The sequence below is a fragment of the Leguminivora glycinivorella genome, unplaced genomic scaffold (assembly GCF_023078275.1).
Source record: "Leguminivora glycinivorella isolate SPB_JAAS2020 unplaced genomic scaffold, LegGlyc_1.1 Scaffold6, whole genome shotgun sequence".
NCBI classification, from domain to species: Eukaryota; Metazoa; Arthropoda; class Insecta; order Lepidoptera; family Tortricidae; genus Leguminivora; species Leguminivora glycinivorella.
In genome coordinates, this window is record NW_025952831.1 from 2,386,687 (window position 1) to 2,530,865 (window position 144,179).

Consider the following 144,179-nt stretch of genomic DNA (forward strand, 5'->3'; position numbering starts at 1 on the left):
ATGTCCTTTCCTTCTAAATCGACACGAAGTTCGATCCGATTTCAATACCTAGGTGATTTGCCCAAATTTGCTTTCACCTGCCCGCGTAGCCAAGGTGACAATCGCTTGCTTGAATGAGTATATCCTTTTCTGCATAAGTCAAGCTGTTATTGACCGAAGCGACAGCGGAGGTCTACGGTTTAACTTTGACAATTCTTCATAGGTATCTGGATGTTCTCATCTACAGGTTTTTAGAGGTTTACAGGTTGCTTTAAAATTTCTAAACCGATTCTCGTGATTTTGTGACATTTTCTTTTTTTTATGGGATAGGAGGCAAACGAGCAGACAGGTCGCCTGATGATAAGCGATCATTGCCGCCCATGGACACCAGAAACACCAGAGGTGTTGGAGGTGCGTTGCCGGCCTTTAAGATGGGTGTACGCTCTTTTCTTGAAGACTTGAAGGTCGTATCGGTCTGAAAATACCGCAGGCGATTGAACAGAGTTTTTTTGATCCAGATTTCGTTTTTTTTTTAATGCGGAAAGTTACTTTTTTTTATACTACGTCGATGACAAACAAGCATACGGTCCGCCTGACGGAAAGCAGTCACCGTAACCTATGGGCACCTGACTCAAGGAGTGTCACGTGCGCGTTGCTAACCCATTAAAACCTTGTACACTCCTTTTTAACCGACTTCAAAAAAGGACGAGGTTCTCAATTCGAGGTCTTCAATTAACAATAAATATACAAACTCATTATAAATTAAAATTTTGAAAAAACCCCCGACTGTGACATAGTTCACATAGTAGACCGTTGTTCATGAAACATGGCTAAGAACACTCCCGACTAACTCAGCTTTCAGACAAAAAAAACTAAATCTAAATCGGTTCATCCGTTCTGGAGCTACGATGCCACAGACAGACACACACATAGACAGACAGACAAACAGACAGACAGACACGTCAAACCTATAACACCCCGTCGTTTTTGCGTCGGGGGTTAAAAATAATTCAAAACAAGAGTAGAAAATAAAACAACCGAATTTGTATATTTATCTATAAAAGAAACTATATACAAATTCAGCAGTCTTTGACAGGGGTTCCGCGAAAATTGATTGGCAACACCTCGGTCATCGTTTATCCGTGGACCTCAAAGATCTGCATTCTCTTCGCTCGAGTCCGGACACACTCCATAAGTGCGTTTTCACATTATCCGATCCGATATCGGATGTCGGACCGATATTCCATACATTACAGTCGCCATCTTGGATTTTTTCCGTTGAAATCCTTCCGACATCCGATATCGATCGGATCGGATAATGTGAAAAAGGCCTAAGGAAGTGATGCACATCCTCAACAGTTCCACGATCTTCGCAGTTGGGCGAATCGGTTTTCATCATCAGATGTGCAAACTTATTCAATGGAATATGATAGTTACTTTGGGTTAGCGACCGGTCAAATCTTATTCGTCCCCGTACACTCCTTTTTCTTGTGTACTTAATATGTTAAGTTCCACAGCAAAAGGGAGTGTACAAGTTTCTAATGGGTTGGCAACGCGCATGTGACACTCCTTGAGTTGCAGGCGTCCGTAGGTTACGGTGACCGCTTTCCATCAGGCGGACCGTATGCTCGTTTGCCACCGACGAAGTATAAAAAAAAATAAAGAAAACTTAACCCATGCAACGGTGGAGCCGTCAAAATCATTGCCAACTTTTTGGTTTGGCTCTACAGATAATTCATTCTGCTTCTGCATCTTCAATGATCTAACATAAACATAAATACATTACATACTATTCAATTAATAATATTATTCCAAGACGTTACCTTAAGATAAGCCTCAGAGACGAATAGAAGACTAACTATAAACTTAGAGCATAGAGTGACGGAGTAGCTTTCTGTAACTTTTCTTTCAAATTTTTTTGAAAAACCCCCGACCGCGACATAGCCGACCGATTTTCATGAAACATGGCTAAGAACACTCCCGACTGACTCAGCTTTTCAAACAAAAAAACTAAATCTAAATCGGTTCATCCGTTCGGGAGCTACGATGCCACAGACAGACGCAAACACAGACAGACAGGCAGAAACGTCAAACTTATAACGCCCCGTCGTTTTTGTATCTTGCAATGTGCAAAATAGATTGTGTCGCGAAGGAGCAAAATATTTACAGTGAAGACGCACATGAATCGTGAGCGTGGCGAGGGATCAGTCAATCCTGAACTACAAGCTTCTACGAGTAGTATGCCCTAGATTAAAAGATTTTTTCTAGTCCCGAACTGTTATTCGTCATTTACAGGGTCGAGCACCTTTAAAACCCTACATAAAAGTCTATTCCCCAAAACACAGAATATAATTATAATAGTATAAGTACAGAAGGCCCACTGCTTTGATGTTCACTATATGCCGCCTTTTTAAATGCCTACAAAATTTTAACAAAGAAACGTTCAAGTCTTGGGTACTGTCTAGGTATATATACAGTATTTTATATATGTTTGTTTAAGCCCTAACATCACAAACCTTATTGAACTTGTCCGTGGGACTTCATCAAGAGTAGATCTGTGTAAGATTGTCCTATTTTATTCATGATATCTGTTTAACTAAGCATTATTAGCCGTTCCACACGCGGACATCGCATACGAATCTTAAGAGGCAGAGATGCGATTTATTTGAAATAATTCTATTTAAAATGCAAATACAAAATGCAAAATACCTATTTTGTATTTTGCATTTAAATGCCTTTTAGTAAAAAACATTTTGTATTTTATTTGAAATACTTTTTGAGATGTATTTTGCATTTTGAATATGCATTTCAAAATGCAAAATACTTTATGATTAAATTAAGTTTAGCCAACATTACCAGTCAAACAAAATGTGAACAAATGACGCTTGTATTGCCGAATTTGACCGATACAGGCGCCTGCTAGCCATGCGCGCCTGACTGACTAGTGTCAATTTGACACTGTCAATGTCAAACGAAAACGAATATTATCTATGGAAAGAGACGCCACTGTCGCCGACGATTTAACGGATTTATTGTTTGCTGGACTGCTGGTGCTGAGTATTAATGACTGATTTTGATTTAATTACCTACCTACTTTTAAGTGTTGAGTTATATTATTATTCCTATTGTAAAAATCCTAAGCTATAGAATGAAAATAAATAAAGAGCATTTAGGTGATATAGGTATGAAATATAAGAACTAGATGCGCAATCAACAAAATGGGGCTCCATGGCTATGGCTCTCTTTTCGTTAGTCTAGTTTTTTTACATTATTTAAGTGAGTAGGTATAATAGGTATAATAATACCTAAAAATAGTAGGCGATCAATAAATTCTGTTATGTTATTAAGAAATAAAATAACATAACATAATTTATTGATTGCCTACTGATAAAATATGACCAAAATGTCATTCATTACTTTCATTAGGTGCCATGTTATTAGACGTTTTTGTTCGGCACTGTGACTCTATTTCTCATGATTATTAATACCGAAAATAAATAAAAATATTTGAGATTTGGTCAAAACGTATTTTATTTTCAAAAAGTATTTTGAAAATACCTATTTTGCATTTAGCATTTGAAATACAAAACTCAAAACCATTTGGTATTTTGCATTTGAAATAGTAAATCTGAATAGTATTTTGCATTTTGTATTTAAATGCTTTTTTAAAACCATTTTGTACATCTCTGTTAAGAGGATACGGTAGCGAAAATGCTAAAATGGAAAGGAGCCCCCTTTCAACTTGGGAATTTTAGTTAAATATACAAGTGTTATTAACTAGATTTATAGAAAAAAATTGTTCATTAAGAACAACTCAGTCAAAAGATATTTCAAAAATATCTTTAAAATCGAGGTTCCGCTCTCGACTCTTTCCTCCTTCAAAAATTAATCAATCGGAACGAAATTTGAGAATCTGAATAACAATGAAATAATCTATGTCGGACCGTTTAGCTTTTTTGGTTTATTGTTACCAATCTTGAGTATCACACCTTTTTTTTGCGCCACAATGAAAAAGGCCGTTTTTGGAAATTTTTGATTGGCTCTGGAGTCTTTAAAAAGCAGAATATCAAAAAAATCGAAACGGTCCGACACAGATAAAAATAATAACAACCTGTGTTGAAAAAATCATTGCTCTATCTTCAAAAACCAGGGAGGAAAAAGTCGAGAGCGTTTGTATGGAGAATTGACCCCTACCGTATCGTCTTAAAAAAAAAACTAAAGTACGAACGTCGTGAGAACGCGCGCCACCCCTGCGAACTCGCGGCCGCCAGCATGTACTTGTAGCGCGGCGATAGGATCGCGGAGTGAGCCGCCCCTGCCCAAAGCTAGCCCTCGCCAGCTTCCCATGCACGCGTATGTATGTATAGGTATGTATGTATGTATGTATAATACATAATTGCTCCGAGACCCTATCCCTTCACATCCAGGGGATATTAAGTGATATAGGGCTACTCCAGTTGTTTGTGTTCCGAGCAAACTTAATGCTGCAGGGTAACCATCGCCATTCGTCACAATCGCTTACGCTTCGTCAGCACATCATATCTCTCTCCCTATCGCTCTTCTGGGTACGTAGCCAAATGGCACAAACGCTCACGAAACAAAACGTTCGTAGATATCTATCTCTATCGGTCTTGCGTATTGGTGCGACAGACCCACTACCTTTCGCGGCGTTTCGTTTTCGTTTCGCGTCGCAGAAATGCCATTCGGCTACGGTACCTGAGTGCGTAACCGAATGGCATAAACGCTCACGAAACGAAACGCTCGTAGATATCTATCTCTATCGCTCGTGCGTATTGGCGCGACATAGCCAGACTACCTTTCGTTTCGTTTTCGTTTCGCGTCGCAGAAATGCCATTCGGCTACGGCACCTGTAGTGGCGCGACCACAGACCAACCCGTATAGACATCCATTACAAGACGGCTCGCGGTCACCAGCCTTACTTGTATTTGCCATGATATAAGCGCGGGCGCTCGCCGTGCCCGATCAGTAACGACCAAGTAACCGACCCGAAAGCAGCTCGTGTTTTTCGCAATAAAAAAATTGAAAAAGGGTATTTTGATGCCTTAAAGATGTCCACCTGTAGTGTGAAATGGTGTGGAAAGGTAACAAGAAGATCAAATTTAAAAACAGACGGTATTACATTCCACAAATAAGTCATATTTATGGCGCGACCACGGCGCGACTGCCTGCCGTCCTTGAAACGACCAATCGCAGCGCGCTAAACACATTCCCCTCCCGCTCCTCGCGCCCCAAGCACTGGTGATTTGTAGCGCGCACAAAATTTACAGTATTGGCACTCTATAGGAGGTTCTCTGTGGGCGCGACAGAGCCAGACTGCGTTTCGTCAACGATTGTCACTTCGGCTAGGGGAGTACACTCAAATGTAAACTCGGGTGTCTGTAATGAAGAGGATTGAATTCACTGAGATTCTAAAGGGATTTGCCATGGCGTCAGTTCTTGGCAGATTATAAATGAGTTATTTTGTTTATTTATTACAGTACATCAACATCATATGTATTACATCTTATACACAATTGTTTTAATAGCTTAAAGTTCTCAGTCTGATACAAAATGACAATTAAGGTGTCTGTTTAATGTGGCATGTAAAAAAAAAATTAAAAAAATCTAATTAATAAATTAATGAATATATGTTGTACTTAATTAACTAACTTTATTTAAACTAGGTACATGGAACTGTAAGTTTTGTTTCTAATCTTAAGTTTATATTATAATGTTGACATGTAAATTGGCTTTATGAATAAATAAGTATGAAGTATGAAGTATGAAGTACATAGCACTCTCCAAGTATAAATCTGGGAACGAGATAATAAATATAAAAATAGGTTTATTAAAATCTAAAGCTAATAATTAACTAATACAACTAGTATGTACATGATTTACAATATTGCTATTATCCTAAAAGTAAATAGAAATTTAATTTAATACAGACCTAAAACTAGAATATAAGTAGTATAACTAAAGACTAAAGTAAATATTATTTAGGTTTCGGTAATAGTTTAGATTTTAGTTATTCTACAAGACATTCGGCCCTTTCTGCTCCTGTAAAAATCGACTGTGGAGAAGGGGTTCATTAAATTTGTGGTGTGGCCAGGCGTATGGCGAACCTTTTTGAAGACCGGTTTGGCTCAGTCGGTAGTGACCTTGGTTGATCTGTGTAAGATGTCCCCCAATATTTATTTATTTTATAAAAAATGGTTTTCTTTCGACAGCTTAGTTCACAACACTGAAACTTGTGTTCTGCCTATCATTTTTGGGAATAGGCGGTAAGTCCACACAAACATACATAAACTCACGCCGGTATTCCCAAAGGAAGTATGCAGAGTGTACGAAACTCAAGTCTCAGTGCAACTCTTAGCAATTAACGGCTGAAAGAAACCAAAATTGTGATATTTCTAGCCAATCGCTCACAATGGAACCTAAATCCCATAGTCGACTACTACAACACCCACAGGAGGAAAAGAGGGTGGTAAAGTTCTTAACCTTTTAACACACTGCGCCAAATGTTAGACTGTTGTACTTATCTTATCTTATCTTAAAACTGCGGGGGCCCTTACGGATACACTTCGATCCATCGGGATATTTTGTGCAATTACCCCCTACGATCCTAAGATCATTCAGCTATCCAGGAGCTTCTCGACCATCTCCACGTATCGGATGATGAGGCTCATGGGTAGCTCTCTGAAGTCCTTTGGCATCAGCTAACCTGCTCCAAAGTTCTTCATTCTTTGTCTGTCGAGGGCGTGACATTCACACATTAGATGTCTGACGGTCTCTTCCTCTTCACCACACATATGACAATCAGTGTTGCCAGCGTGTCCCATCTAGACTGTTGTACTTACTGTGTTTGTTGTACTGTATGTTACATTATCGTATGGCATAAATATTTAGCTGTAACTTATTTCACTACACCGTCATTAACACTTGGCACTAAATAAAATAAATAAATAAATATTGGGGACACCTTACACAGATCAACTTAGCCCCAAACTAAGCAAAGCTCGTAGAGGTGCTATGGGTGCTAAGCGACGATATACATCCTTAAATAGATAAATACATACTTATATACATAGAAAACATCCATGACTCAGGAACAAATATCTGTGCTCATCACACAAATAAATGCCCTTACCGGGATTCGAACCCAGGACTGCGGCTTAGCAGGCAGAGTCACTACCGACTGAGCCAGACCACTGACAATTCTGTACCTATTTCTGGGTTAATGAGTGCCATTATTACTCAGCGCCAATTTTTCTTTGTTAAACAGGCAATGAACGGCGTAATGTCACTGTGGGACATATGTCACTATGGTGAAACAGGCCGTTGTATCGAGGTTATTGAAAACAAAATGTTTACATAATAATCTTCACATTTTCCTAGGTTCAATCCATTTAAAAAGATGAGCAACCTCGACAGGTAATAAGGTTAGAAGAGCAACCTCCGGTTTACCTATCTAAAGGGCGGCACACACAGAAGATTATTCTCTAGTACACTCCGAAACAAGTGCGGAAAAACGACTTTACACATCCATACAAGCCGATTTCCACCGGCTTTCCTAAAATTGATTACAAGTAATATTTATTTGTTATACAAGGGGGCAAAGTTGTATTTTAACGCCGAGTGTGGAATTGAAAAACGAGCAAGTGAAAGGATCCTATAGTTGAACTACGAGCGAAGCGAGTGATTCGAGAATAGAATCCTGAACTTGCGAGTTTTTTAACACACGAGAAGTAAAATACATTTGCACCCGAGTGTAACACAAAACTTTTCCCCTCACTATAGCGAGGAAACTACAACGCAAAAAATGCGTATATCACTGCTTCCAGTAGTTCCACAGGTGGTAAATCATCTTCATTACTAGATTCACCTACTTTTATCAATTTTAAAGCAGTTAATTTGACTTTATTCAAGGTCAAATTACTTTACCCACTAGTGGATAAAATGCGTTTTTACCCGCTGGTATTAAAGGACAAAACACGTGTTTCCGAGCTAGTGAGGGGAAAAGTATCTAATGTAGAAGTAGGAAGAAGAAGTAGGTTTGTGTCTGAAGTAGGTTTCTTTTTGCTCAGTGTTGCCTAGCAGAAATTTTCACCAGCCGCCACTGGTATCATAAGACATTTTTCAGTACATATAACCATTTGATGTTTCGAGCTGACCAAAAATGCACTAAAATACGCACTAGTGAGGGGGAAAATCACTAGGTATATATAGGTACGTACAAAAATAGTATTTTTAGGGCTCTTAACCGATTTTTTAAATCCTGAAACAGACCAAAATATGGAATCGTCGAAACGAAATTGTACATTACGATACAAGTGCGTAAAAAAGGAAGTTCGAAACGAGTGGCGATAAATTAAAACACGATCGAAGGGAGTGTTTTAAATCGATACGTTACGAATTTCCTTTTCGCACGTGTATCGTACGACGTTTTTCAGTACAGATGAGCCTCCGAAGTTTCGACATGACAAACTGAAAAACGTCGTACGATACACGTGCGAAAAAGAAATTCGTAACTTCATCAAATGCTGCAACATGCGGTACTGTGATGTAATGAAAAGTTGTATGCATCATTTCGTACCGTCTAAACCACAGATGTCATATATACCATAGATCAAGCAAACGTATCTACTTAGCGTGTCAAATGAACTCAGTGAAATCCACTGAGTTGTCCGTCTTTACTCGCAGCTTGCAGCTTTCGGGCGTCAACTTTTGTAAGTTGAAGTCAACCAAAACATAAAAAATGCCTCGTTACGTGATATTCAATTGCAACAACACAAAAATTATGAACAATCAAGAGCCTGAGACATATTTAAAATTACAGGCAAGAATCAACTTCAGTACAAAATTTGACACGCTCGGCCCCTATACAAATATATGCATTTGTTTCTTCTATCTAAATTAAGTTCTGTGGTCTAAACCAACCCTAAAATAATAATATTCGTGTGGAACGCCCTTAACGATATGCCAATAACATTAGCCGCACTACTTCATTACTCGCTAACTTTCGCTAAGCAGTTTGTACCCTCATCACCGAGGCAATTTCTGCTTTAGTATATTTTGATAGAATCAACCTCTGATATAAGTATTTAGGAAAGAAGATCGGACGTGCCGTGCCGGGTCATTTGTACTTATAGAATATTCCTGTCGCAAGTTTTTTTTAAAGAGGGCTTTCGTGTTAAAAATAGTGAAATCGCAACCGAGCGCTCGATCATACCGTGTGTGGTATCAAATTAAAGGGCTTTGCGAGTAGTTTATAAATATATATCACATTATAGGACTTTTTCTACTTGATCTAACAAAATATGAGAAAATGTCCAAAAGTGGTAATAATTGTACCGGTGAAGGCTCGTTTTCAAAAAATTGGCAAAAATCAATAATAGCAATTTATAATCACTTAGGCATAACAACAATTTAAGTACACGTTGCAGATTAATTTAGTACAAAACTTACTTCTATGTGATGTAGATTTTCAAAGAAATTGTCACTTAATTTTAAGTAATTTCTGAAAAAAATTGAATTCGCCTTAGGCTAGTTTACTCTTTTTCAAAAACTTAAAATAAAAATCTAGTCTGAAATGATTGTGGTACAGGATATACGAATTATAAATTTACCCGTTTTAATATTCAAAATTGTCCAAATTTTACAAATAAGATCGACTGATTCAGCTCTATACGTGCGTTTTTCTAAGCGTGCATTAGAGAAAAATTCATAATTAATTTAGTGAGTTAGTTTTCAAAAATCCAGTCTTATAAAAATCGAGATAATAAGATGCTCTAACTGGAACTTGAATTAAATAAATCTATTGGATAACGGAAAGTGTAGTATTTCACCGACTAAAACTATCAATTTCACATTATTTTGACGTTTTTTTTGAAAACAGCCTTAATGAAATAAGTACGAGTAGCAAACGAGCAGACGAGCCGTCTGATGGGAAGCAGTCATCGCTGCCCATAGACATAAGCAACATCAGGGGAGCTTGGGGGACAACTTTTGAAAGTCGATCATTCTATATCGTGAATTTAGTTCAATAATATCTCCACTACTAGGGATTTAAATTCTACTAACAGAATCGAAAACGAGTAGTCACTACCACTAGATTTAAAATTAGTGGCTTCCTGTTTCAAAATAGCACTGTTCTCGTTTCCCAGAGACACGGCGAATTCGTGCGTTAGAAATTCAAAACTTGGTTCCCCCTGGGTACGTAGCCGAAGTGTGTGTGTGGATTGAGTGAGCACCTTCCGAAAATAAAAAAAAATATGCTGATCATTTAGTAAAAGTTCTAAAACAATTGTAAAACGAATCTCTGAATTTGTAAAAAGATAAATCAAAAGATACAGCCATTAATATGTGCTCACTCAGTTCTCACAAACTACCAACGAAAACAGTGAATATATTAATTTAACATATAATATTTATATACTAACATTTAGTAAAAAATAGGCCAACCTACCTCTATAAATATTAGATCACCTAGTGACGTATTTAATTTTTTACAAATAGTTTCTTATGCTCACTCAATCCTCACACTTTTGAAAAGCCGAATTTTGATGAAAAACATAAGATTTAGACTGCTATTATATATGTATAGTTTAGTAAAAGTGAAATGGGAATTTGTAAAATACAAAACGAACCACTAACGTGTCAGGTTTTTTTATAATAAATTTTTGTAAGTGCTCACTCAGTCCACACGTTTTGAGAAAGTTAAAAATGTAAATATCTTACGATTTGTAGCACCTAAGACACTCGAAAGTACTTCAACATTTAGTAAAAATTTTTACTAAATATCCACCATCTAATATTTTATATTCGTTGTCTGGTTTTAAAGATATTCAGACATAACTTTTCTCATACAAATGTATCAAGTAGGGTGACCACACTATGTCGGCTCCTGATTTTCCCCACCTTCCCATTGTCATATTGAGATTGGGGAGTTTCGTTCAATTTTGATAATAGTTTATATTAAACTAATACCATATTAATTCTCCATCTGCAAACTGTTTTTAGGTTATGTTCTTGGCCTAGTGATGATGTGTATTGTGTAATTTTTATCGACGTCAGGATAATAACCATATCGACATTCATGCATTAAAAAGGACATGAATGATAATTGGTAAGAAACAAAGAATATAATACTTCACTAGTAAGAAACCAGAAATCAGGAGCCGACATAGTGTGGTCACCCTACATGATACATTTGTATGAGAAAAGTTATGTCTGAATATCTTTAAAACCAGACAACGAATATAAAATATTAGATGGTGGATATTTAGTAAAAATTTTTACTAAATGTTGAAGTACTTTCGAGTGTCTTAGGTGCTACAAATCGTAAGATATTTACATTTTTAACTTTCTCAAAACGTGTGGACTGAGTGAGCACTTACAAAAATTTATTATAAAAAAACCTGACACGTTAGTGGTTCGTTTTGTATTTTACAAATTCCCATTTCACTTTTACTAAACTATACACATATAATAGCGGTCTAAATCTTATGTTTTTCATCAAAATTCGGCTTTTCAAAAGTGTGAGGATTGAGTGAGCATAAGAAACTATTTGTAAAAAATTAAATACGTCACTAGGTGATCTAATATTTATAGAGGTAGGTTGGCCTATTTTTTACTAAATGTTAGTATATAAATATTATATGTTAAATGAATATATTCACTGTTTTCGTTGGTAGTTTGTGAGAACTGAGTGAGCACATGTTAATGGCTGTATCTTTTGATTTATCTTTTTACAAATTCAGAGATTCGTTTTACAATTGTTTTGAAACTTTTACTAAATGATCAGCATATTTTTTTTTATTTTCGGAAGGTGCTCACTCAATCCACACACACACGTAGCCGAATGGCACAAACGCTCACGAAACGCTCACAAAGCGAAACGCTCGTAGATATCTATCTCTATCGCTCTTGCGTATTGGCGCGTCAGAGCCAGACTACCTTTCGCGGCGTCTCGTTTTCGTTTCGCGTCGCAGAAATGCCATTTGGCTACGGCACCTGGCCTTACTTTACAGCTATTTAAATACAGTGTGTAATCATTATACGGGCGATAAATTAATCCAGGCAGAGAATTCATTAGTGCTATTCAATGTTATCATTAATTAAGAACTTACACTTAATTTTGAACCAATAATTAATTTTAAAAATTGTTAACCTAATTTTCTGTTTGTAATATAATTTAACCAATGCATACTAAGTCCTAGTTGTGGGCGAACACTTGCCTGACCGTCGATTCCGGCTCCGTTCGGCTCAAATTGCTACGAAGCAATTATTAGGGTTGGTATATACGACTTGACGTCTGTTACATTTCTTAGTTACTTTGCCTATACTCCGTTTTTAGGGTTCCGTACCAAAAAGGTACAACAGGAACCCTTATGGTGCGACTCTGTCCGTCTGTCTGTCCGTCTGTCACATTCCTAAATATCTCGAGAACTACTAATGCTATCAACTTGAAATTTTGAATAGTTGTGAACATTGTAAACCTCTACAAATAGAAAGTATAATTTTTTTAAATATATTAATTTTAATTGTAGAAAATGGCCAAAATGAAAGGGGGGCAAACTGTAAATTTCAAGTTACTAGGTCAAGTGGGGTATCGTTGGAAAGAGCTCAAATTGAACGTAAATAAACTATTTTTTATCATTTTTTTGTTGTGGAAAAAAAAAAGAATTTTGAAGGAAAATGTAAAAAAAAATACCGTTCCCCCCCCCCTTATCTCCGAAGTTTACCAACGAAAAATGATGAAAATTTTAGTAAACAATGGTTTTATGCTATATATTACAGGAAAAATATAATCATGTTTGTATTTTGAATACTTTTTTTTTAATTCACAAAAAACTTTTCAGATATTTACTTTCAATTTACCCACCCTTGCGGATGTATATCGTACTTAAAATTAATACGAGATGTTACGTAAACCATCTTCTGTCCAATAAAGTAAAAACTGTTTAAATCGGTTAACATTATAAAGAATTATCCCTGAAAAACCAGGTCGCGCAAATTAGTTAGCAAATTGACCGGGAGATGGCGCTATACACTATAATACTCATTAGTGCCTATACTTTTGTCTTCTAGTCAAGTCATTAGAGTTATATGAAAATATGAGATTATTTTTACTACGAGTAGGTAGTTTGAAAGAAAGTTTGTACGGAACCCTCGGTGGGCGAGTCCGACTCGCACTTGGCCGCTTTTTTTTTTAAGATTAGAAAAATGACGGTCGATTTTACCTAAGTTTCATCGAAGCTCTAGAAAATATAAGATGACATGGAAATAATAATAATTATGTTGTTCATGTTATGGTTAAAAAGAAAAGAGTCAAATATGTTACTTTTAACTTTTTTTCCTAAAAATCGCACGACGACAATCGCACGACTTTTCTAACTAATTCTAAAAAAAACCGGCCAAGTGCGAGTTCTACTCGCGTTGTAAGGGTTCCGTACACTACAAGAAGGGCTTAAGCGCCTCCTTTTTAGTAGGAACTAAAGTCATTTTTGCGAATAATCGATATTTTGAACAAAACGAAACAGAAATGAGTTTATATGTAATATTCAAACGCGCTCAAACAATTTAAAGAGATTTGGTAACTCCTTGCAGCGGCAGTGAGTGAAATTCGTAATTTGAGTTTTTTTCTTTTAAGTCCGACTTACGCTTTACTGTAGATTTCTAATAGGTTTTCCTGTAATCTATAGATTGAAAACTATCTCGTGTATTTTTTGAAAATTTTACTCATAGTAGTTTCGGAAATAAGGGGAATAATCATTTTTTGCCTATTTTCTTAAATAACTTGAAAATTACCTTACTAAAAATTATTAAAAACATATTTTTGAAATACTTATAAAAACCTTTTTCATTTGATATGTAACGCAATATAGTTCTAGAAACTTTGATTTTTAATTTTCACTTTTACCCCCCAAAAGTGGCCCCTATAATTAAATTTTCTTAATTTATATTACATGTCCGTCTTTGGGTCACAGGTTTACATATGCGTGCCAAATTTCAAGTTAATCGGTTCAGTAGTTTCGGAGAAAATTGGCTGTGATCACGGACAGACAGACACACGAGTGATCCTATAAGGGTTCCGTATTTCCTTTTTGAGGTACGGAACCCTAAAAAACGAAGTATATGTATGTAATCCACTAATAAAGCGGGTCCATATATGATTTTTGTGCAAAATAAAGTAAACCATAAACAAACATTTGCATTGTTAACCTTATTCATGGCTGGATGACCGCAATAATTGCACGAATCAGTCGGAACAACCTTCCAATCACCCGGTATTGAAATGAAATCGTCGCTTATATTACCGAGATTCAGGTCAAACCCGGCCCGATTTTTGTATTGTTGACGATATCTCTTTTATTATGTTTTTTATACAGGGTGTAAATTTAATACGGGCGATTCTCAGCGGTTAGTATAAAACATACTAGGGGTGGGGTGAGTGGTCAAATCCGATAAATTGAAATTATTTTTCATTGAACTAAGAATTTTGCTGAAATTTCACATACGTGGAATTTCAAAAACTGCCCTGTCCTGTCCCATGTTCTATGTTCTTTAAAATTGGTAGGCACCCTACTAGATTTTCTCTATGACGTTTTCATGAAACTTACCTTTTTTGTTACGATTTCTATACATTTTCGATAGGTTTGGACAGCAATGTCACAATTTGGATTTCTTTCAACCCCTTTTTGCCAAGAGTGGCACTGAAACTTAGTAGTTCATAATATGCTCTGCCTACCCCTTTGTGCGATACAGGCGTGATTATGTGTATGTATGTATGTATGTTTCGATAGGTAAATAAGTTATTTGAGACTAAATAAGACTAAAGATCCTTAGGTTTGTTTGATAAATTGCTAAATTACATAAGCTGAGAGAGAGGACCTCCGATATTAGAGCGGGCTCGTACCTGGTGCAAAGGTTGTCCATTGCCATCCAACTTGGCAATGCGGCAAGTTATGGGCACCTTTTCACCCGGTACAGCTAGATATTTTAATTTAGTTTTGTAGCGGGGGTGCGTGCGGGGAGACAGAAGGGAAAGCCTCGGTGACGTGTATGTGACCTGGTATTCACACAGGTTTTACAATGATGACGAAGCTGACGCGTTCCCCAACCGACAAGATTAGAGTTAGGAGATCGGAGCGGAACACAGACCACCCCTATAGACATCTATTTATTACAAGACGACTCGCGGTCGCCAGCCTTCCTAGTATTTGCACTGATATAAGCGCGGGCGCTCGCCGTGCCCGATCAGTATCGACCAAGTAACAGACCCGAAAGCAGCGCGTGTTTTTCGCACTAAAAAATTGGAAAAGGGTATTTTGATGCCTTAAAGATGTCCACCTGTAGTGTGAAATGGTGTGGAAAGGTAACAAGAAGCTCAAATTTAAAAACAGACGGCATTACATTCCACAAATAAGTCATATTTATAATTTATTCAGAGCCGGCACAGGTCAACTTACATTGGCCACTTACGCGTCAGTAGAGGGACAGTCATACTTCTGTCCCTTTTCATATGGCGCGACTGCCCGCCGTCCTTGAAACGGCCAATCACAGCGCGCTTAACACATTCCCCGCCCGCTCCTCGCACCCCAAACACTGGTGACTCGTATCGCGAACAAAATATACAAGATTACTACTCTATAGGAGGTTCTCTGTGGAGCGGAAAGACGTTTAGACAGACGCTAATTAGCAGGGCCCGTAACTTTCATGCCGATTACATAAATTTGACGTCACGCTGCGTATAGTATGATTCGAGAGTTTTATTTAATAATTAATCATTAAAGGTTGAACACGCCAAAAATGGGGCACACTTAAATGTTTATTATAAAAAAAATATAATAAATAAATAAAAGATGTTTGATTTAAATATGAGCAAATTTAATGTATTTTAAATGCAAACCATAATTAGTCAAGGTTTCTCGACGAATAAGCCCTCGATCGTACCTTTCTTCGAACACGACTCATAAGAGTTTGCTCCATCACGTCAGGATACCTCTTTGTCGCCAAGTCCACAGTTTTCGCCGCTCATCCGCGGAATTAACCTCCCCGCCTCTCTTTTTAAGAAACCCTTTCATTATACTCCAATATTCCTCGATAGGCCGGAGTTCTAGGCAATTTAGTAGATAGCTATATTTCGGTACCACGGCTACACCATTTGCTTTGTACCACTCCATGACAGGTTTCGCGTAGTAACACCTGGCAAGGTATGGCCAAAAGCGTAAAGGACAAGTTTTTTTGTTCTTCGTCCTTTACGACCAGCACTAAAAATATTTTATCCGCAACTGTAATCGATATCTTTGGGTTCAATTGTCGTAAAGGACATATAATGCAGGTTTCCAAGAGAAAGATAAACCCTCTTTTTTGTTTTTTTGACCTATATTTATGACGTGTATAAGAAAAATATGCAGATTACGAGTATCTTTAACCTAGTGTAGCAACCGTAGTGATAAACTAAACGATTTAGAAGATAGATGGTTGTAAAAGACACGTCAAAATGCTATTAACGTCCTTTACACCCATGATTTGATAGGGTCGTAAATGACGGTCTTAGATGATTTTTATACAAAGTCGGGGCGTAATTGTAACCGAAATGGTACAAAATTAAAAACTGGAAAAATGTGTCAAAACGTACTTAATATGGCATAGAATAGCAACATTAGTTTAATGCAGTGTATTATTTATCTAAGCTATCTTAGCAACAAAAAAGAACAAGACTATTTTATATCCAGTTTTGTAATAAAGGAACAATATTTGCTTAAAAACTATCTTACTTTGCTTAAATACTTTGGCAACAAACTCAAAGTTATTTTTTTAGTATTCGCCGCTGTCTGAATAGTCAGTAGGTTACGCATTCAGCCTTTAATTCTAGCAGGGAAACGCTTTCGTAGTATGTAGGTAATTAAAAAAAACACTATGGTAATCAGGGTACGTACCCAAATGCACAAACGCTCACGATAATATCTATTTCGTAGCTATATATCTTTATCGCTCTTGCGTATTGCACCAGACTGCATTTTTGTCGGCGTCTGGCGTCGACGATTGCCATTCAGCTACGCCGGCAGTAAACTTTAACAGTAGACTATACTAACATTTAGTGCGACAATAACAGGTGCGTTTCGCTAGCGAATGAGCGTTAGCGTTTGGTGACTTGGCTATGTACCCAGGTACTTAAAGCATTGACTATAATATTTCTAGGATTGAACTCATAATTAAGATTATTCTTATTTAACAGGTTAAAGACTAAATAACAATCTTCTGTTTTAAAATTATCAAAAATATTAATCAACATAGTAGGTAGTCTTGACTACAGTTACTATTATTTATTAGTTGGTCACAGTTTGTATACGCGTCCTAACTTGCGTTTATAAATAGGTACTTAACTCTTAGTTATTCTTAGAACTTCTTTCTACTTTAGACTTAAAATTACTGTCGTATTAATATAGTCTACTGTTCACAGTTGCTGATTAAAGTTTACGTGATTACCATTAGTGTTTTTATATTTACTTAAACTACGAAAGCGTTTCCCTGCTAGAATTAAATACTGAATGCGTAACTTATTGAGACAGCGGCGAGTACTAAAATAATAACTTTTCAAAATATTAGATAGTTTTTAAGCAAATGTTGTTTCTTTATTGCAAAACTGGATATAAAATAGTTTTGTTCTTTGTCTTTGCTTAATATTTAGATTAATATACACTTTAACACTATTGTGGCTATTCTATGCCATATTAACTACGTTTTGATACATTTTTCAAGTTTCTCAATTGTAAACTAAGCTAAAAACAATTGCCATTTGTACCATTCCGGTTACATTTACGCCCCGAATTTGTATAAAAATCATCTAAGACCGTCATTTACGACCCTATCAACTCTAATTGTTCAAAAAAATCGTGTGTGTAAAGGACGTTCATAGCATTTTGACATGTCCTTTACAACCATCTAACTTTTAAACCGTTTAGTTTATCACTACAGGTGCTACACTAGGTTAAGGATACTAAAAATCTACATATTTTTCTATATACGTCACAAATATAGGTCAAAAAACAAAAAAGATACAAACATTTTTCTAAAAAAAAAGTTGTTTTTTGCTTCTCCTGAAAACCTGCATTTTGTCCTTTACGCCAATTGAACCCAAAGGTATCGATATTATACACGTTTAATAAACGAATTCAATCATCCGAAATATTTTTTCTAGCAATAAGTTATTTTGTCACGACCGCCACAGCCGCCGCCTTTATTTGATTTCTCCATCTTATTCACAATTCGAGAAAGAACCTAGACAAAGTGACAATCTTTGACGCTACGTGGCGATCGAAACGCAGTCTGTCTCTGTCGCGCTACAGAAGAGCGATAGGGAGAGCTAGCTACGATACGCTTAAGCGTTTGTGACATTGGGTAAGTATTCTGGACGCTTTTGTCTAAGATTTAAGGGCCGCGTTTGCACGTGAACCATTTTCATTCATTGTTTGATTCCACGTGACCGGAATAACAAACCTCCTGAGTCCCGAAAGCAGTTGTTTTGTTTTTGAATTTAGAACCCTTTGTAATACAATGAATGTTCAAATCAGATTTGGAATATGTACAAAAACTTGTTCACGAGGCCTAAAGAGGTACTTACGTCAAATCTGTGTCTTTTGTACCTATAAATTGTGTAGGTATTTATTAATCACTGGAAGTAGATACTTAAAAAAAAACAAATAACTAAAATTCATTTATTTCAGTATTATCACATTTAAACATTAAAATTATTTTATACATTTCAACATTAAAACTCAGTATGAAAAATTAGTTTTAAAAATTTTGATACAATTTTACACAGATTCATCTCTAGAATGTGTCCCTGTTTGCCAGCGGGGTAGGCAGAGATCACGTACTTTCATTTTCCATGATCCTGACAACTTTTGCTTCTCTCACTTCCGTCGGTTCCGACTACTCACACTTCTGACCTGACCTCATCGCAACGTACATTTCCCCGAATTGATCAAGATAAGGTTAATGATAAGGGGTAGGGCATAGCGAATAATATTCCGCTTTGTGTGGTAGGGCACAGTACAGCGGATATCATCTCGCTCGAATCTAGAGCAGAGCCCAACTCCGCCTTACAGAAAAAAACATTAAATATCTCAAATAGCACTAGACCCTACTCATAGTGTTGTGTTCCTGCCGGTGAGTAAGGCTGCCAGAGCTCAACGAGAGTGCGATTGTGCTGATGACGGGAGGACTTACGGAACTGACTTATTCCGTCTATTGTCCTTTGAGTCGTGGGCAACCCGAACCCTCCTCGGAACTTGTGCACTCCTTTTTACTGTGTATTTAACACAGCACAGGGGAATATACAAGTTTCTAATGGGGTGGCAACGCGCATGTGACACTCTTTGAGTTGCAGGCGTCCATAGGTTACGGTGACCGTTTTCCATCAGGCGGGCCGTACGCTTGTTTGCCACCGACGTAGTATAAAAAAAGGTCTTCCACTTCCAACGGATCCACTTTTTTTTCGCAAAATAAAAAACACAATTGATATTATATACTACCATATCGTTCCTACATTATTTTATACTTCTACTTGGTCGCACTTTTGAATTTGACAGGCGATCTTATACCAGTGCCTTCATCTTGGATCTGCTGCTCTTAGGTACACGGGTTCTCTCAAGAGTTATTGGAACTTATCCCAGAGCCTCTACCGTGAGTTTCTCACGTTTAAAATACGTTACTCGATGTCGAATTTCACAGAAAATTACATTATTTCGTATGGTAAGTCAACAGAAATTCTTAAATACATACAATCACTGCCACTCTTGACAAATGTGTCGCTTAACTTCAAAACTGGGTAAATCCATTCTGCTATAAGATTGATTATCTTTCAGATCATATTATACTTTTTTATATATTCAACCTTAAAGCAGAATGGATTTACTCAAGTTTGAAGTTAAGCGACACAAATAAGGGGTTGAAAGAACAAAATTGTGACATTGCAGTGACAGGTTGCTAGCCTCTCGTCTACGCCACAATTAACCCATATCGACTTCTACTACACCGACGGGACGAAAGGGGGTGTTGAAATTCTTCATCCGTCGCCACACGGGTAAACGGTTTTATACAACGTGTTTCCGGTATCACTCAAAACCTCAGACACCCCAACTGATTTTTATTTTTTTAAACTCATCTAGAGTATTCGTATTTAAATCTGATGTTTACTTTTGAATTGAATTTTTAATTTTCTGTACATCTCTACTCGACTTTTAACTCTGCGCTCAATAAAATAATTGCTAACTACTATCATAAACCTTAAAACTATTTATTTGTGTACGTTACTGCAACGACATAAGGTTTATCAATGGACAGCTAAGATGTCACTCTAAAACACTTTAAAGCTTTGTCACAGTAAACTTCAAATTGGACAGGTAATCGCGGTAAGCAAATTTCAACCCAACATTCAAAATGACAAGGTTGTAATTAGGTACGAGTTCAATTTGTTATGACTTATGATAAACATTAAGATTAAACTGACAAACAACGTCAAACTCGTAGCGGAAAAAGTATCGTCCAAGTAACCAGCCAGTATTATTAATACCCCTAAATAGTGAAAAAGGTAAGCAACCTCTGGCAATGCGATATACACAATGTCGCATTACGAATACAATAGAATGGGCACGTAAAAAATAGCTAATAATACAAATTAAACAAAAAATATTACCCCCATCAAGATATAGCTCAATCGATTCTACTCTCGATTCTGAACAAACTGTTTTCAGGTTTTTAGTTTTAAGTGAAACACGGTGTATAATCAAAATAACACATAAAGTTAGACCCCACATGGAATATGGCTGTCACCTTTGAGCAATAACTCCTGGATACCAGCTTGGACCCTTTGACTTGATCCAGAGACGCGCTGTTCGAATTATCGACGATCCCAAACTCACAGACGGTATTGAATTGAACCCTTAAGTCTAAGGAGATACTTCGCCTCCTTATGTGTTTTCTATCGCCTGTACAATGGGTTGTGCTCTGAAGAACTGTTTATGTTGCCAACGGCCACTTTTCATCATCGCACCGCTCGCCATCGACAGGGCGCTCATCCTCAGAGGAATTTCCTCCCGCAAACGCTCCGGCTGTGGAATGAGCTCTCTGCCGAGGTATTCCCGATGAACTGCAGTATGGGGTTCTTCAAAAAAGGAGTCTAATGGGTCGGCAACGCGCATGTGACACCCCTTGAGTTGCAGGCGTCCATAGGTTACGGTAAAAAAAATCCATTGTGTTTATACTATCGAGTACTTACCGCATTGCAAAACGTAAAAATCTCATGGTAGCTCTGATGAATCAGTTGGAAATGTTGGAATAATGTCGATCGGAACCACAATTCATGGAACTAACTTCCCCTTTGTTGGGAGCGAATTAGAGATTCAAGTGTGTTCGTATCCTTATGTCCGCTGTCTTCAGATTTGGTCCTTCGGGGTTCTTAATCAATAGATCACTGGAGACAAAGAACAATAGGATAAAGAGAATAAAACTATGTATAAGATAAGTAAAGTCTAAAAAAAGTAGGGTGATGTGGGGTAATTATAATAAAGGCAGATAGGATGCAAACGAGCAGACAGGTCACCTGATAGTAAGTGATCACTGCCGCCCATGGACACCAGAAACACCAAATTCCTTTACTTTCTATTTTATTTAAACCCTACCTTCCCACTACCTATGAACATTAAACCTTATATGTATACATCTATACTCTCTACTTTTAGATACTTAAAAAACCTAAACTTTTCTGCTTTGCCCAAAGGTTGACTGGTAGAAGCCACATTTAAGTTCGCCTGTTGTACATTCTGTTTCTTTATCCAATAAATATTAAATAAATAAACAAATCCATAATTTAATATTACAAATGGGAAAGCGTATGTGTGTCCGTTTGTTTGTCCGTCTTTCAGGGAAAAACTTTTCAAGTGGAGACTAGTTGACCCGATGGAGAGTGACATACCTATGCTACTTTTTGTCTCTTTTGAACCCCACACTTCCCTAAAATAGGGGTGAAAGTTTCTATGGAGCATTCCACAATTTCGAATTTAAGTAACGCCAGCGAAGCTGCGGGTGAAAGCTATTAGTAATTTCTATATTTTCGGGTAGTTCCAACATCGCCTAACCAACCAAATACAAATCTAAGCGGATCTGTCACCGAGCGGTCTGTCTATTTGGTCGTATAATCTTTTCATCATCAAGAGCACTTTTTTGTCGTCAACTCTGTCGTCACTCTTGTCATTGGCAAAATCCACCTCGGAAAAAATGTACTATACCACAAAATTAAAATTTTGAAAAATCCCCCGACCGCGACTTAGGCCGCTTTTCGTGAAAACATGGCTAAGAACACTCCCGACTGACTCAGCTTTCAGACAAAAAAAAACTTTAAATCTAAATCGGTTCATCCGTTTGTTTTATAATCTGTTTACTCTGTTTTCACTAGTTTTTATAAATATAAATAAAGTATGTTGTAATATTTATTCATTATCTAATGTATGTACTCTGAATTAAAAAGCTTATTTAAATGGCATTTAATTACTACGTAAATGTCTTATTTAATACACAAATCTTTACTACTCACAATTTTAAGATCCTTCGTGCTATAGAAATTGTGGGGTACATATTTCATAGCTTAAGACGGGCTTATTGTACGATCCTAGTCATTTATAATACCCTCGTGAATACGGTCTGAGGCATGTCTTTTATGTTCACAGCGTGTTTAGACTTTGATGGGATGAATATTTTGAGTAAACGTAGTAGCATAGAGAAATAAGAAAGGGATAAGGATAACTCCATACATCAGTAAATGCGGGTTATTTGTATAGGCATAGTTAAGTGACATCTAGCGACAATAACGCGTCAATCACGCGTCCTTTACACCAAGCGTGCGCTAAGCTTTAACATTATAAATCAATAGAACAAAATCACCAAATTCTGCACCAAACTATCCCTGTTTTGCCCAATGCTTAACTGGTACCTAGAGAATTCCTTAAGGCGTTAAGTCTGCCACTAGTATTTTTTTTATCTTAAATTGTTTAATAAGGTTTAAATAAATAAAAAAAAGTAATTGAAAATAAAAAACCTAAGCAGGCACTCTCTTATTGAAGACCGCATTTCTAGCAATATCAGTGGACCGGTATAAAATATTTATTAGATTAAGACGTTTCCATAGACCGCACTAGTGATGTTCATACTTGGCCGAATATTGATACCAGATACCGGTAGCGTCATATCATACTACTGCGGGCCGATTTTTGAGTCTCACGCGTTCGAATTCAGAAAATTGTCACTGAAAATAATAGGCAAGTCACCGTTTTCAACTGGTATTTTAGTGACAGTGAGACTCAAAAATCGGCCCCCTGAACCGCAATTAGTATAGGATTGAGAAAATCACTTCATACAAACTTTGACGTACGTATATGGCTAAGTAACATGTTATCGCTAATCCTGTTCTCATTACGATAAATAAATACATAACATAGGCTTCTAACACAAATCGATTGAGTTAATTCAACTGTTAACCTTGATGATAATGAGGATGATGTCCTGTCATCCCTCATCAGGAACATTTTAATCTTATACTTTTAAACGAGCAATTCTTGTATATTTATTTATTTATTTATATATAATATATTTATTTACACTGACGATCTCGGAAACCGCTCTAACGATTTCGCAGAAATTTGTTATGTGGGGGTTTTTGGGGGTGAAAAATCGGTCTAACTTATCCTTAGGTCCCGGAAAACGCGAATTTTCGAGTTTTCATGCGTTTTTCTTAGCGCGCCATCTCGTGTGCAGTAGTTGTACTGTTAAGACAGAATTCTTTCGGTCGATGTAAGTACTATTTATTGCAAACACTAGATGGCGACACAGGTCAAGGCTAAAACGAATAGAAAATACACTATTTGAGTTTTTGTGGCGAAATGCGCGCCATCTCGTGTGGAGTAGTTGTGTTGTTAAGGCTGAGAATTCTTTTGCTCGATGTAGGTACTATTCATTTTTGAACTAGATGGCGACACATGTCAAGGATACGAAACAGAACCGAGCGAAGCTCGGTTGCCCATCATCATCATTCGCCTGCCCTTATCCCATTCATTTGGGGTCGGCGCAGCATGTCTTCCGCTTCCATACCTCCCTATCATCCGTCATTTCATCATTCACTTGCTTTCGCTTCATATCATCTCTCACGCAATCCATCCACCTTTTCCTCGGTTTTCCTCTCCCGTTACTTCCTTCCACACTCATTCGCAATGCCTTTCTCGTCACATGACTTTCATCCCTTCGCATCACATGCCCATACCATGCCAGACGATTAGCTCTTACTTTTTCTACTATCGGTGCAACTTTCAGGCTTCCTCTTATATACTCATTTTTTATCTTATCCATCCTTGTCACGCCACACATCCATCTTAACATTCTCATCTCTGTTACATGCAATCTCTTTTCATCCATCACCTTTAGGGCCCAGCACTCTGATCCATACATGACGACAGGTCTGATGATGGATTTATAAATTTTACCCTTCAATCGAAGAGGCATCCGGGCGTCGCAAATAGTTCCCGTAACCTGTCGCCATTTCATCCACCCTGTGCTAATCCGGTTTTTCACGTCCCGATCGATATCGCCATGTTGCCCAGATATTATAAATTAAATAAGATAAATCATTTATTTGCAAGAATACTTATTTCTAGAATACACAGGTGTTGTTGTTGGATGGTGTAACAGTAAAAAAAAAAAAACAGTATTCTGTCGGACAAAACGACATGCAAAATATTTTACATAAAATACAATCTTATACCTATAATTAATATAGCCATAATTTAAATATTTCACAAACATAATTCATAATAAAAGATTCATAAAGTAATACTATTCTTAACATTTTAATTATATTAAGTAAGGTGTATTAAGGTAATTTTGAATGACAGAAAAGCGCGGGTAATTTCGAAAGGGGAATCTTAATATGATGGAAGTAATGGTGATTTTTATGCGACTTTCGAAATTAGACGACTTTCGGAATTACCTTAACGCACCTTATATCATATTAGCGTTAATGAAAGCGCCAACGGTTGTTACTTCGGCCAGTGCCCTGTTTATCAAAACTTACAAGTCTAGGCCGGCTGTAAGGACGTAGAAATAACCTAACCACAAAATTAAAATTTTGAAAAACCCCCGACTGCGACATAGTAGACCGATTTTCATGAAACATGGCTAAGAACACTCCCGACTAACTCAGCTTTCAGACAAAAAAAAACTAAAAAGACAGACAGACAAACAGACAGACAGACAGACACGTCAAACTTATAACACCCCGACGTTTTTGCGTCGGGGGTTAAAAATCAAAACGTTGAAAAGTTGTAGTTTCGGCTATAAATATCGTCAACCGGATGAATATTAGGTACCTATCGCCTTAATTTACACCAAATTATTACCAAAATATTTCAGCTTCTGTTTCACTCTTAATGAAAATGCTGATTTTGGGACCACCTTAAATAGGTTTATATTCAGATTCTCAATTTGTGCTATATAAAATATTAGCAATTTATATTTTAATTCAAAATGGTATAACTCAAAATTTACCGAGAATATTGTTTTGTTCCTATTAAATATGTTAATAATAAGAAGAAACCACATTTATATAGGAAACAAATTAAAATGACATAATTTCATATAATATATTTAATAAATAGCCACAAGAGCCTTTTAAAACAAAATACATTATTATTTTCAAAGCATAATATTGACCTTTTGAACTCATTTTATTCAGAATTAGATATTTATGCGTTTGCGCCACATATGAAACAATAAAGTAAAAAAAACCATTCAAAAAGTGACGATTTTGGAAGACATTTTTAAAGTAATAAAATCTGGAAATCCAAACGATTTTGAGTAACTTATGTCCAAAAGTGAATATTCTAAAAACATGACTATACCAAAATATATTTTTAATATGTATAAAAAATGTTGTGCTTACCTTCCTAAATATGAATCAAAATACCAACGATTATCACGATTTGCACGAAACATAAAATAAACCTTGCTCTGAAAATACCCTTAAACAAATACGCACAAACCTTAGCATTCAGGGGACTTACTCTATTTACATTTCATTAAAGATTGACGTCATTAAAGTAACTAAGGAAGAGCTGCTTTACAACTAATTAGTGTCTTTACTTTTCCGTTGTGTAACTTGAACTCAGAGACTTGTTATATATTTATACATAAAAAATAAATATATGTACTATCTTTTCCACGCGATTTCGTCGACTTTAAAATCAATAATTTTAATGGCGCCTGATGAAAAATTAAAGGCAATGATTCAATTTTAGCGAAGTTCAATCAATTCATTAACAGGCGCTGCCCTAATTAACGTACTTTTGGAGTGGAAGTGATTTAATATTTACATTGATAAGGAATATTTCCCGGGTATAAATTATGACATAGGGATATAGAATTACCTAACCACAAAATTAAAAATTTGAAAATCGCGACATAGTAGACCGATTTTCATGAAACATGGCTAAGAACACTCCCGACTAACTCAGCTTTCAGACAAAAAAAAACTACATCTAAATCGGTTCATCCGTTCGGGAGCTACGATGCCACAGACACACACACACAGATAGACAAACAGACAGACAGACAAGTCAAACGCATAACACCCCGTCGTTTTTGCGTCGGGGGTTAAAAATACAGACAGAATTTTTTTTTTTTTTTTTATTATTATAAATGGGCTTACTCTTGACCACAGACTAGCCAAAGGCAAAGACGTGGCCTACGATGGAGTGAGCTCGCCCAGAAGATGCCTGTTCACTCTTGATTTGAAGGTTGCCGGGTTATATGAGCTCGGAAATATAGCCGCCGGCAAGGAATTCCACTCCTTGGCAGTGCGCATAAGAAAAGAAGAAGCAAAGCGCTTCGTGCGGATTCGTGGAATATCCACCAAGTAAGGATGGAGACCGGCCGTGCGTCTAAGAGTCCGATGGTAGAATGGGGACGGTGGAATAAGTTCGTGTAGCTCTTGAGCACACTCCCCGAAGTGCAACCTGTAAAACACCGACAGACTAGCGACTTTCCGCCGATGGGCCAAAGACTGTAGCTTGGCCGTTAGCTTCTTGTCGCCAATCATCCTCCTGGCTCTGCGCTCCACTGAGTCCAAAGCAGCGAGTTGGTATTTGGCTGAGCCGTCCCACAGGTGGCTGCAATACTCCAGTATTTAGTATGAATACGATCCGAGATCAGACAATCCTGGTTGGCCTGAAGAAATGGCTATCGAAATAAACCAGCCGGCCGAGTCGAAGTGACAATCGTTGGTCGTTGACGCTACGTCGCGATCGAAACGCAGTCTTGCTCTGCGTCATTACGAAGAGCAATAGGGAGAGCTCACTACGATACGCTCGCGAAGCGTCAGCGATTGTGAGGAACTTAAAAAAGCGAAACAAAAGACAGACGCGACTTGAATTAGTTATGAGCGAGGGCACGTGTATTTACTGGGACGCTGAATAGGGATTAAAGCGGGACTTGTGTACTTTTAATTTCTTACTTCAACAACATTTTGAATACCCCAGAATTGGCCCAGATTAAATTGGAGCTTGTGTAAAACATTTTTAATTCTCGTTTATACACATATTTATGTTATTTACGAGTCGAACCCGTATGGCTTAGCGCGTAATGACTGCTAATCCTGCTAAGCCGCGGTCCGGGGTTCCAATCCCGGTGAGGGCATTTATTTGTGTGATGAGCACAGATATTTTGTTCCTGAGTCATGGACGTTTTCTATGTTTCTATGTATATACGTATATTATGTTATACATATCTTTGTATGAGTACCCACAACACAAATCTTCTTGAGCTTACCGCATGGGACTCAGTCAATCTGTGTAAGAAGACTAAAAAGTCCTATAATATTTATTTTATCTTTTTTCCTACGTTGAATGCACCGGAGATGTATTTACCACTCGGATAGTGACAAGTATTGAGGTGTACAAATAAGTTTAAGGTTTTTTTTTTTAATTTTGAATCTTTATTGAGAAAAACTGGTACAATGTATATTATTCAAAATATTGCCCGTCGCTTTCCTTTTGCCCATCTTTCAGGCAGCATACGGATACCGCGTTTAAAAAAATCCTCATCTTTTGAGGAGATCCAAGAATCGAGCCAATTTTTCACATCACCATAAGATGTAAAGTGCTGCTCAGACAGCGTATGAGCCATTGACCGGAACAAGTGGTAGTCCGAAGGAGCAATGTCTGGCGAACACGGCGGGTGCGGTAACTGCGGTAGGACATCCCAGTTCAGTGCCTCTAAAGTTTCCTTGACAACTTCCGCAACATGTGGCCGATCGTTGTCGTGCTGAAAGATCACTTTGTCATGTCTTTTGTCATATTGGGGGCGTTTAAGCTTTAATGTTCGACTCAATTGCATCAATTGTTGTTGATAACGTTCACCAGTAACAGTTTCGTTAAGCTGGAGTAGCTTATAGTACTTAGTAACTCTGAGTTGATCCCACCAGATGCACAGCATTATCTTCTTGCCATGAATACTTGGTTTGGCCGTTGAAGTTGAGGCATGGCCGGGCTTACCCCAGGATTTTCTGCCCTTTGGATTGTCGTACTTGATCCATTTTCTCCTCCAGTCTCCTGTTCGCTATTGTATGTAAAAAACTCTTCCGGTTTTGCCTTTGGAGCAGTTGTTCGCACGTGAAAAAACGGCGGCGTTCGACGTCTCTAGGCTTGAGTTCATACGGAACCCAATGTCCTTCTTTTTGCACCATACCTAATGTCTACTGTCCAGGCAATTAGACTTTGGAACTCTCTTGCTCTCTCAATTAGACAAGCACAGACCAAATTCGCATTCAAGCGCATGTTGCGCAAGTATTTCCTTGACAAAGTTTCTTCATCGTCACCTTAATGATTCACACTAGGTATAGGTATATCAATGTAAATGAAATGAAATGAAATGAAATGAAATATTTATTTTCCAAGTAGGCATATTACAATGCGCTTATGAACGTCAAATAAAACTACGCCGGCTCTAACCCTACGCCTCAGCCTCGAGAAGATTTCAGTCCCCCCTCAGTTGGAGGAGGGTATCCACTATGGGACCGGCAAGAAACTCGGCGGGCCACTTCTTTTCAAAACATTACATCTTATATTTAACATGCATTAAAAAAAAAACAAGATACAATTTAATAAACAAAAGTATTCATAAAAAAAAATATTAACACAAGAAATTATACAAAGTACAAAGCTATTATGATTATTAATAAGAGATGTTAGAGATGTATAGAGTCTCTAAGTGTCAAAGTACATCTAAAAAAATTATACATGAAGAAAAAAACCGAATAACTAAAATAACTTTAGAGTTGTAAAAGACTCTTGTTGTCTTAAGCAAAAAATATATATGTATGTTTATTTTTATTACGTATATATGTAAGTTTATCTTGAATATGTATAGTTTAATATTCATCTATCCATAGTTTAGTTAGGTTACAGTTTTTTTTCCTTCTTTTTATTAAGACACTGCACCTACTTAATCTTTCTGGTTTAGCCCATTGGTTGACTGGTAGAGAATGCCTTGAGGCATTTAGTCCGGCATTTGTACCTTATTTTGTTGTGCAATAAAGATTAAATAAATAAATAAATAATGCCTTGAGACGGTTTGAAATCGTTTGTTCAGTCACTCCCAAGGTTTTAGCAAGTTCCTCTTGAGTTTGGCATGAATCTTGGTCCAGTCATGCTTCTAACTCGGCGTCTTCAAACTTTACTGGCCTCCCTTCGCGTTCTTTGTCACTGGTGTCAAAGTCACCAATTTTAAAACGCCAGAACAATACTCACATGTTTTTATTGATTGAGCATGCTCTCCATACGTAGCAGTCGATGCCCTTCAGCTGCACTTTTCTTTAAGTTGAAGCAAAAAAGGAATCCTTCCCGCAAATGTTGTACAAAAGTTGACATAGTTGGAGGTACTGATATGCCGACGGAAAGTTTACAAAATTCTGAAATTTTCACATAGGAAAACTTCGGAAACTTTCCATACTTTGTATGGACAATTGTATGGATGGAAACTTTCCATTTCATAAATTTAAATTCCCTTTATTTTTCGTGAAAGTTTCGTGAATTTTTCAAGAAATTTAAGATTTTTTTGGAAAGTTTCCGCAACTTGCACATCACTAGTTGGGGGACAAAAATGCGTGTCGTTTACACTTCAACGAAATAAAACCTACTATGAGGGGAAAATGGTTACGTTTTAACATGAATACGCAAGTTTCAAGATAGTCCGATGCGATGTAGTACTAGTTATGCCATCTTTTGTTAACCCCTCGAAACTTATTTGTACACCTAATAGCTATTAGCATTTTTTTAGGGTAGACAGTAAACAGAAACGGTTTCTAACTACTTGCACTTTCCGTTGCAGTAATACTAAGCACTTAAACGATATGTTTACATGTATGTTACAAGTGTACGCATTAGACACAAAGCCCGTGTAAACCTAGCATTAGTTTTCGCTCGACAGTGTTTTTTTATCTTAATTCATTGTCAATAAATGTGACAGCAGCCTGTCAATGCTGTCTATTTGGGCAGAAGCGTGTCGTGTCGAGCACTGGTGCCTTTATCTTATAAAACCTAAGTTTTTTGTATATGTCAAAGAAGTTTAATTAATAATCTTAAAATTGGACGAAGTCTACCTTCGAAAAGTTAAGTAACGAGACGAGTTCGTAGGCATCTCTACTTTTTGATTATTTCGAAATACAAGCTAAATTATTAACTTTTTACTTTTACCTTCCCTTTTAGTCTGACATTCTTCAATATCCCATTAGAAATTTAGCATCATCCCTTAATGCTAGGTTTACACCGATTTAGCAGCTAATGCTAAGTACTTGTCACATGTATGTAAATATCGTATATTAAGTGCTTAGTATTACTGCAATTGAAAGTTCAAGTAGTTAGAAACTATTTTTTTTATACAGAGGTCGTGAATTCAAGTCTCACCTCAGTAATTTTCCACTTTTTTTACTTACTCAAATAGTAGCAAGTACTGATGAGCACATTTTACCTGGGGATAGACACTCGTCGCTTAAAACCGGCTTATAATTATTTGCACTTGCAGTTGTTTCTTCGTATGGCGTGAGTTTATGAATGTAATTTTATGTGACAAGACTAATCATTATATAGTTACTACGGCCTTGTAAACCTAGCATGTAATTCGGCCAAAATGAAATCTCACGGTACGATCCGCTGCTCCGCCTGTTTCCCCGAATGGTGTAGGTACCTAATTTTATGTGTGTACGGGATAAGTACTAAGCATTAGCTTCAAAGCCCATGTAAACCTAACATATAAATAGGCCAGAATGAAATCCTCTCTCCGGATGGCGTAAATAACTTTGTTTGTATGTGACAAGTACTAAGCATCAGCTACTAAGCCCGTGTAAACATAGCATATAAAGAGGCCAGGAATCAGGGAATACGATCCGTTGCTCTCGCTTACTTCACCGGATGCTCGGAAATAAATAAATCAGGTCCGTAGTGCAGTGTATTAGAGGTCGTAAAAAGGCAAAACGCGGCGTTTTGTGAACAAGTTTTTTTTTGGTAGAATTAATATTTGTATTCCTAGATGTATTTATAGTTATTTGTTATACAAGGGGGCAAAGTTGTATTTTAACGCCGAGTGTGGAATTGAAAAACGAGCAAGTGAAAGGATTCTATAGTTGAATCCTTCGAAAATAGAATCCTGAACTTGCGAGTTTTTTAACACACGAGAAGTAAAATACATTTGCACCCGAATGTAACACAAAACTTTTCCCCTCACTATAGCGAGGAAACTACAACGCAAAAAATGCGTTTATCACTGCTTCCAGTTATTCCACAGGTCGTAAATCATCTTTATTATAGATTCACCTACTTTTATCAATTTTAAAGCAGTTAATTTGACTTTATTCAAAGTCAAATTACTTTACCCACTAGTAGATAAAATTCATTTTTACCCGCTGGTATTAAAGGACAAAGCACGTTTTTCCGAGCTAGTGAGGGGAAAAAGTTTTTTTTAGGAAGGTTTGTGCTCTCGGAAGTTAATGTTGTTTAAGTTTCGATATTTCAGTCATGTTACATTATTATATGTATTATTTTAAAAGCCTTAATTTTGTAATCAATCCTGAATTTAAAATAAACACATAACCTCACGCTTTTGTTTCCAAAAGGGAAAGGCAGAGCACGTTGCAAATTGGTTCATAATGTTTCTGTAGCACTTTAATAAACGAAATTGTGATATTGTAGTGACAGCTTCTTAGACTATAGGCTACAATAAAAAAAAATATTGGGGACACCTTACACAGATCAACGTAGCCACAAACTAAGCAAAGCTGGTGCTAAACGACGATATACATACTTAAGGCTACGTCTTTGCCTTTGGCTAGTCTGTGGCCAAGAGTAAGCCCATTTATAATAAATAAATAACTTAAATAGATAAATACATACTTATATACATAGAAAACATCCATTACTCAGGAACAAATATCTGTGCTCATCACACAAATAAATGCCCTTACCAGGATTCGAACCCAGGACCGCGGCTTAGCAGTATACCTACAATTGAATCAATAATCTACTCTTACGAGGGGAAAGGGGTGGTGAAATTCTTGACCCCTCACACGTTATCTTTTATCCCTCTCAAACGAGACATGTCTATTACTAACCTAACCACAAAATTAAAATTTTGAAAAAACCCCCGACCGCGACATAGTCGACCGATTTTCATGAAACATGGCTAAGAACACTCCCGACTAACTCAGCTTTTAGACAAAAAAACTAAACCAAAATCGGTTCATCCGTTCGGGAGCTACGATGCTACAGACAGACACACACACAGACAGACAGACAAACAGACAGACAGACAGACAGACAGATAGACAGACAGACAGACAGACCGACAGGCAGACACGTCAAACTTATAACACCCCGTCGTTTTTGCGTCGGGGGTTAAAAATAGGTACATCCTAAGTGCCCAAACTCTTACATCAAAAAAATCATGGTGGCACTTCTGAAATCTCTTGTTTGTTTACCCATCGCCGCATTTTTTTTTTTTTTTGAAATGGAATTTCAATGAGTCGGGCGGTTAAACGCCCTTTACTCGTTATAGGACGGAGCGCCTATACACCCGAGTGTATAGGGCTAAGCGCCGCATTTTACGGCGTACAAAGGACTTATATACCCGGACTGATATCGGATCAAGCCTACGCGCCGGTGCGTCCGTAGTAATGTGCCAGAAAATTTTCTCCAATTTGTAACACACTTCTGATACTTTAGACCAACCTAAAAGGCACTAAAAAAGGTGCGAAAATATTATTTTATCCAACAGGCGTTTAAAGGAGGTCAAAAAAGATGAGTAGCGTGGGTAACAATTTGAGGCGAAGACGCCACGAGTATTTTTTGACTCAGTTAAACACATATTATTAAATTAAAACGGGACTTAATCGCGTAAAACTTACGTTTTATATAGTCATAGCATTTGCTAGAGTCAGGACCGAACCACTGGATTGAACTGCATAATCCCAAAGTCCTTTCAACTGAACGTCTTTACTATAGCAGGAAAGTACGTGAAGCGATTGAAATCAGGAAACATCGTAATTTCAATCAAAATGAAGGGCAAGGGATTTCATCTTCGTGGAATCCAGTGATTAGCAAGTGTAAACGTGAGAAAACTTCCCGTCCCATACCATCGGATGTCGTGAGTGTTGTATGTAGGCAGAGTGGCAACCCTAGCGTAAAAGTGACTGATGACAATCAAGTGCGGGTAGTTCGAAAAACTCGTACAGCTAGAAGATGTTGATACAACTCCCAGCCAGTCTACCCGTGACCACGGACGTAATGTCATGTCCGAAACGTCGGGTTAAATATAAAACTTAAGTTTTACGCGATTAAGTCCCGTTTTAATTTAATAATATGAGTGAAGATCAGTTAAACACCGTTGCATACAATACTTTTTCTACGTTGCTTAGTTGTTAATAGTTTTCTATAATAACTTTCGTAAAATTCTCACTGTTTTCTGTATTTTGCACTGCCAGCGCAGCTGCCCAAAGCCATCCCCCGCCGGCTTACCGCGCACGCGCGCAGTATCGTTATAACAATGGGTTGCAAAACACAGCCAAACAATGCGTTTTCAATTATTTCGTTAATGCGCGTAGGCAGAGTGGCAACCCTAGCGTAAAAGTGACTGATGACAATCAAGTGCGGGTAGTTCGAAAAACTCGTACAGCTAGAAGATGTTGATACAACTCCCAGCCAGTCTACCCGTGACCACGGACGTAATGTCATGTCCGAAACGTCGGGTTAAATATAAAACTTAAGTTTTACGCGATTAAGTCCCGTTTTAATTTAATAATATGAGTGAAGATCAGTTAAACACCGTTGCATACAATACTTTTTCTACGTTGCTTAGTTGTTAATAGTTTTCTATAATAACTTTCGTAAAATTCTCACTGTTTTCTGTATTTTGCACTGCCAGCGCAGCTGCCCAAAGCCATCCCCCGCCGGCTTACCGCGCACGCGCGCAGTATCGTTATAACAATGGGTTGCCATGGTTACACAGCTAAACAATGCGTTGTCAATTTTTTTTTATACTACGTCGGTGGCAAACAAGCATACGGCCCGGCTGATGTAAAGCGGTCACCGTAACCTATGGACGCATGCAACTTAAACAGTGTCACATGCGCGTTGCCACCCCATTAGAAACTTGTACATTCCCTTTTGCTGTGTTAAGTACACAGCAAAAAGGAGTGTACAAGTTCTAAGGAGGGTTCGGGTTGCCGACGACGCAAAGGACAATAGACGGAACAAGTTATAATATTTCCGTAAGTCCTACCGTCATCAGCACACCGCACCCTCGTTGAGCTCTAGCAGCCTTACTCACCGGCAGGAACACAACACTATGAGTAGGGTCTAGTGCTATTTGGCTGCGGTCTTCTGTAAGTAGTAGTGTAGTGTAGTGTATTTTTTTCGTTAATGCGCGTATGTAATTTTATACATCTTCTATACATCTTGTAATTTTCCAATAAATATTTATGATCTACTTAACTCAATTTCTATACATTACCTCTGAATTACGTAAACAGGGAAAGAAAAACCGCTTTCAGCCGGCCAACCCGAAGTGACAATGACCCTACGTTCAAAACGCAGTCTGTCTCTGTCGCGCCACTACAGAAGAGCGATAAGGACAGCTAGCCAAGATACGCTTACCAAGCGTCGATTGTGAGGTTGGCTAGGTAACCATTATTACAAAGGTATTTCACTAAAGCCCCCGTACGTGCCTTCCCAGGGATTAAGAACAAATAATACTATTAGTAGAAAATAAAAGAGCTTTTCTTGAGTACACGCAGTTTTTCGTTTTTGAGTACAATCTGTTATTGTTTGAACGGGCACTACTTGTTTCCTGAAGATTTTTGGACGATAAAATTGTATTAAAAGTGAACAATTACATAATTGATAATCATTATATTGATTTATGATGTCGTTTCACAACCAGTTAAAAATTACAGTTTGTAATTTTTATAACCGACAATAATTAGGAAGGTGATCACATAGCTGAGACAGAACCCGTAACACCAAATGTGAAATGAACTGTGACACAAATCCACATTAGTGGATGAATTCCCAGTCAACTTTTGACTGAAATTAAAAGAGTCAAAAGGAACTTCTGCAAAATAGGCATTGTGGTATGTAAAACAAAATGGTTATAAATTAAGTTTCTTTATTAGACATTGAGAAATATACTTGAACTTAATATTTACACTATCATTCATGTCATGCTTGAACCATTAATTTTCATATAGAGGTATATTTAACTGTTTCGTTAGTCATGCATAAGTTTACTATTTACATAACTAAATATAATATTTACATCTCTTATTATTGAAAGAGTGAGATTGAGCTATGAAAGTCGATAAGTATATTATATTTTTTTAAATATACACACATCACATATAATACTATACATACACATAGATTCCAGTAAAAAAAAAAACAATCTCAACCTATCTTATAACACTTTAAGTTCTCGCGCTTTGTACACATATTTAAAGTCGCATACAGGTCGAACGCGATTAATTAACATTATATTTTTACCTTTTTTCCCAACGTTTCGGCCAGGTTGCACTGGCCGTCGTCGCGGAAGACTGACGTCCCAGCAAAGTGTCACCGGAGATGTAAACACCACAAAACTACTCGATATTAATTTATATAAATGTTCGGGGTAGACGAAATAACTATAATCTACCCGCTTTTAGTTAATGTTCGTCAGTCTTCCGCGACCACGGCCAGTGCAACCTGGCCGAAATGTTGGGAAAAAAGGTAAAATAATGTTAATTAATCGCGTTCGACCTGTATGTGACTTTAAATATGTCAACCTATCTTATCAAAAAAATTAGTAGTAATGTAACTTTTAACGCAGTTTCAATACAAATGTAACCAAAAATGGCTCTAATAAGTGTTTATTACGTTATTTTACATCTTCAACGTCACGGAAAATGACATACAACATCTCAATACAGGAAACAATATAACCTACTCGTAGTAAGTATAAACAACAACTTAGAAGAGTTAAAACAAGAAGCGGTCTTATCGCTGAAGAGCGATCTCTTCCAGATAACATAGACCACCTCAGACTCACCTCTCCACCTCGCTGTTACTTTAGTGCCAAAAGTTACATATATTTCCTGTGAGGTCTCCGATATCCAGTATCGTATTTTAAAACATCAAACTCATGTCAGAGGCTTAGATTTGCTGTACAAATATTCTGATTCTCTTTTATCCCCTGGGGGTTACCATGAAGTGCTAAAGCCGTTCAGTTTAGGTTGAGAGAGAGGGACGGAGCTATGGAACTGCTGTAGCTTCGTCCCTTTCTCTCAACCTAAAGTGAATGGCTTTAGCACTTCATGGTAACCCCCCTGAACTGATACTTATCAAACGTGACAATCGTTTACACTTCGTAAGCGTATCGTAGCTAGCTGTCCCTATCGCTCTTCTGTAGCGCGACAGAGCCAGACTGCGTTTCGAACGCCACGTAGCGTCAACGATTGTCACTTCGACTAGTTTACAATTTTACATCTTCAAAAGCGGAACTCTCTTCAACTGCCGTTCAATCTGTCTCGTCGTCTTATTCTTAAGTTGCGGTATATGGAACAGGCAGTACACCGCCCCAAACAGGTTTATACCGACGAACATATAGAACACGGTGTAAACTCCGATGTATTCCTCGATGTGTGGGAAGGTGTACAGGTGCACCAGCTTTATGAGTTGAGAGTAAACGTAGAGGAGGGCTAGCTGGTGCGATCGAATCTGAAACAAACAGATTACTTTTAGTTACTTAATGATAACCGCTAATGAATACATAAACATTACACATACGGGAATACAAGCGTGAGTTAGGCCGACGTAAAACTGCTATCTTCAATGCCCCTCTTAGCAGTTTTATGAAGGATTTGGAAGAGTGAAGAGTATAAAGTTGTAAATATGACTCGATATGAGTTTTATTTTTGTATGAATAGGTAGACGTTTAACCACGATCACACCTGATGGTAAGTAATGATGCGGTCTACGGTGGAGCACGCTTACCTATGAGATACCTATTTACTCTTGCTTTAAACAGACCTGGATTGTACTCATGTCGAAACACAGACTCAGGCAGAGCATTCCACTCCTTGGCGGTTCGCAAAATAAATGTTGAAGCGAAACGCTTAAAGTGCGTATTTTTGGAACACTAACCGTGAAGCGCTGCCGCATTGCCGATTGTCTGGTGGTCCTAAGGTGAAATGGGGACGGAGGAACAAGGTTGTACAGGTTGTAATATGAGTATTTAATAATGTCTTAGATTTAATTATTCAATAATATTGACAATTTTTTGTAGTTTTCAATCAAAGTAAAGTCTCTTACTTTATTCCCACTTTTTTAATTTCTAGGCTGTGAAATCGATAAGAGTATCATATCAGACGATAGGGTTGAAACTATCACCTCACCTAAAGTCCTAAAGCAACACAGACAGACTATCTTGAAGTTCCTTCTGCGAACTAATAACAAAGTTGAGTAACCAAGGGAATTTATTTAGGCTATAGAATCAACTATTACCTAACTTTCCAACGCATGAAATATCTGTCCATCCCAGGGGGCCGATTTTTGAGTCTCCCTGTCACTAAAATACCGGTTGAAAACGGTGAATTGCCTATTATTTTCAGTGACAATTTTCTGAATTCGAACGCGTGAGACTCAAAAATCGCCCCCCAGGAGACGATAGGGATGACGACTACATAAAAAATGGCATTCTGTTTTTAGTCCGTCAGTTAGATCGTCCAAAAATACTGCACACGTATTTTGTCGCTTTTTCTAATTAATGAAAAAATACAAAGAGATCATCAAAGTTCCGGAGTGGGGGCTCGTGACGTCACTTCTAAGTAAAAAATTGTACCTAGGCGTGACGTCACGCGAAACTTCAACGCACTGTACCTACCGTCGTCATTTTTCGTTTACGTAAAAAAAGAAAAAATAGGTGTCTAAAATTCTTTGATAACCTAACTGACGGACTAATTAGTTTATTTTAGTCGTCTCGCCTATTTAGACATCTCATACAATGCTGGTTGAACGTTTTCTACAAGTAGTCGCGACACATCAAAGCGCGCTTAGTGTCAAAGAGATTTTGACGCCAATAAACAAGCGGATATGCTATGCAAGCCAACGATTTTGACGCCAATGAATCGTTGGCTTGCATAGCATATCCTTACGAAGCAGGCTGTAAATTTATAACCGGCAGTAGTTTTTGGATATAATATGCTTGCTGTTAAATATATATATATATTACACAGACTTTACGCATTTCATTCTGTCTCAAAAACACTAACGAGTGCACATGCCGCTGCAAAGCGGTTACGTCACGCGACTCACCCGCAAAGCGAGTTGATTTTCAACTTCTTACGCGTCGTGTTCGTAATTTAAGAGAACATAGGAATTTTTGGGTAAAATCAGAGTAGATTTGTTTTATAGTTAAGGTTATATTGCCGGTTATAAAAATTACCCCCTGTATATTATGTCTATACTATAACCAATTCCCCGCCGCATGAAATGTCTGCCAATTCCATGCGAGATCGCTCAATCGAGCGAAACGTTAGCGTAATCGGTTTTATCCCGCGTATCAACATCAATCTTATTATGTCGATACATTCTTACTATCCTGTATATGCTATTGAATACAGCGGCACCTCTTTATAATACTGAGAATTAGGTGTGAAAATAAAAATAATATCCACATACATAGAAAAGATCAATTTTCCAGGAACACACTGTGCTCATCACACAATTAAATGCTCTTACCGGACCCCGGAACCCGAGACCGCGGCTTGGTAGGCAGTGTAACTACGCACTAGGCTAAGCTGGTCGTCAAAATTTCTTGTTTATTTTCATCTTCTCACACTTGGAATTTTAAAATTTGAATGAAATTTCTGAAATTTTGGATATAATATTAGTAGGAGGTAGGGCATAGCGAATGATATTCCGCTTTGTGTGGTAGGGCACAGCACAGCGGATATCGTCTCGCTCGAATCTAGAGCAGAGCCCAACTGGGGAAGTACCTCCGCCTTACAGAAGACCGCAGCCAAATAGCACTAGACCCTACTCATAGTGTTGTGTTCCTGCCGGTGAGTAAGGCTGCCAGAGCTCAACGAGGGTGCGGTGTGCTGATGACGGGAGGACTTACGGAACTAACTTGTTCCGTCTATTGTCCTTTGAGTCGTCGGCAACCCGAACCCTCCTTGGAACTTGTACACTCCTTTTTGCTGTGTACTTAACACAGCAAAAGGGAGTGTACAAGTTTCTAATGGGGTGGCAACGCGCATGTGACACTCTTTGAGTTGCAGGCGTCCATAGGTTACGGTGACCGCTTTACATCAGGCGGACCGTATACTTGTTTGCCACCGACGTAGTATAAAAAAAAAAAAAAAAAATATATAATTAAGGCACATTTGTTTTCATCATCATCATATCAGCCCTTTATCGCCCACTGCTGAGCATAGGCCTCTTTTCTAGTACGCCACTTTACCCGGTCCTGGGCTAGTCTCATCCAGTTGTGACCCGCTATTTTCCGGATGTCATCGACCCAACGAGCCAACATTTTGTTTTATATTTTGCGTTCTTAAGTATTTAATTGTCGGTTATAAAAATTACACTCTCTCAATCGAGTGAACGTTAGCGTAATCGGTTTTGTCCCGCGTATCAACATCAATCTTATTATGTCGATACATTCTTACTGTCCTGGTGCCGTAGCCGAATGGCAATTCTGCGACGCGAAACGAAAACGAAACGCCGCGAAAGGTAGTCTGGCTCGTCGCGCCAATACGCAAGAGCGATAGAGATAGATATCTCCGAGCGTTTCGTTTCGTGAGCGTTTACCCTGTATTATGCTATTAAATACAGTGGCACCTCTTTATGATACTGAGAATTAGGCGCGTGACAATTGTAACATGGCAAACCTGCATGTTGCAGCCGCCGCGCGCACTGGCCGCTAAGAGGAAAAAGTACGGCCATATCGAGCGTCTTTTGTTTTTTTGCACAAAATTTTCTCTGCCGGGGACGGCTAATATACATTTCAAGTGCTATTTATTTAATTGTATTTAAAACTTGTGAAATACTGCTATTGTAAAAACAGTGTGTTTGTGTTGGGCTGCCTCTTATGCAGGTATTTATAATTGTATAATATGTGTAAATAGTACTAAGTTTATTCGTTTAATGTTGAAATCCAAGTCTTATTGTACGTCACTGTTTCGCGAAAGCGAATAAGGCTTGGGCTAGGTTCCGACTGCAAATCTAAGCACGCACGATTACTCGCGTACTGACAGATAGTACCCATTTTATTGTATATATTAGTTTTTACATTATATTGTTTACTGGAAGAACCTTTGTTTAATTTTTCCGCTGCTACGAGAGTAACATTGACACTTGACACTGACAATTCTATGCTTCTGGTAACATTGTTACTCAGCGATAATATTTCTTTGTTAAACAGGCAATGAACAGCGAAGTGTCATGGTCTGGCGACAATTGTCACAGTTGTGAAATAAGCCACTCTTTATGGTCATGATAATACGAGTATAAAGCTTAACCAGAAATATATGACTATTGTGAAGAGGGCGCTGTTACTTTATGTTAATCTATTTAAATCAAAATTAAAAAAGTTTATGTTGAAACAATTTGAAACTGATAGTAACTTTAGTTAAATACGTAATTAAAATAAAATAATTTAGTAATTAGTATTAAGTAACTAACTATGTTTGTAACTTCTACTAACACTTTAGCACCTAAGGTTAAGAAACAACAGTAAATGTGATGAAAGGGAGCCTATTCCTGCCAACAAACTGTTCTACAGTTTAGCGGAAAGTCTTATGTAAAAACTGTTTTACTTTTTATTCAATAATAGTTATTTGTTATACAAGGGGGCAAAATTGTATTTTAACGCCGAGTGTGGAATTGAAAAACGAGCAAGTGAAAGGATTCTATAGTTGAACCACGAGCGAAGCGAGTGGTTATTAGAATAGAATCCTGAACTTGCGAGTTGTTTAACACACGAGAAGTAAAATACATTTGCACCCTAGTGTAACACAAAACTTTTCCCCTTACTATTAGCGAGGAAACTACAACGCAAAAAATGCGTTTATCGCTGCTTCCAGTAGTTCCAACAGGTGGTAAATCATCTTTATTACTAGATTCACCTACTTTGATCAATTTTAAAGCAGTTAATTTGACTTTATTCAAGGTCAAATTACTTTGCTCACTAGTGGATAAAATGCGTTTTTACCCGCTGGTAATTAAATGACAAAACACGTGTTTCCGAGCTAGTGAGGGGAAAATATTTTTTTTTATTTAAACTTTATTGCGCAATTGAAAAAAAGTACAAATGGCGGACTTAATGTCTTAAGGCATTCTCTACCAGTCAACCAGCCAGTCAGTTATTCTGATGTACCTATGCGGTGACCGTTCGTTGAATATGAAGAAAACCAGTTCTAATGAAATTCCGCAACATGGCGGGTAGTCCATATTTCTGGTCAGGGTAGGCCGAATGGCACAAACGCTCACAAAACGAAACGCTCGTAGATAATTAGATATCTATCTCTATCGCTCTTGCGTATTGGCGCGACAGAGCCAGACTACCTTTCGCGGCGTTTCGTTTTCGTTTCGCGGCGCAGAAATGCCATTCGGCAACGGCACCAGGCTTTACTATTATTTGATAAGAGAGTTACTGTCGAAGTAAAATGTGTAATAACAGTGCATAGACTGCCATCTCTTGATAGAGGCTTAGAACTTTTGAACCTCCGTTTTGACAATTTGGCCCATATTCTTAGCTCGATATGTGTTAAAATGTCAAATATTAATATTAGCGCCATCTAGCTGAGCGTACCCCAAAGGTGTAATGCCATCTAGGCCACCGTACCTTTTTCTGTATGGTACTGAGGTACGTTTTTTTCTCAGACCGTATCTGTCTATACGGAGGTATATATGTCTTTGCTATGTAGTTTTAACAATTAGAGGCACGCACAGTTGTCTAAATTATAGTCTAGCATTACTACATATACAATTATCTCGCAGCCATATGCGAAACCGCAAGTTATTAAAACAATATTTTACCCAAATGTAATTATCCCTACACATTACACTCAACTGGTTATGGAGCTAGTGAAATACTTATACAGCTGGAATATACTTTGAACATGCTTAAAATATTTATAAATAGGTACCACAATAATAAATAGGTACAGTATAAAAATTAAAAAAGTGGCAACATTGGAGTGTCGTCCGGTTTTCTCACATACATTAATTTGAATGGAACGATACGATGTTGCAAATTTTTTTTTTTATATATAAATGGGCTTACTCTTGGCCGCAGACTAGCCAAAGGCAACGACGTGGCCTACGATGGAGTGAGCTCGCCCAGAAGATACCTGTTCACTCTTGATTTGAAGGTTGCCGGGTGAGCTCGGAAATATAGCCGCCGGCAAGGAATTCCACTCCTTGGCACACTTATTACTAGACTTTTTGTCAGACTGTAATAAAGTAGAATTAAGGAAAAATAAGCATTTAGGTTAGAACATAGACAGCTTTGTAAGACTGAGCTTATAATTCTAAATATATTCTTCCAAATAATCGAGCCAATCATATTCAAAAACTTTTGCAAGTTATAAAAATCACACCCTGTATATTTTACCCCAGCGGAATGTGTACACCGTGTGTGCAAATGAACCTCCTTCTGTCACTCACCTCACAGTTACACAGCTCAGTTATAACCACTACAGGCAGACCCCCACACCACAAAATAAGCTCCTGTGAGTACCCCCAGCGCAGCCACGGATACCCAGCGCAGCTTAACCTTCAGTGTAACTGTCACTGACCTCACAGTTAAACAGCTCCGTTATCACCACTACAGGCAGTCCCCACACCACACCATACGCTCCTATAAGTACACCCAGCGCAGGCACAGGTACGCAGCGCAGCTTGTAGACCTTCAGTATAACTCACTCACCTCACAGTTAAACAGCTCCGTAATCACCACTACAGGCAGACCCCATACCACACCATACGCTCCTATGAGTACCCCCAGCGCAGCTACAGGTACCCAGCGTAGTGTGTAGACCGTCAGGTCCGCCTGTGTGTATACCGCTAGTATACCCATGGACACAGCTATCACGAAGAATCCGCAGGTTAGGAGGTACTGAAACAAACGTTTTAAATGTAGGAAGGTACTTTTTTATGAGAAATTGAAGTTAGACTAGTTGAAAGCTATGTCGCTAAGAAGTGGCAATATAAGACGTCAATGCATGGACGATTAGATGGATTTTTAAGGGGAATGGCATACGAATAAGCCAAAATCGATGTGAATAACGCCTGAGTGGACGCTCGAAGAAAAGCATTCGGCGGGGCGTGCAGCAGGGTGGGCGAGCGTGCATCCACTCTATGCAGCGTTCACTCAACACTTGTATTAGCTTCAATTATTCAACATGCACTCCGCACGCCCCACTGCAAGCCCAAAACGAATAGAATAATAGAATAGAATAAACATTTATTCGTGAACACAGGCAAGACAAAATACACATAATAACAACAAGACAGAAAGGGATGAAGTGCCACGAATTGGCCTCATCTCAGCGTGTTGCTGGTGACTTCCAGCGCTGATCTTCCGATGAGACCATCAAGTGAGAAAGATTCACGGAGGGTAACAGACAGAAGAAATAATCGTGCACTCAGGCCTTACAGACAGTATATCAATATCTTCTTACACTTCTTTCCATAAATCTAATAACAGCTGCACATATCAAGCTGCCAGCGCAGAAGCAAGCCAGCGTCAGCACTCTGTCAGGATCCATTGGGGAGTCGAGCTGAACCAGCGTCTTCTGCTGATCCAGAAAAATGATGCTGCCACTCAGCATCATGACGCCGTGGAGGACCAGACCGATTTTGGTGGCGTCCCGCCAGATTGGGTTTTTGACTGCGAAAATAATGGGTAGAAATCAGGGTAGGTAGCCAAATGCACAAACGCTTACAAGAATCTTTATCGTAGCTAGTTTTCTCTAACGCTCTTCCGTATTGGGGCGACAGAGCCAGACTTCGTTTCGATCGGCGTCTAGCATCAACGATTGACATTTTGGGCTAGGCTGGCAGTATGGTTTTAGAGGAAAGTGTCTACAGTCAATTCCCTACAGGTACAGGTTTGACAAGAAACGATTAATAAAATGTTGGGAGAAAACTCAAAAATTGGTGGAGTGTTTCAACTTTTATAAAGCTAGGCGAAGATAGGATAGAGCTAGGCGAATCTTCGGCGAAGAAAGGCTTTTCGGCTGGTACAGCTTGATGTGATAATTCATGGGCAATGCATAGAATGCATTCATGTCATGGAGAATAAATATGTGCCGGTATGTGCTTTTGCATTAGCAACCGTCTACATATCAAACGAACCTGACCCCAACATAACCAAAATAGTAATTTTGAGAAGCGTGCTTGTAATGGAATTCATTACACATGGAATTCAGAGCTCATAAGTACTAATTTAGTTGATCTAAATGCTTAATTGCATTGATGGAAGCGGCTATTCCGAATAATCTGTCAGGCCCATTCCAACGTACACTGAAATCAGGCGGCCTAACCGAAGTGATCGTTGACGCTAAGTAGTGATCGAACTGCAGTCTGTCCCTGTCGCCCCACTACAGAAAAGCGATGATAGCTAGTTTCGATACGCTTACGAAGAGTAAGCGATTGTGAGTTATCGTGCGGCTATGGCGCCAATACAGTTAAGCATTTCTTTTTTTTTTTGCCACTTTTATGAAGTGTGATATTAAAAAAAAAATGCTATTTCTACTCAGAATTACTAGCTTTTTCAATCATAGTAGTTAAAAAAATTGTCCCATACGATTTTTTCTTATTTTGTTACCATTTTCCGTACATGTTGTATGGGGTAACAAAATAGGAAAGTAAAAAAAAATGTATGGAAATTCTGGGACACTTCTTGTTTCCCAGTGAGATTGAAAGTACTCGTGATTCTGAGTACAATTGACCTAAAATTCCCTAAAACAATAAAAAAAAATGATTGGCAAAAAAAAAGTAATGCTCAGTTACGGGAAGCACGAGCGAATATTTGAGTTGGATATGAGTTACATCCTTGCCATAATAATATTTAAGTATGTAGTTTCGAATTTGCCTGTGTATTTGTATGCCGAAAATGTCATACCTAAGATACGAATGAGTTTATTAGAAACTATCTTTAGCCCGTGAGTTTTTTTGCGTGCAATGAGTTATCTGGAATATTTGGATTAAATATAAGCGTTTTTTTTTTCAACCAGTGCACAATTGTTAAGTCATTCAAAATGATTGCTTTTCGGTGCCAGCAGCCAAAAGCAGATGAACTCCAATTTATTTTAGGTATTAAAAAAAGTACGCTCGTGTACGAAATTTTCTTCAGTCGGGTTTAACCAAATATATAACATAATATGTGTGTATAGTATATCGTGATTCTGTAGACGAAAATATTACATAATTATATATGTAATACAAATACAAATGTACAAATATAATTATGTCATATTTTGATGGCGTTTCCTAAACTTCTTACTAAGACAGCATTTTATAGAAGTCCGCATTTGTTGTTTGCCATATGTATAATACTACCTATATCTTTCACAGAGTATTCTTATAAAAAATACGAAGTGAAAAGATAATGTTTGGTAAGATTAAGGTAGGTGCACTTTATTTTGTTTTGGGTTCAGAATCACCTTAATGATCAACTTTTGAACTATTGCCGGTTATACAAATTACACCCTGTGTATCTTGAGTACCATTACAACTTACATATTGTTATTGTATGCAATTTCCCCGAAGCTTTAGCTCGATCGCTTTCGTCCTTTAAGCCATTGAATTCTTGTAGCACCGCTTCATGCTCGGGAGGTAGGCACTTTAGTTTCGATATTATTAGTTTTGCTCGCTGAAAGAAAAATATCAAATGTATATTTAAAAATATCATAGGTAAAAATTATTTCCAACTCATCATCTTCCTTGCGTTATCCCGGTATTTGCGACGGCTCATGGGAGCCTGGGGTCCGCTTTGACAACTAATCCCAAGATTTGGCGTAGGCACTAGTTTTTACGGAAGCGACTGCCATCTGACCTTCCAACCCGAAGGGTGACTAGGCCTTACTGGACTTAGTCCGGTTTCCTCACGATGTTTTCCTTCACCGAAAAGCGACTGGCAAATATCAAATCACATTTCGCACAGAAGTTCCGGAAAACTCATTGGTACGAGCCGGGGTTCGAACCCGCGACCTCCGGATCGAAAGTCGCACGCTCTTCCCGCTAGGCCACCAGCGCTTTACATAATAATCTAATAAAATAAGTAAATAAATAGATATTATAGGACATTTTGATACAGATTGACTGAGTCCCACGGTAAGCTCAAGGTTTGTGTTGTGGGTATATACCTAATCAGACAACGATATTATACATAGAGCAAACACAAATTAGATAGAAAACAAAGATCTGTGTTCATCAGACAAATAAATGTTACCAGGATTCGAACACAGGACCCCGGCTTAGGAGGCAGGGGCAGTTTATAATGTATATTCCTGCAGACAGGATGCCGAAAAACGAATTTTGAGATCAAAAATGTACCTAAAAAAGATAACGAAACAAAACAGGACCTAATTGAAATGGTAACTTGCCTGTCTGAGACTATCGACTGTAAAATTAGCAAGTCAGATATTAAAGATATATACAGGGTGCGCGGAAAAAGGACCGAAGTTAAAAATACGCCCATTGTTATTGAAACAAACTCTGTGTTGATTAAGTCTGACTTTTGCAAGATGGCAAAGTCTTATAATATTAAAAATAAAACGAAACTATGCGCGAAACATCTGGGATTCAAAACACAAGAAGACACTCCCGTATTCTTATCGGAACACCTGACACCAAAAGCCTCGCGCCTACACTTTCTGGCTCGGGACCTAGCCAGATCGAAGCACTACAAGTTCTGCTGGACCTCATACGGCAAGGTCTACGTGCGGAAAGACGAACAAGCTCCAGTCATATTGATTAGAAGCGAAGAGCAGGTTCACCGGCTCCTACAGGAAGACTGACTAGAGATAAGTAATGAGAATTGTTTTATATACTTAGCCGGAATAGAATCACTCGGAAATATTATATTTTGTAGCATGTATACATTTTATAATAATTATGTTTAACAATTTACAAATAATAACTAAACTTGTTAAATATGCTTCGAATATCCCTCACACAAGTAAAAATACACACATAACTAACCTCATACTCTTATCCTCTTTTTACACACCACTCATACACATACTCACATTGACTCACGTAAACTCTAATATTATTAATTACTATACAATCGATCGCCGGTGTAGCCGCAATAAAAATAATCACATCTCAACAAAAAACACGCGACCCTCTATCATTATGACGCGCTACCGTCCAGGACATTATGGATAGCACACTTCAAACCGTGAACGAAATAGACAGCTTGGAGATAGCGCGCTCTTTACAATGTGATATAGGAGATCTAAATAAATACTTTAAAATTAAAAATAGTGACTTTACGATGGTATCTCAAAATATTAGGAGTATATACACAAATTTTGATGACTTTATGGCTACATTATGTGTTCTGCCCTTTGATACTGATGTTATAATCTTGACAGAATGCAGACTTAATGTAAACAAACCTATACCGCAACTGCCAAACTATAACTCGTATCACACGGAGTGTCAATTAAACCAAAATGACGGAGTGGTTATTTACGTGAAAAATAATATAAAACATAAAATTAAGGAAATAAATCTGTCACAAGGATCATGTTTACAGCTAGACATCTTAAATAACATTATTTTAGGCATATATAGATCTCCGTCTCAGCAAAATGCAGAAAGTTTTGTAAACTCACTTGGTGCTCACTTGGACACACTTAAAATGATAAATTCTAATAATAAAACTATAATAATAACAGGTGATATCAATATTAATATAGCGCTAAAGCCCTTTGAGCCGTCAACGGAACGAAAGAATCGAACTCACTATCTAAATACATTATCATCATATGGTATATTATCAGGTCATACAATACCTACTAGGGAGAAAAACTGTCTTGACCACTTCATGTTACAGTTAAATAAGACAAAACTGACAGCCTCGATAGCCATACTTAACACGTCCGTAACTGATCATCTCACAACATTTTTATGTATCTCAAAGCTAAAAATTAACACTTTTATAAATAAGACAAAGACAGTTATTAATTTCGATGAAGCACTAGAAAGTCTTAAATCTAAAAGTACTGAAGAACTGATGTTTTGTGATGATCCTAACATTATTATTGAAACACTTATAAGTAAGCTGACTCATTCAATAGAAGAAAATACTGTGACCACAAATATATCAAAAAGACACCGCATTATTAAGCCATGGATAACACAAGGCATGCTTCGCTGCATTAACAATCGAAATAGATTACAAAAACAAGTTAAAACTGATCCTTACAATGAAATAAAGAAAATAACATATATTAGATATAGAAATTATTGTAACAAGCTTTTAAAGAAACTAAAAAGAAATTACGAAAAGGAGTTGATTGCCAAAAATACGAAAAACAAAAAAGAATTATGGAAAAACATTAAAAATATCACATATTCTAACAAAAGTAACACTTCAATTTCAGAATTGTTTAACTTAAAATCATCACAAATTTAATATCCTCTGCAGATTTTATTAAGGTGGAAGTCCCGGGATCTCCTGCCGACCAAGCACTAAAAGATGGCGTTACTGTGCACAATTTGCAAATTATCAGCATTTTTTCTAAAAGTCAAGAAATTTTTCAAAACATGTTGGATTCGGCGTGGAGAAAAAAAAATATGGCACCCAATCCGAGAAATATGAAGCTCAAGTGTGTCTCAATTCATTAATATCATGTAAAAACTGCAATATATTACAATTTCTTGCATTCACGCACACTAGCGTATCTACTGTCATCCGTAAGTGTCAGTCTTGTAACCGTTGCGGCAAATTAGACTAGAGGTCACTAGTAAAAACATGGGTTTTTCTTATTACCCTTACTAGCTAACTAGGGACAAAACTGTAAACCAGATGGCGCGGTGTACGATATGAATTCACAGCAAAAATAATTCATTATAAAGGCGCATCCAGACGAACTTAATTTTAGCAGGAGATTCGGCGGATTGTCTATGGTCACGGACCAGATCGAGACCAGACCACCTGACAAAAAACTTGTGTAGGTACAGTTCTGTTATAGACTATAGTACAATTTTGTAAAAAAATCGTCGTCTGTCAAAAACTAGCATGTAAAGCAAATTGAAAGCAGTTATTATTGGTCATATGTTTTAATTTATTTTTATATAAGCTAAAATGAGAGACAAAGTCAAACGATTAATAGTTCATTTAGGCTTGTAATCGTTTATGGGAGCCTTTCTTAAGCAAAACGTATCATGTTGTCGCGTGTGTGTAGGTATTAACTCGATATAAATTAATAATAATATAAACACACGGGGAAATTTCGTACTTACTTATCCTTCATCATTTAGTCATGATTTCTCGTAGCGATAAGGAGGTTAGAGGCAGTGATACCTTTACTTGAACATCCCGAATATATTACTCGATGTTTTAATATTATCGTCAACTTCCATTTATTTATTCATAAATTATGAATAAATAAATGGCGGTGGCAATTGAGACGGCGGGGACTTGGGGTTCAGAGGCTCGCTCCTTTTTCAAAGAGTTAGGGCGTCGTTTGCGGGAGAGGGGCTGCGATCCTCGTTCTGGGTCGTATCTGGTCCAGCGAGGTAATGCAGCGGGAATAATGGGGACTTGGGCCAGGTACGATCCAGGGAGGAATATTTTAGTTTTAGTAACGTTTATGACCTACCTGATTCGTACAAATTATGTATGTTATCGTCTTACACGAGCAATTAATGCTGCGTTACCTGACATACACATTTTAGTTACCTACCTAAAACTTGATATTTTAAATTTCAAACATTTTTTGATCACTTTCTTGATCAAGAGGATCCTTATGCTTGCAGTACAATAAGGTGCTTCATTATCTGGAACTTCTACATAAATTGTGATAAAAAGGTATTTAATGCACATGAAGCATCCGGACCATTCTCTTGATGGAATTCACATTTGAATGGCAATGTAGTTTCCACGAAGCACAGTCGAGTTTATATATATACGAGCAAATCCAAGGCTTCAAAAATAAATGCGCATAGAAAGGTACATTTTTATCTGAACATATTAATCATTCAAAAATATGTACACAAATCATCTGTCATATTAATCAGAGCAAGTCTCATAAATATAATAAATATCTGGGCGACCGAGCTTCGCTCGGTTCTATTTTAATATATCACGTCTTTAGAAAAAAAAAACTCTTATAAATACAAAAACAAAAAAAAGACAAAAAACAAAAACTTAATTTCTGACCGGGATTCGAAACCCTGACACCTACGATCTATCTGCATACATTAGACCGACCTCGTGCGACTGAGCTAAGCGGAATCGATGCGCGCGCGGCGAAATTAAGGACCATATTTTACGTTTACAAATGCGAAAGAAAAACTCATGAAAACTCGAAAATTCGCGTTTTCCGGGATCTAAGGCTACGCTAGATCGATTTTTCACCCCCGAAAACCCCCACAAAACAAATTTCAGCGAAATCGTTAGAGCGGTTTCCAAGATCGTCGGTATATATAAATAAATAAATAAATAAATAAATAAATAAATATACAAGAATTGCTCGTTTAATAGTATAAGATATGTAAGCATCTAAAAAGTCATAAATATATTTGATAATATTTTTCAAAATTATTCAAAGCCCGTGAAAGTACACCTGTTTATTCATATAATTATAACATGTATTGCCACAAACATATCTGTAATAACGTTTTAAAATTTTATGTAAATACGTAGAAATTCATCGCCTTCAAATTTGACCCTTATAAAAAAAACAAACGTATGCCGCAGATAATAACGTCTAAATTTAAATAAAAAAAAACGTTTATTTTAGGTATGTGATTTGACAACCATCGAAAAGAGTACAGAATTGTCATCACATACATCTATCTCATGTTTTTCTCTTCAACCATTTGACAGATCTCCGTCATCTTGTGAATTTAGGGAGGAATTTAGAATCGTTGAAACATAGCTCGACACATTGACGCAAAAGCTATGCAATTCCTACAGATATTTTTACAGACACTGGTGGCAATACATGCTTATAATAAACAGGTGTGTAGGTATTTGTGTACTTTCACGGGCATAAATAATTTTGCAAAACATTAGTACATTTATGAGTCACACAAGTACTTACACACTAATACATACCGTTTTTGGATAGCTTGCAACAAGTGATATTTTCTTTCCGCAGTCCGTCCTCAATTCGCAACTTATTAAAATGTATCGCCTCTATTTCATATTCCACAATTATATCAGAAAATTCTGTTAGGAATTCATAATCATCATTTCTTAACCATTTTCGCTCAAAAAATTAGGGTAAGTTAGAAAGATTTTCAAGCGTCTGGTAAACGATCGGCGGAAATAGTCAGAAAATGATGAATATCAATATTTATATACCGAACAGACCAGTATTTTCTGACGCATATGGTACATTATCCCATTTGTTTCATACTTGAGAAAATTAGGAAGGTCTGGCGGCTCTGTGCTCGTGCTGACCCTTTTATGACCCTTGGAAGTTTCGAAATGTCAAGTAATGTACTATACGGTCACTTTGCGAACTAGTGCGGAAACAACACTATATGAAATGTAATGATTAGCCACACCTTTGGTTCTAAAATCCATGGAGTCGCCATATAAAAATAATTCGAAGTCCAACAGTATGATGTCATATTAAATATAAATATGTAAACATCGTTACTGAGTTCATTTTATTCGAACTTACTAATAATAATAGTTAATTTTAACGAATAATGTTTAATAGATATCATACACGAAAGAAAAAACGACAAGGCCCACTGGTGGCCGAGCCGGGAATCGAACCCGGGTCTTCAGCTTACGCGGCTAACGTCTTCACCACTAGACCACCCGCCCGCCGTGGTACCCGACGAAATTTCTCTAGAGTATCTTATCTTTGATAAGGCTAGGCGCCTTTTGACCAACTCTAAGGGCGAGCAATTAGTGCTTGCACCTCCTATACGAATCCTTTGCAGCATTACGATATAGCGAGAGAGATGGTGCTGCCATTTATACAACTAGCCGGCGCCGGCATCTATACAACTAGAGCGGGTGGTCTAATGGTGAAGACGTTAGCCGCGTAAGCTGAAGACCCGGGTTCGATTCCCGGCTTGGCCACCAGTGGGCCTTGTCGTTTTTTCTTTCGTGTATGATATCTATTTAAATTTATAATTTATATATAGTAGTGTGACTACTTGAAAAAAGAACAAATCGAAAAATATTCAATAAAATAATTTGATTTGTTCCCTAGTTGTAGTTGAATAATGTTATTATTAGTAAATTTTATCATAATATTATATAATAATACAAAAAATACTATTAAGATAAAATTAACTATGCTCGATTTATACCTATAACATACAACATTATTAGTTCAAATTGACTACATACTGTTGGACTTAGACTTCGAAATTTTTTCATATGGCTACTCCACGGATTTTAGAATCACGGTATGAGATAAAAAGTCCTATACCTAGTAATGATTCAGGTATATGCTAGGTTGGTCTAATGACCAACACATGTAATCACAGGAGGTGATGAGCATTTCTTTGTTTTTGCCAATTTTATGAAATACGATATTTTTGAAAAAAATTCTACTCAGAATCACTAGCCTTTTCAATCCTTAATTGTAATATAAAAAAAAATCATGCGATTTTTTCTTATTTTGTTACTATTTCCCGTACATATTGTGTGGGGTAACAAAAGAGGAAAGTAACAAAAATGTATGGAAATTCTGGGACACTTTTTGTCTCCCAGTGAGATTGAAAGTACTCGTGATTCTGAGTACAATTGACCTAAATTTCCCTAAAAAAATCAAATAAAAAAATGGCAAAAAAAGAAATGCTCTGATATTGTGCATGCAAGCAAAGCTAGTGCGCGTAAGAGAGCTGACGTGTGTAATGGACAATGCACACATATTTCATAAGACGTTATTTAACACACTTCTGAGGGAAAAAATAGACTTTCATATTAATCGTATTTTATTAGCTAAAACAGTTTATTAAAAATCCAAATGGTGACATGTTGTGTCCGCAGCCCTCGCCTGCCGGCTGTTCGGGGGCGCCGGAACCATCCCGTATGCGTCTCCTGCTCCACGTTGTTTAATTTGTGCTTGACAAATTTAATGTAGTGAAAATAATTTATTCTTATCTTATTTTATTATTTAAGTATACATGGGTGTAAACGTAATACGGGCAAACTTAACGGTGGTGAGCTGGTGAGTATAGAACAAAAAGTATTTATTGCTAACCATATTAAAAGTGTATCCCATCAAAAAAACTGTGGTGAATATAGCTTGTTGTTGGATTGGATAGAGATATTGTTGTTAGATATTTTATTTCCAGGCTTTGACTTTGACTTCGAAAAAAATTGTTTAACATAATGGCGACTCTGCGGATGACAGAACCATAGCGAGCATCCAAAAGTCCCAAGCCTACATATAATGAACAACTTCTCGAACTAGTGCGTAAAAAAAGCACCATCTGTACTGAAGACGAACATACATGGTTTGTAGTATACTTAAAAACATCAATATTGTATTTACTGCATTTATATACAAATTATTTTTATTGATTTGTATGCTGCCTCGTGTCCTTTGGGAGTACACGTCCGTTATGGACATCTGACACCGACGTTTGTGCTTGATGATCAGCTAAAAAAAGTCATACACTTGAGTGAAATTGTTTGTGTGATACTATACAGCAGTAGCAGTATACAGTAATTACGACCACGGATTATTTTATTATTTATGTTACGGTACAAATTCACGAAAAAAAATTTCTTTTTTGTACTACAATATGTATGGTGGTGCCAGGGAGAACCTTCCTAGTACCGGAAGGTTCTCCCTGGCACCACCATACTATATTTATATTTAATTTGATGGTCAAATGAATGCTAAATCAATATTTTGAAATTGTACTATCTACATTAGTTCAAAAACCAAAGATGGTATCTAGCACGACCACAACTGGTGTCGAAATTTCGAAACTATGCGGGTACTTTTTTAAAAAGGTAAGCGCAAAAAAATACTTTTAATTTATTACCGTAACAGAAATAACAAAATCATCCGTGGTCGTGCTGTAAAGTATCACACAGTTTTTTTTGTGTTTTTATATTTATATATCTGCCCCTAGCGAGTTTTGGCTTGAATTTTTTTTATTGATTTGTCTTTGTATTAGTATCGAGTATGCCAAATTTCAGCTCCCAAAACTTTATAGTTCAGTAATTAAAAAAAAAACGAAATTTGAACTTTCTTCGATGTTTTTTTTTCTGGGCAGCCGATTTCGACGTGCGTCAAGTATATTACGCATGTAGGTAGGACAATTAAATTATATTAATTTTATGTTATATTGACATACAAAAACAAAAAAAAAATTAAAAATAAAATCAATTTTTTTTAAAGTATTATCATGCAAACGACACCTCCAGATTTTTCATCAAAGTAAGCCTCTTTAATAAGCTACCAAATAAATATAAATACTTAATTTTATCTGTGGTAGAACAAGGTGTTTTTTTTAATTGAATATACCACGATACATTTTACTCCCATACACGCTCGTTAAAACGAATCGCTGACAAACTCCAGAGAAACGTGCACGTTGGTCATAAACACATGCCAATGCCACTAATAAAAATTAAAAGAAATGTACAATATATGAATATGTTTTTTTTATTAAAAAAGTCACAAATTGCGAAAAAAAATTCTTATACAATTTCTATGAAAAAAAAATTGTTTTACATGGTGTTTTTCTGATGCCAATCGATTCCATTCCTATTCAGTATCAATAGTTTCTTAGGGCTCGACTTCCGGTAATGTACTAAAAAGCTGCAAATTGTAGGAAACTTTTTCCACATTTCCCCCATATACACACTATATGTAGATATCTACAAAAATTTAACTATTTTTTACAAACAGTTTTTTTGATGCCAGTCGATTCCATTCTTATCCAGTATCAATACTTGCTTTGCACTAAAAACCCACAAATCAATGGATACATTTTCCATACATTTTGTTATGGGGTAAATGTGGAAAAAGTTTTCTTCAATTTGTGGCTCTTTAGTAGGTACACTACCGCAATTTGAGCTCAAAGAAACTTTCGATACTGAATAGGAATGCAATCGATTGGCATCAGAAAATACCATGTGAAAAAAAAAATTCATACAAATTGTATAAGGAAAGTTTTTTGCAATTTGTGACGTTTTTTTATAAAAAAAACATATTCATATATTTATTTATTTTTAATTTTTATTAGTGGCCAGTGTTTATGACCAACGCGCACGTTTCTCTGGAGTTTGTCAGCGATTCGTTTTAACGAGCGTGTATGGGAGTAAATGTATTGTGATGTATTCAATTAAGAGGGCTTTCTTGTGAAAAACAGTGAAATCGCAACCGAGCGCTTGATCATACCGTGTGTGGTATCAAATTAAAGGGCTTTGCGAGTAGTTTACAAATATATATCACACTATAGGACTTTTTCTACTTGGTCTAACAAAATATGAGAAAATGTCCAAAAGTGGTAATAATTGTACCGATGAAGGCTCGTTTTCAAAAAATTGCCAAAAATCAATAATAGCAATTTGTAATCACTAAGGCATAACAGCAATTTAAGTAAACGTTGCAGATTAATTAAGTACAAAAATTAATTCGATGTGATATAGATTTTCAAAGAAAATGTCACTTAATTTTAGGTAATTTCTGAAAAAAATTGAATTCGTCTTAACCTCGTTTACTCTTTTTCAAAACCTTATAATAAAAATGTAGTCTGAGAAGATTGTAGTACAGGATATACGAATTATAAATTTACCTGTTTTAGTATTCAAAATTGTCAAAATTTTACAAATAAGATCGACTAATTCAGCTCTATACGTGAGTTTTTCTGAACGTGCATTAGAAAAAAAATCATAATTAATTTAGTGAGTTAGTTTTCAAAAATCCAGTCTTATAACAATCAAGATAATAAGATGTTCTAACTGAAACTTGAATTAAATAAATCTATTGGATAACGGAAAGTGCAGTATTTCACCGACTAAAACTATCAATTTTACATTCTTTTGACGTTTTTTTTGAAAGCACCCTTAAAAAAAAACACCTTGTTCTACGACAGATAAAATTAAGTATTTATATTCATTTGGTAGCTTATTAAAGAGGCTTACTTTGATGACAAATCTGGAGGTGTCGCTTGCACGATAATACTTAAAAAAAATGATTTTCTTTTTCATTTTTTTTTTCAGTTTTTGTATGGCAATATAACACAAAATGAATATCATATAATTGTCCTACCTACATGCACAATATACGTGACGCACGTCGAAATCGGCTGCCCAGAAAAAAAAATATCGAAGAAAGTTCAAATTTCGTTATTTTTTTTTAATTACTCAACTATAAAGTTTTGGGAGCTGAAATTTGGCATACTCGATACTAATACAAAGACGAATCAATAAAAAAAAATTCAACTCAAAACTCGCTGGGGGCAGATTCACTTAGCTTATCCTGGCATGCACCGGAAGCATGGTCGCGCGATAGACGATAAAATATCAGGCCGCCCCTATCGCGCTTACAGATAGTGCGACAGGGACGGCCTGCTATTTTATCGTCTATCGCGCGACCATGCTTCCCGTGATGGCCTTTTCAGGTGATTCAATGTGCTAGTGGAAAATAAAATTAACTAATGTTAATAATGTACATGCGCCATAAAACTAAAGCAATCAAGCGATAATCGATTTGTCAGGTTAGCAAAAGTTACTAATTACGACAAAATAAGTACAAATCAACCTTGTTTTGATACTACGTGGAGTCACTAGGTTCGAACTTGTAATAATACTTAGTAGCTTTTGCTTGTCACGTGATGAATTGAAACTGCGAAAGTGAGCTGAAAAGGATTTAGTTTAAGTTAATTGCAGTGAAGCTTTTATAAACTTAAAAAATCATCTTGTTTTCAAGTTTCAATGGGTAATCTGTAAAATATGGAAAAATGTACATATATGAAAAAGTAAACAGTTTTACAAAATTTGATGTTTACGACATCCAGAACACCTCTGTGTAAATATTAAAACGTGTAAGTTTTAATAAGTGGGATTCTGTAAATGATGAGACACATGTATACAGGGTGTCTTTTGATAGCGGGTCAGTAAAGGCAAATACCAGATCCCGTGCTGGCAATCAATCATGGTCTTAGACCTTCCTTTGATTTTTGATTTGTGAAAATTCGCTTTTACAGATTACGGAAATAACGTACAGGCTGTGAAAAAAATATAATTTTTCACAAACTTTTTTTGACGCCAATCGATCCCATTTCTATTCAAAGATCCAAAGCTTGTATTAGACAAAAAAAATCCGGCTAGAAAATCCACAAATCAAGAAAAACGTTTCCCATACAATTTAATTGTTTTTTTTTTCTCATATAACTTTGAATACCCAACGATTCCATTTTTATTCAGTATCAATAGTTTCCTATATGTCAACTTAAGATAATGTATTAAAAAGCCGCAAACAAAAAAAACTTTTGCCATACATACATTCACTAATGAAAATTTATTCAAATTTTACTATCTCACCGCTGTTACTGTTATAATATTGTCTTCATAAATTATTACGGTTCTTAAAAATGTAACAGGACCAGTTGGCGTAATTACATTACATAATATGTAATACATATGCATTGTATGTGGTATGCAAATAAATTCTCGATTCTCTATTCTCTAATATATTTTAACAGTTTTATTTGTGGTATAGGTAGGTAGCATACATGAAATGTAATGTAAAATATCCTATAATGGACGGTGATGCCATCATGGATAAAAAAAAAACAAATCATAAAAAATAAGTATCTAAAATTAGTTTCTTAAAACTGACGGCATTGTAACATAAACAAGAGTCATACAGCTGCTTAATTTTGAAGTTTCATTTAATTCGGTTATTTCTGAAGGATATGGCGCCAAGATAAAAGTCATCAGTTTACTGAAAAAAATATCACGCCGAATTCTTAGTAATGTTGCTAAGAGTTCGGATTCATCAAATGTCACTTTTTTAAATTTCAGTTCTCATTGTATGATAAAAATACAAAAGTCACTGTAAGTATGCTGTTCAGATTTCAGGAGTTCTGTTCTGTTCATCATCAGCAGTTCCACTGCAGCAAATGTTTCGATTTTCGATGTAAGTCTTTGTGATGATCTGATAAAAATACAAAATACAAACTAATTGTGTCTGAGTTCCGTTTTGATCATCATCAGCAGCGCCACTTCATCAAATATCATTCAATATATGATCCCGTCACTAAAACTCGAGTCTGACCAAAATTACTATTTGTCACTTAAAACCTCAAAAGTATTTAAAAAACATAACGAAAAAAAAATATCTCCTAACGTCTCATTGCGGAGTATAACGACAAATACCACGACTCTGACTTATTTAATATGACCTTGAACCAATTTGCTACTGCAACAGACGGACAGACGGACAGAATCGCACCATAAGGGTTGGAATTTTGTGCGTAATCCTAATAATTTTTAAGAAAAAAAACCGCCACCTTTGGGGTTCTGGTGAAAGCTACTTGCGAATGTTGGAATTGTTGGATCATGTAGAAATATATAGGTTTTTTTTTTAATTGCTTTTAATACTTTAATTATTTGATGGCAACACAAATGGAATAGGTATACGTATGCCGTTAAGGTTTGAGGAGTTTCCTCAACAATTCCTCATGAATCCGATTATAAAATTTGACTTGAAAACTCAATATTCTTAATAAACATAACTAAATGTCACTGTTCTGAGCTTAAATGCATGCTATTCTTATAAAAATACCAAAGCCAATATAAGTGTGCCGTTCAGATTTAAGAAGTTCCGATTTGATCTTCATCAGCAGTTCCACTGCACCAAATGTCACTGTTCTAGACGTTAGTGCATGCTATTCTTATAAAAATACCAAAGTCACTATAAGTGTCCCGTTCATATTTGAGGATTTCGGTTCTGACCGTTATCAGCAGTTCCACTGTACCAAATGTCACATTTCTGTACGAATGTGCGATGCTGTGCGAATGCTGTTCTTATAAAAATACCAAAGTCACTATAAGTGTGCCGTTCAGATTTGAGAAGATCCGCTCTGACCATCATCAGCAGTTCCACTTTACCAAATGTCGCTGTTCTGAATGTAAATGCAAGCTGTTCTTATACAAATACTAGAGCCACAATAAGTGTGCCGTTCAGATTTGAAGAGTTCCGTTCTGATCATCATCAGCAGTTCAACTGCACCAAATGTCAATGTTCTTATAAAAACCCAGAAATCACTATATCTATGCCTTTAAGATTTGAGGAGTTATGCTAACCTATCCTGGCCCCGTAGCAGAATGGCATTTCTCCGACGCCAAACGAAAGCGATACGCCGCTGGCTCTGTCGCGCCAATACGCAAGCGCGATAGAGATAGATATCTACTAGCGCTTCGTTTCGTGAGCGTTTCGTGAGCGATTGTGCCATTCGGCTAGCCACCCTGTTGTTTTTATTGATAATTGCCGCGGCGCATTTTGCCACAACTGTTGCCATGAAACACATAAAAATTCATTATTTTGTTATAAAGTCGTTATTTTTGTATGAATAGGTGCAACGTTTTTTTCAGAAGTGCCTAAAAAAAATGTGTAGAGAATTTTATAAAAAATATACTTCTCTTAGAAATTATACGTTGTTTATACGGTTTTCATTAAAATGTTAAAAATCTGAAAATAGGGATCTAAAATTAGAGGGAAAACCGGAAACGTTGACACCTCGGCGTGTTTCTACTTCTATTTTTTCTTCTAAATCTATAAGCTGCCAAGTTTTCTGCTTTCTGCCAGCTGTAACTATACATTCATATGGTAACGGACCCAATCATGGACAGTTTTTGATATTTCACTGATACGTGTATAAATTCTACCGCTAAGCATGTTAAAACTTAGAACTTGAATGTCTTATGGATCCTCCTTTTACATTTCAAGCGTATTACAGAATAAATACTCCTATTGGTTTCTTCATAGTTAACAAATTAAAACGAAGTGTTTCTTCTCCAATAATGGACAGCAGTTCTCCAGTAATGGACAGTGAAATAATTTAAAAATTTTACTTTCAAAGCCAACTGATACGGAATGAGTCAATCTTATATACCCGAAATAAAATTAGTTTGGGTTATTTTAACATAGGATTGTTCCTTGTAAATTTTGGTTTCGTAAATTGTTGCTTGTCCATCATTAGAGGTATGCAGTTTTCCGGTTCCAGTTATGGACAATCTCAAAATTAACACAATTTATTTATATCTTTGGAGTAACAAACTACTTAGTATGTATTATAAATACGCTATCTCAGGGTTAATACAGTAAGTAAAACTCGTTCAAGTTTACACCGAGTATTATTTTTTTATTAATTTATAAATGAACACAACTCTCTTAGCAACATTCGTCCTGATTTTTTTTGTAAACTTATGACTTTTATCTTGGCGCCAAATCCTTCAGAAATGACCGAATTAAATGAAACTTCAAAATTAAGCAGCTCTATGACTCTTGTTTATGGTACAATGTCCTCAGTTTTTAGAAACAAATTTTACACACTTATTTTTAAGGATTTTTGTTTTTTGTCCATAATGGCACCACCGTCCATTATAGGATATTTTACATTACTAATTTCCCTGTTCCGCCCCGCACTAAAGAACCACCATCCTTGAGATATGCTGTGCAGTCTTGCACAGACAAAAGTACCAAAATGATGTATACACACCTTACTGTATATTTCTGTCACTTTGGATGTAGCTTTGTTTATTGTTGCTGACTTTACAAACGAATAACAATGACTTGTTTATTTTTTTCAAATAATTATAACTTTGAAACTGAGCGAAATTATACGTTACTACTTTTGGCTGTTGAAAAAAGTGTAAACAAACCCGAGCTGTCAAATTTGGGGGTTGTTTATTAGGTAAAGTTTGGTTCCTGTTTTTTTTCCTTATTTTATAATAATTGAGCTAACTACAATTTTCCATTTCATTCCAATAATATGTAATTTTGTTTAATTTGACGAAACATATACAATACATCTTCACAAATACAAACACATCTTCGTTGCATTTAATGAATATTATTCTTTTCTTCGGGGTATCATTTGCCAAAAAGTACCCAATTATGCAGAGGTTTAAAACTCATGGTTGAATTTTAATCGGGGTTAACTCTACTAAAATATAAAGGTACGCAATTTTTATGGTTCTGTAGTCATCTAGGAACTCTTATGGTTTCGCCATGTCTGTCTGTCTGTCCGTCCGTCCGTCCGTCCGCGGATAATTTCAGTAACCGTTAGCACTAGAAAGCTGAAATTTGGTACAAATATGTATATCAACCACGCCGAAAAAATGCAAAAATAAAAGATGAAAAAAAATGGGGTATTAGGGTACCCCCCCCCCCACCCCTACATGTATAGTGGGGACTGATTTTTTTTTTCATTACAACCCCAACGTGTGATATATTGTTGGATAGGTATTTAAGAGCGCTATGACAAAAAAAGGCGATATATTGTAAAATGCACAATATTTATCGACAAAATTGTATACTTTACTCATACTAAAAGACAGTAAAAGTACTTGTTTCAGTTAGAACATCTTATTAACTGTCGGTTAATTAAATAACATATGGAAGAAAAAGCTTTTCCAAGTAGTAATGACTTTTTTTCTGATGCTCGTTTAGAAAAAACCGCGTGAAGCACAGATTTCGGAGTTCTTATTATGTATAATTTGATAAGCTCACTCTCATAAATGTGGTAAACTTAAGTTCCTAATATCTTGTATTTTAGGCCCATTAAACAATATTTATCATTTAATACTTTGAAATTGAGAAATTGAAAGTATTGTATATATTACTCAATTTTGTCTTGAAAATAAATCGAAACAAGTGATCATTTCGCCGAAAATCTACACGTTATCGAAGTTATTTTAGTATATAAATAATCTGCACAATCTGCTTAAATTTCTGTTATTCATTTGTCGTTATAATATTTTATAACGATTTTTTGCCAATTTTTTGAGAACTAGCCTTCCTGTCGCTATTTTACCGGCGACGGACGCCTGCGATTTCAGTGCCGCGCCGGAGCTCGTAGAGGTGAGACGTATGTCGCTTCGCTCTCCGAGTTTTCATCGCGAACGTCGAGAATATTTAGCGTTGTGTGGGTCGGACGCCTTGTTTATACACGGGCTATCCTCGCATGAATAATAACATATGTATGAATAACATAAAAAACACGAACTGGTTCAGTTACATGGATTCATTGGTACCGGTGACAACTATCTGGCTCCATCATCAGACCCTCAGTACCACCTTTTGTCAAACGTCTTGTTGAGACGAACCCAACGAGCCTAAACACGAAGTGGTGTAGTCATATGGTTCATTGGTACTGGTGACCACCATCTGGCTCCATCATCAGACCCTAAGTGCCACCTCTTGTCAAAGGTCTTGTTGAGATGAACCCAACGAGCCTAAACACGAAGTGGTTTAGTTACATGGTTCATTGGTACAGGTGACCAACATCTGACTCCATCAGCAGACCCTGAGTACCACCTTGAAGTAATTAGAATTGTATTTGACTTATTTTATCATCATATTAATATATACTTTACTCTAATACCTACTTATCATCATATAACAAAAGCAAATATTTGGGACGGGATCTACTTAAATATGATCACAGTTTATAATTATTACTTTAAATTTTTAAATAAATTTTAACATATGTAATTAATATTATTTTGCGCTATATTCCTAATATCGCCCGACGCCGAAATGTTATAACACTCTTAAAAATGAATAAGGGTTTACTACAACCGTTTTTTGATAATATTAATATTTTCGGAAATAATCGCTCCTAAGGGAAAAAAAGTGTGTGTCCCCCTTCTAACTTTTGAACCATATGTTTAAAAAATATGAAAAAAATCACAAAAGTAGAAATTTATAAAGACTTTTCAGGAAAGTTGTTTTGAACTTGATAGGTTCAATAATTTTTGAGAAAAATACTGAAAACTACGGAACCCTACACTGAGCGTGCCCCGACATGCTCTTGGCCGGTTTTTAATATTATCTGTTTGATGCTTGGTATCAATCAGCATCATCTGTTCCGAGTTCGATATTTGTGTTTTCGAGCTTCCGTTTCTCCGTATGAGATGGTGATTGTTGTATTGAAATGTAAATATGTATTCTTTATACAAGATGGTAGTTTATTTGATTCAGTAATATTTAATAGGTATGACATCAAATATTTAATAGGTGCCGACCCGTTAGAAACTTGTACCTACAGTCCTTTAAATAAATAAATAAAATATTATAGAACATTCTTACACAGATTGACTGAGGCCCACAGTAAGCTCAAGGCTTGTGTTGAGGGTACTCAGACAACGATATATATATAAGGTCCTAATTTATTAGATGCAGATATTTTACAGCTGATAGTACTCGGTCTCTGGAGTATATTAAACCGTGAAACATTATAGCTTTTACGATGTTTTTTTGGAGAAAACGGAAAAACAAATTTGCTACGTAAAAACACCCTGTTTATGTGATTATTAAATGAAAACTCATTGAACAGATTCTAGTACCTCTTTTACGTACCACTTAACTGTAACTGGCCACTTACTTCAATGACATGTGCAGTTTTCCCGCCGAACCTTTACGACATTTACAACAAACAATTGTTGACATGACAGACAGTGTTATTGTGACATGTGATAATGCACATGATGATTTTTTTTAGACGAAATTATAATTAATTTTTTGCTAGGAAAATGAAATCAAAAAAGTTACATGAAAAGATTTCTTAATTTATATTTAAAGTTAATTATTTTAATGTATAGTATCATGTGTTAAAATATCTGCAACTAATAAATTAGGACCTTATATAATATGTAAGTACTTGTGTATTTGGTAAAACTAGGCGAAAGTATATGTTTTTGGAATGGAACGGACTATAGTAGTGAGCTCAATTATTTTTAAATACGAAAAATTGAACAGGAACCAAACGTTACCTTATACATAATTTATAAGTTATAAAAAATCCCTTTGACAGTTTGCTCACAGTTTTTGAAATGCCTAAAATACCAGGTATTGCATTGTTACTTTCACCTCACTTACCATTTATGCGTTTATAATCATTAAAATTGGTTCACCATAAATAAAAAGTAACTAGTAAGTAGCCACCTATAATTTTGTTCTTCAATCTGGCCTTAAAAGGTTCACTACCACTGGATATGTCGAATTCGACAGCTCCGGTTTGTTTACACTTTTTACAACAGCCAGATGTACGAACTATAAGAAAAGCTAATTAACATTATAATTATATATATATATATATATTGTACCTAGTCTTGAAATGTTATCAAGAATACGCTGTTATAATAAAATTAGAAGATAACCGAACCAAACGAAAGCACTCCTATAATCCATACTAACTGAGAATCGCGAGCTCTTTCAATCCTAATAGGAGAAAAAAAGGGTCCCAAGGTTTTGTTCCCGTTCCGTTACCATTTTTTCATACATTTTGTATGGCGATGGCGGTAACGAAATGGAATGCAAAGCTTGAAAAATGTATGGAAGTCTTGGGACATTTTTTTTCTTCTATCAGGTAATGTGTGTGTATATACAGGTTGTATTTTGATAGCGGGTCAGTATGGGCAGCTAGGAGATCTCATGATATAAGGTAACTGTACACTATTCCGGGATAGTAAAATGTGGTACATTATTCCGGGATACTTTGGTTTTTGTCGCAAAATAAGGAAACTATCAGTAAAATCTTAATTTAAGGCAGTATTTTATTAACTATAGATCAAATAGAACCGAAAAAGTCGATTTTCGAATATCTATCATATCTTTTGAAGCCGTGAGATACCTCCAAACGCGTCAGTCGCAACCACGCAGTGGTTTCTATGGGCGTGTTTGACGGTGAGCTTAACGCGGCAGCGGAACTTCTTAAGGGTTTACTGTGATGCGGGTAAGTTTATTTATATTAAATTTGTATCATAATTGTCTTATAGTTATTAAAAGACATTTATATCATCTTTTAAAATTAATTTAAAGCATATTTTAATTAAAATACCCGCTCCCGGAATAATGTACACCATTTTGACGAGGTGTATATAATTGCGGGAGTATCCCGGAATAACGGAAACACAGTCCGCAATGTTTTTATGTTTTATTACTATTTGCGGTGAAGTATATTTATATATTTGATGTAAATATATTGAGTAAAGATTACAGATTATAGTGACATAATTACGGTACATATATTTTTTAGATTTTAGTCTCATAATTGAGTACGAAATGTATAGTCGTTGAGTAATACGTGCGAAATATTGGAGTGTGGCATCGACATTAAATTTGTTTTATTTCACAAAATTAAAGCACAAAGGTTGCTTATTTCGATGTTTTGAGTATAATTGTTATATAATCTTCCAATGTACTAAAAAAAATCTTGTTTGTCTTTTAACATAGCCTTCGTTTTGACTGCCGTAATTAAGTACACGACTTTATATGAGTGTATCTTATTCCAGTATGCCTATATGAAGTATATTAAAATATAAAAACACAAAATAAGGTATAGAGACCCGACTATTATGTTTTTCAACTTCCTTAGTTAGCTAAAAATCTTTATACCGCATATTGGTTTGTCCGTCAGTCAGTCTGTCCGTCTACGATTTAGCTCAATCATTATCAGTACTAGAAAGCTAAAATTTACATGAGGATAATACATAATAGGATAGACAATTAGACATACATAAATATACAATAGTACAAATAAGTCAGACAGTCAACCTGTGTAAGAACGGCCTATAATATTTATTTATTGAGTACTATTTATTTATATATAAATACTTGAATAACGTATCACCACCATATATGTATACGGTGTAGCTCAGTGATCACCAGTACCAAAATACTGAAATTTTCACGAGTGCCGTGCAATTTTTATATCCGGCCATAGCTTCTGGATTGAAATTAAATTTTGAAAAAAAAAAACCCCGACATTGTTAAGCGTTTTTCATCAAACATGGCTAAGAACACTCTCGACTAATTCAGCTTTCAAACGAAAAAAACTAATCTAAATCGGTTCATCCATTCGAAAGCGATGCCTTAGACAGACAGTAAAACTTATAACACTCTGTCATTATATCATACAATGGTTATACCGTAAAATATCATATTTCCCATCCCACCCCAACCCATCAAAACATTGCCAATTATAAAAAATACACTCTGTATAAGCATCTATCAAAACGATATGAGCATTTATATATTTACGTAAACAATATTTTTAATTCGTTTTTTTTTACATTATGCTTTAACAACGTGGACTTTAAAGGTATCCCGTAATTACGTACAACGACTCCCGGAATTGAAGCCATACCAAAATTGTATCCCGGAATAATGGGCAAACTAAGGGTTAAGTAAAACAACGGTAATTTCTATAAATTAGAAGTTACGATGCAAAATAATATCTTAAATCCATCGTAGAAGACTTATCCTTAAAATAAAATAATTAACACGACTAGAAACGTCGTATTTTTTTTACAATACTCACTCAAAGTAGGAAACGTCTTAAGTTCCCGTAATATGGGACAGTTACCTTATACTACGCCAAAATGGTCTAAGGACACCATCCCTCGATTTCCATTTGGTGAAAAATGGCATTTACCAATTTTGGAAAAAACATACAGGTTGCGAGAAAAAGGGCATTTTTGACAAACTTTCTTTTTGACGGCAATCGATCCCATTCCTATTCAGGATCAAAAGCTTTGTATGGGGCCAAAAATAATTTTCCGGCTACAAAAGTCACAAATTGCGAAAAACTTTTCTATACAATTTGAATGACATAGTAATTTGTATCACGTATGATAAGTTTGAAATTAAGCTACACAAAATATTGTTGTGTAAGTAATATGGCCTGTTGAAACACTTACAAAAATCGATCACACAAAATGATTAGGTACCTACTAGCTTTCGCCTGCGGCTTCACAAAATGTGAAGACAGTGATGACGTTATTGACGTTTAAATTATGATTAAATAGAGTCTGAAGTATGTCAAACATTATATAAACTTATTCTACGGTTTATTAGGTCTATTAACATACGGTGTTTAGATATTTTTGATTGTGTCAAACGATCAAGGATCATCAATTCGTCTACTAAAACGTTGTACTAAAATGTATCAATTTACTTACTCTGCATTCGTTGAACCGTTTGACGTTTCAGCAGTATGTGTATTATACAAAACATTTCGCCAAGCCAGGTTTCTCCTGAAATCGTCATATTTATTAATGTCATGCAATATGAAAAATACTTATGTATAATGAAATATTTTTGTGACTTACACCGAGAGGCTAAAACATAGATACCCTAGAAAAACATTTTGTCGGCGTGATTGATATGCATAAGTTGGTACCAAATTTCAGCTTTCTAGTGTTATCGGTTACTGAGTTTATCCGCAGACGGACAGACATAGCGAAACTGTAACGGTCCCTAGTTGACTACAGAACCCTAGGTCGGCATTACAAAATTAACAAAATTTTAGGAAACGCGAGCAACGCCCACGAGTATGAGAATGTAGTCAAATCCGCACATGGAAAATGTACTTATTAAATTTACAATAGGGTATTTGCGAGGTATCATTTACTTGTATATATATATGATTTGGACAGTAAAGACTGCATTAAGTGCGTCAACGTACGTAAGTAGTAATAAAGGTTTTGTATGATTTGGTATACATAATTAAAGATAGTAAAAAAGGTACATACGATTTGGTGCTATGGTGATAGTGATATTGTAAGGCAGCTTGTACCTACTTTACGCCGTTTACGTATGTTTTTTGTACGCCGCTTTGTGGTTCTGCCCATAGCGGCGTTCGGGGCAAACTAATTGACCAGACAAATCTATAATCTGCGAAAAAAGATCGGATGTTATAAAAGCAAAAATGTAGGTTTTGAAGTTCAGTGACATTTATTTAAACAATAACTTGTCATTTACTACTTACCACATTATGCACAAGTTGTCTATGGCAAATAAAGTGCCCTCCGCACGTTCCCGGACACAATTATTATGTAATGGGGTAATGATAATGCTCCTATAAATATTTTAATATTTTAGTTCAGTAAATAAATCAATGATAATGCGTTAAAAATATATATAATCTTTCATTTTAATTTTAATCTTGTAAATTTATTACATATAATCTAGGTCTTAAACTGGTTAGTGATTAAAAAAGATTCCGGGAAACTATCAAAGAAGCAAATCTTACCTGACATCCGATTACATAGTTACTTGTACGAATGAATGGTTCCAATTTTACTGGAGTATTTTTGCAATGTAAAATATGTTTCACTATTTTGTAATGAGATAATTTTATCCGTAGCCACCTATTGAGGAAATTTGTTACTAAATAGTTAGGTTACCTGTGTTAAGATGACATCTGTGTTCGCTATGATTAAACTTGACTTCGCCATGTTGCTTTACACGGACAGTGTAAGGTCACGCATGGTCACGCACACAAACAAGCTATCGACTACAATTTTCCCATTTTTTCAAATGAGATATTAATTAATATTAAAGAGTAACTGGTATTTCTGTAGAATTATGCGAGATATATGCATAAGTAACTAACTACACGTCAAGGTTTGAAGTTCATACAAGCTATGTATGACGAGATATCATGTCAATAAAGTTGTATGAAATTCACGTCAGGACAACGACTATTTCGTAAACATTGGTATGGAACTTGCTGAACAGACTCATCCTTTAGACGGTGAACAAAACACTTACTTGCAAAACTTACCATCTCAGCCGAACTCATTTGTTCTACTTGATGTTGACTATAAAGAAGTATATAGCACACTTATGAATCTAAAATCTGATAGTGCTCCTGGGTGGGACAATATCCCTACAAAGTTCTTAAAAATGGCAAATGCAGAAATAGTACCTATGTTAACGCATTTTATTAACCTTTGTTTCGAGAAAGGAATATTTCCTGCTCCACTTAAACAAGCAGTTATCACACCAGTTTACAAGGGAGGGAACAGAGACGATATTAGTAATTATAGACCAATATCGGTGCTCCCTGCAATCTCCAAAATCGTTGAAAAATTGCTTAATTCCAGACTAGTAGCTTACCTAAACCATTTAAATATATTATCAGACTCTCAATTTGGTTTTAGGCAAAATAAATCAACCGAAGATGCGGTAGCAACGTTAACTTCACTAGTAGTAGAGCAATTAGATAACCGGCAAAAATGTATGTCTGTATTCCTAGACTTGAAAAAAGCTTTCGATACCGTCTCTGTTCCCATCCTTGTACACAAACTAGAAAAAATTGGAATAAGAGGAACACCGCTTCTTTTACTAAAAGACTACCTATCTCACAGGAAACAAAATGTAAAACTGGGAAAATGTATAGGGGGGCTTAAGGAAATCACTCACGGTGTACCGCAGGGAAGCGTTCTTGGCCCTACCTTATTTCTGGTTTACATAAATGACCTCTGCGATATGAAAATTACAAACGCTAAAATCTTCTCATATGCCGACGATACTGCAGTCGTTTTTACAGGAGCGACCTGGGATAAAGTTAAAATTCACGCTGAGGAAGGATTAAGACAAATACAGAAATGGTTGCATAATAACATACTTACCCTTAACACTACTAAAACAAGCTATGTTTGCTTTAGTATTTCCAACAACACACAACCCAGCAGTGATTATAATATTAAAATACACGTTTGTGATGATACACCGACCCCAGATGTTTATACTCGTAGCTGTAGCTGCCCAAATATTAAAAAAGTTGAACAAGCTAAATATCTCGGGGTTCTCATGGATCAGCGATTGTCTTGGTACCCACAACTTGAATATGTATCCTCACGAATAAGGAAATTAATCTGGATTTTTAAAACTCTAAGACACGTGGTGCCAGGACGAGTAGATGCAGCCAGTGGTCCCGCGAAAGATCTTCTAAAAGAAATATATATTGCTTTGGTACAATCTGTCATAATTTACTGTATATCTATTTGGGGAGGCGCGGCAAAAACACGTTTCTTGCAACTAGAACGTGCACAGCGCAGCCTTCTAAAGGTCATGTATTTTAAGAAAATAAGATTTCCAACTGAAAGACTATATAGTATGACAAATCTTCTTTCCATAAGAAGACTGTTTATTCTTCACATAGTCCTAAAAAACATAAGCACTTACCATATAATGACTCATGTACACATAGAAGACTAACGTATAAAGTTGCTACTGTACCTCAATATAAAAGTAAATTTGCAAAACGACACTATGAAGCACTCTCTTCTAACTTATATAATGTATTAAACAAAAACCTAAATATATATAGTAAACACTACTATGAGTGTAAAAATATTATACCGGCTTGGCTTATGACACAAACATATGAGGAAACTGAAGAATTACTTACCCTACTAACATATCCAGTTAAAATAAATACTACACACAAACAAACAAAACACACACACACACACACACACACACACACACACACACACACACACACACACACACACACACACACACACACACACGAGGGATTTTGCCTGATTTTATATTGACCTGCTTTGAAGTATGGATTTTGAATGCTCTTGTATATTTCTGGCTCAGTAATTCTAAGTACCTAGTTTTAAATTTCATAGTTTAGAAACATTGTTTAAGAGGCTATTACATTTAAATACTTTAGTAGCACAATATTTGATAACAATCTTTAGAAATGGAAGAGCGGTACCTCCTGGCACAAGCTATAATAAAGCTTAAAAGGAGGTTCCAATCACTAGCTTTAAGATGAACATTGTGAAAGAAAATAAATATTTTTTTTTTTTTTGATTCCTCATTTAGATCTGTCAAAAATTTTGATTTACAGTTGTCGTTGTGTGCGATGACACAACTCGCTGGTATTTTGTTTGTACTCAGACTTGGAAAATAGCGTCCATCTACAAGTATGTGCGGGTTCAAAAAACTTGTGACAGGCGCATTAAATACAAATCGCCTTGCCTTCCTTCCTATAATTGTGCCACTAATGCTTTTTTACCAATAAGCTAAAATATACTTAACAGTAGTCAACTTAACTCACCTCATGACTCCCTTTCATCACCAAATAGCTCGGAGATTCCACCAAACAGAACATCGCGACCATTTGAACCACCACAAGCGCTACCACTAGAAACATCAGCGTGTCCAAATCTGTGACCAGTCTCATCAAATACCCTACACCTGTCATTGGTATAAATAAGGAAAGGGCAAGCGCTCTATTCTGTATTGAGCTGATCTCTCGGATGTATATTGGGAATATTGTGTACAAGCCACCCGATGATATGCCAGCTAGTATGTGTAACGCTATGACGTTGATTTCGCTGACGTCTAGAAGAAGTGGTATGCAGGATATCTGAAATTAATGGTAGGTAAAAATATCTGATATGAATTTGATGTATTGGGAAATCTTAAATCAAAAAAATCCTACAACTATAGTGGTTGTGTGAAGTGATTTGCTTATTCATAGCCACAGTAACCTTAAATGGTCTCAGACGCTGATAAAAATCTCTCATTTATTCTCTGTGTAGAATCCTCAAATCTTAGACATCTAGTATGGACCTCTATAAAATTGGCATATATAATTTCTTAAACTTACTTTAGACCTATATTGACCGTGATTACCTCTTTGATTGTTGTCGAGCTTCCGATATTTCGGCGCAGTTGCATGCATCAAAAAGGTAATCACGGAAATATAAGTCTAATGAAAATAACCATGAATCATTCAAAACCTTACTTTACTTGTACTAATATTATATACTAGCTTTTGCCCGCGGCTTCGCTCGCGTTAGAAAGAGACAAAAAGTAGCCTATGTCACTCTCCATCGCTTCAACTATCTCCACTTTAAAAATCACGTCAATTCGTCGCTCCGTTTTGCCGTGAAAGACGGACAAACAAACAGACACACAGGATTTCCCATTTATAATATTAGTATGGATTCTGTGGTTACACTATGTACTTATCTCCTTTGTTTTACAATTAGGAAACAAATCAAATTATTTTATTGAATATTTTTTGATTTGTTTTTTTTTTTTCAAGTAGTCACACTACTATGTATAAATTATAATTTGAAACAGATAATCATACACGAAACAAAAAACGACAAGGCCCACTGGTGGCCGAGCCGGGAATCGAACCCGGGTCTTCAGCTTACGCGGCTAACGTCTTTACCACTAGACCACCCGCCCGCCACCAGTAGGCCTTGTCGTTTTTTCTTTCGTGTATGATATCTATTTCTGATTTTAAACCAAAATTTGACGTTCTGGCCCCCAATATCAAAATAGTAGACAAGTATTCCCTTAGCCTCCTGGGTTCTCCCGTATTTGAAGAATCTTTTCCCGGTTACGTTTCTAATTCCATATCTAAATTCAAAAGTCACACTGATCGGTTACTCGAAATTAGCCCTCATTATGCTCTCGTAATTCTTAAATTCTGTCTTTTTGTCCCTAAATTTACATATGTGCTCCGTTGCTGTCCTTTCTGGAAACATCAAAATTTACTGTCACCCATAGATGATTTAATCAAAATTAGTTTAGAGACAATCCTAAATATTCATTTGAGTGAGGCCTCCTGGTCTCAAGCATCCCTTCCTATTCGGTTTGGTGGTTTAGGTATTCGCAAAATTACCAGTATCGCTTCCCAGCCTTTTTGGCATCTACTCATGGCGCGTCAAATCTCATAGGAAATATCTTAAGGGCTTTGCCCACAAACTATGAGATTGCGGGTTTTGAGGATGCCAGAAATGCTTTCAAAATTGCCTGCCCAGGCAAAAACTTTCCAGACAATCCAAAATCACAAAGGAGTTGGGATAATATTTATTGTGATTTAGCTTACAATACTCTTCTAAACAACTTCACAGGTCCAGAACACGCGAGGCTTTTGGCGGTCGGAGCCCGGGAAGCCGGTTACTGGCTACATGCCCATCCCTCACCAAACACTGGTACTTTCTTGGATCCGACCTCCCTTAGACTGGCGATCGGTCTGCGACTTGGGGTTTCGGTGTGTACGCCACACATATGCTCTTGTGGCACGGACGTGGACCGACTGGGACACCATGGATTATCTTGTCAAAAAAGTGCAGGCCGTTTTTCGAGACATGCGTCGCTTAATGACATTATCCGTCGGTCCCTTGCAACCATCAATGTGCCTGCTCTCCTTGAGCCGACTGGCATAATCAGAGATGATGGCAAGAGGCCTGATGGAGTGTCCTTGGTCCCTTGGAGTATGGGACGAATGTTAGTGTGGGATGCTACCTGCGTAGACACATTGGCACCGTCTCACCTCCAACGGACCAAGATAAAAGCGGGCGCAGCGGCAGAAAGTGCCGAAATTTTGAAACGTAATAAATACAAAAGTCTTGGCAAAGAATACCTTTTTGTACCCTTTGGTGTAGAAACTCTAGGTCCATGGGGCCCTAGCGCAAACAAGTTGTTCACAGAAATCGCGAAGCGTCTGGTTGAGGTAACTGGTGACCGAAGAGCTGGCGACTTCCTCGCACAACGTATCAGCATTGCGATACAGCGAGGAAATGTCGCCAGTATCCTTGGTACAATGCCTCAAGGGCCTATTTTAGACATTAGCTAGCTTTTAAGTTTAGTCTTAGTTTCTTATATAATTATGTAAATATGTTCATGTAAATAAAGATATTATTATTTCAATTTATAATTCCTTTGATTTATTTAAATGTTTGGGCAAATGGAACATGCTCCCCTCATCTGTATTCCCGGGCGAATACAATCTGGGTGAATTCAAGTCAAGAGTGAATAGGCTATTACTGGACTAGTGAGCTACAACCTCGGCCTTGTTGTCACTTTCCATCAGGTGCGACTAACGTCAATCACTGGCCAGTTTATAATAATAAAAAAAAAATCGCTCAAACATTAGGTACCTACATGTTTCTATGACTGTAATAAGCAAACGTGCCTCGTGCATTTACGAGTCAGTATCATTGAAGAGTTCTCATGGAAGTCAAGTGCACTCTTCATTTATAAAGCTTTTGCATCATTTTATTCTGAGAGCTTTCAAGTTGGACGGAAAAAAGAATAGTTCTATTTATTTATTAGGATAAAAGTGCTAGGTTTGATTTTATAACAATGAGTGGATATACATAGTATTTTATAAGCTTTTATTTAACTTGCAATGTAAGTATGTATGTTCGGGTGAAATCTTGCTACTCAATTTTGAAGCAAATCTTTAAATGACTGAGCTGATGCACACATATGATAGATGGATAAATAGATTTGTCAAACTGCAAACATACACAATACGAGTATACAGATAAAAGAAAAAACACAAATTAATCGCAACAAAAAAAGTACAGATGTGTGCGTTGCAGCAGGACAAAATGGTCTCGGCTCAGTGATACGCTTCGCTCTTTCGGCCAAAGCACTATACATAAAATAACGCAAATAATATGTAAACCACGTGACAATGCAACATTATGGACTCATGGAGCTGATCTGATGATGAAGCAGAAAGGTGGCCATAGGAGTTTTATAATGAAATGTCGTATCCTCATCGAGTAAGGGGTTTTTAGAAACGTCTCGGCTCGGAGAGCAGTAGATGACTGTTGAAAGAAAAGTAAAGTCGGCGAGAAAACCTTCTGCCAAAAATAGCAACGTATAGCAACAACTTTAAAATGACAAATTGTGCTGCATGATTTTCCTCCCGTAGGTGTAAAAATTGATTCTGGGACATGGGTTCAATTTTTATGTAGGCAATAGGCTAGTAACAATTAGTAACCTGTCAGTGCGATACATTTTCGATTTCTTTTAACCCGTTGCTAAAAATGACTAAAACTTGAGCAGATTCATGTGCTCTTCTCTGCCTTTTGGGAATGCAGCCGGCCTATCCGAAATGACAATCGTTGACGAATCGTCGAATATCAAAAATCATTCGCCTGCCCTTATCCCAGTCATTTGGGGTCGGCGCAACATGTCCTTCTCTTCCATACCTCTCTGTCACCCGTCATCTCATCATTCATCGTCATCTTTCACACAGTCCGTCCACCTTTTCCTCGGTTTTCCTCTCCCATTACTTCCTTCAACATGTTTGTAATTAGTTACCCTAAGTTTAGTAAGTGTAGTAATAGTTCCATTATACTGAAATGTTTTTAGGAAATAAGCGAATCTTTTACTGTGTGTTTGAAACATTGTCTCCTACTCGTTTAATTCTGTTTGCTTTTCAAATAAAAAAAAACCATTCATTCGTAATACCTTTCTCGTCACATGACTTTCATCCCTTCGCATCACATGCCCATACCATACTACTACGATTCGCTCTTACTTTTTCTACTCTCGGTGCAACTTTCAGACTTATTCTTATATACTCATTGATAATCTTATCCATTCTTGTGACTCCACACATCCATCTTAACATTCTCATCTCCGCTACATGCAATCTCTTTTCGTCCATCATCATCAGCTTGAATATCAAAAATACAAACTGTATAATTCTGTGGTCTGGCATTGTCGTGCCAATACGGAACAGCGAGAGATGTAACGATATCTATCGTAAACTTTAGTGCATTTGTCTACGCACCCAGGCGAGAATATCCATACCTACTAATATTATAAATGGGTCTGTTTGTTTGTCCGTCTTTCACGGCAAAACGGGGCGACGAATTGACGTTCTTTTTTAAGTGGAGATAGATGAAGAGATGGAAAGTAACATAGGCTACTTTTTGTCTTTTTCTAACGCGAGCAAAGCCGCGGGCAAAAGCTAGTATTATATGTATGTAATATGTATATATTGTACGTTCCCTGAAACTAATCGAGGACGCCCCAAATTGTTTGCAAGTTGCGACGTGCAATCACGTCACAACTCCGAACCCATTATTGTACAATGTTCTAGACAATAGATTGTTAATTGAGATTGACAAGAGCCCGTATCACGTGTTTCTGGCATTTTATAGGTTACTCTATAGCGTCTGTGCGTTTTCACATTATCGGATCCGATATCGGATTTGACTGAAAAAAAAACCATATTTAGAAAAAAAACATGGTGCTTGGTTTTTTTTCATGTTTTTTTTTCATAATTCTGAAAAAAAAACATTTGTTTTTTTTTCTATTTGCAACCCTATTTCTTATTCTTGGCCACAGACTAGCCAAAGGCAAAGACGTGGCCTAATACGATGGAGTGAGCTCGCCCAGAATATGCTTGTTCACTCTTGATTTGAATTGAACGTTACGTTATACTTCGTTTTTTTTAGCATTAGAGAGACCTGTCAAGAACGAGATATAAGGTTTTTTATCGGGCACATTCTGCGGATCGAACAGTGAATACGAGTTAATAAATATCTCTTATTTATTATCATGTTTTATTAACACATACATTACTCAGCGTTGTGAACAGATAAGAAACATAACTTTGGTTAATTTATATTGTAAGATGGAAAGCAGGGCCGGATTAAGGGTAGAGCGAGTGGAGCGGCCGCTCTAGGCGCCACATGGTAAGGGGCGCCAAAATCGAGAATATGGAAAAATCCATACAAAAAAAAATACATTGCGTGGGCGCACACATATCACAAACCGGCGAGAGGAGTCGGGAATTAATCCAGCTATTAAAAATCTAGATTTGTAATTCAGGTTGTGGAAAGTTGCACCACATTGCCAACATATACCAACATTCATAAGGGCGCTGTTGCTAGGGCGCCGTAAAAGGAGAATTTTAGCCCTTGACGAACCACATTGTTGTGCGGCACAAGGAGAAAGTTACGTTATCCAAATGCAAAATTATGAGTCTATCTGATAGTCCATAGCGGAGTTCCTCATAAAGCCAAAGGCGCAAAACGTCTCAGAGAGGCGCAATTTTGTGAATCACAGGAGATGATGAGCGAACTTCAAAGGACTAAGATCCCGAAGGGCACTTAGTGGCAAAATACCGAAATGGGCATCCCGACGGTGATGATCGAGTTCGCAGTTAATGTCTTAATTATAATATTGATGGCGAAATATAAGGCCTAAAAGTCGGGAACATAGGCGCTGTGAAGTCAAAATACCCTAAAATATGCCAAAGACCGCAGCTCTGCAGTTGATCAAAGCTTGAAAGCTCGCTGCTTCCCCGCTAGCGGGTTGAGTCTTAATAAATTGCGTCAATAGGAAAAAACAAAATCGCGCTCGCTTCGCTCGCGCTCACTATTTATTGGGTTGGCACAAAAGTAATGAGACACTTGGTTTACGTTTTATATTTTTTATTATTATTATTACAATACAAAAAGCTTAGTTGATGATGTAATCACCATTAGCATCTATGACTTCTTGCCAACGATCCGGCAAAGTTTGGATGCCTTTCGCCCAGAACTCTGATGGCTGTGCCTCGAAAAAGTTGTTCAACTCCACCTGTACATCATGGAAATCATTGAATTGTTTACCCCGCAAATGTCGGTTCAGGGCTCTAAACAAATAAAAGTCTGATGGTGCGAGGTCTGGAGAATAAGGTGGGTGGGGTATCGTCTCCCAGCCCAAGTTCTGCAGCAGCTGTTGGCGAACGGTAGATGCGACATGAGGTCGAGCGTTATCATGTAGTAAAATTACAGTGGCTCGTCTTCGTCGTTTTTTCTTGATAGCAGAAGATAGTTCGGTGAGCTGTGTTGAATATTTGTTAGCGTTTACAGTTTCATTGTGTAATAGTTCATGAAACAGCATGCCTCGCGAGTCCCAGAAACAACAAAGCAAAACTTTTAAGCGGTTCTTTTGACTCAGCTTCGGTTGAGTTGGTGGCGTTTCTTCTCGAGGCAGCCAAAAAGCACGACGTGTATCGTTCTCATAATAAATCCATGATTCATCTCCCGTAACCAGATCAGTCAAAAACCTTTTACGTCGGGGTCGCAGCAAAAGTGATTGACAGATGGCGACACGGACTGCACGACTGGCGTCGGTAAGGATGTGCGGTACCCATCGAGCCAAAACTTTTCGATACCCAAGCTCATGCAGATGGTATTCCACAGCGTGGTGACTGCAGTTAAAGTGCTTCCGCTAATTCACGAGTAGTAGCATCAGGATTCGACTGTAGTTCGCGGCGTAAATCGTCATCATTGAATGCAGGTGGTCGCCCTGAGCGTGACTGACTTTCAAGGCTCCTGTCTCCTGATTTAAAACGGTCAAACCATCTGGACACCGTGGCATGGCTTGTACTTCCAGCGCCCAATGCAGTGTTGATATTGTCAGCCGCAGCCCGCGCACTGTGGCCTAACAAGTACTCGTATAAGTAAAGTGTTCGAACTTGTCGCTCGTCCATTTTATTTCAATCTAACTAAACCAATCACGAGGGCGGCTTTATATACCTTCACATTAGAAGTACCTAGAATGTTCTACAACATACTAGAATATTATCGAAAACAATTAACTTAAGAAAGGAAATGTAGAGTTTTGTAGAGTGTGTCATTACTTTTGTGCCAACCCAATATATCAGTTCTCTTTTAGTTACTTAGGAAAAAATCCGCGCTCGCGTTTTCATTTCAAGTCTGCTTTCCTGACTTGGCCACTATAGTACTCCATTTTGTTCGTTATTTTATGTACATGATATCCACGTTCAGCCCCACAACCATTAGGGTGCGACTGCGAAATTTCTACCATTGTCCCTTTCGTACTCTGTATGATGAAATCCATAAATTCTGTAGGTATTGCGTTAATCTTCAAATTACGGCAATACTATGAAAAAAAATTCGCGCTCGCTACGCTCGCGATTTTTTTATCTATGTCGTAAAACTTCTTCCCAAGGGCGCCGAAACTCAAACCCGCTCTACCCTGATCGAGTGCACGGGCCGGCGCTGATGGAAAGCTAAGAATTTTAAAAAATTGTGTGTGCAATTTTTCATGGAAAGGTTGTACATTAAAAAACCTAAAGAGGCAGAGTTCTCACACTATGCTCTATTTTTAAACGTCACTGTCACTATCTACATACAGCATGTGCATAAGTTCCGAGAAATCAGTGGTATCGGCCGAAATCGAAGAAGGAATGTTTACGACCACTGCTTCTTCGTTTACCCGTTTGACAGATAATTCTAATCTTAAAAGAAACGGAGTATAATCCCATACCGGATGTTGGAAGGATCTCAAAGAAAGATTTCTTTTAATTATAGGATACTAGCTTTTGCCCGCGGCTTCTCTCGCGTTAGAAAGAGACAAAAAGTAGGCTATGTCACTCTCCATCCCTTCAACTATCTCCACTTAAAAAATCACGTCAATTCGTCGCTCCGTTTTGCCGCGAAAGACGGACAAACAAACAGACCCACACACTTTCCCATTTATAATATTAGTATGTATGGGTTCTACATTTGATATTCTCTACATTTATGCTAGAAAATTACCTTCCTAAGACAAGTTTGTTCTACATATGAAAATCTCTTTATTATCAAACCAGTTTCAAATGGCACTTCATGCATTCTACAGACATACCATTTGAATATAAAATTTCATCTGAATATTCTGAATCGTATTTGAATCGTATTTGCCTGTGTGGTGACGGGTTAAGAATTTCACCACCCCCTTCCTTCCCGTGGGTGTCGTACAAGGCGACTATGGGATATGGGTTAAATTGTGGCGTAGGCGAGAGGCTGGCAACCTGTCACTGCAATGTCACAGTTTCGTTTTCTTTCAACCCCTTATTTGCCAAGAGTGGCACTGAAGCTTTAGTAGTTTCATGTGCTCTGTCTACCCCTTTATGGGATACAGGCGTGATTGTATGTATGTATGTATGTATGTATGTATTTGAAAGTCGGTTAACATAATTGTACGAATCGATTTGCATACCAACGTTGCCGATCCATTAGAAATACACACACTTACAGTAATGTTGTAAACATGTGAAGGTTATAATTAGAATATCGTGAATTTCGCTCGTGTCTTGTTAGTCCTTAGCTACAGCTATATTGGCGCGGGAGAGACACACTTTTGCAGCTGACAGTACCTAATATTAATTAATTAATTAATTGTAGTAGTAGAATTTGTATTACCCTATCCACGGTGGGGGGTCTTGACAAATAGATCACGTGACCCCCCCCCCCCCCCCCAGGCACGAAGCTGGATCCGCGCTTGTGTAATTAATTATGTACCTACTAGTTTAAGCCCGCGGCATTACTCGCGTTAGAAAGAAACAAAAAGTAGCCATATGTCACTCTCCATCTCTTCAACTAAATATGTCCACTTAAAAAGTCGCTCGTCGCTCCGTTTTGCCATGAAAGACGGACAAACAAACACACAGACTTTCCCATTTATAATACCTTATACCTCTAGTAAGTATGGATATGACGTGTAAAAAGCCCCTGTGGCTTATTTACTGAATCAATTTTTTGGATTTTGATTTCTAAGTACCTTGATGTGTAGGTGCGTTCAAATTGGTCAGACTTACCCACAGAACTATATTTAGATAGAAGAAACAAGTTCATCTATTTGTATTGTTTGGGGCCGAGCGTGTCAAATTTTGTACTGAAGTTGTTTCTTGCCTGTAATTTTAAATATGTCTCAGGCTCTTGATTGTTCATAATTTTTGTGTTGTTGCAATTGAATATCACGTAACGAGGCATTTTTTATGTTTTGATTGACTTCAACTTACAAAAATTGACGCCCGAAAGCTGCAAGCTGCGATTAAAGACGGACAACTCAGTGGATTTCACTGAGTTCATTTGACACGCTAAGTAGATACGTTTGCTTGATATATGGTATATATGACATCTGTGGACTTACCCCTTGCACCAAACTGACTATAAATATCCCGACTTTCCGTCCAAACCGCTCGATCACGCAACAGAGCACGGGCGCCGCCGCCGCCGCCGCCAGCACGTGGAGCGTGGTGCCCAGTGGCACCTGGGTGCCAGGGACCTGGGGCCCAGGCGCCGCTGACCCGATGTTGCCAGCATGTGCGGATGAGGTTAGCGCGTCTGTCTCGATGCCTTGGGTGAAGAATGGGACGCTGGCTGGAAACAAGAGAGAGTTATGTACGACTTTAGTTACAACGGAACGGGTAAATATGTCATTCTTTAGAAGGAGCCACGTGATAGAAGAGATAACGTGACACTTTTAATTGGGATTGACAGTTCTTTCTGACCTGTCGTGTTGTAGTAAAACTAGGAAAATGTAGTATGAGATGAGAAGAAGTTTCGTCCATACCTATTGATAGTATTGTGATGTCGAATCAAATTTAATAAGTATCTACAAAAAATCGCTAAAATCGCCGCCAATAGAAATTGTCAACAATGTAAACAAACCATTCTATAAAATATCAATATTCTAGCACAATTTTATTATTTTAAGGGTTGAGGATCATAATGTGATATAAATTGATTAAAAAACACAGGGATTTAGCTAGTATCTGATGAGTTAGAACGGAAATCAAAAACATTTTGACTACAAGGTTTGTTTACATTGTTCACAAATTCTATTGACGGCGACTTTAGTTGAATAACTTTCAGATTGCTTTTCCGACAAGAATTCACAAAAACACATTTAATTATGACATTGCAATAGATGAAATGGAAATAGGAGGTAACCGTAACGTAATTTTTTTTGGGTTTTTAGAAATGTCTGGATGAGTATTAGTTTCATGTACAAAGAAAAGTACAGTCAACGATGAAAGCTTATACCAAAAATGTAATTTTTGCCAAAAACTTCACTCTATAACTTTGTCGAACAAAAAACTGATATATTTTTGTGTGATGCTGATGGCTCGCTCAGGTGCACTTTGTAACTCTGTAACTACAGTACCAAGGCCATAAACCTAATGTCTCCTAATTCTCCGGTCAACACAAATTGACAGTCTCCTGTCAGCCTAGCTGAAGTGATAACCGTTGACGTTACGTGGCGATCGAAACGTAGTCTGTCTCTGTCGCAATACAGAAGAGCGATAGGGACAGCTAGCTACGATACGCTCACGAAGCGTCGATTGTGAAGTTAGCTGTACCTTGGAGTAATCTGGACCAATTTACGGCACTTAACGAACTGCCCTGCTTCATTCGATTCTATTCTTGAACCTTGACTTGTTGGACAATACTTTACAATAACATCGTTGTAATTGAAATAATATAAGGCGACAGAACCGGACAGACAGACAGAACCGAATATGAGATGCACATGATTTTTAAACATCTGCGTGCGTAGCCGAATGCACAAACGCTCACGAAACGAAACGCTCATAGATATCTATCTCTATCGCTCTTGCGTATTGGCGCGACAGAGTCAGACAACCTACGGCGTTTCGTTTTCGTTTCGCGTCGTAGAAATGCCATTCGGCTACGGGGCCTGAAAATTTAGACTTGTAATGTTTTCATCACACAAACTGATAAAGGCTCTCTTGATTCTTCTAAAACAAATGATAAAGTTACATTTTATGCACAAGAGCGCAAAGTAACCTCAAACAAATTTTAGCTTGAGTCCAAATGCTAGCTTGTAGAATTACCTAACGTTGCAATTATTATTTTAAATCAAATTATGTTTGTTTAAATATTGATGCATTTCACTTAGTTTGATATTTTATAGTTCTAGTGTTGGTGTGATCTTGTGGAGGCCCTGTGCACCTATGGCACAGTATAATAAAGAGTACTGTACTATCGTACAGTATGGCCACTCCCGCTCCCCGCTGAAAGTGCCGCCCACCACCTCTCGGTTACCTCACAGTTACCGCCTGTCAAAAACGCCAACAGTCGACCTGTCATATCCATATCTCACTCATAGAAGCAAGGTACGCGTTCACCTACACGGCTTAGACTGTGTGCTAGGATCGCTCTTTCATATATTTGATCGCCAGTGTCCGAGGTGTGCCTATAGGGTGTCTTAGGGCATTCAACAACAACAATGTTGGTGTGTGTGTGTGTCTTGCAATCCTCGCTACGCTCGCGGTTCAATATTGGCATATTAGGCGACTTGTATAGGCGAGGCAAAATCGCTGCTAACTGAGCTTAGGAAGACTTTAAAGTTAATTTATTTCAGTTAATCTCAACATCTCATTAAACTACGAATACAAAGTCGTCTTAAATTGCTCTTTTCTACATTAAATTAACATTTTATTACCGTTCCTAATTTTGTTGCTTGTCCAATTTAAAAGAAAACAATTATGTACCTCGTAAAATACACAAAGTAACGAAAACAACTTCAGATAACGGTACATTCCCATTTTAACTCTGCGAGATATTATCAGGGTACAGTCAACCAATCTGAATCCTAGGCCACTGTAGAACCCTTTCACGGTAAAAGCACAGTATAATAAAGAGTACTATCGTACAGTATGGCCACTGTCGCTCCCCGCTGTAAGTGCCGCCCACCCCCTCTCGGTTACCTCACAGTTACCGCCTGTCAAAAACACGAACAGTAGGCCTGTCATATTTCACTCATACAAGCATAGTTCACCGCGTTCACCTACACGAGCTTAGACTGTGTGCTAGGAACGCGCCTGTTTCATGTATTTGATCGCCAGTGTCCGAGGTGTGGTAAAAGTTAAAGTGACTGCTAAAGCAAATAAAGCACGGTGTCAATACGACAGTTCTAGAGTGGCCTAGGATTCTAATTGGTTGACTGTACCTAGCTAACGTCACAATCGCTTACGCTTCGTAAGCGTGTCGTAGCTAGCTCTCTCTATCGCTCTTCTTTAGTGGCGCGACAGAGACAGACTGTGTTCCGATAGTCACGTAGCGCCAATGATTGTCACTTCAGCTAGGCCGGCAAGGCCTCTAGCCAATAGGTGGACCGGACCATTTTTATCAAAGTTGTCCAGTGTCCACCCCACTTTTTTGTAACATGGGTATTTTTTACGCGATTCATACTCAGAATCGAGAGCTCTTTCGATCCTGATAGAAGCAAAAAAATGTCCCAAGATTTCCATACATTTTTTCGAACCTTCCATTCCGTTACCGCCATACAAAATGTATGAAAAAATGGTAACGGAATGGGAAAAAAACCTTGGGACACTTATTTTTCTCCTATTAGGATTGAAAGAGCTCGCGATTCTGAGTGGAAAACACATAAAAAATTACAAATCCAAAAAAAGTGGTGTGGACAAGTTTGAAAAAGAAAATGGCCCAGGTATACAAGCGTTGACGCTAGAGAATAATGGGCATTTTCAGAATTTGGGACCCCCCAATTAGCGAAAGTCGTTAACAAAAATTAACTCGCTGTTAGTTTTGTGACGACAATCAAGCATAAAATTTGTCTAAAAGTTTACTTTTTTTCACGTTCTGAATGTAGATTATCGCTTAAAGTTTATGTAAATAACACAAAAACAGTATTGTTATAGAAATTTTATGCTTAATTATCGTCACAAACCTGACAGTGAGTTAATTTTTGTTAACAACTTACGCTAATTGGGGGGTCCCAAATTCTGAAAATGCTCTAATACGCAACTGGTTATCTTCACGCCAAGAGTGGCAACACATTGCAAGACGTTTGCCCACACGCGCAAGCTTACCCAATACGAAAGAACAATATTATACTGCTCTTGGCTACAAGCTCATAAGATATTATCTCCCTTATCATTTCCAGAAGGCAGATAAAAGATTAGAGTATAAACTAAGCAAACGAATAAATAAAAGACTCCTTTTATACGAAGGCTAAACAAATATACGTACGTGACCTATTTCAAGTAATATAAAGAAGTCTTCAAGGTTTTTGCTGTCCCTTTGAAACGAATAATTTATGTATTGCATTCATGTAGGTACCTATAATAGAAATTCTATTTTATAAGTCATCATTTTTCTTGCGTTATCCCGGCATTTGCCGCGGCTCATGGTCCGCTGTCATAACTAATCCCAATATTTGGCATAGGCACTAGTTTTACGAAAGCGACTGCTATCTGACCTTCCAACCCAAAGGGTTTAGGCATTATTGGAATTAGTCCGGTTTCCTCACGATGTTTTCCTTCACCGAATAGTGACTGGAAAATATCAAATGATATTTCGCAGATAAGTTCCGAAAAACTCATTGGTACGAGCCGGGGTTCGAACCCGCGACCTCCGGATTGAAAGTCGCACGCTCTTACCGCTAGGCCACCAGCGCTTTCTATTTTATAAGAAAGTAACGTTTACCTCTATAAAATAGTGTTTTTACTAGTTAGAGGCGATAGAGCCTCTTTTTAACCCCCGATGCAAAAACGACGGGGTGTTATAAGTTTGACGTGTCTGTCTGTGTGTATGCCTGTCTATCTGTCTGTCTGTTCGTCTGTCTGTCTATCTATGTGTGTGTCTGTCTGTGGCATCGTAGCTCTCGAACGGATAAACCGATTTTGATTTAGTTTTTTAGTCTGAAAGCTAAGATAGTTGGGAGTGTTCTTAGCCATGTTTCATGAAAATCGGTCCACTATGTCGCGGTCGGGGGTTTTTTCAAAATTTTAATTTTGTGGTTAGGTTATTATTGAAGTAAATGTTAAGTAGCAATGTGGTATCTTTTGATTGAAAACGTCACATACAGAGGTATAAATCGTAGAACAATTATCTAAGTTAACGGAATTCGAAATACCTAGGGATTATGACGAAGATCCTTCGCCTTAGGGGTTGAAATGGAGATGATAGTTTGTCAAGAGACTTAGCTTAGTTTCAGTTAATACTACGTACATTCAGTCAGACAACTAATACCTAATACGTGTCACAGTATAAAAAAAAAACCGGCCAAGAGCGTGTCGGGCCACGCTCAGTGTAGGGTTCCGTAGTTTTCCGTATTTTTCTCAAAAACTACTGAATCTATTAAGTTCAAAACAATTTTCCTAGAAAGTATTTATAAAGTTCTACTTTTGTGATTTTTTTCATATTTTTTAAACATATGGTTCAAAAGTTAGAGGGGGGGGACGCACTTTTTTTTCCTTTAGGAGCGATTATTTCCGAAAATATTAATATTATCAAAAAACGATCTTAGTAAACCCTTATTCATTTTTAAATACCTATCCAACAATATATCACACGTTGGGGTTGGAATGAAAAAAAAAATCAGCCCCCACTTTACATGTAGGGGGGTACCCTAATAAAACATTTTTTTCCATTTTTTATTTTTGCACTTTGTTGGCGTGATTGATATACATATTGGTACCAAATTTCAGCTTTCTAGTGCTAACGGTTACTGAGATTATCCGCGGACGGACGGACGGACGGACGGACGGACGGACGGACGGACGGACGGACAGACAGACATGGCGAAACTATAAGGGTTCCTAGTTGACTACGGAACCCTAAAAACAGTTCGTAGTCTCTCCGCGCGAAAGAAGCCAAACTTCATAGCATAACCTCAAAAAGGATCACCAGCATCTTGGGCACTATGCCTCAGGGGCCTTCTTTAGACTTAGATTTCAAGTTTTCTTATATTTTAATTGCCTAGTTCATAATATTTATTGTATCATTTTTTAGGGTTCCGTAGTCAACTAGGAACCCTTATAGTTTCGCCATGTCTGTCTGTCTGTCCGTCCGTCCGTCCGTCCGTCCGTCCGTCCGTCCGTCCGTCCGTCCGTCCGTCCGTCCGCGGATAATCTCAGTAACCGTAAGCACTAGAAAGCTGAAATTTGGTACTAATATGTATATCAATCACGCCAACAAAGTGCAAAAATAAAAAATGGAAAAAAATGTTTTATTAGGGTACCCCCCCTACATGTAAAGGGGGGGCTGATTTTTTTTCTTTCCAAACCCAACGTGTGATATATTGTTGGATAGGTATTTAAAAATAAATAAGGGTTTACTAAGATCGTTTTTTGATAATATTAATATTTTCGGAAATAATCGCTCCTAAAGGAAAAAAAAGTGTGTGTCCCCCCCCCCTCTAACTTATGAACCATATGTTTAAAAAATATGAAAAAAATCACAAAAGTAGAACTTTATAAAGACTTTCTAGAAAAATTGTTTTTAACTTGATAGGTTCAGTATTTTTTGAGAAAAATACGAAAAACTACGGAACCCTACACTGAGCGTGGCCCGACACGCTCAAGGCCGGTTTTTTATTTAAGTGTTAGCTCAAGTTCGAGAAGAATGGAGAAAGAAGGGGGAGGCCTTTGCCCAGCAGTGGGACACAATAGACTCATCTCATAATAATAAGTGTTATAAATAAATATTTTTTACTTCAAAAACATTTTGTCAAGGAACCACGTTGTTGCGGTTTAGTTACGTCCTGCATCTTTTTACTGTTTAAATATTTTACATTGCTATTCGCTCAAATGATTGAAAAACAAATATAATATAATTTTGCACTCGATCTAAATATAAAACACACACATTCCAACCAACCATTCCACCATTCAAAACCATTCTGGGCATTCTGTTCTGTCACTGACTGAGTGAATAAAGTGAATGAATGGAATGAGTGAGTCGCGTTCAGCGCAACGAAACTAACGGAATGTTGACGCGCTGAGTGAGCAGCATTTCACGCAACGTAACACTGACTGAGTGTTACGCGCTGTCAGTTGGAAGACGCATAGAAGTTTCACTTCAAAAAGATATTTGGGTCTGATAGTCCGTGTTGCGCGCTGTCAGTTGGATTGGAAGTCGCAATAAAAGTTTCACTTCAATAAAGAGTACTATCGTACAGTATGGCCACTTCCGCTCCCGCTGAAAGTGCCGCCCACCCGGCCTCGGTTACCTCACAGTTATCGCCTGTTAAGAACGCGACCAGTCGACCTGTCATATCTCACTCATACAAGTATGGTACGCGTTCACCTACACGAGCTTAGATTGGGTGCGTAGGAACACGCCTCTTTCATGTATTTGATCACCATTGTCCGAGGGTGTGCGTATCCGAATGCACAAACACTCACGTAACGCTCACGATAATTTCTTTCGTAGCTATCTATCTCTATCGCTCCTGCGTATTGGCGCGACAGAGCCAGACTACATTTCTGCGCGCTTCGATGGCGTTTTGCGTCGCAGAAATGTTATTCGGCTCACTGTTGTAAAAATGCATTGTTGTAGTTGCAGTTTTCAAATGGAAAATAGCATAAAAGTCTCTCAAATGTATCATTTGGGTATTAATAGCGCATCTTAATCGAGTTTTATTTAAATCACAAACTTTAGCGTTGAATAAAGGGTTTTCAATAAAGATAACAAGAAAAAATGATAGTAAATCATAAAATCAAAACATACCTATAAAAGCAAACAGTAACTCTTTCCAAACACATCCTTTGCCAACATCCTTATTTATTTCCACACTGCTTGAATGTTTTCCTATTGTGTACACCATTTTCAATAATATCACGGCACTTATTTATAAATAACAAAAGAGAACTCGATTCAAACTTCTTTTATAAAGTTATCCACATCACTATTTACATATAACCTCCAAACGGAGACCGACTTAAACATAACGCGCTTCAGTTGAAACTCGAACGATTTTAACTATCTTATTATTTACATTGAAAATCAAGCTCTAATCGTCAGGAAATACATTCTAAACCGTTTTTACTATCTCGAGTTTAAATAATTCTTGTCTATTTTAAACTCTATTTCTTGGAGATAGCACGTCCGTCCCAAGCGAGATTGTAACAATCTGTGTCAATAGTGGCGTGAACGTGAGACAGGCGGCGTGAGTGATAACAGTCTAGAAATCTTTCAGCTGTTTATGTTTTTTTTTTTTTTTTTTTTTTTTTTATACTACGTCGGTGGCAAACAAGTATACGGCCCGCCTGATGTAAAGCGGTCACCGTAACCTATGGACGCCTGCAACTCAAACAGTGTCACATGCGCGTTGCCACCCCATTAGAAACTTGTACATTCCCTTTTGCTGTGTTAAGTACACAGTAAAAAGGAGTGTACAAGTTCTAAGGAGGGTTCGGGTTGCCGACGACTCAAAGGACAATAAACGGAACAAGTTAGTTCCGTAAGTCCTCCCGTCATCAGCACACCGCACCCTCGTTGAGCTCTGGCAGCCTTACTCACCGACAGGAACACAACACTATGAGTAGGGTCTAGTGCTATTTGGCTGCGGTCTTCTGTAAGGCGGAGGTACTACCCCAGTTGGGCTCTGCTCTAGATTCGAGCGAGACAATATCCGCTGTGCTGTGCCCTACCACACAAAGCGGAATATCATTCGCTATGCCCTACCTCCTATTAAAATGTTAATGTTAAGGCCAGTGCACATATACTCGCTATACGATGCGATGCTTTGTCAACCGATATAAAGTCCCGAATGCACAAATGCTCACGAAACGCTCACGATAATATCTAGAGATGGGCCGAATATGGACTTTGCCGAATACGAATATTCGGCCGAACATTCGGTTCAGCTCTTACCGAACCGAACATTCGGCCGAATATTCGGTTACGCCATATTTAGAAAGCGGATGTTAAGAAAAAACTATTAAATGATTGATAATGGTTACATATGTTACTAGAACTACATAATTATATTTGTATTTTGTCCTGGATATAATAACATTGTAGTTATCCCGCGCCAGCGCTACAAACCTCGCGAATCGTTTATAGATGCCAAAAAGAAAAGAATTGACACGAACTGTCACCCTGACGTTTCATATATTTTCGCGCGCGCTCCACGCGGTTGGATGCAAACTATTAGCTTTCGAGTTTTTATTAAGTTTTTCGTAGTTTTAATAAATACAATTATGTTTAAAACGGTATTATTCAGTGCAAAATACGGTGCAGCATGTGTGTGGTGTACGGTGTTTACATGGCAACCGAAATGTAATAAATATTGGGATGAGAGTGATGAACGCAAGTTACAACATTTGTCAATTGGATTTTTAACAAGAACATTCCTTAGTTATGAATTATGAACTTATCAAATTCACTAAAAGTGTTCCCGTGGGGAAACATAGAGGTATAATATATTAATTAGTACCTATATTTAACCTCACATTCTAACCTCTACGGAGATTTGGTAAGGTTTTTTATACATTCATCGTCAATTGTCGTTGGACAAATATAATAAAGGAGTTCTGTATACGCATCTGACATCACAATTCGCGTGTGGATTGTGCTTCATTCGTGGAATGAAGATATTTGGATCCCAATAAAATTCTTATTGTAACTTTAGCCCGTGGGGCAATCAGATATGCTAAATATTCAAAAATAAATTCTCATCCGTGGGATGAATGTGTTAAGACATGCTAATGCCTGTGAGGCTACTTAATGTGTTAGGCATGCTACTGCTGTGCCTACCAAATATACAACAATGCTGCAAGAGTACTATTGGCGACTGTTAACTGATCATTTGTAATCCTTATTACAAGGGCATAAAGTCTACCGATGGGTAGTTAAGAATGTTCCTGTTAGCCCGTGGGGCTAGCAAATGTAAACTCTCATTCACGGGATAAATGTTTTAGCAAGTGTAGCCTTTCCCGTTCGGCAACCAAGTGTGCCAACTTTTCAATAATGAAATCTAATAATAAGGAACAAGAAATGCTCCTCATCCGTGGGATGACTGACAGTTATGGTATAGTTATACCTAACGAATTTCTTATAGCCAGTGATGTTTAATTGCAGAAATTTTTTACATATACATGTAGAACATGTACTAGATCTATAGATGTCTAGACTAGAGCACAATCTGATCAAGATTTTGTCCTCAGGCAAGCATGCTACATTAAACATTATTGTATTCTAATTAAGTACATACTCATATACTTACTGTTTACATATAAAACAGTATTCTAGTTGCAATTAAAATGGTCTCTGCAGTAAGTCCTATGTTGAACATCTATAATCTATGTATAGATTGGGCTCAGTTAAGTCAGAAAATTATTTACTATAAGTATAGGTAATTTTTATAACTCCACTACAACAAAAATTTCGTTCTGATTAATACAATAAAATGAATAAAATACTACCGTAAAAAGGTAATTTCTGAAAAATTCTGTTCTAGTTCATATCATATTACAATGATGAATATTCATATTTATCCCTTTGTACAATTTGACAAATTGATATATATTTATATGAGGACATACACTGTTAGTGTTATGTCATAAGGTAAAATAAATTGTCTAAGTGCTGCAAAATCATTTTGGCACCCTCATAAAGAGTATAAATGTCACAATCATAACTTAACCTCATAATATGCTTAGGAGCTGCTCGCTCCATATATTTTAACTTTAACATAAGTATATGTATCATGATTCATATTTAAATGTCAATTTTTGATAAAAATTGTTAGAATGGACAGTTGACCATTGGAATTTTATGATCTTATAGCTCAACTGGCTTTGGTGAAGTTGATGTAATGTTACTGATTTATTTATTTTTACTTCAAAAAAAAAAAAAAAAAAAAAAGGTGTCAATAAAATGTGATTAAAACTTTATTATTGTTTTCAAATTTTGAATTATTATTCAATATGTTGTTTTAAATATAAAAGGATAGGTAAAGAAGGTACACTGGAATTGGGATCAACCAGAATCAGTCATTGGAATAAGCATACAAAATTGGTTAAGTGAGATGTTCATATTAATACAAAATTATATTTAATTATTATAAATACCTAGCAATCCCAAGGCTTCAAACTCTCATTTAAATGTTAGACTTGTATGTCTTCATATGGCAATGGTTTAGAGCCCTATCACAATGTTTTTTAGCTATCATAGGGTGCGATTCAGCACAAGCTCATGCCAATAGTGACCATTTTGTATTCAGCTGTCATATAAAGTTAGAAATGGGTCAATGGATCAAGTAAAGTATGTAGGTTGATAATTAGAAAGATTTAGCTAAGTCAACTCTATTGAGTTGGTATGAAATAGGTATATATATTGAGATCTTGGTTCAAACACAGAAATCATTCGATTTTAATTATTAGAGTCTTAACTATCCTGAGGTCTTTGAATAAATAGCACTGTAACTGGTATGTACTTCAAAATTTATTTTAGAAACTACTCCATACCATACCGACTTTAAACGGTTGGGGGATAAAGTTGATATGATGATAAGATAACACCCACTGCACGTGGATTATCGCAGTTCTCGTTCAATCACCAAAATAGCATTGTCGGGCGAGATCAGTTCTTGGGTGGGTGACCAGTGACCACCCAATTATCTATAGTAGACCAGGAAAGAGGATTTGATTTTTTTAATACCTATAAATGTTTTTGTCATAATGAGCAATATATTATTATATACTACTTTCATTTATTGATTACTTCAATCAATTTAATTATCTTATTATTTTATCTCAATAATAATTGAATTCTAGACCTAATAAGATCCATAAGAGATCATTTTGTTTATCTACTTAAGATACTTTTCTATTAGTCATCGATTAAAGGTCCAACCTAAGCTTATTAGTCTGTTCAAGTAGAACATATTTACAGACATGACAATATATTGGAAACAGAAGGGATTGTATACAGTTGTAATTATTAAATTTAATGAGAATTGTCATTTACTGTTTTCCACAATATCTGTATAGGATTTGCTAATCTCAAGGAGCTTATGCACATTTTGTTGTCTAATTATGATCTTTATTAATCTTACTGCAGACATAAGCATAAAACATCAACATAAGAGTGTGGTTAAAGTTATCACAGCCCCTAAATAATTACATTATATGGTCTATATATAATGCTGTCCTGCTAGTGATTACCTCCTCGTTTAGTATTGTGTTATAAATTTCTTTTTTGTGAGAAATACTAGAACAAATAAGTAAAATAGTGATTAATACCTAAAACGTCATATTTTTAAATATACTTATATATATAAACATTACATAAATACAACACAATGGAATTAGGTTTAGCTAGGGTAGCAAGCTAGCAAGTTAATGGATTAATTGGGAAGTAACGGACTAACTATTTGGTATAGTTTGTAAGTAAGGGACTATTTTGCTTGGTTAAGTGATTAATTAACGACTTTTAAATAATGCTTTTTAAAACCAAACAGAGGCTATCTGGTCTAAATACTCAAGTCACCGTATAGCGACAAAGGTTTTAAATAGAGGTTTAGGTGATGGACTTTCAGCTCCAAACATGCCTCAGGATGCACCAGGACTGGGAAAATATTTTTGTTCCCATCTTAGAATATTAATATTATATACAATCAACGATTAGTACCTGCATACAGCAGATACAAGGTCAGTCTACTTATTGACAATTAAATCAAGACTTTGAAACTTATAGTCTCGAATTATTATTATATGTCCTATAATATTTATTTATTTATTCATATATATGGCTAGTAGGTATAGGTAGGTAGGTAGGGTAAAATAAGTTTATCGAGGACAGTGATATCCTCTGAAGATTATATATATATAAAGAGTAATAATAAAACCTTTCATATTCTTAGGTCAATGGGTGATACCCAGAGGCTATGTTTGTATGGAATATAAATACACAAGGTATAACTATGACTTCATATATATCATTTATGTCGAACATATTAAATAATTGACAAGGGTAACAAGCACACAATGCCCGTGTTTTCTTTTTATGTATGTTTTATAGACTACTTAATACTAAATGATTAGGTATTAATTTATCTCTATTATTTCTTTTCATATTACAAATTACAATTATCATGTCTCACATTAAACACCTAAGGTAAAAGTCATGAAGACACTGCTTAACAGTGAATAAAAGGTTTGGTAACGCATGGGATGCTTCAGATAACTGTAATTTACCAATCTATTATATTAGATATCAATATTTGTTATACAGGTTAAGATATTTAACTCAGTAGATGGGTTGCACACACAGGTTGCTCCTAGTAAGGACCTATTACAATAGCAGGATAGACCCTGCAGACTCTGTTTTCTTCGAGTCAATTCTACCTGAAATATTTCACATAGCAAGTAATGCTATTGCTTTTTAGTTTACTTTCGATACAATTTGATCCATGATATATGTATATATATTATATACAACCATAATGCCTGTCAGGAATACAAGATTGTAGGGCTTTTTGAATGGATTTCTGAGATAAATTGTTTTGTAAATTATTTCATTACCTCTAAACATCTACAATGTTATTATATCCAGGACAAAATACAAATATAATGACAAGATTAAACGAACTTACCTGAAGTGAAGTTCAATCTTGATTATATGAAGTATTTTGTCCTGGATAGGGGATAGTCCCACCCTCCTCGAGTAACCATGAGTCCATGGTCACTTCCCATTTAGTGCGTGATTACTCTAAACTATATGAAACGTCAGGGTGACAGTTCGTGTCAATTCTTTTCTTTTTGGCATCTATAAACGATTCGCGAGGTTTGTAGCGCTGGCGCGGGATAACTACAATGTTATTATATCCAGGACAAAATACTTCATATAATCAAGATTGAACTTCACTTCAGGTAAGTTCGTTTAATCTTGTCATTATGTTATTACGATTTAGTGAATTTAACTAAAAGTTAGTTAAAACAACTCTAAACTCTTCTCAACTCTTAAACTACGGTTTTCCCAATTTTGTATTTGTATTTTGACGCATAGGCAATTATCTCTTTCTAGTAGTTCCTTAAAAAGCTACTAAAATAGGAGCTTATTATCCAAAGGAATACGTAAGATCTTCATTATTTTTTTACTTTGTTTATTCGGTAAATATTCGGCAAAGCAACCGAATTATTCGGCCGAATACGAACATTGAAAAACTTACCGAATATGCCGAATACCGAATATTTACCGAATATTCGGCCCATCTCTAATAATATCTCTTTCGTAGCTATCTATCTCTGTCGCTCTTGCGTATTGGCGCTACGGGGCCTGATCAGAAATATATGACTACGCGCCATGTTGCGGAATTTCATTAGAACTATTTTCCTTATACTATTCTGAACTGTCACCGCATACATCAGAATAACAGCGCCCTCTTGACAATAGTCATATATTTTAGCTGCTTTAGATTTTTAGCTTCGCTAATATCACCGCTAAAAGCCTAAAATAAAGATCAAAAGCATAAGTCTAAAGGCCAAGACTGATGGCCGAGCTCCACGTAGGGCTAAAGAGCCGAAGCGTTCAAGAACACGGTGCTCGAATACGAAACAAAAATAAAGGCGAATGCCGAAGGCTGAGCTCCGCGTGGGGCCGAAGGGCCTAAGCATCCGAAGACATGGTGCAACATTATTCAACAAAAATACAAATGTTTAAGGGCGAATGCCGAAGGCCTGAAGCGTTCAAAGACCCGGAGCTCGAATACGGAACAAAAATACATACTAAAGGGCAGGGGAATACCGAAAGCTGAGCTCCGCTAAGAAACAAAGGGCCGGAGCGTCCAGAAAATTATAATTCATTTGTTACCTACCATGACGGACAGATGACAGTCGTTGACAATACGGGGCGATTGAAACCTAACCTGTCTCTGTCACGCCAATATGGAGGTCCCCACCTCTTGTAACCATGGTTTTACATGAAATAAATGAAATGAAATGAAGAAACGCGAATACAATAGGACTACGAAAACGATATTATCGTAAGCGATCGTGATGTCTAGATATCGTGACGTCTTGTAGACGTTCCGCTAACAGTGAGCTACAAACGATCGGACTGATCTGGAGCGAGGCCACAGGCGAGGCGGAAGGTTCTTTGCACATCTGTAGTTCCTCACGTTAATAAAACCAAAATTCTTGATAGAGACTCCTGATAGAAAATAAACATCCTCTCAGGAAAGTAACATTCAATTTTATATGGACGTTAAATAGGCTAGTATAAATAGTATAAATAAAATAAAATAAAAAATAAAATAAAATAAAATAGCCTTTTATTTCTTGCTTTGAAAATGTTTAACAATTTATATAGTTTTTTTTTTTTATATCTTTTTAATATCTTGCAAGAACCCCGTCTTCGCAGGTGAAGGCCTCCTCCAGATTTTTCCACTCGTCTCTATCTTGGGCTATTTGCATCCAATTTTGACCTGCTATACTTTTGATTTCGTCTTCCCATCTAGTAACAGGTTTACCTCTGCCCCGTTTTCCTAGTGGCCCTTTCCATGACGTCACATTTTTAGTCCAGCGCTGGTCCGGTATTCGTGAAACGTGTCCCGCCCACTTCCACTTTAGTTGTTTGGCGTGTCTGAGTGCGTCTTTGGCCTTTGTAAAGTTTCTTATCTTGGTATGCCTTATTTTTTGGATTTTTTTGATGCCGACCATACTTCGTTCCATTCCCCTTTGACAAGTTCTTATTTTATCTTTGACTTTTTTTGTGAACTTCCATGTTTGACAGCCGTAAGTTAGACTTGGTAGTAGACACGAGTTCATAATTCTAGTTTTTAGGCTTATGGGCATGTTACTCTTGAAGATTTCTTTCAAGTTCCAATATTTGTTCCACGTGCTGTGTATTCTCCTTTCAATTTCCAGTTCGTTGTTTGTCTTGTTGAAACTTATTTGTTTTCCGAGGTATATGTATTGTTTAGTATAGTTTAAGGGCTTATTTCCTACTGTTATTGTTTTCTCTGTACTGTTTGTCATTATCATAGTTTTAGCTAGGTTCATTTCAAGACCTACTTTAATACTTTCTCTATGTAGAGCTTCCACCATAATTTGAAGTTGAGATCCCGTTTCAGCCAGAACGACGAGGTCGTCTGCAAAACGTAGGTGACTTAAGTATTTGCCTTTTATATTTATACCATAGTATTTCCAGTCTAGCTGTCTCATAATTAACTCTAGGATGGCTATAAATATTTTTGGGGAGAGAGGATCTCCCTGTCTTACGCCTCTCTTTATGGGGAAGCTCGGACCCGTCTTTTCTAGTCTTACTCTCCCTGTGCTGTTTTTGTAGAGGCACTTGAGGAGTTCTATGTAATGGTGTTCTACTCCCTGATTTCCCAGCGCTTCCCATATGCTTTTGTGTGAAACCGTGTCAAAAGCTTTCTGGTAATCTACATAGGCAATGTACAGTGGTCTCCGTCTCTCTTGGTATTTTTCTATTACTAGTTCCAGTGTGTGTATGTGGTCGGTGGTGGAAAACCCTTTCCCGAAGCCCGCTTGCTCTATAGGTTGGTGTAGTTCTAGAGTTGGGCTTATTCGTTGGTTAATAATTATAGAGAAAAGCTTGTACACGGCTGACAGCAGACTTATTGGTCTATAGTTGGAAATATCTTTTGGGTCTCCCTTCTTATATATTAAAATGATGTTTGATTCGGTCCATTGGGAGGGTATTTCTGATGTTCTTAGTATTTGGTTGAACAGGTTTGCTAAGGGTAGAGCTAGTGTTGCCTGGCCTTCCTTCAATGCTTCGTTGGTCACTTGGTCTGACCCTGGGCTTTTGTCGCTTTTTAGCTTGTTTAAAGCCTGTACAACTTCTAGTTCTGTGATTTCTTCAACTTCCTGTTTATTTTGTGGCATAGGTTCTTCGGTATTGTTTTCCATGACAGACTTCTCACTGTATAGGTCTCTGTAGAATCTGGTGGCCACCTCTATGATCTCTGTGCGGTTCTGTAGAGTCTTCCCTGAAGAATTTAGCCCCTCTATCCATGCTTTGTTTGTTGTTAGTTCCTTATAAGCTTTTTTTGTGCTTCCAGACTGCTCTAAGTGTTTTTTTATTGTATTCTGTCTATGCTTAGCATAATCAACTCCGATGTATTTATTAATTAGTTTATATAGGGCTGCAAGTTCATTCTTTTCACTCCGGGATTTGTTTTTTATTTTATGTAGTTCTCTCCTTCTGTTCATTAGTTGTCTGGTGCGTGGGGAGATAATTTCATGCGTTTTTGCTGCGCTATTTGCCGTATTTGTCGTCAGTGATCCCCGTAAGCTTTCAGTGATTGTATTGATGATTGTGTTGTACTGAGCTTGTACACTTCTCTCTTCTTGTTGGCTTGGTGGGTTTGCCATGTGAATCCTAAGTTGCTCTCTGAATAAGTGTACCTCACTCTCTTTCTTTAGTGTAGCTATTTGATTGTTCTTGTAGTTTGATCTACTTTTTTTTATATTTTTAAAGAGTAATGTTGCTCGTACTGGTCTATGGTCTGACGGGTAGTCTACGTTCAAGACTTCCATATTTTGGAATATTTTGGGGCAATTGGATAGGATAAAGTCTATTTCGTTTTTATGTTCCTTATTGGGTGAACACCAAGTCCATCTTCGGTTCGTTTTTTTCTTGTAGAAGGTGTTTAGTATGGATAGTTTGTTTTCAGTTGCAAAGTCAATGAGTATCTGACCTCGGTCATTACGGTCGCCATATCCATAGCATTTCATTATCAGGTATTCGCTTTGGTTTGGTTGGCCTATCTTCGCATTGAAGTCTCCCATCAAAATATAGTCCTTATGTGCATCTTCTATTGCTTGAATAATTGATTCATAGAAAAGTGTGATGTCTTCTTCTTTTGCAGACTCCGTAGGTGCATAGACTTGTATTAATGAGATCCTTTTTCCCATTACGTTAAGGTTCAGTCTAGTTACCCGTTCTGTGAGTCCAGTGTAGCTTTCTATATAAGGCTTCATAGATTTCCTTAGTACAAACCCCACGCCGTATCTGCCAGGTGTCGAGCCTGTGTAGAATGTAGTCTTTGTGCTCTTCTATATTTGAACCAAGGCGCCTCATTTCTGATATTCCCATTATATCCCATTTCACTGATTGCATAGCTTCTGTTAACTCTATAAAGCGTTCGTGGGATGAGAGAGTCCTGACATTATAGGTAATTATGTTCAATTGGTTTTCATGGTTGCCATTTTCACATTTAAAATCATTGTTGTAGGATTTTTTAATTTGATTGTTGTTTTTAGTTTCAGTTGTTTCTGGATTAAAACTTACTGGAGGGTGGTGGTCTGTCGTCCCACGGGGACCAGCCGGGTTGGGACCTAATACTTTTGTTGTTGGTGTTAGGTGCTATGAATCGTCCGGCCCGTTCGATGATCGCTGCCGCACATAATCACTGGATTGTGAGCTAGATCTAGCTCTCATCAGGTCAAATGCATTTGTTTTGTTATTAATGGGTGGGTTTGCGGTTTGCTGTTTTTTTGGCTGCGAGTTATTTGATGGGGAAATTGACAGCTCCCTTTTCCTGTTTTCTTTTGTGTTAGTAGCTTCTTTCACTATCAATTTGTCATACTTTATGTACGCGATATTTCCTTTATTTCGCTCTTCCTCTAGTTGTGGCAGCAATGCTCTTCTTCTTTCTAGAACGTCTTTGGAATAGTCCTCTGTTAGCTTTAGTTCATTTGATTTATTCTTATTCCTCAGCACTTCAGTCTTTTTCCATCCGCTCACAAAAGATAAGAGTGTTGGCCTTGGTTTGTTGTCTCTCTTATTTTTACCGATGCGATAGATTTTATTGATGTCATGAGCCTCCAATGATATATTTAATTCCGTTAAGAATTTTTCTTGTACTTGATTTATTAGCTCAGTTGTTGATTTTTCACCTTCGCTTAACCCATGTATTATTACATTGTTACTTTTTTCTCTTTCTCCATGAATTCCACTTTTTTCTCCAGCAGTTCGACTTTTTCTTTAATTTATCGTTATCTTCTATTAATGGTTGTAATTTTTGGTCAATATTTTCCGTTATTCTAGTAGTTATAACGTCAGTTTGAGCCTGCATCTCTTTCTGTATTTTTGCAAAATAGAGTTCGAACTGGGCTTCCATATTTGTATTTATTATTTTGTTTTGCTTGGAATGGAACGTAATAGTAGTAACGGGGTAACCGATTTTGATTTCTGGCAACACTCGCGATGACACTTGGACTGGAATTTGCCGCTGACTGCGCTGACAGTTCAATCATCCGTTTGTCTATGCTTGCAAGCTTAACCTCCAAATTGCACAGTTTTCTTATCACTTTTATTGTGTAGATTTCGTAGTATAAATAGTATCAATTTGTAATGTGTGATAAAAAGTACATAGGCACATATTTTTCATCACATTTGCTCAGTAAATGCAATTAGGTAGGTGGAGTTAAAGAAAACGTTTCTCGAGACTTAAGAATATTAAATACAAACGTTACTCTCAAATGTAGTACTTAACTTACGCCCCACGTGACGCAATAAAGACTTAATATTAGATGCGAGACGGTATAATTAGTGTATTCATCAGTGTGACCTGACTTTACGTATTATTGTAAATTGATATTGTTTAACATCGAAGTTTCCTTCGAACATCAAATACTTAAAACATCCTGACTCCCCTCGAAATACATTATCAAAACTAAATAGAATATTAAGTATAGTCAATCGAATGAAACAAAGCACCAAAAGTGTCTAGTATGTCAGACACTTTTTGGTGTCTACTATAATAACTTTTAATGAAATATATACCACATTTAACGTTATTAGGGTTCCGTACCTCAAAAAGGAAAGACGGAACCCTTATAGGATCACTCGTGTGTCTGTATGTCCGTTGTCACAGCCAATTTTCTCCGAAACTACCGAACCGATTAACTTGAAAGGCACACATATGTAAACCCAAAGACGGACATGTAATTTAAATTAAGATTATTCAATTATAGGGCCACTTTTTGAGTGTAAAAGTGAAAATTAAAAAACAAAGTCTCTAAAACTATATGTGTTACATATCAAATGAAAGAACTTTTTATAAGTAGTTCATTAATATATTTAATTAAAAATATATATTTAAAATTACCATCCCCCGGATCCCCCCACCCCTATCTCCGAAACTACTGAGCGTAAAATTTTCAAAAAATACACGAGATAGTTTTCAATCTCCAGATTACAGAAAAAACCTATTAAAATCTACAGTAAAGCGTGAGTCTTAGACTTAAAAGAAAAAAACTCAAATTACAAATTTCACTCACTGCCGCTGCAAGGAGTTACTAAATCTCTTGAAATTGTGTGAGCACGTTTGAATATTAATAAGAAACTCATTTCTGTATCGTTTTAAAACCGAAATAAATTACATATATGAAAGAAAACCGGCCAAGAGCGTGTCGGGCCACGCTCAGTGTAGGGTTCCGTAGTTTTCCGTATTTTTCTCAAAAACTACTGAACCTATCAAGTTCAAAACAATTTTCCTAGAAAGTATTTATAAAGTTCTACTTTTGTGATTTTTTTCATATTTTTTAAACATATGGTTCAAAAGTTAGAGGGGGGGGGGACGCACTTTTTTTCCTTTAGGAGCGATTATTTCCGAAAATATTAATATTATCAAAAAACGATCTCAGTAAACCCTTATTCATTTTTAAATACCTATCCAACAATATATCACACGTTGGGGTTGGAATGAAAAAAATATCAGCCCCCACTTTGCATGTAGGGGGGGTACCCTAATAAAACATTTTTTTCCAATTTTTATTTTTGCACTTTGTTGGCGTGATTGATATAAGTACATATTGGTACCAAATTTCAGCTTTCTAGTGCTTACGGTTACTGAGATTATCCGCGGACGGACGGACGGACGGACGGACGGACGGATGGACGGACGGACGGACGGACAGACAGACATGGCGAAACTATAAGGGTTCCTAGTTGACTACGGAACCCTAAAAAGTGACCAAGTCCCCTGGTGCCTGAGGCTGGAATCGAACCAGCGTACTTTCCTATCGCGGGAAATGCCTCTTAATCCGCTCGGCCACCCAGGTCACAGCTGTCGAGGTCGAAATTATCTCTCATATGAGTAATCTATACAAGGACTCGTAGCGCCCTCTGTCCATCCCTAGGGCAGAACGGTATGGTTCTTGCCCCCCGTGTGAACCAAACTCAGGTTAGTTTCGACATAGTAATAGCATGGCATAGTGGTTGGGGTTGTAATTTATTTCGGTTTTAATTTATATACATAGTAGTGTGACTACTTTAAGGCAGCACAAGTTGAAATATTTTCAATAGATTATAATTTAACTTGTGTTCATTAGAATCTGTATCGTTTTGTTCAAAATATCGATTATTCGCAAAAATGACTTAAGTTCCTACTAAAAAGGAGGCGCTTAAGCCCTTCTTGTAGTGTGCGGAACCATTGCAACGCGAGCACTACTCGCACTTGGCCGGTTTTTTTTTTCTATTTCTCAGAGTATATTCAGTACTAGCTTTTGCCCGCGGCTTCGCTCACGTTAAATTCGAAAATGGCGGAATGCTCCATAGAAACTCCCACTGCCCATTTTAGGGAAGTAGGGGGTTAGAAAAAGACAAAAAGTAGCCTATGTCACTCTCTGTCTCTTCTAACGCCTCCCAAAGGTCCGGAATACCATTGTTCCGTGATGGGAAAGGCATACAGAGTGTAACAAAAATGGTGGTGATCCGTTTAAGGGCGTATTCAGTATCGTATTCTGATCAGGAAAAAGTAGAAGAAAAATTTTTTTTCGCGAAAAAAATTTTCATTTTTGTATGGGCCGGGCCGCGAGAATCGGCCGAACCGCCATACAAAGGTAAAAATTTTTTTCGCGAAAAAAAAATTTTCTTCTACTTTTTCCTGATGAGAATACGATACTGAATACGCCCTTCCCCCCTCCCTCCCTCCCTCCCCCTCCCTTCCCTTCCCCCCTCCCTCCCTTCCCCTCCACAAAATAGTGGTGATCCCTTTGGATCACCACTATTTTTGTTACACCCTGTATATGTGTTGAAAAAATTATTGCTGTATCTTCAAAAACCAGGGAGGAAATAGTCGAGAGCGTTTGTATGGAGAATTGACCTGTATCTTAACATAAACATTAAGTAGATTCTACGTTTGTTCAGCTTAGTCGTAAAACAGCAGTTAACTAATTGTTTCATTTTCTGAATCACGTTCATTTAAATTGTGCCGTAAAAATGGTATGACTATATTATGTTAAGCCCCTACGTGACTGTTATCACAGTTTATGTTTAATGATACTTACCTATTCACACAGTAATTAATAGTGATACCAAGGACGATGTACCGGGACTAACAAAGCCCATACAAAAAAGCGTACCCCTGAAATGTATGGGCATTTTAGGCTTAAAACTAGATGGCGCTTTTTCGCAGCCTGGAAGTGGCCAAAATCATAATTTTCCCCAAATATTTTTGCATGTTTTTATTTTTAACCCCCGACGGAAAAACGAAAGGGTGTTATAAGTTTGACGTGTCTGTCTGTGTGTATGTCTGTCTGTCTGTCTATCTGTCTGTCTGTCTGTTTTTGTCTGTCTGTCTGTCTGTGTGTGTGTCTGTCTGTGGCATCGTAGCTCTCCAACGGATGAACCGATTTTGATTTAGTTTTTTTTTGTCTGAAAGCTGAGTTATTCGGGAGTGTTCTTAGCCATGTTTCATGAAAATCGGTTCACTAGGTCGCGGTCGGGGGTTTTACAAAATTTTAATTTTGTGGTTAGGTTATTTAAGAACAAATTACATGCTTCTTTATTTTAACATCGTGATATCACGTCAATACACATTTTGAAAAAAAAAATTGTAGGCATCATCAGTGTTATGTAGTAATGATAGTATTTAATAGGTGGCGCTAAAAATCGAGGTACGATTCTTAGTATGAAGATTGTAAATCCTATCTAAATCATCCTTGGTGATACCTACTCCAAAAATTCGGCCTCGGTATTCGGCTTTTTCGGCCGCCGAATCTTCTGTTTGTTACAAAGTCTCCCGAATGGAATTATTTCCGAAAATATTAATATTATCAAAAAACGATTTTAGTAAACCCTTATTCATTTTTAGATACCTATCCAACAATATATCACACGTTGGGGTTGGAATGAAAAAAAAAATCAGTTCCCACTTTACATGTAAGGGGGGTACCCTAACAAAACATTTTTTTCCACTTTTTATTTTACCGGTGCCTGAGGCTGGAATCGAACCAGCGTACTCTGCAATCGCGGCAGATGCCTATTTCCGCTCGGCCACCCAGGTCACAGCTGCTGAGGTCGAAATTGTCTGTCATATGAGTAATCTGTACAAACAAGGACTAGTCGCCTTGGTCACTTTTTAGGGTTCCGTAGCCAAAATGGCAAAAACGGAACCCTTATAGTTTCGTCATGTCCGTCTGTCCGTCTGTCCGTCTGTCCGTCTGTCCGTCTGTCACAGCCGATTTACTCGGAAACTATAAGTACTACAGTGATGAAATTTGATGGGAATATGTGTTGTATGAACCGCTACAAAATTATGACACTAAATAGTAAAAAAAAAGAATTGGGGGTGGGGCCCCCATACATGTAACTGAGGGATGAAAATTTTTTTTTTCGATGTACATACCCGTGTGGGGTATCAATGGAAAGGTCTTTTAAAATGATATAAAGTTTTCTAAAAAACATTTTTCTTAAAGTGAACGGTTTTTGAGATATCAGCTCTCAAAGTCGTAAAAAGTATGTCCCCCCCCTCTATTTTTATAACTACGGGGTATAAAATTCTAAAAAAAATAGAGGTGATGCATGCTAATTAACTCTTTCAACGATTTTTGGTTTGATCAAAGTATCTCTTATAGTTTTTGAGATAGGTTGATTTAACTGTAATTTTTTTACTGCTACGGAACCCTTTGTGCGCGAGCCCGACTCGCACTTGGCCGGTTTTTCTTTTAGGCTCACTTGCACCAACCACTTAACTCGGGGTTAGTGGGCTGTCATCTTTTTTTTTTTATATACTACGTCGGTGGCAAACAAGCATACGGCCCGCCTGATGGAAAGCGGTCACCGTAACCTATGGACGCCTGCAACTCAAACAGTGTCACTTGCGCGTTGCCACCCCATTAGAAACTTATACACTCCCTTTTGCTGTGTTAAGTACACAGCAAAAAGGAGTGTACAAGTTCTAAGAAGGGTTCGGGTTGCCGACGACTCAAAGGACAATAGACGGAACAAGTTAGTTCCGTAAGTCCTCCCGTCATCAGCACACCGCACCCTCGTTGAGCTCTGGCAGCCTTACTCTCGCGCATCTGTCAAATTCCATAGAAAATGGTGGGTTAACCCTTCATTTTCGTTGGTGCAAGTGGGCCTTATATGTGTAATTTATTTCAGTTTTAATTCTGCCACTCAAAATCTATAGTTTAGTCACAGTATAAGAAAGAGTACTATCGTACAGTATGGCCACTCCCGCTCCCCGCTGAAAGTGCCGCCTACCCTCTCTCGGTTACCTCACAGTTACCGCCTGTCAAAAACGCGACCAGTCGAACCGTCATATCTCACTCATATAAGCATGGTACGCGTTCATCTACACGAGCTTAGACTGCGTGCGTAGGAACGCGCCTCTTTCATATGTTTGATCGCCACTGTCCGAGGTGTGATTTAGTATATAAAGAAAAGTTTTTTTTTTCTCATAATGTCATACACCAACTGCTTCAATTCTGTGAAAATATAAACTATTTTCAAACACCAAGTTTTTACAAGTTTTCAGTCGCCATTCAAGTAAAATGCATTAAGAAACTTTAGCGCCAAATGCGTTCCTGCAGACTGTTTCAATTTCTTATAAAATCAATTCGTTTCAGTAAATTATTGAGCGTGTAGCAAATTGAATGTGATTACATCTAATAAGCAGAGGGCGGAATTGCTCATGGCAAAAATTAAACTTCAATAGAGTTGGAACGTTAAATTTTATCGACATTTTCGGCTATCGATGAATTCAGTCACCTTTTACATTACTGACTTTAACATTGACCCCCGATTAGCTATTCGAACATTTGATTTTGACCTCTTTGATTAGATTAAGAGTAAATTGTATGATATTTGATTACCATTTCTATCACTAATCCTTATTGCAACTAATTCACAATTGAAAAAAATGGTTAATCCTAAACGAAAAGTAGCCAACAAATGGATAAAGAAGTATCCTTGTCTTACTTACGACGAAAACAACTCAAAAATGTAGTGATAATTTCAGTTTAATCGATAGTCGATATAATTTAATGTTCCAGCTCTATTGACGTGTGATTTTTGCCATGAACAATTCCGCCCTCTGCTAATAAGTTTCAATTGTTGAATTTTTATATAGTTTCGTTAATTCACTTGTTACTAAGTACGAGTAGGTATATGGGTATTTCTATTAGTAGTAAGTAAAAATTCTTTATTGCATCATAATTACATTTTAAGGTACACCGGGGCAAATCTCGACTGGGGGGTTATTGTAACTGATCCATTTTTTCCATTATTACACTTAACACGCGTGCCATATAGGTATAAGCAGTGGACACTCTAATTAATAATGCAAACATTGTAAAACATGGAAAAAAATGGATTTGTTGCATTTGACCCCCAGTCGAAATTGGCCCGCTGTACCTTAACTATAAACAATGTTTAGTGACTAGGAAACAACAGGCTGTCTTATCACTAAAAAGCGATCTCTTCCAGACAACATTTGGGTCGCGAGAAATGCAACTAATAAACAGGCTGACTGCCAGGAACCGGAAACAAAACAAACAAATGCTGAACTGAGCAGTTTTATGTGCCCTGTCTACTCCGTTTGGGAATAAAGGCGTGAAGTTTTGTATATGTCTGTGGTTCGTTTAAAAAGTCTCGTAATATCCACAGACATGAGTTGGTTCAACTCTAAAATAATGTTTGCGAATCGGGGTCGTGCCGATCGGAGCGCACCCGCGACTTCAATGGCGGAGAACTTATTACCAACGATTTCTGTCACGGAATCTTTTACTGAACATTTTACAGAACGGAGTTGGGCTTTCAGCGCCTGACCTGGTTGAGGAGAAATGTAGTTATTGAACAGACCTCAATATGTAGCAAAATAATAATAATATTTTGGGTATCCTTGAAGTCGACTGTGAGATATGAGTTCAATAGGCTAGTTTCCTATACTTAAACATACATACATACATACATACATACAATCACGCCTGTTTCCCAGTGTTCGCCATACTTAAAATAAAATATTTTATGCAGTGCACGAAATAAAGCATCACATAATTAGAAGAAAAATATGGACAGTAGTTATTTTTAAACATAGTTTCTATTTATTAAGTCAAAGAGAAAGATATTAAGTGAATGAATTGACCGTGACGTCACTCCTCAGTATTTCCTAGTAATTCCATATTGGCAAATCGTTTTGACAGTTCTTAAAAAGAAGCTGATTTGACTAGTAGGAAACTAGCCTATTGTGTAGGCGATGGGCTAGTAACCTGTTACTGCACTATATCGCAACGTCGTTTTCTTAGGGCCCTTGCCATACAGTTATCTTACCGCTACGCTCGCGAGACGCTAGATGTGGGGGAGCCTTATATCCCCATCATTCTTCGTCCCCATTGAGAAAACAAAAATTGTGATATCGCAGTGACTGGTCAGCCCACAGTCCACACCACAATGAAACATCCTGCAGTCGACTTCTACGACACCCACGGGAGGAAAAGGGGGGAAATTATTAACCCGTCACCGCACGGGGACATATGTAATATATATGTATCTACTAGCTTTTTCCAGCGGCTTCACTCGCGTTAAATTCGAAAATTACTGCACCCCCCATTTTGGGGAAGGAGTTGGTCAGAAAGAGACAGAAGGTAGCCTATGTCACTCTCCATCCCTTCAACTACCTCCACTTAAAAAATCACGTCAATAAATCGCTCCGTTTTGCCGTGAAAGAAGGACAAACAAACAGACACACACACTTTCCCATTTATAATATTAGTGTGGATTATTCGTAAGGACATGTTAAATGAGCCTGTGAACAGTGTCAATGCGGCGTTGGCTAGAGCCTAGCTCAATGTGAAATCGCGAAGCGTCTGGTTGAAGTAACTGTGTGCGTAGCCAAATGCAGAAACGCTCACGAAACGCTCACGATAATATCGCTTTCGTAGCTATCTATCTCTATCGCTCTTGCGTATTGGCGCGACAGAGCCAGACTACATTTCTGCGGCGTTAATCGGTGGCGTTTCGCGTCGCATGCTGATACATTGTGTGAGGAAGTCGCCAGCACGCTTGGTACAACGCCCCAAGGTCCTTCTTCTTCTTCTAACTTAAGAGCTCTTGTCGGTGGAGCAATCTCCAACTCGTCCGGTCCTCTGCCAACTCCTTCACCTTCTGGTACGACACGACCTGAACCTTTTCTTTAATTTGGGTGAAATAGTTTCTCCTAGGTCTTCCTCTTCCCCTCTTTCCTTCTACTTTTCCTTCTACGATGTTTTTGAGGAACAGGTCGTGTCGTAGCATATGTCCAAGTAGTACACGCCTCTCCTATTTTTAACCCCCGACGCAAAAACGAAGGGGTGTTATAAGCTTGACGTGTCTGTCTGTGTGTTTGTCTGTATGTCTGTCTGTTTGTCTGTTTGTCTGTCTGTTTGTCTGTCTGTCTGTCTGTGTGTGTGTCTGTCTGTGGCATCGTAGCTCCCGAACGGATGAACCGATTTAGATTTAGTTTTTTTTTTGTCTGAAAGCTGAGTTAGTCGGGAATGTTCTTAGCCATGTTTCATGAAAATCGGTCTACTATCGCGGTATCGCCGCGGCGGTCGGGGGTTTTTTCACAATTTTAATTTTGTGGTTAGGTTATAGATATACCTAAGCTAGGTAGCTTTTAAGTTCAGTCTTAGTTTCTTATATAGTTGTGTAAATAAATTAAAAAAACCGGCCAAGAGCGTGTCAGGCCACGCTCAGTGTAGGGTTCCGTAGTTTTCCGTATTTTTCTCAAAAACTACTAAACCTATCAAGTTCAAAACAATTTTCCTAAAAAGTCTTTGTAAATTTCTACTTTTGTGATTTTTTTCATATTTTTTCAACATATCAAAAGTTAGAGGGGAGGGGACACACTTTTTTTTCCTTTAGGAGCGATTATTTCCGAAAATATTTATATTATCAAAAAACGATTTTAGTAAACCCTTATTCATTTTTAAATACCTATTCAACAATATATCACACGTTGGGGTTGGAATGAAAAAAAAATCAGTCCCCACTTTACAGTCATGTAGTAGGTACCCTAACAAAACATCTTTTTCCACTTTTTATTTTACCACTTTGTCGGCGGTATTGATATACATATTGGTACCAAATTTCAGCTTTCTAGTGCTAACGGTCACTGAGATTATCCGCGGACGGATGGATGGACGGACGGACGGACAGACAGACATGGCGAAACTATAAGGGTTCCTAGTTGACTACGGAACCCTAAAAAAACCCTACATAAAAGTGAAATCGTCAACAAAATAAAATTTGGTCGATCACCCAAGAGTTTTTTACCCATAAATTTATGCCCTCGGTCGAAGGTTCGTATTTCCTCGGGTTCGGTAAATATTAGCATGGGGTCCGAAGTGTTTGCTCACTAGACGAAGGTTGCATTAAATCGTTCTGAGCCACTATATTTTACTTTGGAAGGTTAAAAGTGGGTAAGTTATGTGTCAGTGTAGCTATAAATAATCTAAATATATAAAAGAAGAAACTGACTGACATATCAACGTTCAGCCGAAACCGCCGCTCCTAGAGATTCCAAATTTGGCACGTAGGTTCCTTATAAGGTGTAGAGGAGCACTAAGAAAGGATTTTTCAAAATTCACATCCCAAGGAGGTGAAATGGGAGTCCAAATTTCAACGTTTGAAAAGATTACTTTTAGTGCCTACACGGGCGAAGCCACGGGAAAAAGCTAGTAAATAAGATAAAACTTTAAAATAAATGTGTTTATTTCAAATTAGTATTGACATGACAATTAAAACCTAGTAGGGGAGGCCTAGGTTAGTTGTGACAGAGGAAATTTGTGACAACGTTGATTTTTGGGAACTTATTAACTATTAGCAAGCTCGCAACAGCGCTGGTTTTTAACCCCCGATGCAAAAACGACGGGGCTTTATATGTTTGACGTGTCTGTCTGTCTGTGTGTGTGCCTATCTGTGGCATCGTAGCTCCCGAACGGATGAACCGATTTAGATTTAATTTTTTTTTTGTTTGAAAGCTGAGTTAGTCGGGAGTGTTCTTAGCCATGTTTCATGAAAATCGGCGGGCCGCTAGAAAGAATACATTTAAAGCATAGATAAATCAAGAAAGATTGGTAACTCAGTACATCGCTACATGGCCTACTTAAACGCGAGTTATCGTCGCTGATACCTCTTAGTTTTCGAGTTATTTACAGATGGCGCTATTTTCAATGTTTAAAAGTGCCGTCTAGTGAGATAATAATTAATTACATTGCCGAGTAACCATAACTGAATATGATTCAATATTTAGAGGCGGCGGCACCTCGTTTTTTGGCTCAGGGGTTAGAGTATTTGACTTGCATTTTTGAGATCTCAGGTTCGAGACCCAGCTCCGTTTTTTTTTAAATTTGTTTAAAAATAATTATGTTGTTGTTTTTCACTTTTTTTATCTACCTAGTTGAATATTAGAAAAATAAAATATGATGTGAATTTGAATCATAGAAAAGTAAGTATAAATTTTTCGCGCCTACTTGTTGTATGTGTGTTTATAAAACCGATAGGCCCATAGGGAAGTACCTATCTTATCTACCTACTCGACTCTCCAATCACTTGCCGCCGTGTCAAGAGGATCATGTACTAAAGGACTGAAGTGTTTTTTTGCAATGATTATGGTCCAAGAGCTGGCAGGATTTTGGAGTAGGTCCATGAGGCAACCTGGAAAGGTGCTCAGATGCTTCTCTAATCATGACCAACACCGAGTTTAACGCCGAGTGTGGAGTTGAAAAACGAGCGAGTGTAAGGATTCTATAGGTGAACCACGAGCGAAGCGAGTGGTTCGAGAGTAGAATCCTGAACTTGCGAGTTTTTTAACACACGAGAAGTAAAATACATTTGCACCCGAGTGTAACACAAAACTTTTCCCCTCACTATAGCGAGGAAACTACAAGGCAAAAAAATGCGTTTATCACTGCTTCCAGTAGTTCCACAGGTGGTAAATCATCTTTATTACCAGATTCACCTGCTTTTATCAATTTTAAAGCAGTTTATTTGACTTTATTCAAGGTCAAATTACTTTACCCACTAGTGGATAAAATGCGTTTTTACCCGCTGGTATTAAAGGACAAAACACGTGTTTCCGAGCTAGTGAGGGGAAAAATATTTCTATTCTATTCTATTCTATATGTATATTGATCATATAGAAAAAACGTACATAACCTTTCTTGTAGGATATTTTATGTAGATATTTTCTGTTAAACATATATATTTTTTGCTGTGGGCCACCGTTTACGAGTTATTTACGAAAAACTAAAAAAATTACTTTCAAGATCGAATGGTAGGGTACGGAACCCACCTCATGTCATGGCATTATTTTTCCATGGCTATTTAGACCCTCATCTTTTACTGGTAAAAATGACAGATTGCCTCTAGAACCATTTTTGGTTCTTTTTTTACCACTTTGCACTGTTCTGGCACGGTGAAGGACCCGGCCAAATGATCTGGCATAAATACCATGCGACTTCTAGTCATACTAAGTTATGAAAAAAAAGCTGCACTTTTGGATGGAAGCAAGCCGCTTTGCATGGTGATAGTAGACATCATAGTAAACGATTTTTTCCGAGGATATTGAAATTTCATCCCTTAGGAAGCCGAGCGTAGCGAGGTGTTTTATGAAAATTAAAAAAATTCTATCTTTTTATTGTGTAGTCCGATTTTGACAAAACGTATCTCAAATGAAAGGTATTAATTTGTGTAATTAAAAAAAATACAAAGAAAAAATTTTTGAAAGAAAAGTAAGAAAAAAATTAAAAAAAAAGTAAATTTACGTCTCGCACTGAATAACTTCAAAGAATGACAGACAAAATGTACAATGTCGATATGCGAGTTTTTTTAAATCAAAGACAGATAAATTTGTAGTTGAAAACTGAAGACCACATTGAAATCGGAGTAGCATTTTTTAAGATACAAGTTGCCAAAGTTGGGAAAGATCGCTTTATATGGCCACTTTGAAATTCCTATGCCAGAAAGTCAGAAATAATATGTTTTTCTGACACAGAAAAATACATAGTAACAGTACACATCAAAATAGAATTAAAAATTCCAAGGATATTATAATTTCATCCCTTAGAACGACGAGCGCAGCGAGGTCGAAAAAATCTCTTTTTTTACGTCGTCCGATTTTGACAAAACATGTTTCATTTGAAAGGTATTGCTTTATGTAACTTAAAAAAAATATTGAAAAAAATTGGGAAAAAAATGAAATGAAATTTTTATATCCTTGTAAAAAAATGTTTATAATGATGTCTATTACCTATGCACACTTTTAACTGTAAGAAAAATATAATGTTTCTGACTTTCTGGCTAAGGAATTTATAAGCGACCATATAAACAAACTAAGCCAACTTTGACAACTTGCATCTTAAAAACTACTGATTCGATTTCGATTCGGTTTTTAGTTTATAATCATGCATTTATTTGTCTTTAATTTAAAAAAATCATATATCGAAATTATACACCGTGTCTACCGTTTTTTGCGGTTATTCAGTGTGATACGAAAATTAAGGTTTTTTTTTTTAAATCTTACATTTTTTTTTCCAATTTTTTTCAATATTTTTTTTAAGTTACATAAAGCAATACCTTTCAAATGAAACATGTTTTGTCAAAATCGGACGACGTACAAAAAAATTAGATTTTTTTTTCGGTTTTCGTAACCGACCTCGCTACGCTCGTCGTTCTAAGGGATGAAATTATAATATCCTCGGAATTTTTAATTTTATTTTGATGTGTACTGTTACTATGTATTTTTCTGTGTCAGAAAAACATATTATTTCTGACTTTCTGGCAAAGGAATTTCAAAGTGGCCATATAAAACGATCTTTCCCAACTTTGGCAACTTGTATCATAAAAAATGCTAATCTGATTTCGATGCGGTCTTCAGTTTTCAACTAAAAATTTATCCATCTTCGATTAGAAAAAACTCGTATATCGACATTGTACATTTTGTCTGTCATTCTTTGAAGTTATTCAGTGCGAGACGTAAATTTACTGTTTTTATTTTTTTCTTACTTTTCTTTCAATTTTTTTTTCTTGTATTTTTTTTAAATTACACAAATCAATACCTTTCATTTGAGATACGTTTTGTCAAAATCGGACGATACAATAAAAAGATAGAATTTTTTTCATTTTCATAAAACACCTCGCTACGCTCGGCTTCCTAAGGGATGAAATTTCGATATCCTCGGAAAAAATCGTTTACTATGATGTCTACTATCACCATGCAAAGCGGCTTGCTTCCTTCCAAAAGTGCAGCTTTTGGCCAAAAATTCTCCATAACAAGTATGACTATTCTGAGGAACTCTAATTTCACTTTTTAATAATTCCAGGTTGCCTCAAACACCTTTTTTGGGCCTCAAAAAATTAAATCTTTAAAAATTTATAGCTCGATAAAGCCAGACTTGCAGACCTGATGTTCTGAGCACCTTTCCAGGTTGCCTCAAGGACCTACTCCAAAACTCTGCCAGCTCTCCGTCTATTATGACCATATAAGCAGCGACTCAGCGAGTGTCCTTCGAAGACCTGGCAAGCAATTATGGTCGCTCGATAAGTGATAAAATAGCAGGCCGTCCCAATCGCACTATATGTAAGTGCGATAGGGACGGCCTGATATTTTATCGTCTATCGCGCGACCATGCTGGTTGCGCAGATCCGTCGGTAAAGCAGTGTTGCACCTATGGCTCGGGAGAAAAGGCGAATTAGCAAGCGGCTCCATCGGTAAAGCAGTCCGCGGCGACAGATATTCGTCGACAAGCGTCGAATATAGGCATAGATAAATTACTTAATTAATAATTAAGTTTTGAAAGATGGTGACTATAATGACTTGTGTTTGGAAAATGGCATGCCAAACAAAGGAGACCAACAGCAAACGGTGGTGCCTAAGGTAATGGGGAAGGAAGTTGCATATAAGGTGCATAGTAATGGTCATTTTGCTATGAGAATGAGGAAAAGGGCATTCACTGAGACGAAGAAGCCCTACGATCACACAATTACAGTTGTTGATGCGTTCACCAAGTGTGTGTGGCCCTACCCGATGAAGTCGACATCTAGAGCAGAGGTGATTAGCAAGTGGCAGTTGCAGCGGCAGACGTTTGGTGACCCTATACATATTACCTTTGCCCGAGGTAAAGCATTAAAGAAAAGAGCTTTCAGAAGTACTGTGAAGATGAAACTATCTCGTGTAAGAAATTCTTGGTGCCTAAAAGTTAACTTGATTTGTTACTTTATTAAGTTTAGTAAGTTTGGTGAATATTTAAAATGTTGTTGTGTTGTAAAATGCTAAAAGTTGTTACAGTTATTGTTTTTATATCTAATGCTTATATTGTCGGATGTTTTTCAATTTATGTTGAAATGTAATGTTGAATGAATGAGATGTAGTTAGATGAATGAACGTTGAAGTATATCTGGGCATTTCTCAGAGTGTTTCAACTTTTTTGATTTCGGTGGCAGCATTAGTACCCGAACCATGAGTTTTCTTTGTTTCTGGTACAAATCCGCGACTTCTATTTAAATTGACAGGATTTCATGTGACTCTTACAGGATTCATGTAAAACTGTTGCCATCGAAAACAAAAAAATTTAAACACTGAGAAATGCCCATCTGAGGGCAGATATGAGAGCAGGACAGCCGAGAATGTGGGATCGGAACGTAAGGTGATGGCGTGAAACAGAACGTTGTATTATAGTAGAATGACAGTAGGTGTGAAAGGCGATGGGAGAATAGTTTTGAACGATGAGCGTTCGAACGTGAAAGAATTTAGTAAAATCTGTTAATTTCTTATTTGCTGCTTAATTAAAAGTTACTCATTGTTTATTGCTGGGTTTTCATTCGAGGCATAACAATATCCCACAAATATATTGTTTTATTCCCCATTAATATTCGATATGTAAAAAATACCCCAAATAAATAATAGCACTAGACCCTACTCATAGTGTTGTGTTCCTGCCGGTGAGTAAGGGTGCCAGAGCTCAACGAGGGTGCGGTGTGTTGATGACGGGAGCACTTACGGAACTAACTTGTTCCGTCTATTGTCCTTTGAGTCGTCGGCTACCCGAACCCTCCTTAGAACTTGTACATTCCTTTTTGCTGTGTACTTAACACAGCAAAAGGGAGTGTACATGTTTCTAATAGGGTGGCAACGCGCTTTTGACACTGTTTGAGTTGCAGGCGTCCATAGGTTACGGTGACCGCTTTACATCAGGCGGGCCGTATGCTTGTTTGTAATGTAATGCAATAAAAATTAAATAATCAGAAAATAATACTTCCGTCTTAGTGCGTTTTCACATTATCCGATCCGATATCAGATGTAGGACCGATATCCCATATATTTAAGCCGCCTTTTTTCGATTTTCGCCTTTGAAATCCTTCCTACATCCGATATCTGATCGAATAATGTGAAAACGCACTTAGTGTTGTAATATTTTACGTAGCATATTTTGCCTATTCTGGAATGTACGTCCAAGGTAATTTAGAACTATCTTGGAATAATATATTACTAAAAACTCAAAACAAATACTAAAACTGTTATCTTCAATATGGCAATTTTGGTTAGCATGCAGTTTTGTGCATCTTGCATACGCGCCATCTACCGGATTATAATGTTTGCTATTAGTCATCAAACGTACAAAACACTTCCCATGAATTGAATCTGATTCAAGTACCCGATTGGTAAAAAATGACTTAATTGTTTTTGTTAATTTCGGTGTTATATAGTGATAATGTTGTACGATCATGTTCCAAATTTTGAAATAATACGACTTAGGTCATTTAAATGAAATTATTTCGTGAATTGAACAATACCATTTGTCGCGAGAGTATAGTAATGCCATCTATTGTTTTACGAGTCAAACATATAAAACGATGTACTGAGTTACACGTCTTCCTTTATTTAGTTTAGTCTATGTTTAAAGTACTAGTAGCGCCATCTTTTGGAGATCGGTTCAATTACACCAATTTAATGTTTATTTATTTATTTGAGTGGTAGATAAACTATTATTTGTAAATATAACAACAAAAAGTGTCAAATAGATTTTATTTTATCCAGTTATGTTTTAAAATGAATTTTATATAATTTTAGTTTAAACAGTCATGAAAATCTTTCTATTTTAACTTAGTTAATGTTACGATAAGTAGAAACTTAAGAATTAGGCAACTAAGAGTATTAAATACAACTAATATAAAACAGAAGCACCCCAGTGCCCAAATATTTACTTTGCGTGCTACATTTGAACACAATAATATTACTTTGATTTCCTTTCCTACTAGATGGCGCCACTAGAAACTTTTGGTCATCGTAGATTCTATAAGACGATGCAATATTCGACCGTAGGTCGAGTTTTGTGGAAGTTAAAGTTGGTTTTGAGGATACGAATTTCATCAACCCAACAACGGAATATTACAGTACTTATAGGTGATTCGTGTAAGTACCAACATCTATCATTATACATTCATTATAAATATTAAAAACATGTAAGAAGTGACTACTTATAAGGACCTTTATCATCAGGTTTTACTTTTTAATTGGACAGTTACATACAGAATCTGTTCATCATGACATCCAAAATTGAGGCATATAAACAAATATCAGTGCAACTGAATAAACTTTTACCGGTTTTAAAAAATACCGATCAGGTGTAAATTGATTGCTAGAGCATTAATACTACCTATAGATATAAGTATGCCAGTAAGTTGTTTGAAATAATTAACAAAAACAATAATTAAAAAAAAAATACTTTCGCTCTGGCGAAAAAAAATATTGACGTGATTAAACTATCACAAAATGAATTAAAGCGTGCCCTGATTATTCATAAATTGCCTTTGAAACCGATATCGTACAGAAATGATAAATCTGTGTCATTTACTGATACTGACAAAAAATTTCAAACTGCGAAACAACAATAAAAATAGAAAGAAAATCTATAACGTATGGTTGGTATTGGATATAGGTCACACAGAGAAATGTCTAACGGAAAGATAAAAGCTTCGCCTGTGATGACATTGATGACATATGATGTTGATTTAGATGATATGTCCTCTAGCTTACCTTTGAAAAGCCAACGTTGATTTGTCATTGAAAAGCAACGTTGGCTTTTCAGAGGTATTTGTCATTGAAAAGCAACGTTGGCTTTTCAGAGGTAAGCTAGAGGACATATCATCTAAATCAACATCATATTATGTCATCAGTGTCAAAAGCAAATTCCAAGTGAAATGAAAGTTGAGCAAGTCAATAGTACTTGCGTTAGGGTTAACGAATGCTAACGAGGACCTCTGGGTGGCAGTCACGGGGACAACTGTCACCTGAAAGAAAGAAGGTCCTCATGGTGAGGGCATACTTACTTGGATGCCCCCTTACTGGTGGATGATCTACATAAAGCTGGGGCTTGACAGCCGTTTGCTGGGGGGCATGGTAGGGTACACCTGTATTTCCCATGTCCTCCAAAATAGCACCGAGGTGTAAGAGGGGGGGGTTGTTTAGTGGGTAAACTTGGGTAAAGGAGTCCCACATAACCACTCGGGTTCATCCCCGTACCCGAGTGGTATGCGTAACAGCATTTTTCCCCTCCAGAAAAAAAAAGGGATAACGAATGCAATGTTCAATTTTCATCTTCCTCATCACCAGTTTATGATATTGTTGAAAAAGCTCAATCTCTCGATGATAATGACAATTACGTTTCAATATGCGATAAAAGTGATTTTGATGTTCAACGTGATCATAAGACAAACGACAAGATGAACGAACGTATTGAATTACCTTCTAAGCCTACACCTAAATGTAAACATTAATCTCTCGATGATAATGACTCTTACGATTCAGTATGCGATAAAAGTGATTTTGATGTTCAACTTGATGATAAGACATATGACAAGACAAATGAACATATTCAGTTACCTTCGAGGCCTCCTACACCTGAATGTAAACAGAACGATGATACCCCTAGAAAGAGCTCTTCTATCACATCATCAAACTATAGCCATTCGTTGCCTCTGGTCATGCCACAAACAGTGAAAGTATCACCGACCTTACAAGATGTTCCCAAAGCCGTACTAAATTTTTCGCGTGCAAGTAACTCAGTCTCACTACTTCCCATCGGGACACAGAATTTTGATCGTTTGAGCGATGGAAATGATTTTACCCTTGAAGGTTCGTGTAAAATAGAACGTTCACTTTGGGAATCAATGTTTAACGGCGAAAAGCTAAATCCAAGCTCGTACCCATTTATTTTAAAGAAATTGATTGACAAAAATATCAATAACACGTGCATTTTGATATTTAAGTATAAGAAGTACTGTTCAAACAAGGTTGTTATAAAAGGTTGAAGGTTGCAAAAGACTTAAATTAAATTTACAAGATCTCTGCGTTAATGTACATGTAGCAATAACACAAATTTTAGTCACGTTGAGAGGGTTATATTGAAAAATACGTCAATTAATACTAAACCACTCAATCTTAAGAAAGAGAGTCTTATTTGCGTTAACGATAAATATCTACAGGAAACTAATAATCTTAGGAATATTAAGTCTGATTCGGTTATGAGAATAGTTAGATCCGAAGCACTTGCCAACAAACAGGTCTAAAAATTATGTACTAGATTTATATTTATTTTAAAAAGATCACTTCAATTATGTGCAGGAAGTCAGCTTTCCACTGTGTGTGAAACTATTTTGCGAAGAACAGATAAAGGTTTTGAAATTTGCCGGTATGCCATTATTGCATTTTGATGCGACAGGACGAGTGTGTAGATCACTTAATAATGATAAACAATCGAAAAGGATATTTTTATACTCTGGTGTAATACAAGCACCAGTAACTGAAAGAATATTTCCCGTGTTTGCTATGATTTCATCGAAACACGATACTAATACCATATTTAAGTTTCTAAATGATTTTAAGGTCTTCAGTGCTAACAGAAATTGTTGGCCTGCATTTTCAGGCGTTGTGACAAATTTTAGTTTCGCCTTGATAAACGCAGTGTGTTTAGCATTTAATGAATGTTCGCTGGCAAACTATTTACAAAAATGTTATAAGAACTTAGAAGGACATCGTGAAGTAGAAAAACCACATATATTTTTATGTTGCGCTCATCTTGTCAAAACGATGTGTGCTGATATTGAGAAATGCGCTTTTCAAGAAAAACGGATCTTGAAAGACATTATAGTCAGTGTAATTTTAATGGATGATTTAAAAACCATAGACGATGTTGTCGCAAATCTCTATATTTACTTAATACAGAATATAAGCTTTAGCATAATATTTAGCTTGACAATCCAGCGAGGAAATGCTGCCAGCGTCTTCGGTACGATGCCACAGGGGCCGTTTTTAGATTTATTTTAGTTTAATTTTAGATTTATTTAGTTTAATTTTTATTTTAAGTTTAATTTTAGTGTAACTTTAGCTTTTTTTAGTTGAATATTATGTATAAAACTATATTTAAATAAAACATACAGAATATTATACACAAAATGTTGTAAACTCTTACAATAATCTTATGTCTTTGCCGTGATCGAGATAACATCGATATTTTAGAAAACATGCAGACCGTTACATCATCAAAAATCGACGACGGTAAAGTTAAGGGCAAAGCAAACTCCGCTAATAGCCCTTTTTATATAAGAAACATGTCAATCACTTCAACTATAGTGCTTGATCTTCATGGAAATACAGGAAACAAATTTAAAGATCCCGCTGTATTTCAATTATTTATTACCAAATACATGACATATTTACCACCGTGGAGTAATTTATTGAAAAGTAAGAGAATTATTCCTCCTGCTGAGAATTATTTTGGACAACTGAAATGTAATATATTAAAAGGCCAACACAATTTAAAATGCACATAGCTAATTAGACATCTGATGCGTGACACTATAGCTATATCGAAAGAAACACTCAATAAAATACCTAAGAAAAACCTTACCAGAATTGGTAATGTTTCCCAAGATGAAGAAATGTGGCAGAAAAAAGGAAAGCCAGTTCATAGTCATTTCGATGCACGATACTTGAAAAAAATATCATCAGTCGAAAGTGACATTGAAATAGAAGTATTAGAAAACACTAACTATATTTGCAAATATTGTACACTTGGTACAAGTTATGACGACAAAGTAACAAAGCGGGTTGAATGCGAAGATTGTCTGGAATGGGTGCACCAATCATGTGCTAAAAATTACTTAGATGAAAATTTTGATGTTTCAGGTACATATGTATGTTTATATTGTAAAACCAAACAAATATCACCGATTACATCTCCCAAGCCAATCCAGTCGGGAAATTCTTACTGCAGTAGTCATGTAAATCTTGAGGTATTTCCCAATGGATTAGTAACCGACCCAAGTTACTACACAGTAATGTTAAGAGACTATTGTATCACTAAACTGAATTCTATACCTCTAGTTAAGGAATTACGTGCCTCTGATTTTCACTCGCTGAACCCTGAAACACATGTCATAAGTACTGTCATTGATCATGCTTTTCATATTATAAATGAACACAATTATTACGATGTTAAGAATTGTGAAATGTCTTCAATTATATTTGGACTTAATCAAAACTACGACGTTACCAATTTCAATTGGTCATTTGAAAAGGAAACAGTATTTCCCATATGCATGTATAATCAATGAAGTACAGTGTTAAAATCTTAAAATAAGCAAACTAAATACTTTTGACGCACTGTAAGCAAACGGATGATAATAATTGCGGGCCAATGATTATTTATTTTTTCTGGTGTCTTGTTAACAATATGCCACTAGATGGCATTGGTGTACATTTTACAGAATATAGGCGTACTATTCAAACAATGCTGCTAAAATATAGCGATCCGATATTTAATATGTGCATGAGTTGTGGTCGAGACTTGGTTGATGGTGATAAATATCTTAAATGCCATATGTGTTACAGAAAGACGCATGCTAGACAATCTTGCTTATGAAAATGAACCATTAGGCGTCACTGTCGGGCGACTATGTTAAACCACTATACCACTATAGCCACTATAGTGAAATTAAGGGGAAGGTACCTACCCTGTGGCCTATCAGCTGCAAAAGTGCATGTCGAATGCACAATGTGCAGCTGCTAGTACCTAGCGGACGTCATTATCACTTACGCTTCGTAAGCATAATAAAAAAAAAGATATTTATTTACCAACACAGCACAAAATGGGGTTGTCTATTGTTTGCCCGACAGTAATTTAACATAATATTCATGTGCCCGAATCTAACTTGCCTGAATTTCATTTGCCCGAATGATTTGTTTACCATAATAATTGTATGACATACTGGTTGTTTATCCGAACATTACCTTCCATAATCATACAGTGCCATACTATTTGTTAGCCATATTATTAAGTGCAATAATATGGTTTAATAGAATATTCAAACGCAATAAGCAATTATTGCCATATTAATTGTTGTCCATATTATTAAGTGCAATAATATTTTTAATACGATATTCAAACGCCATTAGAAATGATCAGTTGTTTCGGTTTCAGGGGGTCACAGTTCTAACCTAACTTACTTTCCAGTAGCATTTTCATTTCGTGGGGGATTACAGTTCTAACCTAACCTACTTTCCGATAGCAGTTTCATTTTCCAATGGGTCACAGTTCTAACCTAACCTAACCTACTTTCTGATAGCGGTTTCATTTTCCAGGGGATCACAGTTCTAACCTAACCTAACCTACTTTCTGATAGCGGTGTCATTTTCCAGGGGGTCACAGTTCTAACCTAATCTAACCACCTTTCTGATAGCGGTATCATTTTCCAGGGGGTCACAGTTCTAACCTAACCTAACCTACTTTCTGATAGCGGTGTCATTTTCCAGGGGGTCACAGTTCTAACCTAACCTAACCACCTTTCTGATAGCGGTATCATTTTCCAGGGGGTCACAGTTCTAACCTAACCTAACCTACTTTCTGATAGCGGTTTCATTTTTCAGGGGGTCACAGTTCTAACCTAACCTACTTTCTGATAGCAGTTTCATTTTCCAGGGGGTTATAGTTCTAACCTAACTTACTTTCTGATAGCAGTCTCTGTGATAATTACGTATTTCGATGATTCTGACAAACCACATTATGGAAATTGACTTTTCTGGTGGCTAATTTGGATGTCAAATGATGTTATGGAATGTAGTAATTACGGATTTCGATGATTCTGACAAATGACATTATGGAAACTGACTTTATGGGAAACAAAGTTTCTGGCACGTAATTAATATAGTAAACAATGATTATGGCATAAGATGTTACGAGAAACAATATTATGGCTGTTGAATAGGATGGCAAATAAAATTATGGCAAATGAAATTCTGGCAAATGGGAGTATCCCACAAAATGGACATGTAAGGACTTATAAAAACTTAGTAAGTAAAATTACAGATGTGTGTGCAGTAAAATGGATGAGACTCAGCGAGACCGCTGATTTTCAGTCCCCAACCAATAAACTGAAATCTAATACTTAACTAAATAACTAGCTTACTATAAGCTAACCCGGCGAATAGATCGCTGCCAAGGCGATGCAAGTACTTAATAATTACAGGGCGAAAGGGATACAAAGATTATTTTTTTTATAATTATTTTATAATTTAAAAGAGCTACGATCTGCCTATCGCTCTTCTTAAGTGGCGCGACAGAGTCAGACTGCGTTTCGATCGGCACGTCGCGTCAACGATTGTCACTGGCTAGGTTAGTTGTTCGCACACTGGACACCGCAATAAGTATAGTACGAATCTTCTGAGATGGTTTCTTGGCTTTTGCCGTAATCTGTTAAACAAAAGCATTTGTTTCTATTATTCCCGGTGGCTAGCTCCCGTCTCCACGGCACGCACTATAGTCTCTGTGTAGTTAACAAGCAAGCCATCTCTGAAGATTTGTACTATAGGTACATTTTGAATGACATCTTGAAGTTCGTAAACTGTGCACTGTTCCAGCCAAACTTATCCAAAGATTTTAGACACTTGGGGCACACCTCGGACACTGGCGTTCAAATATATGAAAGAGGTGCCGTTCCTAGCACACAGTCTAAGCTCACGAGCTTGGTACGCGTTCACCTACACGTAGGTGAACGCGTACCATGCTTGTATGAGTGAAATATGACAGGCCGAAGGCGGTGGGTGGCACTTTCAGCGGGGAGCGGAAATGGCCATACTGTACGATAATATTCTTTATTATACTGTGCTAGGGGACTCATAACACGGTGCGAGAGCTCGTAAACGAGTTTCAGTACATTGCGGTATTTGTGCTGAGCGTAAAATTTTCTCCAGTACCTCTCTCATTAGTTTGTGACGTTTTAGAATAAGTACGAACGCAATTTATGGTTCTAGTAAGTACCTAATCGTTTGGGGACGCTGTTCAGACCGTTCATACTAGTCTTTTATACAATCGTGATATAATACTAAGCTTTTCAGTCGAGTACCATGTTTAGGCCACGAAGCTTGCTGAGTGGCCTAATAGTACGGTACGAGAGTGAAAAGCTTAATTATATCACTATTGTATACAATACTTTTTTTATGAGTCATCATCTTCATCATCAATGGACGAAAAATATCATCATTCAAGTTAAAATTAATGTTAATGGCGTCGTTCACCGTTGTATCAACATCGAATTACTTGGCAACCAATTGTTTGTAATAACCGTCTGTGATTGGTCGATAACGCGATAGATAAAAAAAATGTGTTTCAGATGCAGAAAAATTTGCCAGGTTTCGCAAATTAGTATAGAACTTGTATGAAGTTCTATTTTTGAATTTTTTTCAGTTAACTAAAGTGAGGAACACGTTTGTGTCAATGAAATCGCTATTCAACAATAGAAGCATAAATATCAAACTGAGGTGGAGACTCGTCAAATGCTATGTTATATCTACCCTGTTATATGGCATGGAGGCACGGACACTGAATAAATTCACAACAGATAGACTAGCTGCCTTCGAGATGTGGCTCTACCGAAGGATGTTAAAAATATCATGGACCGAACACGTTACGAACAAAGAAGTTTTGCGTAGAATGAAGAAGTCTCCAGAAATACTCAACATCATTAAGAGACGAAAAACAGCATACCTGGGTCACATATACAGAAACAAGAAATACAACTTATTACAGACAATTATCGAAGGAAAATTCAAGGGAAGAAGAGGGAGAGGTAGACCTAGATATAAATGGATAGATAACATTAAAGACTGGACGCATACGAAAGACGCAGCCACCCTCACGATGTTGGCAAAGACCAGAAAGCTTAATGCCATGCTGACCGCCGACGCCCATTAGATGGACATGGCACCAGAAGAAGAAGAACTAAAGTGAAGTGTAATGGATTATTATAGTTGACTAAGTGTCAAAGACTATCCAACACTGAAAAGTCAGCACCTTTAGTTTAGTCTGTGGTGTCCTAATTGACAGATTAAAGTCGACGAGTAGAAAAAATAAATTTCATTACACATTTCCGCTATCAGCAGGGTTAGCACATGATTGCCGCGACAGTACGTATACTCGTTTATCACCGCGAGATAGATCCTACATCTTCTTCTCACTGTATTAATGATATAAGGACGCGTGGTCTATCTCGCGTCGACATACTCTCGCGGCAATCATATCGTCCCATTAATGCAAATACCGACTAAGTGACTTTTTGACGAAATCGAGTTTTTAGCGCCTATAGAATAAGGTTTTCAAGGACTACAATATGTTAAAACCCATGTATTGATACGAAGCTGCATTCAAAAGATAGCTTTCGCATAAAGTTACTTAATGGTCAATTTGTTGCATTATAAACTGCCAAAATGTGATATGAATATTTAATATAAACTTTTATGCTTTATCCGCCAAGTAGAACCTTTTAATGGTGTATAGTGTTTTTTTGCATTTAAACATTTTGTTAAAGTAGCCATCTTATGTTCTACAAAAAAGTTTAATGTGTACATATTTCATTTTTGCAAATGAAACTATGAACAAAATTCTTTATTTTAAGCCAGGCTAAATACACCAAATGTCTTTAAGATGTTTTTCCAGAAGATGTTTGTTTACAAACATCAGCAATGTCATTCTACCAAAAAGTTGTATAGGGACTATAATTGGTTTGTGATGTGATGTGATGAATGAAAGGATAACGGTCTATTACTGCAAATACCGACTATGTGTAAATAGGCGATTTTGAGATAATGCGGTTTGAAAGTTTGAAGGCACGTTTTATATGAAAACATGAAGAAATGTACGTTATGTGTATGGCATTTTAAAACCTAAAGACTGTATCGTTAAGTATGAAGACAACTTTGAGTAGCCGTATTTATTTGCTATTATTTTTTTTTTCTTATAACAAGACATGGGCTTAATAAGGCACATAATAAGGTACACATTTTGCCTAGAAACTCGACGTAAAGCATATGGTTTAGACAGTATTGACTTAATCCTCCCGAGTACCAATTACGATTCCGGACAAATGCTACTAGAAAATTCACAAAGTGCGTAAAAGACGATACGATTGTGAAAAAAAATTGTACGGTGCGAACCTCAACGACACATGATCCACAAAGCAGAATATCTGGACATAGTCTAGCCACTGTTATTTTAAAAATATAAAGTTCAGGATCTGTGTATGGCGGTCATTTAGAGAATGTGGCATGGTGCTTACTCTAACTCCGACTTTGATGTCGAATTTGACTATCATACACTGTTTATATCGATCTGGTTTAGGCACTGTTCAAACACCACGAATATCAATTAGACTTTGGCCTATAGCTAATTTTTTTATCTGTTTCTCTTATCCTGCTCTCATCAAAAATTTACGGCAATCCGGAACGTTGCTCAAAAATGCGTTTTTTTTAATTATATAAATTCACCGCATTCATTCTGCAAGTACCCAATTGAAAAACCACGAAGAGGACTCTTAAAGAATATATTTTAGCAGCATATTAACCTTTGTTTGTTGAAATCGTACATAGAGTCATTGAAATATTCTCAAATTAAGCCAGATAGGGGTTGTCCGAAATTTATTTGCTAGACCTTAATGAAAGTACCATAAAGTCCCTAAAATAAAAAAAATATCAGACCTTCTTATATTAAATAGTGCTTACCAATACCTTCAGATCATACTCTCGGAACATAATAATACAAAATTATGCACATGTCAACATTTAGACGAGGTTTGTTTTGTCCTTATACTTAACGATACAGTCCTTATATTTTTTTGTTTACTACTTTGTCGTATATATGTTCAGAATGTATTTAGTTGACGAATAAATACGATTTAATAAAACAGTCGAATACCTACTTAGTTGGTTTTTCCTGTAGAAATAAATGTTTGCATATTTCTCTTCTTTATAGATATAACCCATTGTTTGTCTTAAATTAAGCTTCGTTTTTCATATGATGTTCTCGTGATTAGCAAAAAGTGCGTTGAGAACCTCCTCCTTTTTTTGAAATCGGTTAAAAATACAATAACCCAAAGGGTTTAGGCTGAAGGAATCGAATTTAGTGTAATTTTATGTTTCATAACTTCGATGACCGTTACTAATTACAGTGTTACATTTAAATCAAATCTTTTTTGCCATTTCACCGACTGGTAAAGGCTCTCTTAGTTCTTCGAAAACGGACGAGAGAGTTGCATTTTATCCACAAAATCTTGTGGATTGCATTAGTGCAAAGTTATTTCATACTAATTTTAATTTGGTAACCTAAGCTGGTTGGCAAATAACCTTAAATTAACCTTTGAATTACGATAAATAATACAAATCGGTTCAGACGTCTGTGAGTAATCGCATAACATGTATCGTTGTTTTAGCAACTCGAAGTGGAATTGGCCTACGAAACTAAATTCACTGCGCCAAAGTCACTGTATTGTAGACGTAGGTAGACGATATTCTTATTAATAAAATAGTGATAAAGTTATTAAACGTCATCTTCATCGCTGCTGATTCCCATAAAGCGACATCTAGCATCTATTTTTAACGCCTTACCAGTTGATGAGGGTAATAGATATAAGCTTAAGTTACAAAATTGGTTGATAGAAAATTTTTTCTACAACCTAAATGAGTTTTTTCTGAAATATCCCAGGTAATAATTATAAGTTAGCCAGTAAGCTAATATAGTCAGTAGTTTTTAAGAATATTGTACACTCGAAATGGGCAACTGTTGATACTGTATTTCCTGTATATCATACCATCTTATGTACACAGTTAACAATGAATAAACTTTACTTTACTTTACTTACTAGCATACCTACGGTACGAGTAGACTTCAGATGTCACAACTGTGTACCACTTCACCAACTGCAGTATGAAGTGATTGAAACCACTCATGGTACTCTTTAGGTATGAAATCTCTGTCACAAAGGCTGCATAAAGCCTTGAGGACACTTAGGTGGAGTCGAGCCGCGTCGAATCGAGCCCTGCATACATTTACAATGAACGATGAATCCGATTCGACGCGTCGCTAATGGACGTAGTTTCATAAGAAATGCAGAAGGCGAATTAATGAGATTCGACTCGGCGAGCTTAGTGGGCACCAGGCTTAAGTTCATGTCGAGATCTGGATGTAGCACAAGGCAAGGAAATTAACGCCACAAATTGAACTCCAGTTCAGTAGAATCACCTCTAACCTCTTAACGTATCATACCATATTTCTATCTCGGTCTAAATCTCGATAAACAACTAGCTATCTCTGCGTTCAAGAAACTGGACTTACGCAGACTTTTTGACAAAGGTATCATAACTAAATAGTACCATGAGTGCTTTTAATCACTTAATACCTAGTTAGTCTAGCATTGTCAGCCGTGTTACGGATGTGTTTGTATCGAATTCCACCAGCGATGAAGATGTTGTTTAATAACTTTTTATCACTCTTGCGCAGTAAGTGTGCAATCGCACGCAGGTGTATCAGGAGTAAAAGAAAAAACTTTTTCCCAAGGGAGTGTTTAAATTTGTATTTTGGACTACCATAAATACTTTTTTATCTTTTTATTGCAAGTGTGATGAAAAACACTGCGTGTAACTAGGGGCGTAAGTATATTGCAAACATGATTGGTTTAAATCGCCCCAGAAACCTATGTAATTACCGTTACACATTACTTTTTCTTACTTATTACCTCATCTACGCCTACATTTTAGTGACTTTGGCGTGAATGATTACTACAAAACTTGAAATAAACTATTACTTCAGGTTATTGAGCGTACAAAAACTATTTACCTATATTAAATGTAACAGTGTAGATAGTGAAATTTCGAACATAAATTATGGCGGACTTCGGATTGCTGAGACAGTGAACTAGTATGTAGTAAGTACCTATGCATATTATGCTATTACCCAAAAACGCATTAACCGATTTGTAAAATTCTTTTTGTGATTTTAAGAGAATACTATTGCGTTACTTCTTGTTAAATTTTACTGAAATCGGTTAAAGTATTTTGTGAAAAATCTTCTAAAACCGGTTGAAGAGGATATTTTTCAAAAAAAATTTTTTGAGAATAACCCTTCAAACCCTCAAATAAAGTATTATTAATGGTTAGTAATGTTAAAAAACTTTTTATTAAAAATGTTCCACTTTAATTAACAATGATAAGTGAAGTTTTGTAACATAAAATTAGAGCAGCTAAATTTCCTGCAACTAAAACCGCCTATGTCATTGAGAAAATTTAATATATTTTGAAATAAGTTCAAAACTTTTGTATATTTTATCTTTTTTTGCAAATCATAAGTAAAGTGTATGAAAAGCAAAGCTTAATCAAAAGGAAACAATGCTCTATATGTATTAATAAGAGAAATATACAAATTTTTATTTCTACAGGAAAAACCAACTAAGTTTGCTACTATTTTTTTAAAATCGTAGTTTTATCGGAAATTAAATACAGCCTGGACATTTTTTACGATTAAGTATTAAACAAGACAATACTGGCTGTAGAATGCTGTATACAAATAGTAATTTTTTTCATGTTTTCATATGAAATCGTACCTTCAAACATTAAAATCGCATTATCTCAAAATCACTTTTTTGCACATAGTCGGTATTTGCAGTAAGGGGACGATATGCTAGGCCTACTAAGAAGGTATTCAGAAATGTGGAAAAGTCATTATGGAGGCTCAGATGTTATAACATGTTTTTACAGCCAAAACTCATACAACAGGAAAACCGGAAATTAATATTTTGATTCCCACATTTTACTTCCATCGTGATTATTATCAGACTAAATTATATGAGTGAGTCGGTCGCAGAACACAACTCTTTAAATAAAGAGTTGTGTTGTGCGAATGTATAATTGTATATGTATTATTATTTACGAAACGAAAAGATAAATATTTTGCGAAGACAGGACTGGTCGACTGTTCTCAAAATAAAATATTTTATACAGTGCACGAAATAAATAATGAGATAATTATACAAAAAACATGGACAGAAGTTATTTTTCAATCAAATTTCTATTTAATAAGTCAGGTAGAAATATATATCACATTTCACATTAGGTATTCTAAGTAATGCTAATACTTAATAGAAGTCATTAAAACACACATATTTTATATTACATTAGTAGGTACACTAAGTCAATGACCCGTACGTAACAAGGAACTCATCCAAAGTATAGTAAGCCATTTCGAGTAGGATGGATTTTACTTTGCGGACACTTGATGTGTTTTCGTTGTACATTTGATCGAATCAGGACTTGTAAAATAGTATAATCATGACCCTCATTAATACTCCCCCTTAATACTCAAATAAAGTCCCTATATTGTAAACATCAAAGATATGACCGAGAATGTCCAATTTATACACCGTGTTTTTTTTGTTTTCCGTTAAATTATAGACATGTCGTTAGGTTCGTTATCATCAGGAACCAACCTGTATAACACTTTTAGTTAAATTCGAAAAAAAAATATTTCATTGTTTTCATGCATAATAAATGAATTGATTAGTGTGAGAGACCCTTGGGAACAATATTCAAGTTAGTGTCAGTGATTGACGGCACATGTCAAAACAAATAACATTGGGAAGCGGTAAAGGCTGTCGCACACGTGTTCAGTAATTATTTTTATTTTTTTAATAACTCGATAACCGTAAGAGTTAAGACGCTAGTTTCTTAGAGAAATTAATTGTATTTGATCTAAAGAACCATCCTTTAAAGTTAACGGATTCAATAAAAACCGGTTGTATACTATCCTATTAGATTTGCTATTGTTTCAAGAAATCGTTTTCCTTTGTTTTTATTTACACCTCGGTATGTGGAACAAAACTCTTGCACGGAACGTTATTATATCACATTACCTTATATTTATATAGCACTGCATTTCTATGATGCAGATATATAATAAAGAGTTGATAATATCATAAAATCATAATTTCGTCACTACTTTTAAAAAAGCTCGTATCTTCGTCTGTCAATGAAAAGAAAATTGTGGTAAGTATGTATGGAATGCATATAGACTTACTGCGTTTTAACTTTGAGGAACAGCGTGAGATACGAGATTTTTTAAAAGTAGTGACGATTTTTCGGCCTTACAGTACCTTTCTTTGATCAACTGATAAGAGAAGCTACATTATGATGGTGGTTACGATAATGTTAACACATAGAAGAATTGTATCTCTCATTGTTATACTATTTTTGACGAAATTAAAGACGCAAAAGTCACCCCCTTTTTCTTCCATGGGTGTTGTAAAAGTCGACTGTGGGTTCAATTGTGGTATGAGCCTGGAATTTGCCTGCTCTTTAAATTCAAAATTTTATACCATGGACGAAATAAAGCGTGTCCTATCGTACAGATCCTTCACTTGCCCGCAAAACGACAAATACCAACGCTTTATTTAACTAATACTAATAAGTTACTTCGTAAAACTCAGAAGAATAGTAGGTACGTGCTACACGACTACACAGACGGGCGCGTGGCACCCCTCGGCCACTTGTTCATTCGAATGAACGGCTAGCGTGTAGGTACATAACGGGCGACCGCGAGCGAGTGACGTAGGCGTGGCTGTATGTATACATATAATTATATTTTAGATATCCTTACGGTGGTATTGTCACCTCTGTATGAGGTACCGCCATTCTTACCCGCAGAAAGCGTCATAACGACTCAGTACAAATCCTCGGTCCCGCAACTGAAAATAACGGTACACGAAATTCTAATATTCGTAACGAATTCGAATTTCAAACGGGACTTGATATTTGATCTATCATAAGTGTTTTTTTTCTACTCGTCGACTGTAATCTGTCAATTAGGACACCACAGACTAAACTATAAGTGCTAACTTTTCAGTGTTGGATACTCTATGGCAGTTCCGACTCAACTATAATAATATATGTAATCTCATTATAGTTGACTTTAAGTTAACTGTAATAATTTCAAAAATAGAACATCATACAATTTCTATACTAATTTGTGATGCCTGGCAAATTTTTTTGCATCTGAAACACATTTTTTTTATATGTCGCGTTATCGGCCAATCAGAGACGGTTATTACAAACAATTGGTTGCTAGGTAATTCGATGTTGATACAACGGTGAATGACGCTATTAACATTAATTTTAACTTGCATGAGTGATGATATTTCTGTCCATTGATGATGAAGACTCATAGAAAAAATATTGTATACAATAGTGATATAATTAAGCTTTTCAGTCGAGTACCATGTTTAGGCCACGAAGCTTGCTGAGTGGCCTAATAGTAAGGTACGAGAGTATTATATCACGATTGTATAAAATACTATTTAGATATCCCTACGGTGGTATTGTCACCTCTGTATGAGGTACCGCCATTCTTACCCGCTGAAAGCGTCATAACGACTCAGTACAAATCCTCGGTCCCGCAACTGAAAATAACGGTACACGAAATTCTATATTCGTAACGAATTCGAATTTCAAACGGGACTTGATATTTGATCTATCATAAGTGTTTTTAACCCCCGACGCAAAAACGAAGAGGTGTTATAAGTTTGACGTGTCTGTCTGTGTGTATGTCTGTCTGTCTGTCTGTCTGTCTGTCTGTCTGTCTGTCTGTTTGTCTGTTTGTCTGTCTGTCTGTCTGTGTGTGTGTCTGTCTGTGGCATCGTAGCCCTCGAACGGATGAACCGATTTTGATTGTTTTTTTTTTGTCTGAAAGCTGAGTTAGTCGGGAGTGTTCTTAGCCATGTTTTATGAAAATCGGTCCACTATGTCGCGGTCGGGGGTTTTTTCAAAATTTTAATTTTGTGGTTAGGTTATTGCGCAATAGGTACAGTCAACCAACTGCAACCCTAGGCCGCTACAACCCTCGGGTTACCACTATTTTATATATGGAATTTGACAGTTGACAGCCCACGAACCTTGAGTTAAGAGGGTGGTACAAGTGGCCCTTAAGAGTAACAAGGCGCAGTGGATTATCGAGGAATATATTTGATTCGCAAAACCAGATGAATGACGATTGATTGTACAGACATTACTAACAACGGTTTCATAGCAACCTACCAACAACAACCAAACATTACATTTTTAATGGCGTTAACGCTATCGAGGAAAGTTTTCAATAACTTCAAAATCTCATAGTAAGAGCTATATTTGGAAATATTCACAACTTTTCCTAAAAAAGGAATAAAAATACGAACCAACCATTTTGATTAACTGGATAACTGGAGCAAAGCTTACATTTTGATTTGGTTCCAATTTATGTTCGTAGTTGAATTTTATTTGACGCTGTCAAATATTTTAGAGGGTATTAAAAAATTTTGGTCATACGCCTTTTATATACTCAATACTCAATCATTTATTTCACATAATGGTTACACAGTTGGCATATAAATATTTATACAGATCGCATTATGTACCCTGTTGGGCGCAGCAAGATATAGTGAGAAAGGCACTTATAATTAGACTTAAGTATAACTTTGCACATTGCTATAATATTTCTAAATATCGCTAAATTCATCATTTAAATATTCATTTAAAGTATAATAACATTTCGATATTTAACATATCGATGTTACCCGAACTCAAAAAGAGGTCATTTTATTTAAAGTGCAAGATTTTGACGAGGATAGGTACTTATTATATTAATATTAATACCTAAAGGGGAGATGGGGTAGATACGTACATTTTTTTCTAAACATTATAAAATAAAACTGAAAGAGAAAATGTAATAAAATGAAACTAAATGCTCCTTCGTTTGTGTTTTACTTAATCGCCTCTCGTTAGTATTTCCACTTTTTCGCATTTGTATCATAAATCGTAATGTACATCTAAATATATACAAGAAGAAACTGACTGACTGACTGACAGACATATCAACGCACAGCCGAAACCGCTGGTCCTAGAGATTCCAAATTTGGCACGCAGGTTCCTTATAAGGTGTAGAGGAGCACTAAGAAAGGATTTTTCAAAATTCACATCCTAAGGGGGTGAAATGGGGGTCCAAAGTTCAACGTTTGAATAAAATTGCTTTTAGTATGCGGGCGAAGCCGCGGGTAAAAGATAGTCATCATATAATTACGTTCGTTATATTTTTTGTAAGTAGGTACATTAATTTTATATTATAGCTTAGCACTAACCACAACTAGTATATTCAATCCCTCAGTTCATAAGAGACTTAATCCCTCCTTTGTGGGAGGTGTCCTACGTCCTACTTAGTGTCAAAGACAAAACTCTGTATAAGACAAGTAAAGTCTAAGAAAAACAACTCCGAAAATTCAAGAAAAAAATACGTTCGTTCAGATAGCGCCTCACCTTTGGTTGATGCTCGGTTAGGTCAGTTAGGTGTCGGTAATATTAATATTCATTAACAATTTTATCAAGTAATACGTACCTAAAGGATTTTCAGTTGTCAAATCTGAGGTTCAACTGTTTTAATCCTGTGTCGAAAGCAAGTCTATGCACAGTCTATTATCGTTATAGTAGGCGAGACGACTAAAAAAAATGAATAAGTCCGTCAGTTAGATTATCAAAGAATTTTGGACACATATTTTTTCTTTTTTCTTATAAACGAAAAATGACGAGGGTACGGTCACGCCTAGGTACAATTTTTACTTAGAAGTGACGTCACAAGCCCACTCCGGTCCACTCGCTACGCTCGCGGTTCAATATTGGAATCTTTCGCTTGCTCGGGTTTCAATATTGGCACGTGCGGTTAAACAACAACTTTGCCCCCTTGTAAAACAAATAACTATTATCAAACAAAATAGTCTACAATTGTTGACACTAAAGAATTACTGTTAAAGTAGAATATAATTACTATAATGTCACATTGAAAGTGCGAGAATTTCAAGGCACAAAAGTTAAACGTGTAATACCTTTCCTTTAATACCAGCGGGTAAAAACGCATTTTATCCACTAGTGGGTAGAGTAATTGACCTTGAATAAAATCAAATTAACTGCTTTAAAATTGATAAAAGTAGGTTAATCTAGTAATAAAGATGATTTACCACCTGTGGAACTACTGGAAGCAGTGATAAACGCATTTTTTGCGTTGTAGTTTTCTCGCTATAGCGAGGGGAAAAGTTTTGTGTTACACTCGGATGCAAATGTATTTTACTTCTCGTGTGTTAAAAAACTCGCAAATTCAGGATTCTATTCTCAAACCACTCGCTTCGCTCGTGGTTCAACTATAGAATCCTTTCACTTGCTCGTTTTTCAATTCCACACTCGACGTTAAAATACAACTTTGCCCCCTTGTATAACAAATAACTATAGCCACCCATGCAGTGAAACCACAGAATATATAATAGTACAAGTACAGAAGGCCCACTGCTTTGATGTTCAAAAAATGCCGCCTTTTTAAATGCCTACAAAATTCTAACAAAGAAACGAGCCGCACGTGCGCAGCGTCGGACGATAGGGTTGCCTATGGATTAAAAAGAATTAATACTCAGATACAGTATTTATATATTTTTGTTTGGGCCCCAACATCACAAGCCTTATTGAATTTATCCGTGGGACTTAATCATTAGTAGATCTGTGTGAGATTGTCCTATTTTATCCATGATGTCTATTTAACTAAGCATTATTAGCCATTCCACATGCGGACATCGCATATAAACCTTAAAAAAAACTCGCGTCGTAAAGCAACAATAGAAAGTGTGAACGTGCGTTCCGTGAGAACGCGCGCCAACCCTGATTAGGCCGCGACCTCGCGGCCGCCGGCATGTACTTGTAGCGCGGCGATAGAATCGCGGAGTGAGCCGCCCCTGGTGAAACATAATATTTTTAAACACACCAATCAATGATTCGAAGAATGTTAGCCATATTTTACTAACAGTTCTCTGTAGGTATATGGTTTTCTTTGGTAGTGTCTAGCAGAAGTATTGCTGTAATCACATACTGCCCACGTAGAGGAAGCGTCCAATTAGGTACTACGAGCTATCCGGCTTAGTTCTACAAGTATTTAAACTACACACTAGCAATTGCCTCAAAGTAACCAATTAATATTGAACCACAAGCGTAGCGAATAGTTCGAGAAGTGGTCTTGTTCGAGGGTTTCAAAGGATAAACGGTTTTGCCACCGAGTGAAACGCAAAATTTTTCAACACGGACAATATCAATTTTATAGCATCAAACTAAATCAAATTCGTCATTTTTAACCCCTGACGCAAAAACGTCACGTAAATTAAATTACTTTAATTAAATATTATAGGACATTCTTACACAGATTGACTGAGGCCCGCGGTAAGCTCAAGAAGGTTTGTGTTGTGGGTACTCAGACAACGATATATATAATAAATAAATACTTATATACATAGAAAACATCCATGACTCAGGAACAAATATCTGTGCTCATCACATAAATAGATGCCCTTACCGGGATTCCAACCTGAGACCGCGGCGTAGCAGGCAGGGTCACTACCGACTGCGCCAGACCGATCGTCAAATAAATAAATGTTTAAGGTCCACTTGCAGCAACCACTTAACTCAGGGTTAGTGGGCTGTCATCTGTCAAATTCCATATAAAATGGTGGGTTAACTCTCGGGTTAACCCTCCATTTTCGTTGGTGCAAGTGGCCCTAATAAATGTTTGAATGCTCGCTATCATCATCATCCTCCTTGCGTTATCCCGGCATTTGCCACGGCTCATGGGATCCTGGGGTCCGCTTTGACAACTAATCCCAAGATTTGGCGTAGGCACTAGTTTTACGAAAGCGACTTCCATCTGACCTTCCATTCCAACCCGAAGGGTAACTATACATTATTGGAATTAGGTAGTCTGGTTTACTCACGATGTTTTCCTTCACCGAAAAGTAAAGTTAAATAGTTTGAGTCTCACGGGAGTTTAACGCCGTGGCTTGCGTGGGCGACGGTCGCGCGATGTTCGCGCGACGGCGATGCGACGCATACGAAATCAAACCTTATCGATATGGAAGTATGACACGCCGGACACGCGACGGCGACACACGGCGTTATAGTCAAAATGTTTGAATGCTCGCTATGTAATTCTATTTTTTTTTTTTAATTTATTGAAAAAAGAAAAACCTTAAAGTCTAAAGTTACAAATTATCGCCAAACTGTATAACAGTTTGTTGGAATGTATCTATTATATTTTACTATAATAGCAATCTGTACTCACTCAAAACTGAAACAGCTTAACTTATTGGATTTTCTTAATGAAAATCTACTCTTTAAGAATAGACACGATTCCCAACAAACAAAATATCCTTATAAAATCAATCTATAAGGGCTAAACACTCATAGTAGTTTTAAAATAGCATTCATTATGCCAGAGTTCCTTATAGCGGCTCATTATAAGAGAATTTGGCCTAAAAGTACATTTACTCTTATAATTTGGCCATGTACACGTTAATAAGTCAAATTTATATGACTGCAATAGGGGTTTAAAAATATTTACTCTTATAGTAGCTCATTATAAGAGGATTTGGCCAATAGTACATTTACTCTTATAACTTGGCCATGTACACGTTAATAAGTCCAATTTATATGACTGCAATAAGGGTTTAAAAATATTTACTCTTATAGTAGCTCATTATAAGAGGATTTGGCCAATAGTACATTTACTCTTATAACTTGGCCATGTACACGTTAATAAGTCCAATTTATATGACTGCAATAAGGGTTTAAAAATATCTATTCTTATAGAAGCCATTTAAAATGCCTTTTCGCTGTATAATATTCAAAGCACTATAAAAGCTTTTGTTATGGCCAATTATTCTTATAAAAGTAATGCATAAGATAACTATGATGCTTTATGCCTCATAGGAGCATATCATAAAACGTCTATCCAGCAAACAAATTATAGCATTTTATAAAGTGTTTAAAAGAATTAAAGCAATACATTTTCTCTTATACAATAATTATAAAGGCATTATTCTTGAAAGTGTCGTATTAAAAGTTTTTATAAAACTTGATTCGTCATTTTGAAAATCCAGCGAATGTGAACAATCTGATCCCAACTTATCGATTAGTGGTTCCGTAGAGGATGCCATTATGGAATAATTATAAGAATATGCAGGCAAGCAGCAGTGACAGTAATACAGGTATATCGTTAAATGATGAATTGAGTTTGGATTTAGCTTAATAATTATATTTTTTGTTCTTAGTTAAGGTGTCTGTAGCTCTGCGGTGAAAAATGTTAAGGTATATACAGCGGGGCCGCGGGGCAGATCTCGACTGGAGGGCAAATGTAACTGGTCCATTGTTTCCATGTTTTACAATGTTGTGTGTGTGTGGATCGAGTGAGCACCTTCCGAAAATAAAAAAAAATATGCTGATCATTTAGTAAAAGTTCTAAAACAATTGTAAAACGAATCTCTGAATTTGTAAAAAGATAAATCAAAAGATACAGCCATTAACATGTGCTCACTCAGTTCTCACAAACTACCAACGAAAACAGTGAATATATTCATTTAACATATAATATTTATATATTAACATTTAGTAAAAAATAGGCCAACCTACCTCTATAAATATTAGATCACCTAGTGACGTATTAAATTTTTTACAAATAGTTTCTTATGCTCACTCAATCCACACACTTTTGAAAAGCCGAATTTTGATGAAAAACATAAGATTTAGACCGCTATTATATGTGTATAGTTTAGTAAAAGTGAAATGGGAATTTGTAAAATACAAAACGAACCACTAACGTGTCAGGTTTTTTTATAATAAATTTTTGTAAGTGCTCACTCAGTCCACACGTTTTGAGAAAGTTAAAAATGTAAATATCTTACGATTTGTAGCACCTAAGACACTCGAAAGTACTTCAACATTTAGTAAAAATTTTTACTAAATATCCACCATCTAATATTTTATATTCGTTGTCTGGTTTTAAAGATATTCAGACATAACTTTTCTCATACAAATGTATCAAGTAGGGTGACCACACTATGTCGGCTCCTGATTTTCCCCACCTTCCCATTGTCATATTGAGATTGGGGAGTTTCGTTCAATTTTGATAATAGTTTACCGGATTTGTAAGTGGGAGCGAGAAAAGAATAACTATTTCTCGCTCCCACTTACAAATCCGGTACGCTCATCTGTTAGCGCGATTAGATTACCAGGTTCTGGTTTCTTACTAGTGAAGTATTATATTCTTTGTTTCTTACCAATTATCATTCATGTCCTTTTTATATGGTTATTATCCTGACGTCGATAAAAATTACACAATACACATCATCACTAGGCCAAGAACATAACCTAAAAACAGTTTGCAGATGGATAATTAATATGGTATTAGTTTAATATTATCAAAATTGAACGAACGAAACTCCCCAATCTCAATATGACAATGGGAAGGTGGGGAAAATCAGGAGCCGACATAGTGTAGTCACCCTACTTGATACATTTGTATGAGAAAAGTTATGTCTGAATATCTTTAAAACCAGACAACGAATATTAAATATTAGATGGTGGATATTAATTAGTAAAAATTTTTACTAAATGTTGAAGTACTTTCGAGTGTCTTAGGTGCTACAAATCGTAAGATATTTACATTTTTAACTTTCTCAAAACGTGTGGACTGAGTGAGCACTTACAAAAATTTATTATAAAAAAACCTGACACGTTAGTGGTTCGTTTTGTATTTTACAAATTCCCATTTCACTTTTACTAAACTATACACATATAATAGCGGTCTAAATCTTATGTTTTTCATCAAAATTCGGCTTTTCAAAAGTGTGTGGATTGAGTGAGCATAAGAAACTATTTGTAAAAAATTTAATACGTCACTAGGTGATCTAATATTTATAGAGGTAGGTTGGCCTATTTTTTACTAAATGTTAGTATATAAATATTATATGTTAAATGAATATATTCACTGTTTTCGTTGGTAGTTTGTGAGAACTGAGTGAGCACATGTTAATGGCTGTATCTTTTGATTTATCTTTTTACAAATTCAGAGATTCGTTTTACAATTGTTTTAGAACTTTTACTAAATGATCAGCATATTTTTTTTTATTTTCGGAAGATGCTCACTCAATCCACACACACACTACAATGTTTACATTATTAAATAGAGTGTCCACCGGTTATACCAGACTAGCATGCACTCGGAGGTGGCCAATTATACATAACTGAGCGTATAAGAGACTATTACCAAGGCACTCAGTTTTTTTATCCATCAGTACCTACTAATATTAATTTTTAAGATTAACTTTATTAGAATAAGTTCCAAAAGTGTATTCCTTACTTTATGGACTTTGGTCTGAAATAAAAAAAAATCTTTTATTGCGGGTTATCATTGTGAATGTTGGACGATCTGAATAAGTGAATACAATGTTCGGCTATTTTAAGAAGAAACCGATTTTATATGTAGTCCTTTTGGGACTAAGACAGATTAAAATTGAGGACAAATAAAGACAAACTCACTGTTTTTAAGATATTTATTTATGTGCAACGAAACCAAACCGATACAAGTAACTTTATAAGATTAATATTTTCAGTTCTATTGCTCACGATGTTGCTGTTTCAATGAGTCTACATACTTCAAAATATTAATATATTCTTCAGAGCGCCTACACGGTGGTAGAAATTGTAATTAACCTTTCAGTAAATTTCCAAAATAATAAGTAGTTTCTTTTATCGAGGTCTTCATCAAATTCACAAAAGATATATTGATTTTCGTTTTCTTGTTTTGAATTATCAGCGCCATCTTTGCTTGGTGTGATTTTCTTACAACCTAAACTATTTCCTGCGTCCTCTTCCATTTTGCATGTTTTTTGATTCACCACTCCTGGCTTATTTTTGGGTGTAAGTAATGATTGTGACTGATTTTCTCCATCAGAATATGTGCCGTTTTGTAGTTCATCTGTAATAAAAAAAAATATTTATTTGAAGTCTTAGGCTAGGCTGTTTATAGTTATCGACACAAAGTCCATTGTGATGGCGGTACTGAAATCGTCTGTGGTTTTCAATAGCACTTACTTACTAAGAGGAGGAGAAGAGTTTGTCATCTTCACGTCACTAAAAACGGCTGACTATATATCTCATCCACAGATTTTGTAACAATAACCATAATAATAAATATCAAATAGAGTATTTGACTCAGCATTTACAATAAATCAATAGGAAGTAATAAAATAAGGCACCAGAAGATTAAATATTCCGAAGCACAAGTTTGTTTTAAATTGAAAATTCTAGGTATAACTTCCTAATGAAATATTGAAAATATCAGTATTACCTGACATGCTGCGGACTACACGGTTTTATTTTGTTCTATGCCGGTTAATCGAACCAAACCTTTATCAAAGCGTTCCCCAAAATACCGGTTTAAAAAGAACGGTCTTTCGAACAAAAATGCAATTTTTAAAGTTTTGCGCCAAGTACATGATAACTAGACAGCGGATTTCAGGTAGCGATTTAAATATTAATATGGATATGACTAGTGCAATTTTTTAAATACATGTCATGTGGTTTATAATCTATTATTATTACTAGGGTGTGCAAACCGGTTAACCGGTTAACCGAAAAACCGGTTAACCGAGACTTTTTGGCCGCTGTTAAAAACCGGTTTTTATAGTCTCTAACCGGTTAATAACCGAAACTGTATTTATTTCTCAAAATTTGGAAAATTAGGCATTAAAAGGTTCAAAAATACGTAATTATTTAATGTTTTGTAATAATAAAGATTTATTTGTTACTTTTCATTGACAACATTATTATCTGTAATGATTTTATTTTAAAAATTAGTCCCGAGTCTACTCAATTATACATTTTATACAATACAGTAGAGTCCAGTTAGTATATTACGACTCTGCATAGACCTAACGTCCAACCTCTTACAACGACATAAGCACAGGTATTTATTTGATTTCGTTTGTGATAGTTTTTTTTTTTTTATGGGATAGGAGGCAAACGAGCAGACAGGTCACCTGATGGTAAGCGATCACCGCCGCCCATGGACACCCGAAACACCAGAGGTGTTGGAGGTGCGTTACCGGCCTTTAAGATGGGTGTACGCTCTTTTCTTGAAGATTTGAATTTCGTATCGGTCCGGAAATACCGCAGGCGACAATTCATTCCACAGTTTAGCTGTGCGGGGCAGGAAGATTCTGGAGAAACGCACAGTTGAGGACTGCCAGCCATCTAAATGATGACGATGGAAATGTTGTCGCCTAGGGCGATGGCGGAAAGAAGCGGTAGGGAATTAATCAGAACAATTCCTCGGAGCACTTCCCGTTATACATGCGATAGAAAATGCAGAGCGAGGCCACATCTCTACGCAGCGCCAAGGGGTCAAGCCGATCGGAGATATGCTGGCAGTTGACAATTCGAGTCGCTCGTCGTTGGATGCGGTCCAGAGGGAGAAGCTGGTACTGAGGTGCCACTGCCCATAGATGAGAACAGTACTCCATGTGTGGGCGAACCTGTGCCTTATAGAGCTGAAGGCGGTGGGCCGGTGTGAAATACTGTCTCGATCTATTGAGCACACCCAGCTTTTTTGAGGCCAGTTTGGCCTTACCTTCTAAATGACCGCGAAACTGGACTGCACTCGAAATGTCAACGCCAAGAATTCCTATACTGGCTGTGGCAGTGAGGGGAGTGCTCTCAAAAAAGGGTGATGCGAAAAACTCTAACTTTTTTGCGGTAAACGCGCAAACCTGTGTCTTGGTGGGGTTAAATCGGACTAAGTTAAGTCGACCCCATTCAGAGACTTTTTTCAAGGAGGTCTCAATATCAGACACAAGTTTGTTCCGGCTCTCGATGACGTTTTCCCGAGAGATATTGGTGCGGCCGGTGTAAGTAGCATCAACCGTACTATCATCCGCATAACAATGAATGCCTCTGGTTTGCAGCATGTCATTGATATGCAAGAGGAATAGCGTAGGTGATAGCACACAGCCTTGGGGAACACCAGCATTCACAGGCATGGAGTCAGAGCATTTACCGTCAACTAAGACCTTTATGCTTCTGTCTGTCAGGAAGCTACCCACCCAAACACATAATCTCTCGGGAAGCCCGTAGGATGGTAACTTCGAAAGAAGTGCTCTGTGCCAAACGCGATCAAACGCTTTCGCGATGTCCAAATTAACGGCCAATGCCTTCATCTCGATTGCCTGTGCCCAACGATGTGTCAGGTTAACTAGAAGATCACCAGCCGAGCGGCCTCTACGGAAACCGTATTGTTGGTCACTAAGCAGCTGGTGGTCCTCTAGGTACCGTAGGGGCAGGCAGTTGATGATGGATAGTATGAAAGTACATCCGTTTATTATGACTCCCTGTCTTGCCTACAACAAGTAGCAAGATTACATTGTGGCCACGTAACTTTTTGGAGTATTGCTTTTAAGATTTTAACAATTTGTTCGCCTCGGGTCTAATCTTATAAGCTAAATAGAACCCAATTTGTATTTTTCGATTGCGTATAAACTAGCTTTACTTACAAATGATGAGCAAGTACGCATACTAAAAAGGACTTTTCTAACTAAACATGTCACAATAAAATAAGGTATTAATACTATGATGATAATAATACCCTGTAAATAAACCTATTGATTGAAATGTTTTAGTAATAAAGATGTAGATATTACTTTTAATTAAAAGAAATGAAATTCGTTTTTTACGACATCTACATCTGGTTAGTACGACGTAATATCAGCGGTCCCTTGAGCGTCGTTGTCTACCGACGGACCGGACGACCGGAGTCTACCGTATATTTCAAACTATATTTTTTAAAAGAAAGGTAAAATGGAGATCTTGGTTTTCTTACATCAATGGCTTGTATTACTAGGGGCTCTGGGAGCTGTAAACCTTCGCTACATGCCTAGAAAACGCAACTGTCGAATCACATTCAAACCACACAAGCCTTTTTTAGCAATTTCCGCATTTACCAAATTTCCAAAAACTGGATAAAAATTATCTTCATCGTGCAAGTAATACCTGCTACGATATCATCAACATCAGAATTCTTAAAGGTAATGGTAATTATTGCGTAGTACGGCCATTTACTAAAAATCCTCAAAACCGGTTAATAACCGGTTAACCGGTTTTGAAGGAAAAGTCTCGGTTATTAACCGGTTTTTTAAGTTAACCGGTTTTTGCAAACCCTAATTATTACCTACATCGCACACCACAAACTTCACTGAATAATTAGATTAAATTAATGTTATTTTTTATTTTATATTTTTTTTTTTTTTTAATTGTAAACAATTTATTAAACGCGTATCTTAATTCTTAAATATACATGTGTTTGTAAAACATAAAATTATCTTACAATAAAACTAAACTATTAAATCTAAAATTAAACTTAAAATAAAATTAAAATTAAAATTAAATTAAACTAAATAAATCTAAAATTAAACTAAAGTAAATCTAAAAACGGCCCCTGTGGCATAGTACCGAAGACGCTGGCAGCATTTCCTCGCTGGATTGTCAAGCTAATACGCTGAGCGAGGAAGCTGCCAGCTCA

At 36.8% G+C, this 144,179-nt stretch overlaps 1 protein-coding gene and 1 long non-coding RNA gene across 2 annotated transcripts; both read right to left on the reverse strand.

Moving 5' to 3' along the window:
• Positions 1-36,292: 36,292 nt before the first annotated feature.
• LOC125242050 (solute carrier family 2, facilitated glucose transporter member 2-like) lies at positions 36,293-89,262 on the reverse strand. The gene is made up of 7 exons (XM_048150753.1): positions 88,885-89,262; positions 81,533-81,762; positions 71,892-72,203; positions 46,362-46,494; positions 44,300-44,508; positions 43,546-43,734; positions 36,293-37,328 (listed from the first exon to the last, which is right to left on the reverse strand). Exons 1-7 carry the CDS (start codon positions 88,979-88,981, stop codon positions 37,092-37,094), a joined length of 1,407 nt encoding a protein of 468 aa, XP_048006710.1. The 5' UTR covers positions 88,982-89,262; the 3' UTR covers positions 36,293-37,091.
• On the reverse strand, positions 54,322-68,828 carry LOC125242053. Its single transcript, XR_007178818.1, has 3 exons — positions 68,560-68,828; positions 67,987-68,061; positions 54,322-54,436 (listed from the first exon to the last, which is right to left on the reverse strand). It is a non-coding gene; the product is annotated as an uncharacterized LOC125242053 (long non-coding RNA).
• Positions 89,263-144,179: the final 54,917 nt, after the last annotated feature.

Excerpts from the sequence above, each read along its gene's own strand:
- LOC125242050 (XM_048150753.1), bottom strand. The coding sequence starts at position 88,981 with ATGGTGTACACAATAGGAAAACATTCAAGCAGTGTGGAAATAAATAAG. Across the intron at positions 43,735-44,299 it reads TTAGATTTATGGAAAGAAGT|TACCTCCTAACCTGCGGATT; the intron begins GTAAGAAGATAT and ends CGTTTGTTTCAG. Across the intron at positions 37,329-43,545 it reads CGGAGCTGTTTAACTGTGAG|ATTCGATCGCACCAGCTAGC; the intron begins GTGAGTGAGTTA and ends TGTTTGTTTCAG.